This window comes from Oncorhynchus gorbuscha, linkage group LG20, assembly GCF_021184085.1.
Source record: "Oncorhynchus gorbuscha isolate QuinsamMale2020 ecotype Even-year linkage group LG20, OgorEven_v1.0, whole genome shotgun sequence".
In the NCBI taxonomy this organism is placed as follows: Eukaryota; Metazoa; Chordata; class Actinopteri; order Salmoniformes; family Salmonidae; genus Oncorhynchus; species Oncorhynchus gorbuscha.
In genome coordinates, this window is record NC_060192.1 from 24846902 (window position 1) to 24968797 (window position 121896).

The 121896-nt window shown below is 42.9% G+C and overlaps 4 protein-coding genes across 6 annotated transcripts; 1 reads left to right on the forward strand and 3 right to left on the reverse strand.

Moving 5' to 3' along the window:
* Positions 1 to 2245: 2245 nt before the first annotated feature.
* LOC124007210 (transmembrane protein 164-like) lies at positions 2246 to 43603 on the forward strand. Its single transcript, XM_046317608.1, has 6 exons — positions 2246 to 3380; positions 28509 to 28561; positions 33715 to 33781; positions 37371 to 37449; positions 41750 to 41850; positions 42382 to 43603. Exons 1-6 carry the CDS (start codon positions 3018 to 3020, stop codon positions 42586 to 42588), a joined length of 870 nt encoding a protein of 289 aa, XP_046173564.1. The 5' UTR covers positions 2246 to 3017; the 3' UTR covers positions 42589 to 43603.
* Positions 43604 to 52089: 8486 nt separating this feature from the next.
* LOC124007471 (AMME syndrome candidate gene 1 protein-like) lies at positions 52090 to 85967 on the reverse strand. 3 transcript variants are annotated; one of them, XM_046318073.1, is made up of 7 exons: positions 84183 to 85967; positions 71280 to 71390; positions 61729 to 61843; positions 59907 to 59997; positions 59679 to 59775; positions 57685 to 59377; positions 52090 to 57360 (listed from the first exon to the last, which is right to left on the reverse strand). In XM_046318073.1, the coding sequence occupies exons 1-6, from the start codon at positions 84626 to 84628 to the stop codon at positions 59263 to 59265; spliced, it is 975 nt and encodes a 324-aa protein (XP_046174029.1). In that variant the 5' UTR covers positions 84629 to 85967; the 3' UTR covers positions 52090 to 57360; positions 57685 to 59262. The 3 variants fall into 3 exon arrangements, with proteins under 3 accessions (XP_046174029.1, XP_046174030.1, XP_046174028.1); XM_046318074.1 differs by having other exon boundaries at positions 52090 to 57270; positions 57519 to 59377; XM_046318072.1 differs by having other exon boundaries at positions 57489 to 59377.
* A 3395-nt stretch (positions 85968 to 89362) lies between these two features.
* Positions 89363 to 108192, reverse strand: kif4 (kinesin family member 4). The gene is made up of 30 exons (XM_046317310.1): positions 107922 to 108192; positions 107463 to 107586; positions 107235 to 107349; positions 106938 to 107128; positions 106608 to 106706; positions 106345 to 106511; positions 106036 to 106130; positions 105714 to 105836; positions 104887 to 105062; positions 104716 to 104777; positions 103878 to 104010; positions 103625 to 103683; positions 103235 to 103340; positions 102796 to 102918; positions 102423 to 102596; positions 102130 to 102233; positions 101774 to 101918; positions 101420 to 101530; positions 101194 to 101277; positions 100751 to 100864; positions 100284 to 100439; positions 97419 to 97516; positions 93755 to 93884; positions 93252 to 93536; positions 92927 to 93004; positions 90988 to 91089; positions 90666 to 90833; positions 90398 to 90523; positions 90147 to 90266; positions 89363 to 89978 (listed from the first exon to the last, which is right to left on the reverse strand). The coding sequence occupies exons 2-30, from the start codon at positions 107583 to 107585 to the stop codon at positions 89826 to 89828; spliced, it is 3720 nt and encodes a 1239-aa protein (XP_046173266.1). The 5' UTR covers position 107586; positions 107922 to 108192; the 3' UTR covers positions 89363 to 89825.
* A 135-nt stretch (positions 108193 to 108327) lies between these two features.
* LOC124007047 (28S ribosomal protein S12, mitochondrial-like) lies at positions 108328 to 109919 on the reverse strand. The gene is made up of 3 exons (XM_046317312.1): positions 109786 to 109919; positions 109608 to 109658; positions 108328 to 109030 (listed from the first exon to the last, which is right to left on the reverse strand). The coding sequence occupies exons 2-3, from the start codon at positions 109654 to 109656 to the stop codon at positions 108645 to 108647; spliced, it is 435 nt and encodes a 144-aa protein (XP_046173268.1). The 5' UTR covers positions 109657 to 109658; positions 109786 to 109919; the 3' UTR covers positions 108328 to 108644.
* Between the last annotated feature and the right edge of the window lie 11977 nt (positions 109920 to 121896).

The window sequence follows — 121896 nt, forward strand, 5'->3', positions numbered from 1 at the left end:
TGTTTGGATAGTCATAGCCAGCTAGCTAACGTAGCATCCCCCTGTTTGAGCAGTGTTTGAGTAGACTAAACTAAACTGCTCTTACTTCTCCATTATTTTGGAATAAATTCATTTGTTCAAAACTGTTAGACTATTGTCTTTCTCTCTTTTTGAGGTAACTACTCACCACATGTTATGTACTGCAGTGCTAGCTAGCTGTAGCTTATGCTTTCAGTACTGGATTTATTCTCTGATCTTTTGATTGGGTGGACAACATGTCAATTCATGCTGCAAGAGATCTGATAGGTTGGAGGATGTCCTCCTAAATTTGTCATAATTACTGTGTACGTTTATGGACAGGGATGAGAACCATGAGCTTCCTAGGTTTTGTATCGAAGTCAATGTACCCATGGTGCTGCCCTACAGAGTGCTGTTGAGACTACTGTAGACCTTCATTGCAAAATGGTGTTATTTATTTATTAATAGTCAATTATTTCGTTATATTTAGTATAGTTGATAATTTGTTTAATATCTTAACATTTTTATTTTTATGAAATTCACTGAGGAGGATGGTCCTCCTCTGAGGAGCCTCCACTGTTATAGTCAGCACATATTATACAGGTTCTGTATAATATTATATTATTATATTATAATTATATATTATTCTCAGAAAAATACACTGCCATTGCTTCATGAGCCCTACAAATCAATTGTATGAATTAACCATCTCCTGTAGGTTCTCTATACGGGCAGGTGGGAAAGAACATAGCTTCTGGGTGGGGAGTGCAGGCATGGGGTATAGAGAGAAATAATAACGTTATCTTTTTGTAGGAACTCCGTCTCGGTTCGTTGGACAAACAAAGCATATGGAAGAAATTAATGGCGTTTTTGTAGGGTTTTTGTATAAACGCCCAAAGGAAGGTCTGTCGTAAACACAGGCATACGAGACCGTATGTTTTATTCAATGAGACTCTTTATCAGCTAACATATCTTTGGTGATTATTTTTTAATTACTTTTATTTCATAAAGGTCATGTTAACCGACTGCTGTTGTATCATAGAACAAAACGTATAAGATCTCCTAAACCTGTGTTAACCTCAGACATTATTTTCGAAGTTTATTCCAAAATCCTATTATTTTCCCATGGGGATGGGTGAACGAACTTGACGTTACTCGTTTCCGGGTTTTAGGACTACAAGCTGGCGAGATCAATATGTAACATAGACTGATGTCAAATATTTGTATAACTAACGTTAACCCAAAACAGACCAGAAGTCTGTCTTTTCCAATGGGAGCAAATAAATCATAGCGGGCAGAACAGGCAAGGAGGCGGGCAGAGCCAAGCACGAGCTAGTGAGATCATATTGGCGCGTTCTAGCCTTTATTTGCATATTTCCGTTTGGAACGCTCCTCTGTTAAATGCGCGTGTGCAATAACTCAATTCGCCCTTGCACAATTCGTCCAAAAACATTATTATGTTACGTTGGCAAAGGGTAACGTCTACACAACGCAGTCCACTCTGTTTGTTTTAGATTGTAGTTTTCGAAACAGAAAATTAGATGGAGATCAAATGTTTCATCAGTGATACAATTGGCAGAATGTCGGCCAAAATCCACATCTTTCCATCTTCTCCACTGCCGGTCACTGGGCTTCCTCTCATCACAATTTTGGTAGTGAGAGGAAACGCCAACCGGATGTTTCACATGTATACATTCAGTAAAATATCTGGCTAATTGTTCTCTATGTGCTGATATGTACCCCTATCAAATTTCCTGGGGTCACTTATTCAGCTGTGATGAAAAACCACTAGAGGGCGAGCCTGCACTTATATTAACGAGATACTGCGAGAGCTACACCCTATGGATACACCCAGCACAGGTCCATTAAAATGTCACTTATTGTTGACTGAAATAATAATGATAGATTTTATTTGCACAGCTTAATAGTTTGGTTTCCATCTCAAACTACATTTTAAAACCTCAATGGTGTTTACCGCTCTTACGTGACAGGGCAAGCTGTTCCATAAATATAGAACACTTGTTATTGTCAATGAATGTTATGTTATTTATTTTTTTACACATATCAGATACAGATGTCTATACATTTACAATCTGCTGTATACAAAGGGGGTCGAGTAGTCAGGGGTTAATTAACTGAAAAAGGTGGGGTTTAAACGCAAATATCCCCTAGGAAGTAATGTTCCTAGTGTGTAGAGATGAAATTTTAAATGGGTTAAAAGGAACTTGATTGATAGAGCTAAACTGGTTTGGTGAAGAAAGCTATATTCTTTAATACAAACATATCTGAAAGAAAACGGCGATATAGGCAGCAAGAACCGTATGTTACAACGCACGTGGACTCGTATATCAGTTGTAATGTAACCAGTTAGTAAGCTACCTTCACAGTCTCGTGCTTGATCGAACGATGTTAAATCTTCGCGATTCTGCTGGCTTGTGATAAATGGTTGGTTTGAATAGTGCAACTGGGGACCTACGATGACCTCTCTTGATGAGATAGAGCAACATAAGAACTACAACTGGACTGTTGAATTTGCTACTATTTATCTTACTCGTAGCCATATCTTTAGATGCTGCTGCCAGCTAGCTAACTTAATTTCTTAAAACTAATGAATAGCTAAACGCCTAAAATGCCACTGCAAATAGGTGACTTGGTCGACATGCCGGTAGCTAATCACGTGGTTACTTGTTTGTACACGGGGGTACAACCATAGCTTTAATATGAATGACCAGGTTTCCATATGATTGAGAAGCAGCTATAGTTAACTAGCTACTCTCACACTGCAATTTGGTCTCGCACCTTCGAGTTACAGTCCACGCTGTCTAGCAAGCTGAATTTCTACTAGTACTACGTCTACTTGTCAAGAATAGGAGGCGGTGGCAGCTGTGGTGTACATTTCTGCGTTCTTTATAGAGATCACTGCCAGGGTGAAATACTGCAGTTCATGTTTCAACAAGAAGTCAGTGTACTATCTTTTATGTCCGTCTTGTTCTTACCTTTTCCAAAACGAGAAGAGGAATATGTCTAGATATAACATTTACAGTCTTTTAGACTGGTTGTATGGCGGCGTGGACCCGAAGTTTGAAGGCAACGGGGGTCCAGAATGTGCCGCCTTTCTTGCACCCCAACAACGTCTCGGTGAGAGTTTTGTCATGGTTCTGATTTCCATCGTGGAAGTTGTCGTCGCACTGAGGAAAATCAACATTTCTAAAGAACTCAACGAGATAACGAAAGATGGTCCAAGCATAAAAGAGGACAGTTTGGGCAAGAACCTGTTGCTGGTTGCTTTGTGTATGACGTTTGGAGTTGAGGTTGGATTCAAATTCGCCAAAAAGACAGTGATATACCTACTGAATCCTTGTCATGTTGTGACCATGTTGCAGGTAAGATTGCTACAAGGCTGGGAATACTAGCAACGACCACTTTTTGCAAACATACATGGTGTTATTCACACAGGATTTAAACGTACTTTTAAAGGGGCAATCTGCTGTTGCATGTATACATGAATGATATGTACCCATTTGATTCTTGAAGAATGTAACTTCTAAATGACTCGAGCTAAGAATACATGTTGTAACCCATTAGAAGCAAAACTTGACCGATGTTTTTCTCCAATGTTTGTAAACAACCACTATAGCCTCCAAACATGGTTAAAACTATAGTTTTGATATCATGGATGGTCAGCGCTGTTTTTAAATTTGAGTGGTTACATTTCTCCAGCGCCATCACTAATTTTTTTACGGAAACCGGGACTTGGCTATGGTTTCAACTGTTGATTGCCCGTTAAAGTTACTTTTGTGTTTTGGGGACTCATATCTCAAATTTTAAGTGTGAACTTGAGATGGGCCTACTAATTGTTTTCGTGTTGCATGTGCATTGAGCATTTCTGTGTAGAGTAGACTTACTCAATGTACACTGAACAAAAATTATAAGCACAACATGTAAAGTGTTGGTCGCATGTTTTATGATCTGAATTAAAAAATCCTAGACATTTTTAGGAACAAACACAACAAGCTTATTTCGGTAAACTTTTGTGCACAAATTTGTTTTCATCCCTGTTAGTGAGTATTTCTCCTTTGCCAAGATAATCCATCCACTTGACAGGTGTGGAATATCAAGATTCTGATTAAATAGCATGATTATTACACAGATGCATCTTGTGCTGGGGAAATAACAGGCAACTCTAAAATGTGCAATATTGTCACACAACGCAATGCCCACAGATGTCTCAAGTTTTGAGGGAGTGTGCAATTTGCATGCTGACAGCAGGATTTCCACCAGAGCTGTTGCCAGATAATTGAATGTTCATTACTCTACCATAAGCAACCTCCAACGTCATTTAGAGAATTTGGCAGTACATCCAACTGGCCTCGCAACCACAGACCACATGTATGGCGTTGTCTGGGCGAGTGGCTTGCTGATGTGAGTGCCTCATGTTGGGGTTATGGTATGGGTAGTCATAAGGTACAGACAACAAACACAATTACGTTTTATCGATGGCAATTTGAATGCACAGAGATACTGTAACGAGATCCTGAGGCCCATTGTTGTACCATTCATCTGCTTCAATCACCTCATGTTTCAGCATGATGATAATGGTGCCATGTCTCAAGGATCTGTAAACACTTCCTGGAAGCTGAAAATGTCCTAGACATGTACGACCGCATGTTCCAGTTTCCGCCAATATCTAGCAACTTTGCACAGCCAATGAAGAGGAGTGGGACAACGATACACCGGCCACAATCAACAGCCTGATCAACTCTATGCAAAGGATGTGTCGAGCTGCATCAGGCAAATTATGCATATACCCATAACCAGATACTGACTGGTTTTCTGATCCACACTAGAGGTCAACCGACTATGATTTTTCAACACCGATACCGATTATTGGAGGACCCCCCCAAAAAAAACTATACCGATTAATCTGCCAATTTTTAAAAATGTATTTGTAATAATGACAATTACAACAATACTGAAATAACACTTATTTTAAATTCATATAATATATCAATTTAGCCTCAAATAAATAATGAAACATGTTTAAATAATGCAAAAACAAAGTGTTGGCGAAGAACGTAAAAGTGAAATATGTGCCATATAAAAAAGCTAACGTTTAAGTTCCTTGCTCAGAACATGAGAACATATGAAAGCTGGTGGTTCCTTTTAACATGAGTCTTCAATATTCCCAGGTAAGAAGTTTTAGGTTGTAGTTATTATAGGTATTATAGGACTATTTCTCTCTCTACGATTTGTATTTCATATACCTTTGACTATTGGATGTTCTTATAGGCACTTTAATATTGCCAGTGTAACAGTATAGCTTCCGTCCCTCTCCTCGCTCGAACCAGGAACACATCGACAACAGCCACCTTCGAAGCAGCGTTACCCATGCAGAGCAAGGGGAACAACCACTCCAAGTCTCAGAGCAAGTGACGTTTGAAAAGCTATTAGCAGTCACCCCGCTAACTAGCTAGCCATTTCACATCGGTTACACCAGCCTAATCTCGGGAGTTGATAGGCTTGAAGTCATAAACAGCTCAATGCTTGAAGAATTGTGAAGAGCTGCTGGCAAACGCACGAAAATACTGTTTGAAAGAATGCTTACGAGCCCTCTGCCTACCATCGCTCAGTCAGACTGTTATATCAAATCATAGACTTAATTATAACATAATAACACACAGAAATACAAGCCTTTGGTCATTAATATGGTCGAATCCGGAAACTATCATTTTGAAAAAAAACTTTTATTCTTACAGTGAAATACGGAACCGTTCCGTATTTTATCTAACAGGTGGCATCCCTAAGTCTAAATATTTCTGTTACATTGCACAACCTTCAATGTTATGTCATAATTATGTACAATTATGGCAAATTAATTACTGCCTTTTGTTAGGAATAAATGGACTTCACACAGTTCACAATGAGCCAGGCGGCCCAAACTGCTGCATATACTGTGACTGCTTGCACGGAACGCAAGAGAAGTGACAATTTCCCTAGTTAAAATAAATTCATGTTAGCAGGCAATATTAGCTAAATATGCAGGTTCAAAAATATATACTTGTGTATTCATTTTAAAGAAAGGCATTGATGGTTATGGTTGGGTACATTGGTGCAACGACAGTGCTTTTTTTCTCATATCTATCCTACCATGCCTTTCTAAGGTCTTCGAAAGCCAAGTCAACAAACAGATTACCGACCATTTCCAATCTCACCATACCTTTTCTGCTATGCAATCTGGTTTCAGAGCTGGTCATGGGTGCACCTCAGCCACGCTCAAGGTCCTAAACGATATCTTAACCGCCATCGATAAGAAACATTACTGTGCAGCCGTATTCATTGATCTGGCCAAGGCTTTCGACTCTGTCAATCACCACATCCTCATCGGCAGACTCGACAGCCTTGGTTTCTCAAATGATTGCCTCGCCTGGTTCACCAACTACTTCTCTGATAGAGTTCAGTGTGTCAAATCGGAGGGTCTGCTGTCCGGACCTCTGGCAGTCTCTATGGGGGTGCCACAGGGTTCAATTCTTGGACCGACTCTCTTCTCTGTATACATCAATGAGGTCGCTCTTGCTGCTGGTGAGTCTCTGATCCACCTCAACGCAGACGACACCATTCTGTATACTTCTGGCCCTTCTTTGGACACTGTGTTAACAACCCTCCAGGCAAGCTTCAATGCCATACAACTCTCCTTCCGTGGCCTCCAATTGCTCTTAAATACAAGTAAAACTAAATGCATGCTCTTCAACCGATCGCTACCTGCACCTACCCGCCTGTCCAACATCACTACTCTGGACGGCTCTGACTTAGAATACGTGGACAACTACAAATACTTAGGTGTCTGGTTAGACTATAAACTCTCCTTCCAGACCCATATCAAACTTATCCAATCCAAAGTTAAATCTAGAATTGGCTTCCTATTTCGCAACAAAGCATCCTTCACTCATGCTGCCAAACATACCCTTGTAAAACTGACCATCCTACCAATCCTCGACTTTGGCGATTGTCATTTACAAAATAGCCTCCAATACCCTACTCAACAAATTGGATGCAGTCTATCACGGTGCAGTCCGTTTTGTCACCAAAGCCACATATACTACCCACCATTGCGACCTGTATGCTCTCGTTGGCTGGCCCTCGCTTCATACTCGTCGCCAAACCCACTGGCTCCATGTCATCTACAAGACCCTGCTAGGTAAAGTCCCCCCTTATCTCAGCTCGCTGGTCACCATAGCATCTCCCACCTGTAGCACAAGCTCCAGCAGGTATATCTCTCTAGTCACCCCCAAAACCAATTATTTCTTTGGCTGCCTCTCTTTCCAGTTCTCTGCTGCCAATGACTGGAATGAACTACAAAAATCTCTGAAACTGGAAACACTTATCTCCCTCACTAGCTTTAAGCACCAACTGTCAGAGCAGCTCACAGATTACTGCACCTGTACATAGCCCACCTATAATTTAGCCCAAAACAACTACCTCTTTCCCTACTGTAATACTTTTATTTATTTATTTATTTTGCTCCTTTGCACCCCATTATTTTTATTTCTACTTTGCACATTCTTCCATTGCAAATCTTCCATTCCAGTGTTTTACTTGCTATATTATATTTACTTAGCCACCATGGCCTCACATCGTATATAGACTTGTTTATACTGTATTATTGACTCTGTTTGTTTTACTCCATGTGTAACTCTGTCGTTGTATGTGTCGAACTGCTTTGCTTTTTCTTGGCCAGGTCGCAATTGTAAATGAGAACTTGTTCTCAACTTGCCTACCTGGTTAAATAAATCAAATACATTTAAAAAATGTGCTTGTTAAATCGTCACCTATTTCTCAAAGTAGGCTGTGATTCGATGAGAAATGAACAGGCACCGCATCGATTATATGCAACGCAGGACATGCTAGATAACTACACATGGTGGTAGATATTACTAGGTTAACTAGTGATTATGTTAAGATTGATTGTTTTTTATAAGATAAGTTTAATGCTAGCTAGCAACTTACCTTGGCTTCTTGCTGCCCTCGTGTAACAGGTAGTCAGCCTGCCACGTAGGCTCCTCGTGGAGTGCAATGTAAGGCAGGTGGTTAGAGTGTTGGACTAGTAACCGAAGGTTGCAAAAACGAATCCCCGAGCTGACAAGGTAAAAACCTGTCGTTCTGCCCCTGAGCAAGGCAGTTAACCCACCGTTCCTAGGCCGTCATTGAAAATAAGAATGTGTTCTTAACTGACTTGCCTAGTTAAATAAAGGTGTAACAAAAAAAATTGGCAAATCTGTGTCCAATAATACAGATTACCGATTATGAAAACTCGAAATCGGCCCCAATTAATCGGCCATTCCGATTAATCGGTCCGTATACAAAGATTGTCTCTCTTTGTTCCAGCACATTATGCACTATTTACACAATGGATGGTTCTAATCCTGAATGCTGATTGGTGAAAACCGTATTCCAGCCAGTGTCTATTCCACAAATTACCACCGGCAAAATCTATGATGTTAAAATGCCTATTTACTCTATCTGACTGCGCAATCCACTGTCTCATCAGCCCAGCCAGGCAATTTATAAACTTGATCTTTACTATAAAAAGCATCCAGACATGATCTCATATTTCTTTTAGACGAACATTTAGTTTTCAATAGCGGAGATTTGTGTAAGCCTTAGTTGGTCTCTGACATTTGGAACATTGTTTCAATATTTAAATTCGATCTCCAGCTGTCCCATAGTAATGAATGAGTCGGGACCAGACAGGCAGGCAGTGTTTCTCAGTCAGTCGAAATCATGAATGAATTAGCTGGCATCAATTTATGGATATATACAATAAAATGTCATTTAAAAAAAGGTGCATGATGAGGTTCAACTACTGTAGTTTAGTCTTTCCAGCTTCAGTTTGAAATGATTGTCTTAGCTGTGTTGTTGGCTAGCTCCTCTGATCAAGTGTCCTGACGAATGAGCACATTTTCTATACCAGGCGAAATCGCGCTTCATTAGCTCATTGTTATGGTTGTATCCAAATAAATGTCACTAGAAAACAGCTTTTGCAAATGCAGCTACTTCGTTGTTGTTTTGCCTTCACTTTTTGATGTGACTGTAAGTTAGCCGTAGTTGGCTAGCTAGCAAGCACGGGATCAGAACGTTGCCAGCCAGTATGGCAATGGAACATTTAGAACGAAGGACTGGTTCGCGTCCATAGATGCAGAACAAAAAGACTGAACGACTGGGTTGCGTCTCTGGCAACCGGACCAATAGAATGAACGACCAGCCGGCTTGGGTAGAAACCCTAGATTTGTGTCGGGACTATATCTTGTGGAAGGATGAAATAGTATGACTAAATGTAAGTAACGTTTTTAATGGAAATCTGTCAAACATTATTTTAATATGTTAGGAACCGGTTGTACACAAGTGATAATGCCGCAGAAGCCGGCCCATGCCAATATATCCTCCAAACACCGGCTTCTCGGGCATTATCACTTAAGTAAACTTAAGTAAGCATGTTATCTGCCTCTCTGTAAAACCGTTCTGCATAGGTTTACCATCGTGTCCAATATGTTAACTTTCATTCTTGTGTTTTTACTCTACATCTTATTGTGCACTGATTTCAGGAACATCTTTCATGTGGCTATGGAAATACCTATGTAGTTTACAACGGAATCCGCCTTTACTTGCAGTGGCATCCAGAAAGATTGTATCACTTATGAATGCATTAGTGATGGGGGAAATTGAAGTCAAATTAATGTATTTTAATAGGATGAAACATTCCTTAACCAGTGAAAGCTGCATGCATAATCTGACATGGGAAACCAATTCACTAGCCTCTCCCTGTTCCTTGAGTTATCATGTTGTAGCTTCAATTAAGGGAGTCCTGGTGGCGAGGAGGGGACTAGATAGAAACGCATGGTGAAGGAAAGGAGAAGAAACGCTGGCAGGTAGGGGGAATGTATCTTGACTAGCTGCCCACCTAGTACACAATGAGGGGTTTGTTGTTCAGTCGGCCTCAGTCTGAACATGAGGTGTGGGCTGTGAGTGTGTCTACTGAGCTGACATTTGGAGAGCACTCAACACAGGGGGTGTTGAGAAGGTAGGGGCTCATCTGTTGTGCATTAGTATCCCCCTCTTCCCAAAGTGGTGTGCTGCGGTGCACTGTCATTGCCTGATCTTATCCCACTCAATTTAACTGAGAGGATCATGTTGAATCGTGTAAAGGGCAATGTCATCAGTTTCAGATCATTGATCAGAAAAAGGGCATGTTATGATTACAATATTGCAGTCATCAAGAAAGTATGTTTTATTTGGCTCTGAAGCCCAAGGCTATCCAACATGTCAACGGAAAGAGTGGTTAGAACCTGTTACTTGGGCTGACACCATTTAGTCCACTGGTTGATTAGTTTGGTCGATAAGCTGTTAATTGACCAAGATTTCATTAGTCGTTTGGTCAAAAAATGTTTTTTTTAAATCATGGTGTACAAGACACCTGGCTGATTCGTGCCTGTGAGTGGACTGATCCTTTGTGGAGGCTGTTGGGGTGACACAGTCCAGCAGTCTTAAGACGTGCTACTGAAAATTGTATATGGTTATTATATTTATATTATATATGGTTAGAATGACATTTTATAGCATCCGTTTTCTCCCGCATTTGGATAATGGTCTATGTCCGCGGTTCTGAAACGCATACGTGCTTGTTGAATTGGTGCCTTTTCCTAGACCATGTTGCTATGTGCATAATAGCCAAGTTAACCAGCATATTGGTGTTGAGAACAGTGCAGCGGGGGGGGAGCAGCAGAGTTGGGGAACGAGAAAACAGTCCTTGCCTTAATTGTCTAAGAAAAGTGAGGAGCGGAAACCTCAACTAAACTAGGACTGTAATCAATAGCTTAACTGTTGAATGTGCCTGGCTTTATAAATGATTCATATACAGTATCAGTCAAGTTTGGGGACACTTACTCATTCCAGGGTTTTTCTTTATTTTTACTATTTTCTACAATAAAGAATAAGACATCAAAAGTATGAAATAACAACATGGAATCATGTAGTAACCAAAAAAGTGTTAAACAAATCAAAATACATTTTTAGATTTTTCAAAGTAGCCACCTTTTTCCTTGACAGCTTTGCACACTCTTGGCATTCCCTCAAACAGCTTCATGAGGTAGTCACCTGGAATGCATTTCAATTAACAGGTGTGCCTTAAGTTCATTTGTGGAATTTATTTCCTCTGTAATGTGTCATCACTTGATCGTTTATGCGTCTGTACTTGAATAAACTTTCAAAGTTTTGTACAATTTTAAGAATTATGGAGGCCACTGTGTTCTTGGGGACCTTAAAAGCTGCATAATTTTTTTGTTCCCTTCCCCAGATCTGTGCCTTGACACAATCATGTCTCGGAGCTCTACAGATAATTCCTTCGACCTCATTGCTTGGTTTATGCTCTGACATGCACTGTCAACTGTGGGACCTTTTTATATAGACAGGTGTGTGCCTTTCCAAATCATGTCCAATTGAATTCCAATCAAGTTTGCAAACATCTCAAGGATGATCAATGGAAACAGAATGCACCTGAGCTCAATTTCCACTTTTGTTTTTCTTCATAAATTTGCAAACATTTCTAAAAACCTGTTTTCACTTTGCCATTATGGGGTATTGTGTGTCGATTGAATTAGTATTTTTGTTTTTTTCTTAAATCCATTTTAGAATAAGGCTGTAACAGAATGTGGAAAAAGTCGAGGGGTCTGAATACTTTCCGACTGCACTAATATACAGTGCCTTGCGAAAGTATTCGGCCCCCTTGAACTTTGCGACCTTTTGCCACATTTCGTAAAAGCAACACAGCTCATCACCCTGAACCCCCCCATCCCCACTGTCAAACATGGTGGTGGCAGCATCATGGTTTGGGCCTGATTTTCTTCAGCAGGGACAGGGAAGATGGTTCAAATTGATGGGAAGATGTATGGAGCCAAATACAGGACCATTCTGGAAGAACCTGATGGAGTCTGCAAAAGACCTGAGACTGGGATGGAGATTTGTCTTCCAACAAGACAATGATCCAAAACATAAAGCAAAATCTACAATGGAATGGTTCAAAAATAAACATATCCAGGTGTTAGAATGGCCAAGTCAAAGTCCAGACCTGAATCCAATCGAGAATCTGTGGAAAGAACTGAAAACTGCTGTTCACAAATGCTCTCCATCCAACCTCACTGAGCTCGAGCTGTTTTGCAAGGAGGAATGGGAAAAAAATTCAGTCACTCGATGTGCAAAACTGATAGACACCCCAAGCGACTTAAAGCTGTAATCGCAGCAAAAGGTGGCGCTACAAAGTATTAACTTAAGGGGGCTGAATAATTTTGCACGCCCAATTTTTCAGTTTTTGATTTGTTAAAGTTTGAAATATCCAATAAATGTCGTTCCACTTCATGATTGTGTCCCACTTGTTGTTGATTCTTCACAGAAAATACAGTTTTATATCTTTATGTTTGAAGCCTGAAATGTGGCAAAAGGTCGCAAAGTTCAAGGGGGCCGAATACATTCGCAAGGCACTGTATATATTACACACAGTTGAAGTCAGAAGTTTACATACACTTAGGTTGGAGTCATTAACTCATTTTTCAACCACTCCACAAATTTCTTGTCCTAACCGACTTGCCAAAACTATAGTTTGTTAACATCTACTTTGTGCATGACACTAGTAATTTTTCCAGAAATTGTTTACAGACAACTTATTTAACTTATAATTCACTGTATCACAATTCCAGTGGGTCAGAAGTTCACATACACTAACTTGACTGTGCCTTTTAAACAGCTTGGAAAATTCCAGAAAATGATGTCATGGCCTTAGAAGCTTCTGATGGGCTAATTTGAGGTGTACCTGTGGATTTATTTAAAGGCCTACCTTTAAACTCTGCCTCCGCTTGACATCATGGGAAAACCAAAAGAAATCAGACAAGACCTCAGAAAAAAAATGTAGACCTCCACAAGTCTGGTTCATCCTTGGGAACAATTTCCAAAAGCCTGAAGGTACCACATTCTGTACAAACAATAGTACACAAGTATAAACACTATGGGACCAAGTTGCCGTCATACCGCTCAGGAAGGAGACTTGTTCTGTCTCCTAGAGATGACCGTACTTTGGTGCGCAAAGTGCAAATCAATCCCAGAACAGCAGCAAAGGACCTTGTGAAGATACTTTTGTATCCATTTCCTACAGCATCTATATCCACAGCAAAATGAGTCCTATATCGACATAACCTGAGAGGCGCTCAGCAAGAAAGAAGCCACTGCTCCAAAACCGCCATTAAAAAGCCAGACTACGGTTTGCAACTGCACATGGGGACAAAGATCATACTATTTGGAGAAATGTCCTCTGGTCTGATGAAATCAAAATAGAACTGTTTAGCCATAATGACCATTGTTATGTTTGGATGAAAAAGGGGGACGCTTGCAAGCTGAAGAACACCATCCCAACCATGAAGCACAGGGGTGGCAACATCATGTTGTGGGGGTGCTTGCTGCAGGAGGGACTGGTGCACTTCACAAAATAGATGGCATGAGGAAGGGAAATTATGTGGATATATTGAAGCGACATCGGTCAGAAAGTTCAAATTTGGTCGCAAATGGGTCTTCCAAATGGACAGTGGCCCCAAGCATACTTCCAAAGTTGTGGCAAAATGGCTTAAAGACTTAAGCCCTGACCTCAACCCCATAGAAAATTTGTGGGCAGAACTGAAAAAGCGTGTGCAAGCAAGGAGACCTACAAACCTAACTTGGTTACACCAGCTCTGTCAGGAAGAATGGGCCACAATTCACCCAACTTATTGTGGGATGCTTGTGGAAGACTACCAGAAACATTTGACCCAAGTTAAACAATTGAAAGGTAATGTTACCAAATACTAATTGAGTGCATGTTAACTTCTGACCCACAGAGAATGTGATGAAAGCAATAAAAGCTGAACTAATAATTCTCTTTACTATTCTGACATTTCACATTCTTAGGATCACCACTTTATTCTATCTGACCTAAAACAGGGAATTTTTGCTAGGATTAAATGTCAGGAATTGTGAAACTGAGTTTAAATGTATTTGTGCTAATGTGTATGTAAACTTCTGACTTCAACTAATATATATATGTGTGAATGTGTATATATATATTGTGTGTGTATATATATTCCAAGACATTGAACCGTTTCCCCGTAAACCGTGTTCCCAGTCTTGCTTTAGCAGTATGCTTAGGGTCATTGTTCTGCTGGAAGGTGTCCCAGTCTCAAATATCTGCAAGACTGAAACAGTTTTCCCTCAAGAATTTCCCTGTATTTAGAGCCATCCATCATTCCTTCAATTCTGACCAGTTTCCCAGTCCCTGCTGATGGAAAAACATCCCCACAGCATGATGCTGCCATGCTGGACACTCTTCCGTAAAGCCCAGCTCTGTGGAGTGTATGGCTTAAAGTGGCCCATAGTCCTATGGACATACACTTTGCAGCTCCTTCAGGGTTATCTTTGTTGCCTCTGGTTGATGCACTCCTTGCCTGGTGGTGCCATATTCTTCAATTTGTTTAAATAATGGATTTAATGGTGCTCCGTGGGATGTTCAAAGTTTCAGATTTTTTAAATAACCCAACCCTGATCTGTACTTCTCCATAACTTTGTCCCTGACCTGTTTGGAGAGCTCCCTGGTCTTCATAGTGCCGCTTGCTTGGTGGTGCCCCTTGCTTAGTGGTGTTGCAGACTCTGGGGCCTTTCAGAACAGGTGTGTGTATATACAGTGGGGCAAAAAAAGTATTTACTCAGCCACCAATTGTGCAAGTTCTCCCACTTAAAAAGATGAGAGGCCTGTAATTTTCATCAAAGGTACACTTTAACTATGACAGACAAAATGAGAAAAAAAATCCAGAAAATCACTGTAGGATTTTTTATGAATTTATTTGCAAAATATGGTGGAAAATAAGTGGGGGTGAATACTTTTGCAAGGCACTGTACCTCCAGTGTTACATTTTTTAAATAAGCATTTACATCAAGCAAAGTGAGTGCAGTCTAATCTTTTAAATTTGTACAATTCTTCTTGTATCAATGACCAACAGGCATATCTATGCAATCAGTCACTCTGACTGTATATGAAGCACCTTTTCACAGGCTGCCAGCTGTTTGACTGTTTATCTGACTAGTTTGCACTAGACCAATATTTGTCTGGTAAATAAGGAGTAGTCATAGTTCTGCCCGCCTCCTAGAGACTACTGGGAGATGCCTTTCACTGCCAATTACACTTACCGTTTACTATTCTGGAAACTCTTTTTATCCTGGTCAATGTTAACCAGGGGTTTAGAGTTACAGGTCTGTGCTGTGGCCCCTCATTAAAATCAAATCAAATCAAATTTATTTATATAGCCCTTCGTACATCAGCTGATATCTCAAAGTGCTGTACAGAAACCCAGCCTAAAACCCCAAACAGCAAACAATGCAGGTGTAAAAGCACGGTGGCTAGGAAAAACTCCCTAGAAAGGCCAAAACCTAGGAAGAAACCTAGAGAGGAACCGGGCTATGTGGGGTGGCCAGTCCTCTTCTGGCTGTGCCGGGTAGAGATTATAACAGAACATGACCAAGATGTTCAAATGTTCATAAATGACCAGCATGGTCAAATAATAATAAGGCAGAACAGTTGAAACTGGAGCAGCAGCACAGTCAGATGGACTGGGGACAGCAAGGAGCCATCATGTCAGGTAGTCCTGGGGCACGGTCCTAGGGCTCAGGTCCTCCGAGAGAGAGAAAGAAAGAGAGAATTAGAGAGAGCATATGTGGGGTGGCCAGTCCTCTTCTGGCTGTGCCAGGTGGAGATTATAACAGAACGTGGCCAAGATGTTCAAATGTTCATAAATGACCAGCATGGTTGAATAATAGTAAGGCAGAACAGTTGAAACTGGAGCAGGAGCATGGCCAGGTGGACTGGGGACAGCAAGGAGTCCTCATGTCAGGTAGTCCTGGGACATGGTCCTAGGGCCCAGGCCAGTTGAAACTGGAGCAGCAGCATGGCCAGGTGGACTGGGGACAGCAAGGAGTCATCATGTCAGGTAGTCCTGGGGCATGGTTCTAGGGCTCAGGTCCTCCGAGAGAGAGAAAGAAAGAGAGAAGGAGAGAATTAGAGAACGCACACTTAGATTTACACAGGACACCGAATAGGACAGGAGAAGTACTCCAGATAAACAAACTGACCCTAGCCCCCCGACACATAAACTACTGCAGCATAAATACTGGAGGCTGAGACAGGAGGGGTCAGGAGACACTGTGGCCCCATCCGAGGACACCCCCGGACAGGGCCAAACAGGAAGGATAGCATATGTCATTAGCATATGTCTGGTGTCTGGTCAGTCTGTGGACAAAGATAAGCTGCTGTGACTTATTGTGGAGTAAGTTGGAGGTTTTGCGTGGAAAGGAACAGTGGATTCTTTTGCTATAGAACAGTGGGTCCCAACAGGTTTTACTTTGGGACCCAAATTTCACCAGGTTGTCAGTTTCGAGCAAATATTCGCATCCTGATTTATTTTTATGCCAAAATGCAAGCTGGAAAAATATTTTTAATTCTATATTGATAGTAAATGTAGCAATTATTTGACAAGGGAACAACATTCCCACCTTTTTCATTGTCACTAATTTAAATATTGTCCATATTCTTGATGAAGAATGTTAGAAGCTCACTGGTTTGAGATCACAAAATCAAACAAATCTGCTAACAGCTCTATATTAAAAATACTGTGATTGAAGAAAAAATGTTCAGATTTTTTATATTTTTTAGGTTCTTCATAATTTCTACACTTCCTGGTTTTAGTTGTTTAAGTTCAGTCAGGAGTATTATTTTCATTTTTTCCTCCAACACCCACGACCTATTCAAAATCTCCTGTGGGGTCAAGACCCACGAGTTGAGAATCTCTGCTATATAATATGCAACAACGACAACTAGGCTTGGCCGGTATACCGGAGTATTTTGGTAAAAGCCACAATGGTTTTCCAATACCGTGGAAACTATTTATTTTAAGTTTAATATATTTGAATTCGGGATGCACAATATATCGGTGAACATATCGGAATCCGCCGAAATTAGCTAAAAATGACAACATCGGTATCTGTCCGGTGTCTAGTTTAACACCAATGTCAAAGCTGACGTGCATACCTTTTATAACATAGGTACATGACATAATGGCACTACACATGCAACACATCATTCCTAACCTAGCCCACGATGTCTGCTGCCTAGTTCGAGCAGTCAACAAGTTGAGCAGTCATTTGAAAGAGTAAGTAAGAATTTCAGTGAGACAACTCAAAGGCAAAATCCATTTATGCCAAGATAATGGTATTCATTGACCTTGGCTATCAACTGTTCTCTGTCGTGGGTGACGTTGGCTTTCGCTGACTGGTCGAGCACCGGTACACATTTTGCTCTACCAGAGTTACACAGTAATAGCTATTAGCTTCATGACATACTATGGAACACCGTTTGGGTCTGCGTGTCAAAGAAGATGCACGTCAAATAACACTATTTGACGAGTACTAACACTTTTTGACGCACTAAATAAGCTTTTAATTTGACATGTAAAATAACACAGTTCTCTTATAGAATGTTGTGTGTTCTGAATTTGCACGTGCAAGCCAAGCGCCACCACTACTATCAGTAGCACTGTCATAGCTGTACAGAAAGTCTGCAAACAAGCACACACCGGCCACGAACTATGTGTTTACAATACCGCGTTGGTAATAAAGCATTATTTGTTTGACCGCAACTTCTGGGGTAGCTAGCTTTAGCTTGGTACCTAGATAGCACCAATACAACCAGCCTGAAAAATGGCCAGTAGGAACTGCAGTCATTTTCATTATTCTTACACACAAGGATTCCTAAATCATTGTGAAGTATTGTTGTTTTCCTATTGAACTTCAGTTCATGAAAATAAATGGCTAGCCAGCTACTTAACCCTGTTGCCCAAAGCTAACGTTATAAGCAGCCAGCTAGCTTCATCTAGCTAGTGAGGCTCGACCGGACCGCGTTGTGTTGTGAAGCCAGCCACAATAGAGATTAGACACAGCAGTGGAGTTTGTGGTTTGCCCTCAAAATAAAAGGACCTCTTTGAAAGTGATGCAGAAGGTTACAATTGGTGGAATCATGCAATATTTAGACTAGATAATGTTTAAAAAAGGTTGGAATGTGAAGCAATGAAATGGGGTATCAGTCTACTCTGTGACACCCACAGAACACAACTGTGAAGACTTTACACAAATATTAAAGTTTTAGCTTGTCGTGGGACTGTGACTGTGAAATCGCCTCCCCTGTCAGCCTATTGTGTGTATTGACATTCATATTGCACTGTACAGCTTTACCTCAGGATTGGGGATCAATCAAATGGGGGTATTTGTCTACTCAATACCCAAGATATTCTTTCCCAATGTCCTCCTCAAGAGACTCCAAAACATCCACACAGTATTGTTTTTCTGCGGGAAAAGTGTTCAATACACACAGGTTGACAATACATGTGGCTCAATTCAGTTGTTTCAGAGTCCCGCAATAAGAGCTACGACGCTAATGTTCTCTGGGTGTCACCGAGTAGACTGATGCCCCATGTCATTGATCCACAATCCATAGGTAAGGATGTACAGTGAAATAAGTATGCCCCCAATGCAATGCATAAATTGTCTTTTGTTGATTTTATATAGGCCAAGAAACGCAAGCAATGAAGACTAGACTGGTGGAATTCTGTCCAAATTTGAGATTTTTGTTTCCGACTGCCGTGTCTTTGAAACGCAGAGTAGGTGAACAGATGATCTCTGCATGTGTGGTTCCTACCGTGAAGCGTGGGGGTGCTTTGCTGTTGACACTGTCAGTGATTTATTTAGAATCCAAGGCACACTTAACCAGCATGGCTACCGCAGCAATATTCCATGCCATTTGGTTTGCGCTATCATTTGTTTTTCAACAGGACAATGACCTCAACACACCTCCAGGCTGTGTAAGGGCTATTTGACCAAGAAGGAGAGTGGATTGCTGCATCTGATGACTTGGCCTCCACAATCCCCCAACCTCAACCCAATTGAGATGGTTTGGGATGATTATTATTATTTATTATTTACCTTTTATGTAACTAGGCAAGTCAGTTAAGAACAAATTCTTATTTACAATGACAGAACGACAGATTTTTATTTTGTCAGCTCTGGGATTCGATCGAGCAACTTTTCGGTTACTGGCCCAACGCTCTAACCACTAGGCTATCTGCCGCCCCGAGTTGGACCCGCAGAGTGAAGGACAAGCAGCCAAAAAGTGCTCAGCATATGTGGGAACTCCTTCAAGACAGTTGGAAAAGCATTCCAGGTGAAGCTGGTTGAGAGAATGCCAAGAGTGTGCAAAGCTGTCATCAAGGCAAAGGGTGGTTGCTTTGAAGAATCTAAAATATATTTTGATTTGTTTAACACTATTTTTTGGTTACTACATGATTCCATATGTGTTATTTCATAGTCTTGATGTCTTCACTATTCTACAATATAGAAAATAGTAAAGTAAAGAAAAACCCTTGAATAAGTAGGTGTGTCCATACTTTTGACTGGTACTGTATGTCTATATTTCTTTTGGCTACTGCTCGACTAATCTCGGTCGACCAACAGCTTATCGATCAGTCTACTAAATGGGGTCAGCCCTACAAGGCTGTGGGTAATATCAAATCAAATCAAATTGTATTTATATAGCCCTTCGTACATCAGCTGATATCTCAAAGTGCTGTACAGAAACCCAGCCTAAAACCCCAAACAGCAAGCAATGCAGGTGTAGAAGCACGGTGGCTAGGAAAAACTCCCTAGAAAGGCCAAAACCTAGGAAGAAACCTAGAGAGGAACCAGGCTATGTGGGGTGGCCAGTCCTCTTCTGGCTGTGCCGGGTGGAGATTATAACAGAACATGGCCAAGATGTTCAAATGTTCATAAATGACCAGCATGGTCAAATAATAGTAAGGCAGAACAGTTGAAACTGGAGCAGCAGCATGGCCAGGTGGCCTGGGGACAGCAAGGAGTCATCATGTCAGGTAGTCCTGGGGCATGGTCCTAGGAGATAACAGAGATACCTTGGTCAGTTGATCACTTCTCTTTCCATGACAGACTAAGCAGGTGAACTCTATCCCTTATTGATGTAATTTGTTAAATATACCTCAGTCAGTGTAGATGAAAGGGAGGAGACTGGTTAAAGTGCGATATTTTTTTTTTTTTTTTATGTTTTTATTTAGCTGAGACAATTAAAACATGGATTGACAACAAATGTAAGTGCCTTTGAATGGGGTATGGTGGTAGGTGCCAGGCACACCGGTTTGTGTCAAGAACTGCAACACTGCTGGGTTTCCTATGTGTATCAAGAATGGTCCACCACCCAAAGGACGTCCAGCCAACTTGACAGAACTTTGGGAAGCATTGGAGTCAACATGGGCCAGCGTCCCTGTGGAACGCTTTCGACATCTTGTGGAGTCCATGCCCCGACAAATTGAGGCTGTTCTGCGGGGGGCTTCCCATTGTTACTCACCACTGTGTCATCTCGCTGGAACAAAAGCACAGCATGCACACATAACGAATGCTTTGCCCTGTCATTATCTCGTTAGATAGAACTCAAGATGTTGTCCCTGGAAGGAGGTTTCCAGAGGTGTATGTCTCAGGATGTTCGATTGAATGGGAACAACCATTCTCTGGAGATCAATTATCCTGAGAACGAATGCTAATTGGTCTTTGGGGGAGATGGGTCCACCTATGGTTTCCATAAGGGTCTACTGCACTGAACAACAACTAAGTAGATGACAACATGGCTCAGCCCAGTCAAGCTAAGAGTAGAATGCCATAGTGCTCTAGTACAAGGAATTCTGTTCCTGGGGCCCACACTCGGTGGAAATGTAGTCCCCCCCCCCCCTAGCACTACACAGCGGATTCAAATAACTAACTCATCAAACTTTGATTATTTGAATCCACTTAATAGTGCTAGGTCTAAAAACTAAGCTCCCTGCCTGCCCACCTTGGACCTGGGAAACACTGCTCTAGTATCACAGCCCCACCCAGCAGGGTATAGCATGGGACCTTCTCTTGGTGCTGCATATTCAATTAGGCTACCTGCGTCGACATGCAAATAAGCACGCACCAGTCTTTACATGTATTGGCCAAAAACCCTTTGTTGTCAGATACCGTACCAGTGAGTAAACCTGCAAATTTGTATGGCAAAACCCTAATTTACATCCAAGACATGCTTGTTCCTGTTTTGTGTTAAGGCATTTACAAAACTCAAGCAGAGTCTCTGGGCAGAGAGGTGGGTAGGCAGGCAGGCAGCTCTGTGGCTGGAGAAGGATGAGTGTAAAGCGGCCTATTCTTGAGGGGAAGAGCAGTGAGCAGCGTGAGAATACAGGGTTCTGGCCTTGACAGACCAAGATATTCAGAATGTCACATCTGGCTGAGAAAATGTCCACCAAAACAGAACACTACTAGCAGTCTAGCACAATACTCACGGATATGAAGGCATGCTCACACAAGTGCAATGAACAAATATTTGCAAACTGGTAATTTTACAGTTTAGTCATGTTGCAGACGCTCTTATCCAGAGGGACTTACAGTTAGTGCAGTCATCTGACTCTGGGGAAGTAGATAAAGGTCCTCATTTGCCAAAATCCCAAAGATTCCCTTTTAAGATAGCTAGGTGGGACAGCAACATCTCAGTCATAGTAAGTACATGTTTCCTCAAAGTAGTTATCAGCAAAGTCAGCACTAGTAGGGTGGGAAGAGTCAAGTGCGAGTTAGTTTACTGGTTCCACCATTGAGGTGCCAGGACAGAAGAGCTTGGACTGGGCTGAGCGGGAGCTGCCCTCCCGTGGGGGTGGGAGGGCCAAGACACTAGAGGTGCCAGAACGGAATAGTCCGGTTGTAGGATTTGAGCATAGCCTGAAGGTAGGGAGGGGCAGTTCCTCTTGCTGCTCCGTAGGCAAGTACCATGGTCTTGTAGTGGATGTGAGTGATGATTTGACTGGGAGCCAGTGGAGTGTGTGGAAGAGCGATGTGACATGGGGAAAACCTGAAGGTTGAACACCAGGCGGGCTGTGGCATTCTGGATAAGTTGCAGGGGTTTGATGGTAATAAAATATTCATACTAATTTCCTTTCGGCTCCATCATTCAGAGCATCTGCCATTTTAAAATGTCATCTGCTTTAGGTTAGTAGCTTATGAGGTAAATGACAGTTGAGAAGGTTGTAAAAGTGTTCACTTTATCCATTGTTCGGTATGTTTACATGCACACAATAATACGATTATTGTGAATACTCTGATTTAATATAATAGTTTAAAAAGTGTACCTGCTTTGCAAGAAGAAAGATTTCCTTCAATCCTTTTTACATGGACACATCTGAAATCAGACTACCTGATGGGCCTTCGATGAATGTAGAAAATCGGCAATCAAAATAAACATTATCACAGCTCACCATGTTCTTTTTGGAGACGTGTGTATGTGAGAATGCATACTTTCAGTTTTTCCGAACTCACTTCCCTCCCGCAAAAGAGTGAGGCTTGAGCTGCTTGTGCAAGGATGTGTGCAGATCACACTGCTGGAACTGATGTGTAGTTATCTTTGAACAACTTCCCTGACTAATTGACAAATGATTAGATAAGAGTATAGTCTCACGAAATGTTGCATGTCAGCAATCAAGTTTAAGATGTGTAACTTCAAAAATACAGAAATACAGTCAGTATGAGGCATTTTGCATTATTATAATCCTGCTTTTGAAATCATATGACATTTTGGGACTATATCAGCAATGGACCGTGAAGGAATTTTCCTTTTAAGGTGATTACATGTCCTAATAATTTGAGAGATTACGCAGAAATCTAGGTGTTTAAACCCCCTAATGTCGATGTCGGCACCCCCGCTGAAATCTAATTAGTAAAATAAAAACTATCCCCATAAAAATCAGTCAGTTTAAGCTAGAGATGTTTTTTTGTTTGCATTGGATATGTCTCAATCCATCACATTGTCACACTTCTGCAGCTGTGGTGAAAGGCCATGAGACATCCCTTTCACAAAATCATATGTAGTGTCCGAACGGTTTGGCCTACAAACTATTGTGATTGCTCTACGACCCCCACAAGCGTCTTGGGACTGAAGTCGGTACCGCCGATCTGCCAACTTCTGTCTGTAGCGTCCAAACAGTTTGGGCTGCACACTAATATGACCCGATCTGTGCAAAGGGGAAACTCTCACAAACATGTTTTGCTCTAGGACGACCACAGGCCTCACAAGACTCGTTCTGAAGGTCCCCCCGGTACCAGTTGAAAAAGTTAATGGAAGTACACATGGAGACTGTTTAGTGCCAAAAATAAGGAGTTAAATATACTGAACAAAAATATAAATGCAACATGTAAAGTGTTGCTCCCATGTTTCATGAGCTGAAATAAAAATCCCAGAAATGTTCCATATGCACAAAAAGCTTATTTCTCCCAACTTTTGTGCCCAAATTTGTTTACATCCCTGTTAGTGAGAATTTCTCATTTTCCAAGATAATCCATCCACCTGACAAGAAGCTGATTTAAACAGCATGATCATTACACAAATGCACCTTGTGCTGGGGACAATACAATGCCACAGATGTCTCAAGTTGAGGGAGCATGCAATTGGGAGGGTGCTGAGGAGCAATGTGCCCTCTAAGCTGCGTGTGTGCGCGGGCACACAGGACTGCCGCGGAGAATAACTATCAGCCTGCGTAGAGAAGCACGAGATTAAACTTCAATCAACTTTATTTTTTCCCACCTTTTTAGTTAACACTATCAATGTTTCCCTCTACCGAGGGAATTGCCCATATTAGCCACTTTCAATGCAACACACCAAAACCAACTATGCAAGACTTCGTATGCATGGTATCGCGCCGTCCCAACCTTCGCTCTCTCTCCCCCGCTACTCTCTCCTCTTCCATCCTATCATCTCTTCCCTCTGCTCAAACCTTCTCCAACCTATCTCCTGATTCTGCCTCCTCAACCCTCCTCTCCTCCCTTTCTGCATCCTTTGACTCTCTATGTCCCCTATCTTCCAGGCCGGCTCGGTCCTCCCCTCCCGCTCCGTGGCTTGACGACTCAATGCGAGCTCACAGAACAGGGTTCCGGAAGGCCGAGCGGAAATGGAGGAAAACTCGCCTCCCTGCGGACCTGGCATCCTTTCACTCCCTCCTCTCTACATTTTCCTCCTCTGTCTCTGCTGCTAAAGCCACTTTCTACCACTCTAAATTCCAAGCATCTGCCTCTAACCCTAGGAAGCTCTTTGCCACATTCTCCTCCCTCCTGAATCCTCCTCCCCCTCCCCCCTCCTCCCTCTCTGCAGATGACTTCGTCAACCATTTTGAAAAGAAGATCGACGACATCCGATCCTCGTTTGCTAAGTCAAACAACACCGCTGGTTCTGCTCACACTGCCCTACCCTGTGCTCTGACCTCTTTCTCCCCTCTCTCTCCAGATGAAATCTCGCGTCTTGTGACGGCCGGCCGCCCAACAACCTGCCCGCTCGACCCTATCCCCTCCTCTCTTCTCCAGACCATTTCCGGAGACCTTCTCCCTTACCTCACCTCGCTCATCAACTTATCCCTGACCGCTGGCTACGTCCCTTCCGTCTTCAAGAGAGCGAGAGTTGCACCCCTTCTGAAAAAACCTACACTCGATCCCTCCGATGTCAACAACTACAGACCAGTATCCCTTCTTTCTTTTCTCTCCAAAACTCTTGAACGTGCCGTCCTTGGTCAGCTCTCCCGCTATCTCTCTCAGAATGACCTTCTTGATCCAAATCAGTCAGGTTTCAAGACTAGTCATTCAACTGAGACTGCTCTTCTCTGTATCACGGAGGCGCTCCGCACCGCTAAAGCTAACTCTCTCTCCTCTGCTCTCATCCTTCTAGACCTATCGGCTGCCTTCGATACTGTGAACCATCAGATCCTCCTCTCCACCCTCTCCGAGTTGGGCATCTCCGGCGCGGCCCACGCTTGGATTGCGTCCTACCTGACAGGTCGCTCCTACCAGGTGGCGTGGCGAGAATCTGTCTCCTCACCACGCGCTCTCACCACTGGTGTCCCCCAGGGCTCTGTTCTAGGCCCTCTCCTATTCTCGCTATACACCAAGTCACTTGGCTCTGTCATAACCTCACATGGTCTCTCCTATCATTGCTATGCAGACGACACACAATTAATCTTCTCCTTTCCCCCTTCTGATGACCAGGTGGCGAATCGCATCTCTGCATGTCTGGCAGACATATCAGTGTGGATGACGGATCACCACCTCAAGCTGAACTTCGGCAAGACGGAGCTGCTCTTCCTCCCGGGGAAGGACTGCCCGTTCCATGATCTCGCCATCACGGTTGACAACTCCATTGTGTCCTCCTCCCAGAGCGCTAAGAACCTTGGCGTGATCCTGGACAACAAACTGTCGTTCTCAACTAACATCAAGGCGGTGGCCCGTTCCTGTAGGTTCATGCTCTACAACATCCGCAGAGTACGACCCTGCCTCACACAGGAAGCGGCGCAGGTCCTAATCCAGGCACTTGTCATCTCCCGTCTGGATTACTGCAACTCGCTGTTGGCTGGGCTCCCTGCCTGTGCCATTAAACCCCTACAACTCATCCAGAACGCCGCAGCCCGTCTAGTGTTCAACCTTCCCAAGTTCTCTCACGTCACCCCGCTCCTCCGCTCTCTCCACTGGCTTCCAGTTGAAGCTCGCATCCGCTACAAGACCATGGTGCTTGCCTACGGAGCTGTGAGGGGAACGGCACCTCAGTACCTCCAGGCTCTGATCAGGCCCTACACCCAAATAAGGGCACTGCGTTCATCCACCTCTGGCCTGCTCGCCTCCCTACCACTGAGGAAGTACAGTTCCCGCTCAGCTCAGTCAAAACTGTTCGCTGCTCTGGCTCCCCAATGGTGGAACAAACTCCCTCACGACGCCAGGACAGCGGAGTCAATCACCACCTTCCGGAGACACCTGAAACCCCACCTCTTTAAGGAATACCTAGGATAGGATAAAGTAATCCTTCTCACCCCCCCCCCCTTAAAATATTTAGATGCACTATTGTAAAGTGGTTGTTCCACTGGATGTCATAAGGTGAATGCACCAATTTGTAAGTCGCTCTGGATAAGAGCGTCTGCTAAATGACTTAAATGTAAATGTAAATGTAAATGCAAAGCTAACTATGCAAGATATATTTTCTTGCAGAATGCATCAGAGTAGGAGTCTATTGCATTGACAGGGACGACTCAGCCCGTACTCTACAGACCGGTGCGGCATAACTAATCAGCTGCAGTATCCCTATATACAAATATACCATTGCCATGTACGGATCTGACCATTCACTTTGAACTAGACTGTGTTTACAGCATGAGTGGTCATGAGTAGGTGTACTTTTAGAGATCAAAGCGATAGCTGCATTTAGCCACGTGCACATTTGTTCATAGTTTGTGTTAGTGAGTTATTAGCCCAGTTATAACACCTTTCTAGTCAACAATGGGGGAGTGGTTGCTTCCTACAACAGCACAAAATGTGTGCATTTCTAGCATTGTTGTATTTTTAAAGGGGCAGTGTTGTATTTTGAGACGGGCTTAAATTAGTAGCCAATACGTACAGGGTAGCATCATTTGTCTGATTCTCTGTAATAATGGTATGGGAATAATACTTTATTTTGTAAAGTGGTTTCTTGTATCAAACAACACATTTTTGTCACATCCTTATCTGAATGACAAGTGGATAAACAGGTTAATGTCAAGCTCTGCATATTTTTCCAAAAGTCTACATTGAACACCACTCATTGGCTGCTACTGTAGGCGGAATGACAGCACAGCTATTTCCATGTTAAAATATTATGGGATGCATTTATATTTTTATTGTAGGCCACTCCTGATAGGCTTACATTATGATCATATAGCCCCCGTAGCCTTCTTGGCAACTGTTATAACTGTAACCTAAAACAGGTACAGCCTGTGTTTGTAATAAAGCATTTTTTGAACAGAAAAACAAATTCTGATTGGCTGGGCCTATGTCATGTGAAGTCCAGTCATGTGAAATCCCTAGATTTAGAGCCTAATGAGTTTATTTCAATTGACTGATTTCCTTAACTCAGTACAATCTTTGAAATTGTTGCTTGTATTTATTTTTGTTCAGTATAATATTGGTGGTCAGTCGGAATTATATAACCTGTCGGTGTTGGGTGGCACTAAAAACCTATGTACATTCTATGACCTTTTTAGGATGCAGCTTTTACAACAACTCGAGGAAGCACCACGGCCTACCCAGTATCTCGCGTAGCACCACGGCCTACCCAGTATCTCGCGTAGCACCACGGCCTACCCAGTATCTCGCGTAGCACCACGGCCTACCCAGTATCTCGCGTAGCGTATCTCGCGTAGCACCACGGCCTACCCAGTATCTCGCGTAGCACCAGTATCTCGCGTAGCACCACGGCCTACCCAGTATCTCGCACCACGGCCTACCCAGCACCAGCACCGGCCTACCCAGTATCTCGCGTAGCACCACGGCCTACCCAGTATCTCGGCCTACCCAGTATCTCGCGTAGCACCACGGCCTACCAGTATCTCGCCCCAGTATCTCGCGTAGCACCACGGCCTACCCAGTATCTCGCGTAGCACCACGGCCTACCCAGTATCTCGCGTAGCACCACGGCCTACCCAGTATCTCGCGTAGCACCACGGCCTACCCAGTATCTCGCGTAGCACCACGGCCTACCCAGTATCTCGAGTAGCACCACGGCCTACCCAGTATCTCGCGTAGCACCACGGCCTACCCAGTATCTCGCGTAGCACCACGGCCTACCCAGTATCTCGCGTAGCACCACGGCCTACATCTCGCGTAGCCTATCTCGCGTAGCACCACGGCCTACAGTATCTCGCGTAGCACCACGTATCTCGCGTAGCACCACGGCCTACACAGTATCTCGCGTAGCACCACGGCCTACCCAGTATCTCGCGTAGCCTACCCAGTATCCACACCACGGCCTACCCTCGCGTAGTATCTCGCGTAGCACCACGGCCTACCCAGTATCTCGCGTAGCACCACGGCCTACCCAGTATCTCGCGTAGCACCACGGCCTACCCAGTAGCACCACGGCCTACCCAGTATCTCGCGTAGCACCAGCACCACGGCCTACCCAGTATCTCGCGTAGCACCACGGCCTACCCAGTATCTCGCGTAGCACCACGGCCTACCACGGCCTACCCAGTATCTCGCGTAGCACCACGGCCTACCCAGTATCTCGCGTAGCACCACGGCCTACCCAGTATCTCGCGTAGCTCCACGGCCTACCCAGTATCTCGCGTAGCTCCACGGCCTACCCAGTATCTCGCGTAGCACCACGGCCGACCCAGTATCTCGCGTAGCACCACGGCCGACCCAGTATCTCGCGTAGCACCACGGCCGACCCAGTATCCGTAAAGGACCCGACTTGGAGTTGAATATATCATTAGCATATTTATTTTTTATCAGTGTTCTTTCATCTTTTTCCACAGATCTTCTTGCTGGCCTGTCCGCCATGTAAAACAGCCATATTTATTTTTTATCAGTGTTCCTCTTTTTCCAGATCTTCTTGCTGGCCTGTCCGCCAGCCATACCTCCATTCTACACACTCACTGCCATGAAATCCCAACACCACCTCAACAAGCCACCACCCTCAAATACGTATCCAACCACCCTCACCCCAAGTACCCACCCATTCTATCCTCCTGACCACACCATGTATTAAGGTGTCATGCTGAGTTAGCTATGTGAGAACGCAGACTAGCCAGTGACTGGAGTTTCCCAGGCATTTACTTAAACTGACTGTCAAAGTTCTTCTTAAAATAGACCATCACCCTGTCAACAACTCAGTGCTCATCTTATGACTGAGTCTCAACACAGTAGAACACTGAACTTAACCAGGAACTGCATGTACAATATGTGAAGCTGAGGGGAATTCTGAGGGTTTACCACAATCTGTTGAATCGGTTCTGTTCCTTGTGAAGTTGCTCTAGCTGTTTGCATGCATTAGGCTACACTGGAGAGACGAGGAGGGAGATCCAATGAGACTGACGGGACACTGGCTTCATGGTTCCACAAATCTGTTAATGCCCATTTTAATTTGTAAACAATAAATATTGATAAATTACTAGCTCAAAAACGTAATATGCTAAAATTACAAGTTAGTGGGGGACGGTAATTTCATTACCAAGGTGGGGTGGACAAAGAACAGGCAACACTGCCCCCCCCCCCCCCTAATCTGACAGTGGGGTGGTAGATGCCTAGTCTCCCCTATGGCTCAGCTCAGGTGCCTACATAGTACATGCACAAACATTAATTACACACACACAAGTTTTACTATCCTTGTGGGGACCAAAACATTTATTCCCCTTCAAAAGCCTATTTTCCCTAACCCTAAAATAGCCTTTTTCCTTATGGGGACTGGCAAAATGTCCCCACTTGTCTGAATTTTCCTTGTTTTACTAACCTTTTTAGGACTTTTGCAATGCCACGAAAGTGAAAAGAACATTGTGGTTTTAGAATGTCACAAGCAACAGTTGACTATGCTGTTGATATATGACCACCGTGCACATTTCACCACACCAGAGCATGACATTTCAAACCAATGCCATGCAAATTTAGTTCCATCAACTGGCGGTCAGGCTGAGGTTCCTTCTCAGGACATTTCATAATCACAGCGGAGGTGTGTAATATTGCCAACATCCCACAAGAGTTTTTGTTAGTACAGTAATTCAAAAACAAGTGGATTATCATTATTGAAGCTCATTTTGGAAAAAGCTGCTATAGTACAACACAGCTTCAGAAACAATGGACACGCGTGGCACAACAGGACTGAAGTCAAGCAGTGTAGTCTGTATACTTGGGAGTCCCTCTTTTTTTCCCCCAATTCTTTTTGTTGCCCTTTTTTCTTCCCAATTTCTTGGTATCCAATTGTCTCATTGCTGTAACTACCGTACGGACTCGGGAGAGGCGAAGGTCAAGAGCCGTGCGTCCTCCGAAACACAACATAACATAACATAACCAAGCCGCACTGCTTCTTGACACAATTCCCACTTAACCAAGAAGCCAGCCGCACCAATGTGTCGGAGGAAACGTACACCTGGCGAATGTAGGCATATAAATGTGCCCATTTGGGGATCTGGTAGTGTTTCTGATTGGCTTAACGCACCACCACTAATGAGCTGTGGAGCTTCTCAAAGTAATGTTTTCTTCACCTCAAACAGCAAGCTGTTTTTACATTCTTTGAGAATGACAATAGTTCCTCAATGTATTTGAAAAATCTTTCCAGCTTTCTCCCTCTCCATAACCACTCAGCATGAAAGTGAAAAATATCATGCTCTGATCCAGTGGAAACATCATAAAATATGCCTTCCTGATTACTTCTTATCCCTTGCGCAAATAGCCTACAGCTGTGTCTGTCCCGAGCTCACTGGTGCAGGAAACTCTTGAGGGCCCAAAATATATTATACAATTTTGCAAATTTGGTCCAGCACACTTCGGGTTGGACCAAAGTTAATAGTTGATACAATGTTCCAATGTGATTCCTAGGATATTTATTTTTATCCGGATATTTTCTACCTGTAGGCAGCAATGTTTTTATTTGTTGGCTTTATAGGCAATTGTTTTACATAGCTTGCGATGGCAATTGAAGTTACTTTTTAAGTTTGTATTATTTTGATTTTAGATGTGGACAGTATTTTGATTAACAGACCAATTATTTTGAGATACAAAGACTTTATTATAAATTAAATGAAACTGTTACACAAAAATGTGCATATGATAACCATAACTGGCATGCAGATCAGTAGAAATAGTCAAATAAATTGGCATTCCACATGAGAAAGGCTACATGAGGAGTCGGCAACCTATTACTGTCAACTTCAGGAGAGTAACGGCAGTCTGAATGCCAGTAGGAGCAGGAGGACGCTCGTCAAGTGAAGTTTTTTTTCTCCTTCTGGTTATCTTGATCTCTGGCTTCCTTTTTGAGTCATTGTCTTGTTTCATCGAACATTGCGCTTAATTAAAGTGTGTGTGTGTGTGTGTGTGTGTGTGTGTGTGTGTGTGTGTGTGTGTGTGTGTGTGTGTGTGTGTGTGTGTGTGTGTGTGTGTGTGTGTGTGTGTGTGTGTGTGTGTGTGTGTGTGTGTGTGTGTGTGTGTGTGTGTGTGTGTGTGTGTGTGTGTGTGTGTGTGTGTGTGTATATATATATATATATATATATATATATATATATACTGAGCAAAAAAATAAAAATAAAGGGAACACTTAAACAACACAATGTAACTCCAAGTCAATCACACTTCTGTGAAATCAAACTGTCCACTTCGGAAGCAACACTGATTGACAATAAATTTCACATGCTGTTGTGCAGATGGAATAGACAACAGGTGGAAATTATAGGCAATTAGTAAGACACCCCTAATAAAGGAGTGGTTCTGCAGGTGGCGACCACAGACCACTTCTCCGTTCCTATGCTTCCTGGCTGATGTTTTGGTCACTTTTGAATGCTGGCAGTGCTTTCACTCTAGTGGTAGTATGAGACGGAGTCTACAACCCACACAAGTGGCTCAGGTAGTGCAGCTCACCCAGGATGGAACATCAATGCGAGCTGTGGGAAGGTTTGCTGTGTCTGTCAGCGTAGTTTTCAGAGCATGGAGGCGCTACCAGGAGGCAGGCTAGTACATCAGGAGACGTGGAGAAGGCCGTAGTATGGCAACAACCCAGCAGCAGGACCGCTACCTCCGCCTTTGTGCAAGGAGGATCAGGAGGAGCACTGCCAGAGCCCTGCAAAATGACCTGCAGCAGGCCACAAATGTGCATGTCTGCTCAAACGGTCAGAAAACAGACTCCATGAGGGTGGTATGAGGCCCAGACGTCCACAGGTGGGGGTTGTGCTTACAGCCCAACACCGTGCAGGACATTTGGCATTTGCCAGAGAACACCAAGATTGGCAAATTCGCCACTGGCGCCCTGTGCTCTCCACAGATGAAAGCAGGTTCACACTGAGCACGTGACAGACATGACAGTCTGGAAACGCCGTGGAGAACGTTCTGCTGCCTGCAACATCCTCCGGCATGACCGGTTTGGCGGTGGGTCAGTCATGGTGTGGGGTGGCATTTCTTTGGGAGGCCGCACATCCCTCCATGTGCTCGCCAGAGGTAGCCTGACTGCCATTAGGTACCGAGATGAGATCCTCAGACCCCTTGTGAGACCATAGGCTGGTGCGGTTGGCCCTGGGTTCCTCCTAATGCAAGACAATGCTAGACCTCATGTGGCTGGAGTGTGTCAGCAGTTCCTGCAAGAGGAAGGCATTGATGCTATGGACTGGCCCGCCCGTTCCCCAGACCTGAATCCAATTGAGCACATCTGGGACATCATGTCTCACTCCATCCACTCCATTGCACCACAGATTGTCCAGGAGTTGGCGGGTTGCTTTAGTCCAGGTCTGGGAAGAGATCCCTCAGGAGACCATCCGCCACCTCACCAGGAGCATGCCCAGGCGTTGTAGGGAGGTCATACTGGCACGTGGAGGCCACACACACTACTGAGTCTCATTTTGACTTGTTTTAAGGACATTACATCAAAGTTGGATCAGCCTGTAGTGTGTTTTTCCACTTTCATTTTGAGTGTGACTCCAAATCCAGACCTCCATGGGTTGATAAATTTGATTTGATTTTGTTGTCAGCACATTCAACTATGTAAAGAAAAAAGTATTTAATAAGAATATTTCATTCATTCAGATCCAGGATGTGTTATTTTAGTGTTCCCTTCATTTTTTTTAGCAGTATATATATATATATATATGGGTGAACTGCCTATTCATAACATTTGAATAGATTTTCTGACCAACGCATGCTACTTTTGAGTCGGGTTTGCGGTCCGCGAATCGATGCACTTGTATCTTAAACATTTGATTCGTGGACCGGTGCGTATTGGTGAATCGTTCCATCCCTAAAGGATCCCCATAGAGAAAAGAGCAGAGACATTAGTTGCAGATAACAAACATCACTCAGTCATTGAGACTCCAACTAGGGTCTGTATCACAGCACCAATCACTCCCAAATTGCAGACATACCTGTCAGCCTCTAATTATGTGGGTAGGGTCTTATAGCAGAGGGAGGAACCCTAAGGTGTGGGTCAGTACAGAACACCTGGGCCCTGTTCTCTGTCCTCTACTTAATCAGGAGGGTTGGAGCTGAACCACAGTCATGCTGGCCTCCAAACCCTCCCTGTTCCAATCAGGACCTTGCCTTGTTCTTCTGCCATGCAGTCATAGGAGAATTGAAATGTAGCTGAACTAGTCTGCATAGAAACTGAAAAGGATATGAAGACTAATCTAGGTTCCCTGAGGGAAGGAAATGAGATGTAATGCAAAAGCTACAGGATTATGTCACATGGGCCATGCTGAAGATGATCAACGACCAGATGTTAGGTATACTACAAAATTAGGATATATATACTAGTATATGAGATACACAAACGATGAATCTATCTAAATTATCATCTGCGGATGCCCAAGTTCATTGGATCAAACCACCGGTCCAAGTGTAGCACGTTTCCATACTAGCCTAGCACTTTGACAGGTGCTGGTTGGTACCATATGGTATATGATGCGTTTGGCTTGCAGAATCTTAAGCAAACGCTTATTTAGTTTTGTTGATTATGGCGTTAAGTGTGTGACGTGTACTCTCTGTCTGCAGGCTTCAGGTCCATATGCTGAACGGTGCCCTACTGGCCCTTGTCTTCCCTGTGGTCAACACTAGGCTGGTAAGAAACCATCACCTATCTGTTAAATTCACTGTATTAGCGAGCACTGCAGTCACTCACGATTAGACTTCCACTCTTTCATAGTTTCAAAGATCATATTTCATTATGCATATCAAATACAAATGTTGGCCTAGTATGTGAAACACAGAAAAACACATCTTGCATTGCTTATGGTTAAAAAGTATTTTTCAAATAAATACAACTTTATCAGGAAGCTGAAATGCCATGTTTGTTTGAGAAAAGACAGTATCAGGACATAGAAAAACCTCAAGGTTGCATCTCCTAGCCTTGTGGGAAAGCAACATAACTGTCCTTTGTGCAGAAGATGAACGCAGCGATGACGTCCAACTGTTCTCAGGGACTTGATGAGATGTTTTTCTGTGAGCAAATGTAACCGTCTCTCGTTGACAATGGCAGATGTGTAATGCATCTCGGAAAATAGCAACTTCTCTCAATCCAATGTAACCATGGTGACGTGGTCACAGAATAGGATCGGGGAGAAGATACTCTTTTTCTGAGCCTTCCGCACTCAGTAATTGAATGTGAAACGGCAAAAGCAGAGCCCTACAGTAGCTGTGCTTGGCTGCTGCTGACAGAATAACTGTGAAGCTGCCCTGTCACAACCCCCAACTTGGTCTTTTTCTCTCTGTCCTCGGGCTGTTCTTTTTGCTGCATTTCCCTTTTCCTCAAGAGTAGCTCTGCTCCCTGCTCTTGAATCATGTCTCTCTTGCTACTAATCACATCTCAGCCATGGAAACCAAGCCCAAATTCAATTAGGCCTATTCGGCCCTTTCCACATTTCATTACCACCTTCCCAAACATTCATCCATCAATGACTCAAAAGCACTTCAGTTTCTCCTGTTCAAAAAAGAACAATACTCAATTCAATGCTGAGTCTGGCCCAGCCCCTGAAATGACTCTGACAACATTGTATGTGAGGATTCTTTTGGCTTCCTCTAGACTTCTACCTTATTGGTTTTGTTCCAATCACCCTACATACCTCTGGGAAGTAGAGGTGTTGTGATCACAACCTGTAGGTCTGATGATCTGATGTGAAAGTGCACTTTTACTGTATTCTATGGGTCAACAACTCCGCTTTTGAATACCACAGGTCAGATGGTTATAAGAGTTCAGTCTCTTGGTTCCATCCCATGTGGGGCATGTTCTCTAGGCTATAGACTTTCTCTGTTTTAGTGTCAAGTCATTGTGTCTCATACACATGCAACAGACATCCATTCATGTGTTAATGGCACCTGCTCGTGGGCAGTGTGGAATATCATGTTTCAGGATGTACCTGGGGCTGTTCAGGAGAGAATGTACCTCAACTACTACAGTACAGCACACTGTGTACACGTGGTACTTGCACTGACCCTGTATATACACTGAACAAAAATATAAACGCAACATCCAACAATATCTAAGATTTTACTGAGTTAAACTTCATATAAGGAAATCGGTCAATTGAAATCAATTCATTAGGCCCTAGTGTGTGGATTTCACATGACTGGGATACAGATATGCATCTGTTGGTCACAGATACCTAAAAAGTAGGGGCGTGGGTAAAAAAAAAAAGTCAGTATCACCATTTGTCTCATGCAGCATGACACATCTCTTTCGCATAGTGTTGATCAGGCTGTTGATTGTGGCCAGTGGAATATTGCCCAACTCCTCTTCAATGGCTGTGCAAAGATGCTGGATATTGGCGGGAACTGGAACACGCTGTCGTACGCATCAATCCAGAGTAGAGGTCGACCGATTTAATTAGGGCCAATTTCAAGTTTTCATAACAATTGGAAATCGTTATTTTTGGGGCGTCGATTTGCCGATTTAAAAAATAATAATAATAATAATAATTAACATTTTTTGTCATTGTTTTTATACCTTTATTTAACTAGGCAAGTCAGTTAAGAACACATTCTTATTTTCAATGACAGCCTAGGAACAGTGGGCTAACTGCCTGTTCAGGTCGGGGGTTTGAACTTGCAACCTTCCGGTTACTAGTCGAATGCTCTAACCACTAGGCTACCCTGCCGCCCAACTGCCTTGTTCAGGGGCAGAACGACAGATTTTCACTTTGTCAGCTCGGGGGATCCAATCTTGCAACCTTACAGTTAACAAGTCCAACGCAATAACGACCTGCCTCTCTCTCGTTGCACTCCACAAGGAGACTGCCTGTTACGTGAATGCAGTAAGCCAAGGTAAGTTGCTAGCTAGCATTAAACTTATCTTATAAAAAACAATCAATCATAATCACTTGTTAACTACACATGGTTGATGATATTACTAGATATCTAGCGTGTCCTGCGTTGCATATAATCTGACTAAGCATACAAGTATCTGACTGAGCGTTGATAGGCAGAAGCAGACGCGTAAACATTCATTCAAACAGCACTTTTGTGCGTTTTGCCAGCAGCTCTTCGTTGTGCGTCAAGCATTGCACTGTTTATGACTTCAAGCCTATCAACTCCCGAGATGAGGCTGGTGTAACCGAAGTGAAATGGCTAGCTAGTTAGCGCGCGCTAATAGTGTTTTAAACCTCACTCGCTCTGAGCCTTCTAGTAGTTGTTCCCCTTGCTCTGCATGGGTAACGCTGCTTCGATGGTGGCTGTTGTCGTTGTGTTGCTGGTTCGAGCCCAGGGAGGAGCGAGGAGAGGGACGGAAGCTATACTGTTACACTGGCAATACTAAAGTGCCTATAAGAACATCCAATGGTCAAAGGTTAATGAAATACAAATGGTATAGAGGGAAATAGTCCTATAATTCCTATAATAACTACAACCAAAAACTTCTTACCTGGGAATATTGAAGACTCATGTTAAAAGGAACAACCAGCTTTCATATGTTCTCATGTTAGGCCATCATTGAAATTAAGAATTTGTTCTTAACTGACTTGCCTAGTTAAATAAAGGTTAAAAAATACAAATAAATGTTCTGAGCAAGGAACTTAAACATTAGCTTTCTTACATAGCACATATTGCACTTTTACTTTCTTCTCCAACACTTTGTTTTTGTATTATTTAAACCAAATTGAACATGTTTCATTATTTACTTGAGGCTAAATTATACCTCTTCAGGAAAAAAAAAAGAAAGCTGTCTGCTTGACTAAATCTAAAAAACAATAAGCTGAAAAGGCCTAATTGTAAGTGACTGACATGACAAGAGAGAAAGTGCTGATGCACAACCAGATTGTGTGTAAGTAACCCTGTGGATTTCCAGTGCTTTACCAACCGACCTCTCCCCTTCCGTTCCAGCTCACCATCTCACTCGCAGATCCTTTTACTGTTGAGGCTGGCTGGCAATTTACAGATTGGTTACACTCATGCCTAGGGAAGGGTTCTCTTTGTTTTCTACGCGAGTTAGTCTAACTGAATCCGAAACCCCAGTCATGTTTTGATCCAATTGTGCTCTCACACTCACAGTTTCAAACATTTCCATAGCCAAACAATGTGAAATGCAGGAGCAGGACATTGTTTAACTTTCAATATAGTAAGGCAAACACTAATTGTTGACATGTACATATCTGTACTGCTATAATGAAGCTGATGATGATCATGTAGATGCTGAACACTGGTCCATTTTGTTTCTTCAGCTTCCATTTGAGAAGGAGGTCTACTACATCCAGCATTCCTTGCTCTACCTGGTGCCTGTATACCTCTTCAGGAAAGGAGGTACGTGCCGGCTTCTTTTGCACTTATGGAATTCTGTGCTCTGTCTCCATGCCATGGGTGCTTCACTATCATTAAGAATTTGAACCATCTTGAGTTACTTCTCACTACTACCTTAACTCAACCAATCAAAACCCTCCTCCCAGTTCTGAAATTGTTGCAGTGAGAGAGGCAGAGCCCTGGAGTAAACTAGACTGCCATCTAGTGTTGTGATGCCATTCTTGCAAACACTTTTGACATGATTTTATTTTTTGTGAGAATGTGATAATTATCCATGTTTAACATTAAAATCAAACAGAATATGGCAATAAAAACCAAATGAACTGAACAATTCAGAGGAATAGAGACTACGGTGGCCTATTTTAGAATGAGCTCCAATACATCTGGAAATGGATCCCCCAGTCAACAACAGACGAGGCTACAATTTGAACAAAGAGAATGGAATGAACTATCCATCGTGATCTACCATTTCTCCAATAGGATGAAAAAGTGCTTCAAAATGAAACCGAAAAATCGACACGGTCACACACCACCCTGGCTCCTAACAGATTCGAACTCATTTGGAACAACAGTCTGATGTATTACACACACCATATCTGTGAACATAAAGGAATAATTCATATCCCTGTAATAGCAGCATCACTGGCGAGCTAAAAAAAACTCAACAAAAACCAAGTGCATATCTATACTGTAGAGTTAACAGTATGACTTAAAGATGCTACACACAGGATGTTTCTGCGTTGTAATTTCAGAAAATGTCCGTAATACCGTGCCATTCGAAAGTATCCAGACCCGTTAACGTCTTCAACATTTTTGTTACATTGCAGCCTTATTCTAAAATGTATTAAATTGCTGATTTTCTTCGTCAATCTACACACAATACCCCATAAGGACAAAGCAGAAACAGGTTTTTTTTAGACATTTTTGCAATCACATTTAAATAAGTATTCAGACCATTTACTTAGTACTTTGTTGAAGCTCCTTTGGCAGCAATTACAGCATCGAGTCTTCTTGGGTATGACGCTACAAGCTTGTGGAGAAATCCTGCACGGAGCCTTCACTGTGCGCTGCCTCTTTAAGAGCGCTTCAGCAGTAAAGGAAGGAGGAAATAAAGTTGCGGTTCAATTGCTCTGCCATTTATTATTATTATTGTATGAGGTATTATTGGTAGGGTCACCCCTGTGCTGTGATGTGGGTTTATATGGTGGGTCTTCTCTCCTCTGGTAAACAGGCTACACTCTAGGCAGTCTCTTCTGCTGATGTGTGTGGGTCTGGTAGTGGTACTCTCTATTCTACTCTTTTCCTTTCGGCATGGTTAATACCTGCTTGGCGCCCGAACAAAACCTTTATCTTTCTTCTCTAATAATACCGCTTCAAGCTTTGCACACCTGTATTTGGGGAGTTTCGCCCATTCTTCTCTGCAGATCCTCAAGCTCTGTCAGGTGGGATGGGGAGTATTGTTGCACAGCTATTTTCAGGTCTCTCCAGAGACGTTCAATTGGGTTCAAGTTTGGCCGCTGGCTGGGCCACTCAAGGACATTCAGAGCCACTCCTGTGTTGTATTGGCTGTGGTTTTAGGGTCGTTGTCCTGTTGGAAGGTGAACCTTTCGCCCACGTCTGAGGTTCTGAGCGCTCTGGAGCAGGTTTTCATCAAGGATCTCTCTGTACTTTGCTCCGTTCATCTTTGCCTCGATCATGACTTGTCTCCCAGTCCCTGCTGCTGAAAAAACACCTCCACACCATGCTTCACCGTAGGGATGTTGCCAGGTTTCCTCCAGAAACACGTGGACACTCCAAGTTGTAGAAACATCAAGGATGATCAATGGAAACAGGATGCACCTGAGCTCAATTTCGAGTCTCATAGCAAAGGGGCTGAATACATACAGTATGTAAATAAGGTATTTCTGTTTTTTATTTGTAATACATTTGCAATTATTTCTAAAAACCTGTTTTTTTTTTTTTTGGCATTATGGAGTATTGTGTGTAGATTGCTGAGGATTTTTATTTAATCCATTTTAGAATAAGGCTGTAACATAACGAAATGTGGAAAAAGTCAAGGGGTCTGAATACTTTCCGAAGACACTGTATATCTGCAGTAATAGTGGAATGATAGTGTTTCACAGTATTATTTACCCGGCAGTGTTGTGATTGGCTGGCCAGTGTTGTGATATTCGCTTATTGATATCTCCCGCCGGGCCCGGCACCTGTTGTCAAAGTAGGAAAGCTGTTTTGACTTTTTGGCTGTCATCTAGTGGACATCGGGCCATGTGGCCAATGTAGAAATCGCTCTCATTTCCTGGCTGCAAAACATTATGCACTGTTTGCTCACTTTTAGTTTGTGAGAAAACATGCACTGAATAGTGTAGGGAATCATTGTAATATATAACTAAAAAGGGGAGTGTAGGGTGGGAAGGGCCTCATTAAAGCAAAGGCTGCATTTGATTATTATTGTGAAACGACCAACAACAAGGAAGTAGACGCCGCCATCCATACCTACTCAGTACAGTTTTCTTATGTTGTATGTTTAAGCAACCGCATTGGACAAACAATTGCATTGTCAGTACACATTTTTACATGATATTCAATAAAACTCAATACAAATATTATTAAAAATACAAACGTTCTTAGTACATGCACACACTTATCTACTCAACACTGTTTTTTTAACATAGTGTAAAGTAGGACTGTGCTGACTACTCGGACAAAGTGTCAAAAAGGATATGGAGAATTTTTCAAATACGATTATGACGCAAGTATTTTCTAATTATCCGTAATCTGGAAAAATTAATTTTCAGCTGACAGCACGTATTTTTCTTTCACTCAAGTTGTGTGAAGCGCTGGGTGCTCTAAACTACTATTAGGTCGTTTTTGTCTGTAAATAACATGGACGGGGGATTGGTTAAACCTGCTGCAACGATTAGATTACAACAAGGCGCTCTCATGTCACTCACTTGTCTCAGGGAACAAGTCTCCCTTTCTCCGTGTATAAATCAGAATCCGTAGCTAGTCATTGTTAAATCAATTTATTTCCTTTTGACCTTTGTGGTGGAATTATTGTAATCAGAAGGAGAGACTTTTAGATTTCTTCAAAACAATCAGACTTTATTATTTCATTAGTGCAGTAATGGAGCCGGTCGGTGATCACCTCTGAAAACTCAACCAGCGGATTTGAGCGACAGCGTTTTGTAGCAAAGTCCATCCCCCTGGATGTTCGTGACAAACAAAGGCTGTATGGATGGGTCACAAGGTTGCTAATAATTCACAGTAAACAGTATCTGCTGTAAATACTGTCCTCATTGTATGGAGACCAAGGTCTGGCCCCCTAACTCCATACTGGAGCCATCTCTCCCTGGTACCCCAGGGGGAGATGCGGTATCACCCAAAGACATAAATCTCCTGTCAGTGTTTAATCTCCCAGAGGCCCACCCTCCGTAGAACACACACAGATGAGCGTTCTAACAACCCCTTATTCTGTTGCATAAAACAACCATTTGATGCAATAACAGTATTGTAGCATAATTTAGCAATTTTGCTCTCACACTTTGCTGAGGCTATAAGTTGTTTTTTGTCTGTCTACTTTGCCTTGTTTAGTAGGCCTACTTTCTGTCCGCATAATTAGTATAAGTCTCTCGTTTTGTCGTGATCCAAGCCCATGCTTGCTCGCTACTTTTTGCCACGCAACAAATCATTAGAAAATAATATCACAAATGTAGATTGTTTATTTTGATTGTAAAAGTGTTGGGAGAGAAGTTTTGCTTCTCACGAAAGTGAAACAATATATGGGGCAAAAAATGTGCCTGCCTTCATCTGAATCTGTCTGGAATAAATGCAGTCCGTAGTAACTGGCCATGCATTAGGCAATTTATTAGCCTATTCCATTCATAATTGAATAGGACCAAGTAAGTAAATCATGGGCATTTTTTTCATTTTTCATTTTTTATTTATTTACAATGAGTGAAGAAACTTAATGATGTACTCTGGGTGATATAGCGCAGTAATGCACATTTTAAGATATAGCCATTACCGGCATTTTAAAGTGCACTTCCGGGTTTTCCGGTCACAAGTAATTCCCATTACGAATAGGAGTATGACAGATCGGCACACCCATTGTGAAAAGGCATGCAATAGTGGGTCTCGGGAGCAAAAAAATCCACTGCCAGCTGCAATCTTTAATTTTCAAGGGAACTTGAGAATACCCATATTGATTAGTCTGCCATAAAATGGAAGAAATCCATAACTGTATTTTCAGTTCTGTTTTGAATTATGTTCATACATTTACTATTCTTGCCTCCCCCTCCCCCAGGTGTGTACAAGCCGGAGCCCCTGGGGGACATGTGGTGGGCTATCCTCTCCACTGGCATCCTGTTCCTTTATCACTTCCTGTTCCTGCAGGGCTTGGGCCTGGTAAGATTGATGAAGGGAGCCCTCTACTGGACACTCGGTGCAACTCCTCTTCACTCGCTCTTAAAAGAGAGGCCAGTAACGAGACACATGACACAGATATAGGAGTCAGACACTAATGTACAGGTCACACTAGCATGACTAATGAGCTGCATGACACAGCGGACTGCTCTTCTCCCACTCTGCCTGACTGATGGCACGAAGGAAACAAACACCAAGCAAGGCCACCGTTACAGTAGGTCTGCTGAATCAGGATATCTCAAAGTGCTGTACAGAAACCCAGCCTAAAACCCCAAACAGCAAACAATGCAGGTAGGTCTGCTGAAGGGAGAACGGCTCATAGCAATCGCCAGTACGGCGCAAATGGAATGGTATTATACACCTGGAAAGCATGTGTTTTATGGTATTTCATACCATTCTACTAATTCCGCTCCAGTCATTACCACTAGCCAGTCCTCCCCAACCTCCTGTGGCCTCGGTGTGTCTCCTTCTACATAGTCTCTCACTTTTCTCTCTTTCTCTCCCTCTTCCCAGATGACCGAGGTCAATCTGAACAACATGCTGTGTCCAGCAGTGTCAGATCCATTTTATGGGCCTTGGTACCGGGTTTGGGCTGCGGGTCACCAGACCCTGTTGACCCTGGTCCATGGGAAGGCCCTGACCCTCCTCTCCCACCACACCAGCCCCACCTGCAGGTACTTGCTGCACAATGCCAGACTGCGCAGCAAGAAGATTGACTGAACATCCACACACAGAGACAAACACGAACGTAGCCTTTTCCAATCCAAACGCCTGTTATGTTGGGATTTTCTATCCACATTTTTAATGCATCTGTACCACCTTTACCATATTTATTTACTGTAAAGAAATAATCATTTCAGAGTCAATGAAATATCATTCCTTTAGTGTTTGTGCTGGATTGCATTATATGCATGCACAATCATGGGCGCCTGATTTTGTCTGAAAGTGGGGGTGCAAATGCTTGGAAGGGGGGGCTTGACTTTTTTTGGCACCGTTTGAAGCGCTGTCACCATAAACATTAAAACAATTTACTTGTCTCAGCAGTGTACATATTTGATTAAAAAAGGGTAGAAATGGCTTATTTGGTCAAAATGACTTGCCAAGCACACAGACCAGGCACCAGGACAGGTGTTTAAGTGATTAAGGGGTGCAGTTGAACTCGGTGAGGGGGGCACAATTTTTAAGGGTTCTTGCATTGGAATTATATTGAATTCTTATCATGCTATAATGTAATAAACTAAGTTCAAATGCTGAGACTCAGGCCAGTGAGTGCTTTCTGAAGTGACAGATTAACGTGAAATCTGTAGCCCAGCGCCACTGTGCTGTATCAGCACAATGGACAGCGCCCTACACAAGGCCATTTTGGTAATGAATATAGGCTACAATATAGGCTTTTTATAATAGGTGAATTGCCTAATGTGAATGCAGGCGTACACACAGCCATCTTACCAAAATAATGCAAACTAAATGCTGAAAGTAGTAGACTAGTTAATCATGCAAACAAAAATACTGAATAGCAGTTTGGCTTAGAAAAATGACACAGCGAATGTGAACAAATGAATGTGAACAGAACAAAAGAGTTAGGTCTACTATAGGCCTATAAACAAAAGAGTTAGGTCTACTATAGGCCTATAAACAAAAGAGTTAGGTCTACTATAGGCCTATAAACAAAAGAGTTAGGTCTACTATAGGCCTATAAACAAAAGAGTTAGGTCTACTATAGGCCTATAAACAAAAGAGTTAAACAAAAGGTCTACTATAGGCCTATAAACAAAAGAGTTAGGTCTACTATAGGCCTATAAACAAAAGAGTTAGGTCTACTATAGGCCTATAAACAAAAGAGTTAGGTCTACTATAGGCCTATAAACAAAAGAGTTAGGTCTACTATAGGCCTATAAACAAAAGAGTTAGGTCTACTATAGGCCTATAAACAAAAAAAGAGTTAGGTCTACTATAGGCCTATAAACAAAAGAGTTAGGTCTACTATAGGCCTATAAACAAAAGAGTTATAAACAAAAGAGGTCTACTATAAACAAAAGGCCTATAAACAAAAGAGTTAGGTCTACTATAGGCCTATAAACAAAAGAGTTAGGTCTACTATAGGCCTATAAACAAAAGAGTTAGGTCTACTATAGGCCTATAAACAAAAGAGTTAGGTCTACTATAGGCCTATAAACAAAAGAGTTAGGTCTACTATAAACAAAAGGCCTATAAAAACAAAAGAGTTAGGCCTCTACTATAGGCCTATAAACAAAAGAGTTAGGTCTACTATAGGCCTATAAACAAAAGAGTTAGGTCTACTATAGGCCTATAAACAAAAGAGTTAGGTCTACTATAGGCCTATAAACAAAACAAAAGAGTTAGGTCTACTATAGGCCTATAAACAAAAGAGTTAGGTCTACTATAGGCCTATAAACAAAAGAGTTAGGTCTACTATAGGCCTATAAACAAAAGAGTTAGGTCTACTATAGGCCTATAAACAAAAGAGTTAGGTCTACTATAGGCCTATAAACAAAAGAGTTAGGTCTACTAGGCCTATAAACAAAAGGCCTATAAACAAAAGAGTTAGGTCTACTATAGGCCTATAAACAAAAGAGTTAGGTCTACTATAGGCCTATAAACAAAAGAGTTAGGTCTACTATAAACAAAAGGCCTATAAACAAAAGAGTTAGGTCTACTATAGGCCTATAAACAAAAGAGTTAGGTCTACTATAGGCCTATAAACAAAAGAGTTAGGTCTACTATAGGCCTATAAACAAAAGAGTTAGGTCTACTATAGGCCTATAAACAAAAGAGTTAGGTCTACTATAGGCCTATAAACAAAAGAGTTAGGTCTACTATAGGCCTATAAACAAAAGAGTTAGGTCTACTATAGGCCTATAAACAAAAGAGTTGGGTCTACTATAGGCCTATAAACAAAAGAGTTAGGTCTACTATAGGTCTACTATAGGCCTATAAACAAAAGAGTTAGGTCTACTATAGGCCTATAAACAAAAGAGTTAGGTCTACTATAGGCCTATAAACAAAAGAGTTAGGTCTACTATAGGCCTATAAACAAAAGAGTTAGTTAGGTCTACTATAGGCCTATAAACAAAAAACAAAAGAGTTAGGTCTACTATAGGCCTATAAACAAAACAAAAGAGTTAGGTCTACTATAGGCCTATAAACAAAAGAGTTAGGTCTACTATAGGCCTATAAACAAAAGAGTTAGGTCTACTATAGGCCTATAAACAAAAGAGTTAGGTCTACTATAGGCCTATAAACAAAAGAGTTAGGTCTACTATAGGCCTATAAACAAAAGAGTTAGGTCTACTATAGGCCTATAAACAAAAGAGTTAGGTCTACTATAGGCCTATAAACAAAAGAGTTAGGTCTACTATAGGCCTATAAACAAAAGAGTTAGGTCTACTATAGGCCTATAAACAAAAGAGTTAGGTCTACTATAGGCCTATAAACAAAAGAGTTAAACAAAAAGGTCTACTATAGGCCTATAAACAAAAGAGTTAGGTCTACTATAGGCCTATAAACAAAAGAGTTAGGTCTACTATAGGCCTATAAACAAAAGAGTTAGGTCTACTATAAACAAAAGGCCTATAAACAAAAGTTAGGTCTAGTTAGGTCTACTATAGGCCTATAAACAAAAGAGTTAGGTCTACTATAGGCCTATAAACAAAAGAGTTAGGTCTACTATAGGCCTATAAACAAAAGAGTTAGGTCTACTATAGGCCTATAAACAAAAGGTCTACTATAGTTAAACAAAAGGTCTACTATAGGCCTATAAACAAAAGAGTTAGGCCTATAAACAAAAGAGTTAGGTACTACTAGGCCTATAAACAAAAGAGTTAGGTCTACTATAGGCCTATAAACAAAAGAGTTAGGTCTACTATAGGCCTATAAACAAAAGAGTTAGGTCTACTATAGGCCTATAAACAAAAGAGTTGGGTCTACTATAGGCCTATAAACAAAAGAGTTGGGTCTACTATAGGCCTATAAACAAAAGAGTTAGGTCTACTATAGGCCTATAAACAAAAGCGGATTGATAAAGGCATGACAGAATCTAGGCTAGTTACATTAACAGTAAACGAAAGGAGAATGCAAATAAGCACATCCTACAGCAGGGCTCTCCAACCCTGGTCCTCCCCCTGTAATCAATTAAGCAATGCCGGCCTACCATAAATACGTTTCCATTTCAGTTCCATTTTAAGAACATGGAAACCAATAGGCTGCCAAGAAAGACTACGTTCTATTTCTATGATGAAATGTATCGATATGTAGCTGTCATTTGGGTCCTTCCATTAGAATTAGAATGAATTCTGCTTGTCACAATAAACGTAAAAGTTCAAAGGCCGAGACCATTGAGTGCTCTATCAGCACCATGTACAGCGCCCTACACACTAAGCAAGCCCTTTTTGGCAATGAAAATATAATTGCCATTCATACTCTAGGTTGTTGCTGAAAAGGATGTCACTGGCTATACTACCAAGATTATAAAACCCAACCAGCTAGATTGTTTCTTACCTTTTCAGAAGAGTTGCAGCCTTTGATGCTCTGTGGAACTTCCTGAGTAATCAATCATTCCATTCTCCCTGAAATCTTCTTGTAAGATCCCACACAAATGCCAGTTGGATTAGTTGAGCTTTCCTTGGGTGTAGCATGCTTCGTCTGCTGACTAAACACATTTGTCAAAGTGGAAAAGGAGTTTGTGCCAGTTGCCTATCATTAACAAGTGTTGACACCTCAGTTCCCATAGCACTTAAAACTTTGTTTTCTTTCCGCAGTGCATTTCAAATGCTTTTTGCGTTCCTAGCGAATCCTTTTATTCTATCAATAGCATGCTTCCAGTTAGAATACTTGGAATAAGGCCCAGAAAACCTGCAGCTAGGGGAGAATTCTTTGCTAACCTGGGCTGGCTTCTTTGTTCCAAGATCATCAGGAACAGGTGGAGGGGTCTGTGGAGACATTATGCTTGTGGCACTTGTGGAAGAGAGAGTAGGCTCTTCACGCTGAGCTAGCTGGAGCTCGGCGGCATCATCGCTGCTGGGCTTGGCGGCAGTTTAGTTTCTGATCGTGGCAGATTAGCTGGTTAGAGCAAAATAGGCTAATAACACTAACACCCTTTACAGCTAGCTAAGAAGCTAACTAAACTCTGTAGTGGTTGGGATTTAACTGAACTTGACCTGCCCTTATAAATCCAAATCAAACGAGCCTATTACAGGCAGAGGCGTATCACATTATTCACGTAGCCTACCACAGATGAGCAGAATTTTCCCCACGCTTTTTATGGAAACCAAACCCAAAGGAGTCATACGTAACCGCCCAGTAGCTTTCCATAGCCCCCCTACACATATACACACACACACACACACACTCTGAGGTGCGCAGATACTGATTTTGCGCCAACCTGTCACTCGATAATTTGAATTTTTTTGCTGTTTTTATATAGAGACGTAAAACTGAAGTGGCACACGTTTTAACTGAGGGGGCTAAGCCCCCTTTTGCCCCCTCGTGGAGCCGGGTCCACAAGCAGAGCTGTTTAATGGAGATCCAAATACCCTCTGCTTTTTTATTTAGAACACAGTCGCATACAGACACCACTTGGCTACATTATAACCGTGAAGCGGCCATTGTGCCGTGGGGCATATGGGGCTCAGCCACAACTGTTACTTTGTTCCATTTTTTTCATTAAGTAACAAATGTGATTTCATTGATTTGAAGTTGGGGAAAATAGAAGACAAAAATGCAGAATGGTGTTAAATGCCTGTAAACAGCTTGGGGAATATTTCACAGATGTAAGCATGTAATATTAGGCCTTCTGATTATTTTTCAAATGGACATATACATTTTAATACAAACATTACTAATCATTTAAAATGATCCAATAGATGATCATTTTCTGGTAAAACAAAGTGGGGGTTTAAAACCGATGTTTGCACCTCTATTCTGAAAGTGGGGTTGTAGCTGCTCCATTTCCCCCATTGCTCAGGCGCCTATGCACACAATGGGAAAGACTCCTGGAGTTTGGTAGTTCTTGATGTGGGTCATCCCAATTTCACTCCATAACATGTAGCCCAATGTATATGTTCTATATACATGATCACCTAGTGCATCTGTTTATTGATAACCTGCATAGCTCTACGTTGGGACAGTAACTGGGAACCCCTGTTATAAGGGAAGTATTACAGCCCATTGAAGAGGTTTTAAGTAGCATTTGCATTTCCTATTCACTTCGATCATTGGATCGCTCCCATTTTGTAATGAGGGATATTTGTGTTACTTAACAAGTACACATGTAAATTTAAAAAAGTGATATGGTTTACTTTTGTACACTTTTTTCTGGGTGAATGTGCACTGTTGTATTTATTGACAATAAAAGTGATTTTTGCCCTTTAATCATATTTTCTCAGTGAATACCTCAGGTACTAATAATACACTGAACAAAAATATAAATGCAACATGTGAAGTGTTGGTCCCATGTTTCATGAGCTGAAATAAGATCCCAGAAATGTTCCATACTCACAAAAAGCTTATTTCATTTGGTGCACAAATGTGTTTACATCAGGGTGGGTGAGCATTTTTCCTTGGACAAGACAATCTATCCACCTGACAGGTGTGGCATGTCAAGAAGCTGATTAAATGGCATGATCATTACCCAGGTGCACCTTGTGCTGGGGTCAATAAAAGGCCATTAAAATGTGCTGTTTTGTCACACAACACAATGCCACAGATGTCTGAAGGTTTGAGGGAGTGTCCAAATGGCATGCTGACTGCAGGAAAGTCCCCCAGAGCATTTGCCAGAGAATTGAATGTTAATTTCTCTACCACCGCCTCCTACGTTGTTTTAGAGAATTTGGCAGTACATCCAACCGGACTCATGACCGCAGACCACATGCAACGCCAGCCCAGGACCTCCACATCCGGCTTCTTCACCTGCAGGATCATCTGAGACCAGTCACCCGGACAGCTGATGAAACTGTGGGTTTGCACAACTGAAGAATTTCTCCACAAACTGTCAGAAACAGTCTCTGTGTGCTCGCTGTCCTCACCAGGGTTGTAACTGACTTCAGTGGGTAAATGCTCACCTTCGATGACCACAGGCACTCTGAAGAAGTGTGCTCTTCATGGATGAATCCCGATATCAACTGTACTGGGCAGATGGCGTCGTGTGGGCGAGCTGTTTACTGATGTCAATGTAGTAAACAGTGCCCTGTGGTGAGGTTATGATATGGGCAGGCATAAGCTGCGGACAATGAACACAATTGTATTTTATCGATGGGAATTTGAATGCACGGAGTTGCCTTGACAAGATTCTGAGGCCCATTGTCATGCCATTCATCCACCGCCATCACCTCATATTTCAGCACGATGATGCACTGTACCGTTTCACAAGGGGTCTGTACACAATTCCTGGAAGCTGAAAATGTCCCACGTCTTGCATTGCCTGCATACTCACCAGACATGTCACCCATTGAGCATGTATGGGATGCTCTAGATTGACGTGTATGACTGGGTTCTTCACACAGCCACTGTAAAGGGTTGGGACAATATTCCACAGGCCACAATCAACAGCCTGGTCAAATGATTAGGCTATGTCGTGCTGCATGAGATCACACCAGACACTGACTGGTTTTCTGGTCCACGCCCCTACCTCAGAGACCAACTGATGCATATCTGTATTCCCAGTCATGTGAAATCCATAGATGAAGGCCTAATTTATTTATTTCAATTGACTGATTTCCTTTATGAACTGTAACTCAGTAAAATCTTGTGTTTATATTTGTGTAGTGTGTAGATTAGTGGCATGTATTTTTGGACGCCAGGCTTCCCTAAAAAATGCCCCACCCCCCGTTTTTTAAATTTATACTACATACATTATTTTGTATTTTTTGTTTCTCTGTGTTGCATATATTCAGCCTCTTGGGAATTGAAGGAAGTGTATCTCACTGGAGAAAACATCAGAGCGAATGAACTAGTATGTGTAGCGTATCTACAGGTCAGAAGTTTACATACACCTTAGCCAAATACATTTAAACTCAGTTTTTCCTTGCTCGAACACGCTTTTTCAGTGCTGCCCACACATTTTCTATAGTGTTGAGGTCAGGGCTTTGTGATGGCCACTCCAATACCTTGACTTTGTTGTCCTTAAACCATTTTGCCACAACTTTGGAAGTATGCTTGGGGTCAAGACCCATTCGCGACCTAGCTTTAACTTCCTGACTGATGATGTCTTGAGATGTTGCTTCAATATATCCACAGAATTTTCCTGCCTCATGATGCCATCTATTTTGTGGAGTTCACCAGTCCGTCCTGCAGCAAAGCAGCCCCACAACATGATGATGTGATTCACGGTTGGAATGGTGTTCTTCGGCTTGCAAGCATCCCCCTTTTTCCTTGAAACATAATGATGGTCATTATGGCCAAACAGTTCTATTTTTGTTTCATCAGGTCAGAAGACATTTCTCCAGAAAGTACGATCTTTGTCCCCATGTGCAGTTGCAAACCGTAGTCTGGCTTTTTTATGGCGGTTTTGGAGCAGTGGCTTCTTCCTTGCTGAGCGGCCTTTCAAGTTATGTCGATATAGGACTCATTTTACTGTGGATATAGATAATTTTGTACTTGTTTCCTCCATCATCTTCACAAGGTCCTTTGCTGTTGCTCTGGGATTGATTTGCACCTTTCGCACCAAAGTACGTTCATCTCTAGGAGATGGAACGCATCTCCTTCCTGTTCGGTATGACGGCTGTGTGGTCCCATGGTGTTTATACTTGCGTACTCTTGTTTGTACAGATGAACGTGGTACCTTCAGGTATTTGGAAATTGCTCAAGGATGAACCAGACTTGTGGAGGTCTATAATTATTTTTCTGAGGTCTTGGCTGATTTCTTTTGATTTTCCCATGATGTCAAGCAGAGGCACTGAGTTTGAAGGTACACCTCCAATTGACTCAAATTATGTCAATTAGCCTATCAGAAGCTTCTAAAGCCATGACATCATTTTCTGGAATTTTCCAAGCTGTTTAAAGGCACAGTCAACTTAGTGTATGTAAACTTCTGACCTACTGGAATTGTGATACAGTAATCAGTGAAATAATCTCTCAACAATTGTTGGAAAAATGACTTGTGTCATGCACAAAGTAGATGTCCTAACCGACTTGCCAAAACTATAGTTTGTCAACAAGACATTTGTGGAGTGGTTGAAGAACGAGTTGTAATGACTCCAACCTAAGTGTATGTAGACTTCCCACTTCAACTGTATATGATGCAGTCAGGTCAAAAAGAGTAGGACATTATTGCTGCCCGGGATGGGATGTCAGTGAGCATTTGGCCTCCCTTGATGAAAAATTCAATAATACAAGCCAATCAGCATTGAGTTAAACTGAGTGAGCTCAGCCACATCACATTTAGCTTAAGTTAAATTTGACAAAATCGTTTTTGGTATCTTTTAGTTGTCACTGCATTAGACTAAGTGGAGGTGATTAGATAATGTTGAAGTTGAAATCGTGCTGGAATAGTTGAGGCAGCTCCCGTTTTCTTTGTGACTTGCGGTAACTGGTTCTAAATCAATAGTAGTCCGGAAATGTTGGAAACATTACCTTGCTTGACCATGCTGAATATCATTAACTGTTTGTTACATGAAATATGTTTAGTGGACTTCATCGGACAGATGTTGCTCTCCGGTTTTGCAATGAAACAAATGTGTGATTTTGATTTATTCTGCCACTGTGGCTTATATGAACTAACAGGTTATAAAGCAAACAAAGTAATTATCACAGCACATTGGTTGTAAAATGGCTTCCTACGATTTTACCCACGCATCACTACAGGTGTAGGTTATATAGCTCTTTTACAGTCCTTCCAGGCAAACACCTCTAACACCACTAATGTATAGCACCTACATGATTTCCTTCCCATTAGTATGGACTTGTTATCCAAGCTATAAATATAACCTAGTGTGTTTTGTATGACATGCAATCAGGCTCCAACTCTCCAAGCATACAACCAAATATATCAGTCGTTTAACATGGAAAAACACCCATTACACAACTCACACACACACACATTTATCTTTTCACGTGGTTTTATTCATTTTTATTGGCTAAATGAATTTAAAAGGTAATAACAATGTTTAAAACTACATGATCATATCCACAGCCATTGCTCACATACCCACTGATAACCCATCTATATATAAGATTTTCTCCCTCCCCACACATTTTTTAAAAACATTTTTCATTTTCTGTATTTTTTTGGAGCCATACTATCATAAATGCCCATTTCAAGTCTCATCACACTAACAGCAATTCAATGGGAGAGGAAGGAGACTCTAGCTCTAAAGGAGTCTTTTTCCCCCCCAGTTCATATTATTCCATCAACATTTAAGTTACTAAAGCAGAGAAAGAGACAGAACCAAAAATGAAAAGTACAAGAAATAAAAGGTGGGTGTGAGGGGTTTACACCAGGCAACCCCGCGCCCCGTCATGCCACCACGGCAGAGACAGTTGCTCTGCACAGCGACACATTTTCAGAACATAGAAAACAACTCAAATCATTTAGAAACTAGATCCAAAATAGTTTTGGGGAAAATAATAGATTTTGATGTACAAAAACAGTAATTTATTTTACTTTAGTAAATCTTATAAAAGTTCCAAACACAAGTGTATTGTAGTTCTTATTTAATTTATTATCGATTCATTTATTTGTATTTTTTTTGTTTATCTATTAGTGCGATTGTATACCAGTGCAGCTACTGGGTCCAGAGTAAAGAAAAGAGGTCTTTTTTCATCTTTAACGGCGTAAAAAATAAGGAGAAACTCATCTTTTATATAAAGTATAACTGCTGGTCTTTAGGAAAGAAACACAGAAACTCATACATCTAGGAGGCACGCTATGGGGTTTTCTTTTGTTTAAAAAATTAAAATAATTAAAATACAAGTGACGACAACAAAATAAAAAAAACTGTGTGCAACCAAGTAATTTCACTGTCCTTGATGCCGGGTAAGGCTTCAGACATAATCAATGAAATTCATTGAATAAGAGGTTGCTAAAGAAATCAAAAGACAAGTTAGAAATCGTACAAAAAACAGATAAAAAAATCTGAAACAGACGGGAGAAAATAACATTTTGTCTCTTGCAGGGGTGTTTTTTGGAAGGACAGGAAGCCAGGCCTGAAGAGCAGCATTTGGACTTGGCCAGAACATAGAGATGTATAGAAATCGCTACGTTGTATCTATGCCATTATGGCGTCTGTGACAGCACGCACAGTGCCATTGAAGCTTTCTCCATTTTAAAGTAGTCCATTTTTTTCTTCTTTTGATGTTTGAAAAAAGTGTAAAGCTAACATTGGTGACTTACTACCACCTGCAGTGATGGAGTCTTGAACCAAATTGTGTTAAATTTATTGTGGCCGTTAAATGGCAGTCATATAGCTTAAAGCCAATTACAAACTAATTTGAAGAAGAAAACAATGCTCTGCTCATTGGTCGATCACTCCCAAACCATAGGAATCTTCACCCAGTTGACCATTTTAAAATGGAGGAAGCCCTAAATGTCCATGCAAAAACAGGTTACTTCCATGTTATGATCTCTATACATCTCTATGGGGCAGAGGCATCTTTGGTTCGGTTGAACATACAAAGGTAATAGGAGCTTAAGTATTCCACAAAAATATATGCATACCGGTACACATACAAGGAATGCAGGGGCTAAACCGGGCAATGGAACCAAATGACATTGTCTTTACACGTTATCCCAGTTGTGTCAGTATGAACAATTGTCACTCGTCCATGGGCAGAGGTGTGTTTAAACTAGCTGCAAATTAGCAGTCAGAATAATCTTTTGAAGGACACCAGGAAAATCACATCACATTTGACTGAGATTTATTGATATTCATGAACCTTTACGTTCAGTCATTTCCATGTTAAAATTACGTTACATGATACACTTGCGGTCATACGGAAGAGTGATTCATGAATGGCAACGAATTGTCCAAGTCAAATACAATAATTATGTGAGCATCCTGATGATATCAGCAATCACTCATCTGGCTCACTAAAACCTGCCAACTAAACCCACACTCATGTCCAGCTTAAAGAAACCACTGTTATAGAGGGCTACATGAATGACAATATTACATGAGAAGCACGACTTCCTTTGAGGGAGTTTGTAAGAGCCAGAGTTGAGTGAGAACCTTCTGTCAGATGACCTTTAAGCTGATAATCAACTCCACGGATGAGTAAATGATACAGGACAGCTATAAAAACTCACGATTTAAAAAGAGTAAAACATGAAGTGTTATGGGTGTGCTTCTAAGAGGAACATCCAATCGTGGGCTGGACAGGGAAAGGGGCCTACGATGGGAGACTGGAGAGGAGGGGCGATAGACCCCTTTTACTCCAACTCTTTAATGTCCCAGCCCAGGAGCGAATGTCCCCTTCTGATGCCACGATCTACTGAACGACAGACTATACCTTTAACCCCCAGGCCATGAGGCAGGGAGTTGGGGGGAGGGGGATTAGTAGTGACTTCTTGTCCTTTCAAACCTGCAGGGTGTTGACTTACACTGGTAGGAAAAAAACACCTGTTGAACAGATCTGCATATATCAAGGATAATAAGTCGAATATGATCGATGAGTCCGCATGACCAGTCACGAAACCTGCGACCGCCCCAACATGAGGTCCAATAGCACCATTTTATTTATTTTTGATGATTTATACAAGTCTCTAATCCTTCGATGTCAGGGATTAAACCATACTGTATGTTTTATACACACACATGCAACAGAATGGACTGCATTTGTGTATACATATATCGGTAAGTATGTAAAAGAGAATGGTGGACTTGATTTTGCAGCAGAAAAATATTCAAGTTGTGCTGTATTGAATGGACCAGAAAATGGTTACCCGATTGTTCAACAACAGGGAAAGCTTGTCCCACAGTTCTCTGAAAACTGTTTTTGTGACAAACTACTAGGCCAATAGATCTCTTTAAGTAGGCCTCCTTTGTCTTGTCAATGTTGTTGAGCAGCATTTCCCTGACCACAAGAGGATAATATAAAGGAAATGCCATCCAATATCTGAGCAGGGAAGCACAGAGAACAGGATAGGCCCTTACCACAATAACATCTAAACCAAGCATGTCTGTGGACAAACCCCTTCTACAATAGGCTAGATTAATGAAGTAAGCTGGGGTTTCTAATGTCCAGGTATGATTAGAAGAAAGGTTCCCATCTGCCTCCCGCTACAATGTGTCTATCTGAAGGTGAATGGGTGAATCAGGGTTTTAAGGCCCTTCACTGCCCTGTAGGTTGAGGTCAGTGTTAGACAGTACAGAACAGAGGAACACTCAGGGCACCATTTTACTGGTCCATAATTTATGAAATCAACACAACTGAAATATGGGTCATTTCGGGTTACTGTGGATGGAGTGCCAAAGCCCTTAACATTTTGCATTTAAAAATAAAATAAAAAGGATTAACCCTACTGTCAGTTGGTAAAAGATGTTTTGTAAAATATGTTTGTTCTTTTTTGTTGTTGTACAAGCACCTCTCAAACCTGTACACGACACAGAGATCATTAGCTAATCCATTAACTACACTTGCTAAAACATACCAACTACTGGTCACGGATGTGACTGATTAAAAGGAACACTTGAAGAGGACATGGACTAACTAGTTGCTTGAAATCCCTGGTTCTTTATGTAGGGTTTGACTGAATGCAGCTTGACCACCCTTTCCCAGTTTCCTGGGAAACAGCTGACAAGACAGACCAACAACCCATGCATGGTTTCTAGTGGCACAGAGACGGGGAGCGACTGGTCCTGAATACGGCAAGCACCTCAACAAACAGCAGCATGTCATGAGGAAATAACGGATTTGAACAAATCAACCGACGATGACCAGTGCCAAGGGTTTAAGGTTAGCTAGATGCTATCTCCAGAAGCCTCCACAAGATCTCATAGCGTTTTGACTAGCTAGATGCCATCTCCAGAAGCCTCCACAAGATCTCATAGCGTTTTGACTAGCTAGATGCTATCTCCAGAAGCCTCCACAAGATCTCATAGCGTTTTGACTAGCTTGATGCCATCTCCAGAAGCCTCCACAAGATCTCATAGCGTTTTGACTAGCTAGATGCTATCTCCAGAAGCCTCCACAAGATCTCATAGCGTTTTGACTAGCTAGATGCCATCTCCAGAAGCCTCCACAAGATCTCATAGCGTTTTGACTAGCTAGATGCCATCTCCAGAAGCCTCCACAAGATCTCATAGCGTTTTGACTAGCTAGATGCCATCTCCAGAAGCCTCCACAAGATCTCATAGCGTTTTGACTAGCTAGATGCCATCTCCAGAAGCCTCCACAAGATCTCATAGCGTTTTGACTAGCTAGATGCCATCTCCAGAAGCCTCCACAAGATCTCATAGCATTTTGACTAGCTAGATGCTATCTCCAGAAGCCTCCACAAGATCTCATAGCGTTTTGACTAGCTAGATGCCATCTCCAGAAGCCTCCACAAGATCTCATAGCGTTTTGACGAGAGCACATGAAAGTGCACAACTATGGCAACCGTCAGTCATCAAGCATGTAATGTCAAATGTGGATGTAAAACATTGATTAGGCCTACATCAAGTTTCATTATTTGTCATTGTGGCCACAAGCTTCAGTTAAAATGGTATAAAAGCAGCAGAAGTGATGAGGACTCTTAACAAACAGCACAAAGGAGTTCAAACGCTGGAGTGTATTCATCAGTCGGATTCCGTTGCAAATGTAAAACTTATATCAATGAAAATTAGTTTCTATTGTACAAATTCAGGTAGTCCTCTCCGTTTTGTTCCATTTAGCCGGTTTACTCTAGGAACCAAACAGTAAACAGGTTTCATTGCAAAACTTTTTGCAACAGACTCTGACGAATAAATGCACCCCTGATGCTAACCCATACTAACTGAGTAAGTCCAGATAATGTCTCATAGGCCCAGATTCCTAGCCAGGACCAAAACACAAACTTTGAGAGGAAACCCAACTTTTGGGACCAAAGCCACCAGAATAAAGTAAACTCTTGGAGGAAGTAAACACAGAGGTTACAAAGAAGAGCGGGGGGGGCAAACATCTTAAGCCTACAAAACAACCACATGCATTAAAAACAGAATATGGCTTTAAGTAGTTTTAGCATATCCCTGTCACTAGACTCAAGTCTCCCTCATTGTTTTTTCCTCTCAAACCAACTAGCATGAAATAACAGGATGAAGGTATTTTTCTCAGAGAACAATGAATGAGAGGACAATGCGCTCTGCAGTCAACTCTCCAACCCTATCACAACCTCCAGCCAACTCTCCAACCCTATCACAACCTCCAGCCAACTCTCCAACCCTATCACAACCTCCAGCTCTGCAGCCAACTCTCCAACCCTATCACAACCTCCAGCCAACTCTCCAACCCTATCACAACCTCCAGCCAACTCTCCAACCCTAACACAACCTCCAGCCAACTCTCCAACCCTATCACAACCTCCAGCTCTGCAGCCAACTATCACAACCCAGCTCTGCATCACAACCAACCTCCAGCTCTGCAGTCAACTCTGCAGCCAACTCCAACCCTATCACAACCTCCAGCCAACTCTCCAACCCTATCACAACCTCCAGCCAACTCTCCAACCCTATCACAACCTCCAGCTCTGCAGCCAACTATCCAACCCTATCACAACCTCCAGCTCTGCAGCCAACTCTCCAACCCTATCACAACCTCCAGCCTACTCTCCAACCCTATCACAACCTCCAGCCTACTCTCCAACCCTATCACAACCTCCAGCCTACTCTCCAACCCTATCACAACCTCCAGCTCTGCAGCCAACTATCCAACCCTATCACAACCTCCAGCTCTGCAGCCAACTCTCCAACCCTATCACAACCTCCAGCCTACTCTCCAACCCTATCACAACCTCCAGCCAACTCTCCAACCCTATCACAACCTCCAGCCAACTCTCCAACCCTATCACAACCTCCAGACAACTCTCCAACCCTATCACAACCTCCAGCCAACTCTCCAACCCTATCACAACCTCCAGCTCTGCAGCCAACTCTCCAACCCTATCACAACCTCCAGCTCTGCAGCCAACTCTCCAACCCTATCACAACCTCCAGCCAACTCTCCAACCCTATCACAACCTCCAGCCAACTCTCCAACCCTATCACAACCTCCAGCCAACTCTCCAACCCTATCACAACCTCCAGCCAACTCTCCAACCCTATCACAACCTCCAGCCAACTCTCCAACCCTATCACAACCTCCAGCCAACTCTCCAACCCTATCACAACCTCCAGTCAACTCTCCAACCCTAACACAACCTCCAGTCAACTCTCCAACCCTATCACAACCTCCAGCCAACCCTATCACAACCTCCAGCCCCGTGGATCACTTTCACTAGCGGCCTGCTTCACAGAGACAAGGGACAGAGACAACCTCCTTTAATGCAGCTAAAATGGCTTCCTCCATACGTTTCTCAAGTTGGAAAGAAGAGCGGGTGAAAATATCTGATCTGGAGCCGTACAAATTCAATTCAAGTTTTGCAGGTTTCATTACAAAACACTATGAACACTCAGGGGTGGAAATGAACATCTCTGTCAAATATTTTGTCATGATCCTATTCATGATTTAATATAGCGCTTTCAATCTCCTGTCGGAATGTGAACTTAACAACAAACTTCTAACCACACACATCAAAGCAAACACGTGTGGGGTAATGTAATAAAAAAGACCAGCAAATACTAGTGGCGTGCCATCACAACCCTACAATCTACAGCACTACAACGAGTTACAAAGGCCAAACCAACCTAAGTCCATTCCTTGAGAAGAATCGCAAAATTGAGGAAAAGATTGAGTCTTCCAGAACGGCTGTTGGCTTGCCACATGACACACATAATGCCAAGCTGGCTACTAAGAAAGGATTCAACAGACAAAGAAAAACATTTCCCTAATAGATGGGACACTGTAGCTAAGCCTACACAAAATATGAGCCTATACCTTTATGCATTACGAATTCACCATATATATGACTTGCTTCCATCCACAGAATCAAAAGCCTGATTAGGATTGTTTGAAAATAATACATTTAGGAAAATTGAGTATTTGTGAACAAAAATAAAAACTAAAGGGGTTATATTGATATATATGCTGCAAAAACTAAATCAATAGGAGGATAAAAATAAAAGATTTTTGTTTTTTCTCATCATTATCAATTGATGCTCATTTTGCCACCCGTTGCCACGTCAACGTCTGGGAGAGCGTCAGCATGGCAACGGAAACTATCATCATAAAATGGTACAGTAGTAGAGATAACTAGACCAGGAGGGGGCGGGCTCTCCTGGGAAAAGGTCCGCAGAGAGGTCCAGTGATTGGTCATGCGGCTCGCTGTCAGGAATAATGGTTGTATGGGGGTAGAGGGTGCCCGGTGCCATTCTGGTAGTGATGGTGCTGGCGGTGGGCAATGTACTCAGCATAGCTCATTGTCATCTTCTCGCTACGGTACCTAAACAAGAGGAGAGGGAAGTTAGAGAAGGAACAGTTACCCAAACTTACCTGGCAGTGGCACTTAGAATCTCTACACCCTAAATGCTCTATGGATCCAGCAGTACTTCTTCACTGATTTCTGTCTGTACTGTGGCAAACAGGACCACCGAGCGCTTTGGGAGGGTCCCCTACAGTAATGATGCACCAGTCACATATTCCCAGCAGTAAGTAACACTTTCATCATCTACACTGAAGGCAGAACCAAGGCCAGCAGCAGTGGAAGACAGCAACCGGTGTGAAAGGAGAGCAGCCTCTCTTACCTGGTCAACTTAATGGTCTTCCTGAAGTCATTTGTGATGGGAGCTTTGTAGCCTCCCTTTCGTAGTAAGGAATCTATGGTCTGAATGTGGTCCCATCCTGCACAGAGAAGGTTATAGCCCCTTGAATATCCCCCTTTATGTCCCCTCGAATCCCACTTCTCTTTAGAACCAAGACCTTCAGTCATACAGACATTATACAACGGTGATGGGACACACGATTCCACTTACCTTGCTCTTTTGCGACCTCTGGTAGGTAGGTGGCGGTACGCTTTGATCCTTTTTCATTGAAAAACTCTATCCTAATGCCATGAACACCCACCTACAGGCCAGAGAAAGGAGAGACAGAGACAGAGGGCAGAACAGACATCACATGAATGGACAGGAACAACAGAGACATGCCTATATACACTACATGTCTTCGGCCACACACTCCAGACAAACTGCAGCATTACCTAACAGAGTTACTAACCTATAGAAGTATGAGATACCATACCCGGTCACACTACATGTCTTCGGCCACACACTCCAGACAAACTGCAGCATTACCTAACAGAGTTACTAACCTATAGAAGTATGAGATACCATACCCGGTCACAGGGAGGGCTAACTCTTGAAATTCCGTCTGTCACTACAGATTTAGGAAAAACAGCTTTTAGTTTCGTCGTACCTCACGTATGGAACAACCTACAGAACACCCTACAGTTGGATGAGTTGGTGCCTTTTGGGCAAATCAGATTGTTTCTTTGAGGGTCAGGATCCGGTCAAGATAGCTCGGGGGATTGTTCGAGTTATAATTGAAAATCACCCACCCACGCCACGGGCCCTTGCCCCCCCCTGGGTCAGCAAGGTCACTGCATACGTCCTCACAAAAAAGACAGACTGCCTGTGTATGGTGCTTGTCGGCCTAAATCATGCTTGCTGTGTGGATCTCCAGGCTGCAATGGGGTCCAGTTCATTCAGAACCATAAACTGCAGCAGAGGCCTATTCCTGTTTCATTCTCATCTCTACTTCACACTGGAGATTGTCTCTCCCAGCGTACTGCTCTGTGCGGAGCGTACTGCTCTGTGTGGAGAGCGTACTGCTCTGTGTGGAGAGCGTACTGCTCTGTGTGGAGAGCGTACTGCTCTGTGTGGAGAGCGTACTGCTCTGTGTGGAGAGCGTACTGCTCTGTGTGGAGAGCGTACTGCTCTGTGCGGAGCGTACTGCTCTGTGCGGAGCGTACTGCTCTGTGCGGAGTGTACTGCTCTGTGTGGAGAGCGTACTGCTCTGTGTGGAGAGCATACTGCTCTGTGTGGAGTGTACTGCTCTGTGTGGAGTGTACTGCTCTGTGTGGAGTGTACTGCTCTGTGTGGAGTGTACTGCTCTTGTGTGGAGTGTACTGCTCTGTGTGGAGTGTACTGCACTGTACTGCTCTGTGTGGAGTGCACTGCTCTTGTGTGGAGTGTACTGCACTGTACTGCTCTGTGTGGAGAGTGTACTGCTCTGTGTGGAGTGTACTGCTCTTGTGTGGAGTGTACTGCTCTTGTGTGGAGTGTACTGCACTGTACTGCTCTGTGTGGAGTGTACTGCTCTTGTGTGGAGTGTACTGCACTGTACTGCTCTGTGTGGAGTGTACTGCTCTTGTGTGGAGTGTACTGCACTGTACTGCTCTGTGTGGAGAGTGTACTGCTCTGTGTGGAGTGTACTGCTCTAGTGTGGAGTGTACTGCTCTTGTGTGGAGTGTACTGCTCTTGTGTGGAGTGTACTGCACTGTACTGCTCTGTGTGGAGTGTACTGCTCTTGTGTGGAGTGTACTGCACTGTACTGCTCTGTGTGGAGAGTGTACTGCTCTGTGTGGAGTGTACTGCTCTTGTGTGGAGTGTACTGCTCTTGTGTGGAGTGTACTGCTCTTCTACATATTTGTACTGCTCTCCGGTGCACTGTAAACCTCAACTGCTGGATTCACATATGTGAAGGCTATTTAATTTCAATAGAAATATAAATATAAAATGACTGAAGAGTATTGCATAAGATGAATTAATAGCTACCTGTCTTGTTTCAGTCTCTTACCTCCCAGTCAAGGTAATCACCGACGTCCTCGAAGTTGGTGAGCAGAGACACCGAGCAGAAGAGGCGTGGCAGCTCGTCCCTCGTCACGGGGGGAAAGCGGCTGTCTTTAAGGGCACTGTGGAGACAACAGGGGACGTTTAGGGACAACATCAGCTGCACTACTTTGAACCAGTTTCAACTGGAAGACCAACAGATTATCAAGGACAATGTCCACCCAAAGTACATATTTGCGTTTCATCTCATCTTACCACAGGCCACAGGGCATTATGTTTATAATGAAAAGAAAGACCAAATCTCTCTGATAAGACAACATGTAAATGAAGAAACCCTGCAAGCATTTTCCTTTATCCTTTCAGAAGACATTAGCCATGAAGTGATATCTTCCGTGCTACATTTCAGAAAGTGCCTATCTGAGGGGATGTAAAAATAGAATGACCTGATGGCAGGTCGTATTGGCTGGACCCACAGACTCTTCATATCAGATTGTCATTTTCCCTCTCTCCCCCACTCCACTCCATCCTAACAAGAGACTGCTGCCACCACCCTTTCTGCACACGACGGCACACCATCTTCCTGCTCATGTCATGACAGCAGATGAATGGAGTCAGTTACAGTCTCCATGAGCCATAATCTACCACTACACGCTGTCCGAATTCACCAATAGGAGTGAAATGCCCCATGTGGTGATGGCATGCTGACATAGTGCTGCCTCTTCTACATATTTGTACTGTTAGAAGACTCATATGGTAACAACACATGGGATGAACTGTGAACACTGAACAGCATCCCTTTTAAGTCCATGATGTGTTAAATGGGACTCTGCTTCTTTCAGTCCAGGATTGGGAGTGACAAGCTGAGTTCAGTAGAAAGAGGCCCAGTCATTCCTCTTACTAGAGGGAGATGTGGGAGAGGAGCATGGAGAAGCGACATCATGAAGACATAAAACAGGCCGGCTCCCTGAGAGTAATTGACATCTTAGGACCTGGGGGCACGCTAAGGGCACGCTAAGGGCACGCAGAGGGCACGCTAAGGGCACGCTGAGGGCACGCTAAGGGCACGCTAAGGGCACGCTAAGGGCACGCTGAGGGCACGCTAAGGGCACGCTGAGGGCACGCTGAGGGCACGCTGAGGGCACGCTAAGGGCACGCTGAGGGCACGCTGAGGGCACGCTAAGGGCACGCTGAGGGCACGCTAAGGGCACGCTGAGGGCACGCTAAGGGCACGCTGAGGGCACGCTAAGGGCACGTTGAGGGCACGCTGAGGGCACGCTGAGGGCACGCTGAGGGCACGCTGAGGGCACGCTGAGGGAATGATATGCAGAGGACCTGACAAGACAGCAGATTACTGGGCAGCTAAGGCAGAGTGAAGGAAATCCATTTTTGTGTATATGTGAGTAGAGGAGGACAACACAGCACTCTTGTACAGAACAAACAGACAAGCCTACACTATAAAACACTTTCAGAGGGTTATCTTGCATTTCACAGAGGCCCTTAGCAAGTAACTATGACATCCCCCACGAGTCAGGCCCCTCCAATATCTGGAATTTCTCCTGTTGTTTCACTGGCCCCTCCCTTTTCCTGTGCTAACAACATGGTTAGCCTAATGGTGAGTTGGATTTTAGACAGCCCCCATATTCTAGAATGTCCTGACCTGGTATAACATTGGCTCTCAGAGCCTCAGTGGCTAAACAACAGCCATGGAGACGTTCTAACGTCTGTGTTGCTGCGGCCATTCTCTGCAGCGCCAGTGTAAGATTCCATGGGAGAGAGGGGAATTCTACATGCTGCTGGCTGCAGGTCCGACTGATTGACTAGAGGGCAGGGTTGGCAAATCTTAACCAGACAGGAGACGGATACACAAACAACAGCACCCACATACCTCTGGCACTCACAGGAGGGTAGCGAAGCTTATCCTCTCAGAAGAGTCATTAAATAAATAAATATGTCTTTTTACTGAGCTGACCCTTTTATCCAAATAGGTCTGGCTTGTATTAATACTGCATTTCACACATGTTCACATTTATAGGCCTATAGCTGAATACAAACACAAGACTGCACCTGAGAGTGAGTACAACAGGAACGTAACTAGCCTGGCTGGCTGGCAGTGTCAGAGCACCAGGTCATTGAGTTTGACATCACTAGCAGCCCTCTAAAAGGGCTGTCTACTAAAACAAACAGATGATCGCAACCTCTACAAAATGGCCGCTCTGGACTTCAAGTGTAACACAGAGACAACACATGCTTTGTAAGATCCTCTAACGTTAACCTGTACCTCCTCTACAGAACAAGACTCCTGATGCACGCTTATCCAAGGGACAGAATTAAATGATTAAATACCAGATGTGGATGCTAAACGGTGATCGGATTGGTATCTATAATCTGAAATGGAAAAGCCATTTTATTACCAGTTGTAGACAGGGAATATCAATGAAGGGGAAGGTAAATGTTTGCAGAGATAAATTAGAGACATGAGAACATTGTCAGTTACTTCATAGTTTACTGAAACAGGACAACCAACACACACTCATGTATGACACTGATACAGTGCATGTCAGATCACTGGGAGGGTGAGGCCATGCAGCAAGGCTGAAAGGCCCTGTTGACAGTAGTGCAGATCACATGACTGACACATGCAGATAAACAGACAGAGAGAAAAAGAGACAGACAGATGGACAGAAAGACAGACAGGCAGAAGGAGACAGAGGCAGAGAGAGACAGACAGACAGAGAGGCAGACATATTCAAACCAGTTCTGCCCAGATTCTGAAGGTAATGCATTCTTTATTGGATTGTCAGATACTCCCCTGCACCCCCCCTCACCCACACACACACACACACACACACACACACACACACACACACACACACACACACACACACACACACACACACACACACACACACACACACACACACACACACACACACACACACACACACACACACACACACACAGCTCAACCAGATCCTCTCTCCCCCACTGTGGGCCAGAGAGGCTATTAGGTTTATTAAAATCACACACCAAGACAGACTTTTAGAAACGAATAAAAAAAAGAAGCACATTTAATACAAAATCACCCTAGTAGGCCTACTTTGCATAAAATACTGTATTATATCCTTTACTGGTCAATACTGATATGAAGGTTGATATTAACTCCAGGAGACCTGGCCCCTCTAGGGAGACAGATCACTCATCAAATGAACGCCCTGGTAAATAATTGCCTTTAAACAGGCAATGGTGCATCTGAACTGGGCATGACAGTGTAAATGAATTCCATACATTTCTGAGGCAAGCTGAGCACAGAGCAGCATCTCTCAGTGAAGTAAAACCCTCCCGGAGGTCCCTGGGGCAATGCCGTTCCTCCGCTCCACGTACATGCTTTGCATGATTTATTCAGCACCAAAGGTCCTTTTGACGTAGACAAAACCAAAAACACACACACACACACACAAGCTCAAAAGGTTATGTTAGTTGTGTTTTTGTATATGGTAGGATGGAGGGGTGTAAGTAAAAAGCCAAAAGTCCCTAAACATTAACTGGATAATTAAAGGACAACGGTTACTTGGTAGAATAGCTGCTTGCAGCCATCTGCATTTGAAGCATCCTGTACTTTTGTCATGAACATTCTGCTCTGTGAAAAACATGAGCATTTAAACCATTTGTTTTAGAGGTGTGCCGTGTTTTGACAATGGTTATTTTTTTTCTTTTTCTGCCTGTTTTGTCCTCCCTACAGTCAGAAGATAGCCTAACTGTGCGTTTAACACATGAACATCTTCCTAAGCATGCATTCTGTTCTGCCTGGTGAGAGAGAGATTGTGGCATTAGGAAATCTATAAATATGAATAACAAAAACCAGGGAGATTGTAATGCAGTGGGAGGGAAAAGTGTCTGAAAACAAAAACAACCCCGAGATGGTTAGAGTGTGACTGTTTGAGGTTGTGGACAGGTGTCTTTTATACTGATAACAAGTTCAAACAGGTGCCATTAATATAGGTAAAAAAGTGGAGGACAAGGGAGCCTCTTAAAGAAGAAGTTACAGGTCTGTGAGAGCCAGAAATCTTGCTTGTTTGTAGGTGACCAAATACTTATTTTCCACCATAATTTGCAAATAAATTCATTAAAAATCCTACAATGTGATTTTCTGGATTTTTTCCCCTCATTTTGTCTGTCATAGTTGAAGTGTACCTATGATGAAAATTACAGGCCTCTCTCACCTTTTTAAGTGGGAGAACTTGCACAACTGGTGGCTGACTAAATACTTTTTTGCCCCACTGTAGTTGCATATTGGCATATTACTTTTTGATGATATATTGTATAGTTTTGACAATATTCTAATATACTTTTTGCGCTAGTTAGCTGTACCTCCACAAAAACGTTACTATTTTTCCTCGTTGCTTGTTCTCCATCTTCTTTTTAAACAGGGAACCAATTTGTTTTCAGCACTTTTATTTCCAATACTGAACTAAACTAGTTTTCTTCATGGCTCTCTCTTGTTCCTCTGCAGCAGACATGTGGGGAGCAGTATGTTTGGAGCATCGGTATCGCAATACATATAGAATCGCAATACATATCGTATAGGCACTTAAGTAACGTGATAATATCGTATCGTGAGGTCCCTAGCAACTCCCAACCCTTATGGTCAGACACGGCTAACAAGCTAGAAAATCATAGTATTACTTTTTTTATGCAAGACATGAAGGATAATCTTTGATTTTATCAAAGAAGCCAGTTATATTGATAACGTTACTGTTGGAGTTAAACACCAAGAGGCCCCCTTTTTCCCAGAAGTACCCCAGGCCTCACTAATGACATTAGTGCCCACAGAGGCAGGCGGGCTGAGTGAACAAAACCCTCAGCTTTATTGGCATCCTCATCTGGATGCTTCGTCCTGTTTTTTTTGGTTCCCCTTCACAACACACTGCTCTCCCCCTCCCCCAACCTCCCAACTCTTGAAAAACAAATGAACCGAGAGGCCTGCCATTTGTGGTACCTAGATACAGTTCAATGCACTGAGGAAACTTTTTTTTAAACATTCTCCTCGAACCTCGACTGTACCTACGGTGAACTCAACCAAAACAAAAGCTAGGGTAAACACCGTTAACACACTAAATAAATACAATACATGTTGCTTAAGTATTAATGTAAGGGTTCCTATGTTGTTATCAGATCAAATGAATTAAGTGATTTAGTCCAGTAAACTTGACATTTTCTGTGACAGCAGAAAGTTTGAACTCTGTTGCAGTGCATGACCTCCTCTACAGGCCTCCGTGTGGAATCATCCTAGCAACAGCGCTGGCCAATAGGAGGCTGGCAGGAGTCTTAACTTGTAGCCAATAGGAGACCAGTTCCAGATGTCAGTGAGTGAATGTGTTTGCCACTGTATGTGTGTGAGAAAGAGATAGAGAGCTACAGATCAGTCTCACGTGCACCACCACCCATTCAAATAGTGTTATTTGTTCCTGTCCACCTGGTATGCTGCTTCTCCCCAATGAATTAGCAATTTCCTTACAAAACCCAACAAGACAGTAATTGTTTCGATGATGGTGGGTGTTCCTTTCAGTGACAGAATAATAAGAATGGAAAAAGATAGCTAGATTCACACCCAGAGAACTCAAAACATGTCTGCCATATTTTTTACTTGAATATATCAAAAGGGAACTGTTGGGTGAATGTTTTCTCCCAAAAGACTTGCTGTCATCCCTTCTTCCCTCCTCTCTTTTTGTTCATGCCTATGAGGCAAAAATGTGGAGATATCCCAGCAGGAGACAGAACACAGACACGGTGTACCGCTCCTGCAAGTGCCTACAATCGTCTCCCCAGTCACATGCTCACCACCCTCCGTCTCATAGTACTTGACGGGTCAGAACCAGCTGCTCTGCTTTTATCTTCCACTGAGCGTGCAGGGTCCAACGTTAACTTTTTTTTTTCTCACTGGCCCAAAAATAATTTCTACTTGCCCGGACATGGTGTAGTTTTTAAATGCATTGGGTTCATGCAGGGCCTAGAGGTTGCCATGATTCTCTCTGTATTCAGCTATTAATAGGCTACATTTGGTTATTATGATATGTAATAAAAAGCTGTGTAATGCACACTGAACCAAAAATATAAGTTTTTTTTTTACTGAGATTCTACAGTCAACTCAAATAAATTCATTTGGCCTTCATCTATGGCTTTCACATGACTGGGAATACAGATATGCATCTGTTGGTCGCAGGTACCTTTTTTTTAAAAGTAGGGGCGTGGATCGGAAAACCAGTCAGTATCTGGCGTGACCAGCATTTGCCTCATGCAGTGCGACATCTCCTTCACAGAGTTGATCAGGCTGTTGATTATGGCCTGTGGAATGCTGTACCACTCCTCTTCAACGTCTGTGTGAAATTGCTGGATATTGGCAAACTGGAACACGCTGTCATACATGTTGATCCAGAGCATCCCAAACATGCTCAATGGGTGACATGTCTGATGAGTACGCAGGCCATGGAAAAACTGGTGATATTTTCAGCCTCCTGGAATTGTGTACAGATCCTTGTGACATGGGGCCGTGCATTATCCTGCTGAAACATGAGGTGATGGCGGAGGCTGAATGGCACGACATTGGGCCTCAGGATTTCGTCACGGTATCTCTGTGCATTAAAATTGCCATTGAGTCACTTTACGCCTACCTACATGTACATATTATTTCAATTACCTCGACTAACATGTAACCTGCACATTGACTCGGTACCCCCTGTATATAGCCTCCACATTGACTCGGTACTCCCTGTATATAGCCTCCACATTGACTCGGTACCCCCTGTATATAGTCTCCACATTGACTCGGTACTCCCTGTATATAGCCTCCACATTGACTCGGTACCCCCTGTATATAGTCTCCACATTGACTCGGTACCCCTGTATATAGCCTCCACATTGACTCGGTACCCCCTGTATATAGTCTCCACATTGACTCGGTACCCCCTGTATATAGTCTCCACATTGACTCGGTACCCCCTGTATATAGCCTCCACATTGACTCGGTACCCCCTGTATATAGCCTCCACATTGACTCGGTACCCCCTGTATATAGCTCCACATTGACTCGGTACCCCCTGTATATAGCCTCCACATTGACATTGCCTCCACATTGACTCGGTACCCCCTGTATATAGCCTCCACATTGACTCGGTACCCCCTGTATATAGTCTCCACATTGACTCGGTACCCCCTGTATATAGCCTCCACATTGACTCGGTACCCCCTGTATATAGCCTCCACATTGACTCGGTACCCCCTGTATATAGCCTCCACATTGACTCGGTACCCCCTGTATATAGCCTCCACATTGACTCGGTACCCCCTGTATATAGCCTCCACATTGACTCGGTACCCCCTGTATATAGCCTCCACATTGACTCGGTACCCCCTGTATATAGTCTCGTTATTGTTATTTTATTGTTGCTCATTTATTTTATTTTTGTTTAGCAAATCTTTTTCTTAACTCTTATTTTTCTTAAAACTGCATTGTTGGTTAAGGGCTTGTAAAAATAAGCATTTTACAGTAAGGTTGTATTCGGCACGTGACATAAAATTTGATTATATATATATATTTTTTTTTTAATGCAATCGTGCTCATTGTCCGTAGCTTATACCTGCCCATACCATAACCCCACCGCCACCATGGGGCACTCTGTTCACAACGTTCAGCAAAGCGCTCACTTAACACAACGCCATACACGCTATCTGCCCTCTACAGTTGAAAATAGGATTCATCCTTGAAGAGCACACTCGAGCGTGCCAATGGCCATCGAAGAATTTACTGCTCATAAATATTAATTTTTGGGGTGCGTAAAAATAGTTGTACCCGATCCCAACACTTTCTCACTAAAACATAATTACCAGAAGTCCACTGACATGCTCTGATAATACAGCTCTGAACAGTTAGCTCAATGGTCAGGCACCGAGTTCCTGACATGTATTGCCACTTGCGGTCAAAGTTCACATTCCCCATGGTGTGCAAAACAAATCTTTGAAATGTGGTATTGCGGTATTGTGTTGGGAAGAAAAGTGCAATCTTCACCTTGAAAATTAAGATTAAAGGCTCAATTCAATCCGATCTGCATTACAGTATTTACACAGTTGCTTTTTTTCCAATGGTCAAATGAACTCACAGATGTATACGGTACCCAAGCCCAAACCCCTACTACTACCAGGGCGACCCCTCTCCCAGGTATGCTTTTACTTTTCAGAATTAGAAGTGAGTGGGCACGGTTAGCATAATATAAAGGATTTGAAGAAAATATATATAATCTGCCCCATGTGGGATTAGAATTCACAACCACTGAACTGCAACCGTCGAGAGGACTGTGCCACCGATCGGTCATAGCAGTTGGGAAAAAATACAACGACTTGACATGACCACCAATGTCATCGATTTCTTCTTAAAATAAATGAAGCTACGAATATAAACGTATAATCCTCAAAGCCTACATGTTTTTTTCCTTTGTAAAAAAGCGCATTAATGTTTATGAAACGCTAAGCAAAAAGTTCTAATTTGGTCATAGACGGAAATGTGCCTTACTGCCTTTTAAATTGTGTAACGTCAGTAGTCTAGTCAAGGAAGCGTCAATATAGTGGCACACTCCACTTACCAAGTCCATTGCCAAATGAGGCACACTGTCACCTGATTTTATAGTAAGACCTGAGGTGGTACCACCCAGCACATCTAGAAGGGAGTGTATTTCATACCGAACCCCTCCCTTGAGATGACATAAGTGTTCCTACAGTTCCTTTATCAATGGTAAGAGTTGAAGCGCTAGGGGCAAAAAGAGCTAGATCTACGACTAAAAGTCCAAAATATATACATTTTGTAACGAACTGTCAAAATAAAGACCAGAATTCTATACAACTATGTCTAAATCATCTGGTTTTCGATCAAACATTTTTTTTTTTTTAAATAAAAGTTAGTCTTTCAGACAAACGCGATATATCGAATGGCTACAGTAGGCCAGCCAAGATGAATACTAGGTGTTTTTGTGCAGACTATCAACAGTAGCCAGCATATTGCTAGTATGTTCACTATTGAAGGTTTACTTTTGTAAATCACCTTCCCTAAAATCAATAAGCACGGCAAATGGATGAATGAATGCATATTTTTGCTCTGGACAGCTTGTGTGTGCTGTGTTAAGGTATCAACTGATGTCAATTGCGGGAGTGTGGTGGTGCTTGAATGAGCGGCCAATCATATTGCTCAAATACAAATACCATGACTGTTCGGTGTGTAGTCTTCAATGGTTTCACATAAATGGTAGATTGCAACAGAGCAGGTAAATGTTCTACTGGAACGCAAAAATAAACTGAAAAGTTACTGGGCCAGTCGGGACAGTGACTGACGAGATCCACTGGTCCGACATGTTTTCACTGGCCCCGGGCCAGCGCTAATGTCAGTTCCTGGGGAGACTTTTGTTTAGGGGAAAAGCCAGACAATGTAAAGACTGATATCAGTGGTTCAGCCTAAAGAAGAATACAGTACATGCTTGGAACTCTGGGCATGATCAAGTTAAGAGAGTGGCGTACCTGGTAAGGGTGTACTCCCTGAGTCCTGGGTGGAGGTTCATGGCAGAAAATGTACCTATACATCCCCTCAACCGCTTGTCTCTGCCTATTTTCCATGTGACAAACAGCGGGCTGTAAGAGAAAGAAGGGAAGACAATGTTAGGACCTTTAGAGTTAAACACATTAGAACATCAGTTAAAATCTTGGCCCAATACACCGTTTGAAGGTCCAGGATTCACTTACAGTGCGTTTGGAAAGTATTAAGACCCCTTGACTTTTTCCACATTATAGCCTTATTCTAAAATTGATTAAATTTTCTCATCAATCTACACACAATATATAGGGAGGTGACCAAGAACCCGATGGTCACTCTGACAGAGTTCTAGAGCTCCTCTGTGGAGATGGGAGAACATTCCAGAAGGACAACCATCTCTGCAGCACTCCACCAATCAGGACATTATGGTAGAGTGGCCAGACGGAAGCCACTCCTCAGTAAAAGGCACATGACAGCCCGCTTGGAGTCTGCCAAAAGGCACCTAAACGACTCTCAGACCATGAAAAACAAGATTATCTGGTCTGATGAAACCAAGATTGAACTCTTTGGCCTGAATGCCAAGCATCACGTCTGGAGGAAATCAGGCACCACTCATCGCCTGGCCAATACCATCCCTACGGTAAAGCATGGTGGTGGCAGCATCATGCTGTGGGAATGTTTTTCAGGGGCAAGGACTTGGAGACTAGTCAGGATCGAGGGAAAGATGAACACAGCAAAGTACAGAGATCCTTGATGAAAACCTGCTCCAAAGCACTCAGAATCTCAGACTGGGGCAAAGGTTTACCTTCCAACAGGACAACGAACCTAAGCACAGAGCCAAGACAATGCAGGAGTGGCTTCGGGACAAGACTCTGAATGTCCTTTAGTGGCCCAGCCAGAGCCCGGACTTGAACCCAATCGAACATCTCTGGAGAGACCTGAAAATAGCTGTGCAGCGTCACTCCCCATCCAACGAGACAGAGCTTGAGAGGATCTGCAGAGAAGAATGGGAGAAACTCCCCAAATACAGGTGTGCCAAGCTTGTAGCATCATACCCCAAAAGACTCCAGGCTTTAATCGCTGCCAAAGGTGCTTCAACAAAGTACTGAATAAAGGGTCTGAATACTTATGTAAATGTGATATTTCAGTTTTTTAAATGAATTTTAATAAATTAGCAAAAATTTCTAATCCTGTTTTTGCTTCGTCATTATGGGGTATAGTGTGTAGATTGATGGGGGGACTACATATTTGATTTCAGAATAAGGCTATAACGTAACAAAATGTGGAAAAAGTCAAGGGGTCTGAATACTTTTTGAATGCGCTGTAGGGTTGAGAAAAACAATTGTGGACACAATATTTGAATTGATTTCTCACATTCCTAGTGGTGACACTGACAACAAAGGTATTTTTCAACTAACATTGCACTGACAGATATTGATTGACAATGTGTATAGCAAGTACTAAAAATAAGATTGCTACATGAGGTTTCTGTTACAGTTTGCTATTAGGCATAGCATAGCTCTCTGGTTTTACATTCAGGTGTTCTCTGGATCAAAGTACAGTACAGTACTTTTCTGTCAAAGCAGCAACCTGTCCAGTTTACTCTGCCTGTTTGTCATGGCCATATAGACTCAGTCAGCACCATAGTTTGAGTTTGACTGCGCATTGGGAGCTAAAATCAATTTGAGCTAAAAATCCATTTTAAAATCAAGCGAGGCAGCAGTCAGTGACATTTTGTCTTGTGTTATGTGTGCCCAGAGAATTCCGTGCACCAGCAGATATACTGCTTTGTGTTCTCTGTAAACTGACAAAGTACCCTTAGTAGCCTACATGTTATGTTTAGTCTCTACCAACAAAAAACAACACACACAGTTGAAGTCAGAAGTTTACATACACTTAGGTTGGAGTCATTAAAAATCATTTTTTCAACCACTCCACAAATGTCTTGCTAACAAAATATAGTTTTGACACTTTAGAAACTTCTGATAGGCTAATTGACATCATTTGAGTCAACTGGAGGTGTACTTGTGGATGTATTTCAAGGCCTACCTTCAAACCCAGTGCCTCTTTGCTTGACATCATGGGAAAATCAAAAGAAATCAGCCAAGACCTCAGGAAAAAAAAGTCTGGTTCATCCTTGGGAGCAATTTCCAAACGTCTGAAGGTACCACGTTCATCTGTACAAGTATAAACACCATGGGACCACGCAGCAGTCATACCGCTCAGGAAGGAGACGTGTTCTGTCTCCTAGAGATGAACGTGCTTTGGTGTGAAAAGTGCAAATCATTCCCAGAGCAACAGCAAAGGACCTTGTGAAGATGCTGGAGGAAACAGGTACAAAAGTATCTATATCCACAGTAAAACGAGTCCTATAACTTCATAACCTGAAAGGCAGCTCAGCAAGGAAGAAGCCACTGCTCTAAAACCGCCATAAAAAAGTAAGACTACGGTTTGCAACTGCACATGGGGACAAAGATCGTACTTTTTGGAGAAATGTCCTCTGGTCTGATGAAACAAAAATAGAACTGTTTGGACATAATGTCCATCGTTATGTTTGGAGGAAAAGGGGGAGGCTTGCAAGCTGAAGAACACCATCCCAGTAGTGAAGCACGGAAGTGGCAGCATCATGTTGTGAGGCTTGCAAGATGAAGAACACCATCCCAGTCGTGAAGCACGGAGGTGGCAGCATCATGTTGTGAGGCTTGCAAGCTGAAGAACAACATCCCAGTCGTGAAGCACGGAGGTGGCAGCATCATGTTGTGAGGCTTGCAAGCTGAGAACACCATCCCAGTCGTGAAGCACGGAGGTGGCAGCATCATGTTTTGGGGGTGCTTTGCTGCAGGAGGGACTGGTGCACTCCACAAAATAGATGGCATTGTGAGGAAGGAAAATTATGTGAATATATTGAAGCAACATCTCAAGACATCAGTCAAGAAGTTAATTCTTGGTCGCAAATGGGTCTTCCAAATGGATAATGACCCCAAGCATACTTCCAAGTTGTGGCAAAATGGCTTAAGGACAACAAAGTCATGGTATTGGAGTGGCCATCACAAAGCCCTGACCTCAATCCCATAGAAAATTTGTGGGCAGAACTGAAAAGGCGTGTGCGAGCAAGGAGGCCTACAAACCTGACTCAGTTACACCAGCTCTGTCAGGAGGAATGGGCCAAAATTCACCCAACTTATTGTGGGAAGCTTGTGGAAGGCTATCTGAAATGTTTGACCCAAGTTAAACAATTTAAAGGCAATGCTACCAAATACTAACTGAGTGTATGTAAACTTCTGACCCACTGGGAATGCGATGAAAGAAATAAAAGCTGAAATAACTCATTCTCTCTGCTATTATTCTGACATTTCACATTCTTAAAATAAAGTGGTGATACTAACTGACCTAAGACAGGTCATTTTTACTAGGATTAAATGTCAGGAATGGTGAAAAACTGAGTTTGAATGTATTTGGCTAAGATGTATGTAAACTTCCGACTTCAACTGTACATGTTTAACACACCAACACAATATGCTTATATGCAGGGAATATTGCAGATTAGCGTGTCCAATTAATCACCTAAAAGCATGGCAGCAGCTCCACCTCTTAGCCCTCCCACCTTTTCTCAATTACCCCCAGGATTACTGTCGCTAACTAAGTATTTTACCACACAAAAAGGCTAATACTTGCATGGGTTAATACACTTTGTTCATATAGACCACTTTCAAATATCTTAACTAGTCCTGATCTGGGCAGAGAAGGATGACGTATGAGGGTTCCAGCCTCAGTCATACTTAAGGAGACGTCTCTGAGCTGAGTATTAACACACTCTCTATTGTATAAACTCACTTCCCCAGAAGAAGAATTACATCAGTCCAGTTGGGCACAATGTGGAGGTAGATACATCTACCATGATGACCACCTCAAAAAGAAAGGGGCCAGGAAAATAAAATGTACCTATTCTTAGTATCAATGCCTTTCTTGACGCTCATGATTTCATGTATATTTAAAAGCCGGGGCAATACAGAGAGGAGGAAGGAAGAACATGACAGAGTAAGGAAAGGAGGTGGAGAGAGAAGTCAGTTGCTTACTAATCAACAATGTCAATATTCTTAATCCTCGACATGTGTTCAGAGTGAGGAATAGCTGAGGAGCAATCTACATTAAAATCAAGTACTCTCTGGACTGCACAGACAGTACTCGATAAGCTCCTGGAAATAATACAACATTGGACAAACACTTCACAGTCTGAAAGAAGACTGTAGAGAGGAGGAAGACTGCACAGGAGGAACAAAAGTATGTCTGAGTGTGTGTGTGTGTGTGTGTGTGTGTGTGTGTGTGTGTGTGTGTGTGTGTGTGTGTGTGTGTGTGTGTGTGTGTGTGTGTGTGTGTGTGTGTGTGTGTGTGTGTGTGTGTGTGTGTGTGTGTGTGTGTGTGTGTGTGTGTGTGTGTGTGTGTGTGTGTGTGTAAGACAGAGACATCGCAAACTTGCTTGATTGATGTCAGTTGATCCTAATAAGAAGTGATCTCTCAAGGGACAGACAGACAACTCCATACTTTTGAAGCGAGTGGGCAGCTCTGCTGTAATAGGTTGACTTCAGACAGACAAGCTCCTCCAGACAGCCAGTGAGTGAGTCAGTCCATCCGTCAGGCGGGCCACTTCCTGGCTATGCAGTAGAGACCCACCCAACCCAAGAGACTGGCGGTCGCAGCCTGCAGCTCCCTACTTAAAATGAATCACTTTTAATCTGGCTGATGAACCCCTTGGCAAATAAGGTGAGCAGCAGCCTGAGAGAGGCTGTGTGAGCCAAGACATTAATCTATGGGAAAGCAAGTGCAGAGATAGGGACACTTGACAAGAGCTACAGTTGTGACCCCAGTCACCATTGTGGGGTGAAAGACCACCTTTAATGACTGTTTTCCATTGGTCTGACAAAAGCTGAGGTTCCATTTCCAAACTGTGAAATTCTACTTCAAAAGGATTTCAGTTAGAAAATTTGTCTATCATACAGTTTCCTGAGAAGAATCCATGATAAATCTCTTGCGAGTGAGCGGCCAGTTGTGCCTGCTAACTAAACATTCTATGGTGAGTGTTACGAGTTCTGGGGGGAGGGGTCGACAGGGAACATTTTTGACATGCAGCCAGGGTTGATGGGTTCAGTGCGTTACAAAAGCCAGACTCCTGCGAGTCAACATGGATTTATCTTAATGAACTGCTGATAAATCAATCACACCATGAGGTCTGAGCAAACAAGAGAATCTTTCTAAAAAAAAAACATGGCTGAGTCACGAAAATAGCACACCAGACCATTGGGCACTTCAGATATGAAAGGGAGACTGTGGGGGTGTCCTGGGTTTAAAAAGCTAGAAAAAAGAAAAATCATCTTTGCCGTTCAGGCAGGTAACAACACAGCAGCATGATTGTCTTTGTGTCCACTGACCATTGAGAATCAAAATTAAATTATTATATTCCCCAGGCCCCTATTAGATGCTCACTATGCTATGCGTAATTCGGGCGATTTTTCCTCTGTCCCTCTACTCTAGCTTTTTTGGCAGAGCTCCCACTCGGTTCTGTGTGCCCATTCTGAAGAGTAATCCCAGCCTTCTGGCCACATACTAAAGGGATGTCCTATTGCATCACGTGCCATACTGTGTCCTTGACGATTCCACTCATCATCCATTCCCCCACCCACCCACAGCCAACACCATCTTCACATACCATACCAGCCCCCATCCAGACTGCTGTGTGTGCCTGAAGAGTGACGAGCTGACACATTCTCAATGATTTCAATTAATCACGTGTTAAAGGGTGATTAAACTACACTGAACAAAAAATATCAACGCAACATGTAAAGTGTTGGCCCCATGTTTCATGAGATGAAATAAAAGATCACAGAAATTGTCCATATGCACAAAAGCTTATTTCTCTCAAATTATGTGCACAAATTTGGTTAAATCCCTGTTAAAAGGCATTTCTCCTTTGACAATATAATCCATGCACCTGACAGGTGTAGCATATCAAGAATCTGATTAAACAGCATGATCATTACACAGGTGCACCTTGTGCTGGGGACCATAAAAGGTCACAAAAATTTGCAGTTGTGTCACACAACACAATATCACATCTCTCAAGTTTAGGGAGTGTGCAATTTGCATGCGGATTGCAGGAATGTCCATCAGATAAGTTGGCTGAGAATTGAATGTTCATTTCTCTACCATAATCCGCTTCCAATGTAATTTTAAAGAATTTGGCAGTATGTCCAACCGGCATCACAGCCGAAGACCACGTGTAACCAAACCAGTCCAGGACCTCCACATCAGACTTCTTCACCCGCCGGATCGTATGAGACCAACCTCCCGGACAGCTGATGAAACTGTGCAGAAACTGTCAGAACCCGTCTCGGGGAAACTCATCTTCATGTTTGTCGTCCTCACCAGGGTCTTGACCTGACTGCAGTTCAGCGTTGAAACATCAACATTTGCTCATCGATGGGGAGCAACTGCTCACATTCGATGGCCACTGCCATGCTGGAAAAGTGCTCGCTTCACAGATGAATCCCGGTTTCAACTGTACCGGGCAGATAGCGACATGTGGGCAAGCGGTTTACTAATGTCAACATTGTGAACACCGTGACCCATCGTGGTGGTGGGTTTATTGTATGGGCAGGCATAAGCTATGGACAACAAACACAATTGCATTTTTTATTTTATGCATTTTAATTGCAATGGAAATTTCAATGCAGAGATACCGTGACGAGATCCTGAGGCACATTGTTGTGCCATTCATCTGCCACCATCGCCAAATGTTTTAGCATGATAATTGCACACCCCATGTCACAAGGATCTGTACACAATTCCTGGAAGCTGAAAATGTCCCAGTTCTTCCATGGTCAGCATAACTCGCCTGACATGTCACCCGTTGAGCATTTTTGGGAATCTCTGAATTGACGTGGATGACAGTGTGTTCCAGTTCCCACCAATATCCAGCAACTTCACACAGCTATTGAAGAGGAGTGGAACAACAATCCACAGGCCACAATCACAGCCTGATCTACTCCATGCAAAGGAGATGTGTCACATGGCATGTTTTTTTGATCCCCGACCCTACCTGCATATCTGTATCTCTGTATTGCCAGTCACGTGACATCTATAGATTAGGTCCTAATTAATTTATTTCAATTGACTCATTACCTTATATGGCCTGTAACTCAGTCAAATCTTTGAAATCGTTGCATGTTATGTTTATATTTTTGTTCAGTGTACAGGAGTAAAAGGGAGATCCAACACTACCCATTTGGTATCCATCCATCGCTGATGGATGAATGGATCATTGGTAATGGATGGGTAGCAACGTGTGATAGGCCTAAACGATTTCGTCTCAACTCACAAAAACACATTGGGATGGAATCCAGTCGGAGAACCAGCGTTCTGCACTGCAGAGGTCCAACCCTGAGGACACAGACAGTGTGTCTCTGCAAAGCACATCAAACAAGGGCTGCTTTTAAAAAGCCTTGTCAAAGCATATTTAACTGAGCCCAGTTAGTCACTCAGTCCTAATTTAAAGCAGTGAGTAAGTCAAATACATTTAAGCAAGCCATTACACCCATCATCTCAGATTGTCTGAAATAATATATGTATATAGTTATAAACATATAAGATTAGCATTCCTGCGACATTGTTTTTAAATTATTTTTATTATTTGATCTGTGAGAAATTAAGCTAATTGATTGCACCTAAATAGGCCTTTTAATTTATAGGACTTAAATAATATCTAATAAATATAGTACTCAACATTCGATTGGGACCGAACTTTTTGTTCTATACATGACTGAGACATGAGGAATCCCAATAAATTGTCAAAGACCCCCCATGTACCCCCCACACCAAACCCACTACACCAATGAGTATGCAGTATCAGTTCCCTATGTCTCACAAGTAGTATGGTGCTGCGGCACAATAATGTTAAAGTAACGCTAATCTGATCTGTTTCTAACAACAGAAACCATTTCAGAACCATCTAAGATGGTGGGTGTCAGTCCTCTTTCTGGTGCTTTTTGACGAGGAACGAACCAAATGGAAGAACTTGACAGGTACATATTAGTTCAGATGAAGGGGTATGTCATCGCATGAAATGTTTTAGGAGGTGCTTCAAATCCTCTCCTCTGTACCAATCAGTCCATTCAAATAAGTGCCATCCCCAAACAGTGGAAACACTAGAAAAGGCTGCAGGGGCGTTTTAATGCGCATTGCTACATCTGGAGCCCAGTTCACACACAGACACCTTCCCACTGCAGACTGACTACTAATCAGTCCTGATGACATCACTGCCCACCATAGTCACAATTACACATTGCACTATAGTACCCAGTCCCAGCTTAGTCCCAGCTTTCACACTGAGGGGGCAATTATTCAGGAGATTCAAAAGTGTCATAAGTCACATGCATATAGGCACATATTACACTCCTTTGGCTTCTGATTTATGGGTCACAGGTGGAGCTGGTGTTGTGGGCAGGAGTGTGTGCAGAGATCAGATGGGGTGTGGGAGGGGCTGGTGTCATGTTCCTCACATCATCAGTTCCTCAAGCAGAAACCACCATGTTGTGTGTGGCACTCGGTTTCAACCTGGCAGGCCCAGTTCATCTACCACATTCTAGTAGTCTAGAATAAATCGAGCACGAGGCTTGAGGTAAGTTTAATGTTCATTTGAGCCCTGGTAGAGCGGCTATATTATACAGCCATGGTTATGGCAACAACCCTCCTCTTGGAGCTGATCCACGCTGATCAGATGAATCCTCCTGGTGGTAAACACACTGGCCTGGATGGATCAGACTACTCCCATCTCCATTTTAGACGTATAGGCTAATGCAAGTGGGGGTAGACTTGGAGAGGAACTGAGTCTCTCAACACAGGGAAAGCCCTTGCCATTCAAATCTAAAATTAGCATAAAGATGACACCGGTGTTAAAATATAGAAAAGCAGAGCGGTGTTCAGTTCCTTGTCTTCATAGCTGGAAAGAGATTGCAGACAGCACTCTCTGTATTAGTACCATTCTAATGTCAGAACAGCAGGGAGGGGCTTGAACATGTGTGTATGCTGTTGCCTCTAGTATACCCGTCATGGCATTACTCATCTCTTCCCTCTGCATTACATCCCAACATTACAAGCATGTTGCAAACAACTACCTCTGGGTGATCAATTCCCTATTTAAGAATGTGTAACTTCAAACAAGCATATGTATGTGAATGTATGAGATGCCTTCTATTGAAGAAAAACAGCCCAACACATTTTTTTCAGGTTTTGTTTCAATCTTCCCAAAAGAGGGGAACTGGATATCAAATCAATTATTTCACGTGGAAATTCCCAATGAATGAAAGTGGGCTTTCAACCTCCTCCACCCCTTTCCATCTGCCTCACTCTGCTTGGATTTTCGGTCCCATTTTCTGACATCGGGCAGAACTTTCACTTGACCCCTAAATCCTAGGACAGTGGGCATCAAACGGATCAACAGATTACAGTGCATCATCACCATGGCCCTGAGCACTATCAGGTTACTGCTTCATGTAAACACTCACAAAACACACTGATTCAGACTGGGTGAATACGGAGTATCCCCAACATACACAAGATATGACAGAACTGTCTAGTGAGGCTGAATTAGTTTCACTGTTAAACAGACACTGAGCCGGTACTTAGGAATCAAGGGGAAATCACCTCCAATAAACTAACAGCTACCAGGATTCTCACACTAGTAAGTCTATACATAGACCTCTAAGTCAAGAAATCCCAGCGCGTGTAAACGGAGACCTGGAATCAAGTGTCCAACTCTCAATCAATGGCTCTACCGCTACTCTTCCTCTATCCAACATTAACAAAATGGGAAGCATATACTTTGTGTGATCCGGTTTATGCATTTTTGTGAGGTAGCCTAGCCATGACCAGGTGGCCAGTAATGCGCATCGTTAAGGTGTCCCCCAGGGCTCTGTTCTTGGCCCTCTCCTCTCGCTATACACCAAGTCACTTGGCTCTGTCAGCGTTTGGCCAGTAACTGAGAGGTTGCTGGTTTGAATCCCCGGGCTGACTAGGTGAAAAACCTGTCGACATTTCCCTTGAGCAAGGCACTTAACCATAATTGCTCCTGTAATTGGCTCTGGATAAGAGCGTCTGCTAAATAACTAAAAGGGAGATTGCAAAGAGATAAATATGTTAAATATAAATATGCACTCTTTCCCTGACATATCTATAGAAACAAATGTCTGGCCATTTCCAAAAGGCATGATGATAAAGGCGGGTGGTAAAACTCTATCTATAAGATAGTCATACGTTATTGTCCCCCCCAAAAATGTCAAAATGTCTTGACGCATAAGTATGTTTTAAGCAGGCAATTATTATACATTTGGAAAAAATGGTGTGTTAAATATAGTAAGGAAGAAATGACTGCAGGTTGTCAGGATTTGCTATAAAGAAGAAAACAATGTTGAAATGAATGGTATCAATAGAGTTTGTCTCCAGGCCTCCCATTAATGTTTCAAACATCTACATTGATATAGAATAATGGACAGGATGTTGATTTTACTTTGAAATGAAGGCACAACACTAATATACTAGTTAACACTTGTGTACCCCCCATTGTTTTTTTATTCTAATAAATACTTGTGTGTATAGACAGAGTCTGTGTGAAATGTATATGGTAGTAACAATGCTACAAAAAGGTGGCTGAGAGCCATATTTGGTTTGTAAATGACATGCCTATCTGTTAAAATGTAGTTTTGCACACTAGTATGCAGAGAATGCTTCCCAGTTACCAAGCTGTGCAATGGCCAATTACCATTTTAACAGCCTTGGAGGAGAAAAGTACATTGGCATCTCATTAAAAATATCATCCCAATGTTTACTGTGAGCAAGGAAAGGCCACCATGACAACAGCTCCTCCCTAAAGCTACTTTGGCTGTTAGGTTGGCTCTAATAACTGATGATGTAATGATGTATGCCTAACTAAGTGTGTAGACCGTCATTACCAACAGAAAATAGACCTATTGGGATTTTAACACAATGCCATTGGTAAATGTAGGCCTAATATTGCATAAAATATTGTCTCTAGTCATGAATGTGTTGTGGACAAACCTCCCAGTTTAAATGAACAATATGTAGAAGCAGTCCAGCTTTTTAATGGTTATTACATTCAATGCTGTATGGATTCTTGAAGAATGTCTGTTATGACTTGAGTTTAGGACAACTGTAAATTACACTATCATAAACCAAAACAAAGGTTGTAGGCTACTAATAAGAATACTAGAATGGGGGTAGGCTACTAATAAGAATACTAGAATGGATGTGAAACTTCATATGATGGTCAAAAGGTCAGCCATGTTGGTCAGGTAGTTGAGCAACCATGGCTTACCAGTGCTGTGATAAAACAGTGTAAAAAATAAAAATGCATTTGGAGAATGTATCTGCACTGTATGTTTGTCAGCTAGCCAGACCGTTTTAGAGGAATGGTTCCATACACTTTTCAAATTAACTGCCAATATAACATTCCATTCAAACAATGTAGTCAATCCACAGCCATACACTGTCAAATCAGTTGACGATAGGATTTAGACAAGTTGCAAATGCAATAAGTACTGATATTGTATCATATAATATCATTTGCAGCTTTCCAATAAATCTTATTTTTTAAATATATTTATTTTACATTTATGGTCTGTTTACATATTTTTAGAGGATATTTATACAGAAAACGCATATAAAACCCATAACGTGTATAAACCCAAAACACAATCATATGACAATAATTATATTACACAATGTACATATCACATGAGTTACATTTATTTTCCTGCAAAAGTAAAATCAGGACTATACCTCTTCTGCTGTTCATTCCAAATAGACTGGTTTGGGTTTCTCCCTGACCAATATGGCTGCCATTTTGAATCAATTCTGTAACTTTAAGGGTTTATGACATATCCTATTAAATTACTAGAGGGGGTCTCTATAATTAATCCTTACGGTTTTTTGTAAACAAGCAATGTAGTTAGGTATAGTCAATCTCACAGCCGGGTAGTCCTTGCATCAAATAGGTATGTCTATAGTTGTCTGAAACACAGGCAGGATCGTATTTTAATCGTAGGCCCCTGTGTCATCACTGATCAGTATCGTCGATTATACCTGTCAGGTATATCTCCGTCGATGTGGTTCACATTTTGTTTGCATATCGAATAGCATCTTTGGTGTTGCCACATCTAGCAAGTCAATGTGTAATGGGGCTTTATGAGACACGCTGCTAGCTGTATGCCTAACCATAACCTTGAACTAAGACCAAAAAGGTAAATGTTGGTTTTATACGATTACAGCCAATTTTGACTTCTAGTGGGAACCCGTCCTCTGTCATGGTCGATTGACACAGACAAGGCAGCTAGTTAAATTCGAGATCTCGACTTTGGATGAAGGAATATAATCAAGCCGTGTCATTTTCACAACACAGGAAAAAAAAGAAATAGACAAACACACCACGCGCCGTAACACAACAATTGTGTGGTGTTTTCTAAACTTTCTAAAGTGTAAAGTTTAAACTCGCCCTTGCTGGCTACCAAGCTAACGTAGCCTTTAATGCTAACTAGCTACGGGTTTTCTTTGTTGAGCGAGCAGACGTAAGCACCACACCACCCAGTGAAAGTAAACTTTATCCAAGTAGCAGCAGCAATATATTAATTTTCGAAAGTTGCACAGCTCAACCAATTTACTTTTATTTTCACTACTACATTACAATTGTTTCGTTATCTGCTTGCTGTAACTTGCTGGCTAACGGTAAGAACGTTTACTACACAATCGATAACATTGCTTATTCAGTCATTAACGTTAGCAATAGTAGCTACTACTTAACAACATAATATTAGGACGAAACTTACTAGGAATCGTTTGTAAACCTAGGTGTTCGGGGAGGTTGGTATCCATACAGATGGCAATAAAGCACGTCGAAACAGAAGCAGCACATCTCCGCCGAAACAACCATCTTCCTGCCTCCACTTCCCGAACCAGATCCCGGGCTTAGATTCGGGGAGAGGCCAGTTGAGTTGTAGCCTCCCGGGGTTGGGGACAACGCGTTGGTGCTACTACTACTACCCCCAGGACACCCCAGGCCGTTCACTCGATTCATGTTCCCTGCCGCCACAGTCGAGGAGGAACCAATCCCCAAGTCCGATCCACAATGTCCGGTCCCTGCCACTCCGTTTCCCGCCCCCACCCCGCCAGGACCCCCCGACCCGGGGGATCCCGACAGCTTCTGCTTCTTCACCCCGCAGCACCCGGCCGCCATCTTGGAACAATCTGCACCGACACACCGCTTCCGACCCATCACCGTCAACAAGGGAAGGGTGGGGGGGAACGCCGACCAGACGTACAAATCCCACTGCGTTAATACGTGTGACGGACAATGCCCCACTTTCACTTTTTTTTTGTCGGGCGACGTTATATCCAATATGATGAGACTGCAATGTCACCCTATCTTTGCCTTTAAAAATACGTGACTTACGCAAGTCCTTATGTGTTTTCGCTAAGAAGACAGCCGTGAATCACTTCAAACTGTTCGATTGATCTCAGATATTGTCCAAAATACAGGTCCCTTCGGAACACGATAACCACCGAGGTGATTTCACAAAGCAATCTTTCTCTCGAATGATGCAGAAACCCATTCAACCTCACTAGCTTCCCAAGAGGAAAAACAGTTAGCTAGCTAGCTAGCTAGTTAACTATCCAGTCAGTAGCCAGATGTGGAGCTGTGACAGCTACTGCACTGCACCCCCCGCAACAGAGACAATCCTTTTTGTGTGGGAGTCGGGAGCTTGAGTACGCAGGACCCATACGCTTCAGCACGAACAGTACATTACGCTCCGGACCATGTAGTTTAACATTGCACCAGTTGTTTACTTTCATCCGAACTTTTAGCTAGACAACTGATCCAATATTGGAGATCTAAACGTCAAGTCGACGCAAAATAAAATGCCATTTGGCTATTATGCAGTTTGAGCCATCAGACAGCGTCAGCGCCAACCAAGTCATTTCAACAATCCAGCTGATCAGTTTGCACATGCATTTTGTCAGTTCTCGGTCAGTTTAAAACATATCATTTAAACCCCAGCGTCATAATCAGCGCTGAAAGTTTGCTGTATATTTATTTGGTCAGTTTATCCATCTACTGTGATGCATTTTGAGAGAGCAGCATTCTTTCTATTCCATCTGTCCGAAATCCTCCGGGTTTGGTCTCTCGCTCTTCGCCCGACTCACAGCGGCTACCATTTGCCTGATAGCCTCTGTGCTGTTGGGGAGGGGGGGACCTGTGATCATCTGTAGTCACTGACAGTATTTACCTTCCCAACGCCGAAATAGGATCCAGGAAATGTTTTGCGATCGATTCCTACGCATAATGCGTAGTCTCACCATATGCTGTCCGTGTCAAATCTGAATTCTTGCTGCGAATTACGCAGAAAAAAATGCTGCTTGTGCTATCCTCAGTTCCTAATCAACTTGGCCTCAACCGCGTGAGGATGCCGATGTTCGATTGCAATTTCTCATTTACTAATTGTGCTCCTTTAGACAATTTGTATCCGACTTCACTTAGAGAAAGCAAACATCCATCCCTTCAAATCCTTTTCGTTGCAGTCGTAAAATGTGCCGTCCGCCCTCTTGTTGCAGGTGATCAGCTGCTCTCCAGAATCGACTGGCTGCGCGAGGGATTTTAGGAATAGCAGACTTGAAAATTCGATTCGATTCCTCACGATATTAGGCTATCAAAATACCAATATAGGCTACTGAAAATATTGATTGGTCCATGCTGTTCAAGTTACCAACCGAAATGTAAACTCTTTATTATATTGCTGTTACACAGGCATGTACAGTGTAATAATTGTGTAACCTAGGTGGTACATCAACATACAGTACCTGCCTGGTTTTAGGCTATAACGGACCAACTGGGAACCATTGTTTGTGGTGTCATAACTCAGATCACATGGTGGGCTCTGCCAGTTGTTGGGGTGTAGAATGTAAACTATTTATCTAATGAGCTCTAGCCATGATCATGCAATGACATCGACACCCCTGAAACCTTAAGTAGTGTTGTCGTTGTTATGAAAGAGGGTTCACATCCCAAGTGAGGTCAGCCATACAAGGAGGAATCAGCTTTATATTGGGAAAGTTTCCTATCCTAATCATTTACCCAAAATATGGCAACAGTAAGCTCACAAAACCAAAGACCCTTCTCTTATGATCTTTCATATTCGTACTGTAAGTGAGGGAGTGATACCAAGGTCAGAACATGAGATGCTTGCACTAAAAGTGTAGGTTTACACTTGCCTGAGGACTCACTCTGAATTTAATTACACTGTTATATGGATCGGTACATACAGTACATTCAGTCTGAAACTGCCATCCTATAAGTTGTTTGTGTGACTTCAAAATGAGGGATGAGGTACAAAAATTCATCAGCGATTGGATCGCCTCTAACAAATCTAACCAATCAGAGTATCAAAGTTAACATCATCATGTATCCGGCTCTGGCCCAACCCATCGGTTTCTGGGACCAATCTGAAAGGACAGAATGTGTTGACGTGCTAGAAATCATCGGGAGGGGGGAAAATCCAGACTCATCGTGGAGAAGAAACATTAGTTGGCCGAAGCGATGTGGATGGATAGCCAGGCAATGTTTACACCTCTGCAGATGACTGGCTGCTCCCTAAGTGAGGGCTTAAAATGGATGACAGTGAGGTTTCTCAGCACTGAGCTAGGCAGATCAGGCAGGTTTGGAGAGAACACACATACAGAGCTCTGTAAGCTGCTCGGCTGAATGAATGAGCATCAGCTTGAAGCGCTCAAACCTTTTGCAGTGTGTTGCCCATCTTCATTTGAACTACTGTATATTGCAGATGGTTCTTTGCAAGAGCAGCAAACTACTTGCTACATGTCCTTTAATAAAGGTAGACTCAGCAATGACAACCGTTCACTCCGATCCCTGGTCCCAGAACAAAGAATTGATTGTGACATCAAATCAAATTTTATGTCATATGCGTCGAATACATCTTTTTGGCCTTCCTGTGACAGCACCCGATGTCCACCAAGCTGCCTCCAATGTCATTTTAGAGAATTTCAAATCAAATCAATTGTATTTATATAGCCCTTCGTACATCAGCTGATGTACGAACCAGTACTAAATAGTTAAATTACATTTAGGGTTGCCATGTATTTTGTCAATAAACATTAGCTTACAAGGTAGGCTAATAGGCAAAGAATTACATTATTTTCAAGACATTGAAAACTTTTGAGACTAATAAGCTTGCAGTTCAACAATACGCGAATAAGCTCTGACCTCTGACATGAGGACCTTGAGGGCACACTCTCAAAGTTCTGTACAGAAACCAAGCCTAAAACCCCAAACAGCAGTAAGTCCAGTACGTCTTGACCTGACTGCAGTTTGGAGTCATAAATGACTTCAGTGGGCAAATGCTCAACTTCAATGGCCACTGGCAAACTAGAAAAGTGTGCTCTTCACAGATCCTGGTTTCAACTACCAGGCCACTGAACTCTGGAGCTATTTTAAAATCACCAATAGCCTCATGGTGACATCCCCAAGTAGTTCCCTTCCTATCCTGCAGCTCAGTTCAGAAGGACGACTGCATCCTTGATGTGTCTGGGTGGTTTTATACATGTCAGTGCTAAACCCTAACCCCCAACCCTTAAACTTCATTGGGGTAGGGACGTTCCAAGGATTCTGGATAGCACAGGCCATTTAATACATCAACAGCATAATTATTAACTTGACCATGCTTAAAGATATATTCTATGTTTGATATGAAAAAAGTTAAAGAGGGGTAGTCTTTCTATATGCACTGTACGTAATTTTAAAAAAGTATACTTGTCTTTTAAAAATGATAAATACAATTAATAGCAAAGTTCTACTTGCTATTCACATTAGGCTGAGCATCACACCATGAACATGCACACCCACACAATATGACAAGAGCCGTTTGAAAATGTGTGTAATCAGCATTCCTTCCACTTGACAGCTACATTCTTCTGTGCACAGGCTGCTGCCGCATTTCTCAATATTTAGAGCAGGGCTGGGGCAACTAGACTCAGCCGCGGGCCGATTTGTATCAGAGGACGGTTTGGGGCCAGAACATAATTATAATCATTTGTACCCAGCAAATTGACCACAACTAAGCCCAATGAGAAAGTGCATTTGAAAAGAACAATCATTTCATACCTTGATTACATGGAGACACAATCACATCTCTTTTATTCCTGGGAATACTTGAACAGATTTCCTAAATTGAAACAAATTTGTAGCCGAATTCCTGGCGATTGTTTTCCTGGAACACTTTCTTTTTAGCTAAAAACTTGATTTAAGTGGCCAAAACTGGCCATCTCCCAGAAGCATATTTACGTCGTATGTCATCAACGTAACTCAAAACTGTGACAGTCACAGGAGACATAGGTTCAGCATTTTTAGGTATTGAAACATTTAAAATGATTCTCCTGTCAGCATTGTCATTCCCATGTGCAGTTCAGCATTCTCCACATTCCTAGGATGAGTCATTTTTTGTCTCAACTTAAAAGTTTCAAAAACTTCATACCATCCAAACCACCCTGGGCCATTGTCAATTTCAGCAAAAGGTATTTGGTTTCAAAGTGCTCTCTCACTCACTACCATTTTTAATTTGGGCCTATGCTGCCTTTATATGGGACAATCTTTTCACACTACTTCGATACAAAAGTGATTCTCATAGCAGGTTAGTAGGGCATTTCCCTTAACCGCGGTCTCCTAACCTGCTGCGTAAGTTCTACTAACCTGCTACAAAAAAAGGTCACTTCGGTATAAAGGTTTTTCCCCTCTATATAGTCACACTGCTTTGATTGAGACTTAAAATGGCAGCAGTTCAGACTCAGAGTGGATGTCATGTTAACTCTGGACTGAAGCATTAAAAAGGTTGGGAGCGGAGTGTAAACACTGCAAGAGTCTTCAATGGGAATGCTAACAACATCGTTGCAAAACTGGGTGATGATTTGATTTTTGTTAGACAACTGCAAGTTAAGAAAGTTTGATTTATTAACTATGTTTATTTGTTCCAATCTTCCACAGAAAATTAAAATCATGAATTATTAATTTATAACCAAAAAAAAGAGCAATTTCTATTGATAGAAAATCAGATACATTCAACTATTAAACATTTATATTTCAAGTGACAAATAACTCCCTAGTATGATGGTCTAATTAAAAATAGTCTCTTTAAATGTATGTATTTCGCCCTCATAATTAGGCCATTTACGGCAGTTCACAGGAAGTGGATTTCTGTGCCCTCTAAGATTTAGACCGATAAAAGAGTGATGTCTCATTTAGAATCAATTGCTACACTTTATTACAAGGAACGTAAATGAGGACATTTAAAAGACATTGAAAAATGACCAACAAAACACTGAAAAAACAAACAGATAAAAGGACTATCCTATAGCAGAGGCTAAGACCTTGCATGTCTTGTCTATACTAGCATGCATTTCCCACCTTAAGACTCTTCCCTGATGGGCGTACATCCAGAGAAAAAGCTGTTCTGGAAGCTAGTAAGGACTCGTTTTTTCTTCAAGAAGCTGGCTGTGTTCCTTTCTTCAACCTCATCTTCCTCTTCCTCCTCCTCGACAGAGACACTCTTCCTCACAAGCTATAAAGAACACAGCAAGGAAGATAGTCTTTTCAGCAAAATAAGGACATGATCTGAAAACCCCAATACCCACCTAAAATGCAGTTTTGTGCAAAAGAAAGTGATGTGCGATGAGTCTGTTACGGGTATGTCACCACCCTGTTGCGTTATTGGTATAGAGGAGCCTACCTTGGTGGGAGTGACACAAGGTGGTTTAAAGAACGTGGCATCACCAGGGCTAATGGCTGTGGGGTCTTGAGGAATAGAAACTAAATCTTTGGACCCATCGTCGGTGACCTCGCTGGAGTCCTGATTTTAGGAAGAGAGGAAAATGATTAACAAAAATAAACTGCACAAACAATGAAATATTCTCCCACTAGTGAATGTAGGGAGCCTATGGTATACAGATATCTGACAACAGATGGACAATTTTAACTTACTATACTGGACGTCTGGTTGTCCATGTTGCGACACTTCTCATGGTCACACTGGCAGTTCTCCCCACAGGTCATCTTTCCCTTACGGCACCGGCACAGCTTGTTGCCACAGCGACCCTTACAGGCACACTGAAGGAAGAGGCATACAGATGTGAAAACTTATTTAACACTACAAATACATTAGAATATTGATCTGATCATCTCTAAACAACTAACAGTGTTGCCCCAGTCTCACTAAATTATTTCCTATACATTACGTCTATGTTCTCACCCCTGTAGCCTTGGGTTTTTTGACATTGGAGCTCTTTCTGTTACGGCCACTCTCATTCTTCTCAGGGCACCACTCAACCTCCTCTGACTCCGAGGGAGACTCTAGCTCCTCCATGTCAATGGCCATCTTCAGGGGAGCCCTGGCTGTAGTGAAGCGCCGGCCTTTAGGCTGCAGGAGGTGAAAAACACCAGCCGTGAGATGGTGCGATCTCTTAGCGCTGGTCTAAGTCAGGGTCATCTTCCCCTAGACTCGAATGGGGGAAATTTCCACTCCAACAGCTGGATATAAAACAGACTGGTGAAGAAGTGTGCCAGTGGCTTACCTTAGGCGGAATGTACTCAAAGGAGTCATCTGGGGACTGAGTGGATTTTGGCAGTAGGTTGTTGATCTTTTTCCCACTGGCCAACTGGAGCAGTGTTAGTTTCTGAACACACAGAGCAAAAGTTGCTTGATATGGACAGTTTCAACAAATAGTAGACATAAATGTTCAGAATTGTAATAACCTGTGCTTTTAGCACCTAGGGTGTGAGAAACTTTACAAATTACATTCATTAATATTAGGGTACATGTAAGATTAGGTTTTGGTAATATACCGTTTATACCGAGGTATTTTGAAATACTGACGGTAATCATTTTAAATACCTTACATTATTTAAAGAAAATAAACATTTGGGGTTGGGGGCACCCACGCATTGCGGGGGCTGCGTGCTACCTGAATTCTTCGGGCCATGGGTTCTACAGGTTGGAAACGTTCCACATGGATGTTGGTCCATGCTGACGCAACCGCATCACGCAGTTACTGCAGATTGGGCTCCCTAGTGGCGCAGCAGTCTAAGGCACTGCATCTCAGTGCTAGAGGCATCACTACAGACCCTGGTTCGTTTCCAGTCTGTATCACAACCGAACCGGCCATGATTGGGAGTCCCATTGGGTGGCGCACAATTGTCCCTGCGTCGGTTAGGGTTTGGCTGGGGTAGGCCATCATTGTAAATAAGAATTTGTTCTTAATTGAACTACCTAGTCAAGTAATAAAATAACAAAAGATTGGATGCCGGGAACGCCACTGACACCAGCCTGTACTGTTTACACCAGTCAGGATAGGTCCATGGACTCACGTTGCTTACGCCAAATCCTGACTGTGCCATTCGCATGACGCAACACGAACTGGGGTTTTTCTGACCAGGCATAGATTTTCCACTCCTAAATTGTCCAGTGTTGATGATCGCCTGCCCACTGGAGCTGCTTCTTCTTGTTTTTATCTGATAGGAGTGGAACCTGGTGTGGCAATAGATAGACGAGTTGTGTGTTCCAAGATGACGTTCTGCACACCACTGTTATTTGTCTGTTTATGGCCCGCCTTTTAGCGTGCACAATTCTTGCCATTTTCCTTCGACCGCTCTCGTCAGAAAGCTGTTCCCACAGGACTGCTCCTGACTGGATGGTTTCTGTTTGTCGCTCCATTCTGGGGAAACCCTCGACACTGTGGTGCATGAAAAGCCCAGGAGGTCGTTTCTGAGATACTGGATCCGGCGCATGGCACAGACCATCATACCACGCTCAAAGTCACTTAGGTCACCCGTTTTGCACATTCTAACGTTCGATCGAACAGTAACTGAATGCCTCGATGACTGCTTTATATAGCAAACCACGGCCACGTGACTCATCCATTTTCATGAACAGGGTTGTGTACCTAATAAACAACTGTGCTGTACTCCACCTTATATAAGCCTAAAAATCAGGTGTGGATCCTTGCATATCATGAAAAGAACAGTAATAGGACAGCACTCCGGTAAACAAAAGTAAATGGACATTCCTTCCTTCCTTCCTTCCTTCCTCAGCGTGCAAGGCAATGGCAATCAATGTCACAACAACAAGACTTCACAGATGGGCATAATTACAAATTCAGTCAGTATAGGCCCAATTAAGAGATCCCAGCAGAGGGAGCTGTGGGGGAAACATGAAAAGCAAATAAAGATAGAATTTCTGGCCTGTGAGTGTGTAAGTATAACTATAAGAAATCTAAGATGTGAAATAAATTATATCCAGCTCAGGGCTACAGCAATGCATTTGGTTTGCTAACTGGATCAAGATCCCAAGTGCCTAAATTGTTTTATGTGCACTTACGGTAATACCGTATACTCCAGTATGGTACAGAAACAGTATGACAATCTGGATACCACCCAACTCTACTGCAGACCTTTGTTCTTGTAGATACTTTAAAGTGTTCTATTGTCCTTGTACAGGCTCATCTGGGCATTTACCTGTTTGTATTGTTCATTTTCATCCATCAGCCTCTGGTTTTGCTCATTCAATTCCCGCATCTTTTCAATCTCATCCTCCTGTAGAGACAGGCATTGAATTAGGAGGGGGGTTAGAATACCTATATTCACCCTGATCAGTCTTTGATAGAGTTGTCTAAAACACAACACTGAGTTGAACTTGAAGTCAAATCAACCTGCTTGGATAATGAGGATTAATAGCAGAAACAAGCCCATAAGCACGTAAATAGACCTGACTGTATGACCCTGATGAACATTCCTCCAGAATGTTATTGTGCACAGTAGCTGAGAGGACAGTGTGACAGACCTGGAACTTGAGGCGCTGCAGAAGCTCCCTCTCTCTTTTTGAAGTCTCCTCCTCCTGTTTTTTCTCCACTGACTTGCTCTCCTTGCTCTGCAGCTGACCCAGGAGGTACAGGACCTTCTCCTGGTGCATCTGCTCCAGCTCCACCAGGTGGTGCTGGTGCTCCATGTCCATGGTAGACATCAGTTTCCTCTCGTCACACAGTGTCTTCTGAAGGTCCAGCACGTTGCTTTTCTCCTGCTTTAGCTCGCTCTCCAGCGTAGAACTGGTCGTTTTGGCAGACACCAGCTGTGGAGGTGGTGATATTTATTGTAAGTTGCTCTGAATAAGAGCATTGCTAAAATACTAAATAGTCCAATTACATTTTGGGTTGCCATGTATTTTGTCAAACATTAGCTTACAAGGTAGGCTAATAGGCAAAGAATTACATTATTTTCAAGACATTGAAAACTTTTGAGACTAATAAGCTTGCAGTTCAACAATACGCGAATAAGCTCATGTCTTACCTCTGACATGAGGACCTTGAGGGCACACTTGGCCTCCACCATAGTAGTGATGTTGTCCCAGCGTTGCTTCAAGCGCCCCTCATTGTCTGCATCCAGAACCTTCTGTTGTAGGTCAGCTATCTGGGCACTCCTAGGAGGAAAACCATGGGACATTACATGTGAATGTTTGTCTATAAAAATACATAAATACACATGAATGAACTGGCGGGATTTTCCATGCACCGATAGAACAGAGAAGCTGCGTCTGGTAAGACGAGGGGTGGGGGTGTGTGTCTATTTGTCAATAACAGCTGGTGCGCCATGTCTAATATTAAAGAAGTCTCAAGGTATTGTGCGCCTGAGGTAGAGTATCTTATGATAAGCTGTAGACCACACTATCTCTAACAAGAGAGTTCTCATCTATACTATTCGTAGCCGTCTACTTACCACCACAGACCGATGCTGGCACTAAGACCGCACTCAAACAACTTTAAAAAGGCCATAAACAAAGAAGAAACTGCTTATCCAGAAGTGGCACTCCTAGTGGCCAGGTACTTTAATGCAGGCAAACTTAAATCCATTTGACCTAATTTCTACCAGCATGTGCAACCACAAAATATATAAACAAAAAAATAAAAGCTCCTCTAGACCACCTTTACTCCACACAGAGATGCATACAAAGCTCTCCCCTGCCCCCATTTTGCAAATCTGACCATAATTCTATCATCCCAATTCCTGTTTACAAGCAAAAACTAAAGCAGGAAGTACCATTGACTGGCTCAATACGGAAGTGATCAGATGACGCGGATGCTACAGGACTGTTTTGCTAGCACAGACTGGAATATGTTCCAGGATTCATCCAATGGCATTGAGGAGTATAACACCTCAGTCATCCGCTTCATCAAAAGCTGCATCAACAACATCATCCGTACATATCCCAACCAGAAGCCATGGATTACAGGCAACATCTGCATTGAGATAATGGCTAGAGCTGCCGATTTCAAGGAGTGGGACACTAATCCTGACGCTTAAAAGAAATCCTGCAATGCCCTCAGACAAACCATCAATACAGGATTAAGAATGAATCCAACTACACCGGCTCTGACGCTCATCGGATGTGGCAGGGCTTGAAAACTATTACAGAACACAAAGGGAAACCCAGACGCGAGCTGCCCAGTGACGCAAGCCTACCAGACGAGCTAAATGCCTTTTATGCTCACTTCGAGGAAAGCAACACTGAAGCATGCATGAGAGCACCAGCTGTTTTGGATGACTGTGTGATAACACTCTCAGCAGCAAATGTGAGTCACACGGAACCCAAACCGGCTGCGTGCATGCGCCATTGTGCATACATTTATTTTGTCCCCCCACACTAAACGCGATCACGACACGCAGGTTAAAATATCAAAACAAACCCTGAACCAATTATATTAATTTGGGGACAGGTCGAAAAGCATTAAACATTTATGGAAATTCAGCTAGTTAGCTTGCACTTGCTAGCTAATTTGTCCTGGGATATAAACATTAAGTTGTTATTTTACCTGAAATGCACAAGGTCCTCAACGCCGCCAATTAATCCACACATAAAAGGGTCAACCGAATCGTTTCTAGTCATCTCTCTTCCTTCAGGCCTTTTCTTGACTTTATATTGAGATTGGCAACTTTCATAAATTAGGTACATTACAGCCACTGACCCCATTCGTCTTTCACTCACCCACGTGGGTATAACCAACGAGGAGATGGCACGTGGGTACCTGCTTCTATAAACCAATGAGGAGATGGGAGAGGCAGGACTTGCAGAGCGATCTGCGTCAGAAATATAAATTAGCCCGTGGCAACGCAGACGCTCGTTGGCGTGCGCGAGCACTGTGGGTGCAATAATTGAATAACGTTGATTTGAAAGGCTGGTCATGGCTCACATCAACAGCATCCTCCTGGATACCCTACACCCACTCCAATTTGAAATACCGTCCCAACAGTCCCAACAGACAAAAAGAACACCTATGTGAGAATGCTGTTCATTGACTACAGCTCAGCGTTCAACACCATAGTGCCCACGAAGCTAATCACTAAGCTAAGGACCCTGGGACTAAATACCTCCCTCTGCAACTAGATCCTGGACATCCTGACAGCCACCCCCAGGTGGTAAGGGTAGGAAACAACACATCTGCCACGCTGATCCTCAACACAGGGGCCTCTCAGGGGTGTGTACTCAGCCCCTTCCTGTACTCCCTGTTTACAAACGATTGCGTGGCCAGACACGACTCCAACACCATCAAGAAATTTGCTGACGACACAACAGTGGTAGGCCTGATCACCAACAGCAATGAGACAGCCTATAGGGAGGTGGTCAGAGACCTGACAGTGTGGTGCCAAGGACAACAACCTCTCCCTCAATGTGAACAAGATAAAGGAGCAGATTGGGGACAACAGGAAAAGGCGGGCCGAACAGGCCCCCATTAAGATCAACAGGGCTGAAATGGAGCAGGTTGAGATCTTAAAGTTCCATGGTGTCCACATCACCAACGAACTATCATGGTCCAAACACTCCAAGACAGTCACGACAACACCTTTTCCCCCTCAGTAGATTGAAAAGATTTGGCATGGGTTCCCAGATCCTCAAAATGTTCTACAGATATACCACCGAGAGCACTGGTTGCGTCACTGCCTGGTATGGCAACTGCTTGGCCTCACGACCACAAGTCACTACAGAGGGTAGTGTGTACGGCCCAGTATATCACTGGGAACAAAAAATGGCCAAAGACTCAAGTCATAGACTGTTCGCTACCGGAGCGCCAAGTCTAGGTCCAAGAGGCTTCTAAACAGCTACTACCCCCAAGCCATAAGACTGCTTGAAAAATTATTAAAATGGCCACAGACTATTTACATTGTCCCCCTTTGTTGTTACACGGCACTACTCGCTGTTTATCATCTATGCAGTCACTTCACCCTTGCCTACATGTACAAATTACCTCGATTAACCTGTACCCCCGCACATTGACTCGGTACCAGTACCCCCTCTATATAGCCTCGTAATTGTTATTTTATTGTGTAACTTTTATTATTTTTTACTTTAGTTTATTTGGGAAATATTTTCTTAACTCTTCTTGAACTGCACTGTTGGATATGGGCTTATAAGTTACTTCACAGTAGTGTCTACACAAATAACGTTTGATTTACCTGCCCAAACTTAAATACTTCCTCACATATATCATTACTCTGTTCTAAGGACTTGCGTCTGGCAGCCGTCACAATATCCTATCAACAGGAATTAACAAAAGAACAGATGGGGAAGGCGTATGCTTTGGAAGGTGTGAAAAGCTCTGGAGCAAAGCCTCACTATGACATCAACATTTCTCCAGGCAAGCCAAGGGGAGGTAGGCCAGGAATTCACAATGACAGTGCAAAAATGGATAGCAATGCAACGCAACTGAAAAACAAATTATGTGGATGTCTTTCACGTCAGTAGAGTCATGTAATAAAATCAAATGCATTAGAAGTAAGGTGAGGTCAATGTTTAGTGTTTGGATAGAAGGAATCCCTCAGCTGCGAGAGGTAATATACGTCAATGTTTAGGTAAAAGGAATCCCTCAGCTGCGGGAGGTAATATAGGTCAATGTTTAGGTTAGAAGGAATCCCTCAGCTGCAGGAGGTAGTAAGTCAGTTTTGAACTAGTCAGACTCACCTGAGGTTTATTTCTGTCCCCAGATTGTCCACCTGTTTGCTGAGAGACGCCTCCAACTCTCCCTGACTCTCCAGCTCTGAGATGATGAGGGTCCGACGCTGTGGGAGTAGAGCGAGTGGGGAGAGAATACACAGTAAAAGCTGTTAAAGGGGGAATGGAAAAACTTCAGGAAGTAAAGCTAAGCAAAGAGATGTATTCTGTCCACTAATACTAAACCATATGCATTTAACATCTCTGTTTTTAGGGTTTTGATAATAAACGATTATTAGGAGGTATGGGTAGCGGCATCTTGAATTGCCATAGAAACAACTGACGTTGATGTGTCATTGGCAGGATTGAGCAAATTGTGAGTTTTGGCAGGGGACTGAAAGTGAATGCTGCCATGAAGAGGAACCTCTCCTCCACTTGACCTGAAAGGGTTCTCATAACTTTGACAGCTTTGTCATTGAGCTAAGGACAACATTAAGGTAAGAAACTGTATTCAATTTGTTTTTATGTTGGTAATTATAGTATTTCTTCAGATTGTCTTTTAAATCAGTCAGCCAAAACAAGGCAAGGCAGAGAGCCAGCCATCTACTTGATTTAGCACTTCTCTTGTCTTTTTTACATGAAACGTCGTCTTTGATAACTGTACAAAATCAAATGCTCATATTATCAATTTGAAGAGTATTTGTCATTGGTATAGTTAAGAGCTAAAATAAACTGTCTAGAGCCTGATTCTACAGTAGTTGATAGCCAGCAACCCACAAGAGAAGAGGGCTGCAGCAGGACTGATATTTTACCAGTAAAAAGTATGATACCCATATAATCATTAGTTAGCTAGATATTTCATTAGGTATCGGTTTATCTATGATTCCTAAAAATAATTTGGCTGGTAGCTTGGTAACAAGCCTAAATCATCCTGTTCTAACTGCTAATGATTTATTATTGTTATGTAATATTAGGCCTTTACATACTGTATATTAGCTCCCTCCCCCTCAAGCTTAGACCTTCACGAGGAGGACCTCCCTGTAGACATGTCACCTGTGCACCAGGAAGTCAATAAAAGCTGTCCCAACAGTGTCAATGACAGACAGGACAACATGCTGTGGAGGCAGCAGACAGGGCTGAGGGACAGTCACATCCTCACAGCCTAGTTGAGCCTATGTGAACTTCAATTTTTAATTTCACCTTTATTTAACCAGGTAGGCTAGTTGAGAACAAGTTCTCATTTACAACTGCGACCTGGCCAAGATAAAGCAAAGCAGTGTGAACAGACAACAACACAGAGTTGCACATGGAGTAAACAATTAAACAAGTCAATAACATAGTAGGAAAAAAATAATATATATACATTGTGTGCAAAAGGCATGAGGAGGTAGGCAATAAATAGGCCATAGGAGTGAATAATTACAATTTAGCAGATTAACACTGGAGTGATAAATGAGCAGATGAACATGTGCAGGTAGAGATACTGGTGTGCAAAAGAGCAGAAAAGTAAATAAAATAAAAACAGTATGGGGGTGAGATAGGTAAATTGGGTGGGCTATATACCGATGGACTATGTACAGCTGCAGCGATCAGTTAGCTGCTCAGATAGCCGATGTTTAAAGTTGGTGAGGGAGATAAAAGTATGTACTGCAGGACTACTCTAGAAATGGTTGGCTTTGTTAGAGGAAAGATAGGAGGAAATGGCATGGTTTATTTGTGTTGTACCAGAATGCAAGGGCAAGCAGTTATGCATTGCAGGGGACCAATTTATTTTGTGATTAAATTATTTGATTAATAATATATAATAATAATATATGCCATTTAGCAGACGCTTTTATCCAAAGCGACTTACAGTCATGTGTGCATACATTCTACGTATGGGTGATCCCGGGAATCGAACCCACTACCCTGGCGTTACAAGCGCCATGCTCTACCAACTGAGCTACAGAAGGACCAAATGGGACTCATTGCAGACATAGGCACTAGTAAAGGTACTCCTAATCGTCACCCAGTAGCTCAGCGTCACTAGCCACCTCACCTGTTTGCTTTCAAATTTGTTCCCATTTTGACTCTTTGAAGGGGGTTAAAATGTATGCCTTCATCTTTTTTCTAATTCCAATTTGAGATGTAACTTGTATTTTGTTTTCAGGTTTGAATGAGATGTATTCCCCTCAATAAAGTTATTTAAATAATGTTCTTGATTTATTAATATTACGTGGGTGTCTTTCCTTATCATATTTCAAATCAAATGCACTTGTAATGTTTTGGTGCAGATATGTAGTTAATATACAATCCAGATAGGTTTCTGATAACAGATCATTCCGTAGAATTTAAGAAAAATGCCACGTTCACCAAAACAGCTGTGACTCATTCACAATAAAAAGGTATTACTATTCTGATTACTATTTAGATTTTCAATCCTTGTAAAACCAGGAATAGTTAACATGCTCAGTTTTTCCTCCATCACCATTAGGAAGTTACGTAAATAGCATTTGTTTAGGGGGAAAAAAGCGTAGATTTTCCACAGGTATTTCTTGACTGATTACCATTTAATTCATGTGGTGCCATTATATATCATATTATTGGAAATGGCTGTTTCTCAGCTTTTAAACTATGGTTAGACATTAGCTAAATTTGCTCATTAATGAATGCAGAGTTCATGGTCTTTGAGACAGTTTTTGGAAATCGTGCCAGTGATGCAACATTGCCAATCTGGCGATTTAGTTAGCTGGTGTTCTAAAGCCTAGTGTTCACATTCCCCTTGAACTAACTCCTGTAGAAAACCAGAGAAGCATCATTTCCTCATGTAGCCTTGCAGTGGAAAATTCCACTGATAACTCATTTAGTAAAAGCTCAGATTGTCATTGATCTTTTTAAGACAAGGACTCCACTTACCCTGACTTTGGCAGCAGGCCGCTCCCCTGCCTCCATCTGTTGTTTAAGTTGGGAGATCTCCTCTGCCAGGATCTTTCTGTCCTCCAGCAGGTCCTGCAGGTGGCGCCGCGCCTCCCCTGTGCTCACCAGCACCTCCACCTCGTTCAGGAGCCAGGTCTGCCCACAGATTCAGGTAACAGCATACATTACTCAGTCCTCCGTACACAGTGACAGTACTAGAGATTCAACATTTCAGGACCTTTCAAGAAATTCCCTGGTTTACCTCCTTATTCCACAAATCATACAACCAGGATTTTGGAAAAACACGGAATTTATTGAAATTTCACAACCCTAGGCAGCACATGTAAAATCACACACACAATCACTGAGACCACAGCATGCACATTCACATAACACATTATGGCAATCAGTTCCTTTCTTGAAAACCAGGACCACTGACAAATCGCTGATCAAATAATTCACAGTACCTTCACTCTCCCGGCTGCTCCCTCCATCCCTCTGTAATGGATATCCTTTCGTTTCTCTGCCACCTCACTCCTCTTCTGTAGGGCATCCTTCAGACGCTTATTGGCTGCTGCGGCCTGAAGGAGAACACCTGTAGAGTTAGAACTTACCGCTCACCACAGTTCCAGCTAACAACAATTAAAGAATTGACACAAAATGTTTTCCTGGTTGATTAGACCCAGTGGTTGAAAAAGTATCCAATTGTCATACTTGATTAAAAGATCAATAGAAAGTCACCCAGTAAAATCATACTTGAGTAAAAGTATTTGGTTTTAAAGATACTTAAGTATCATAAGTAAATGTAATTGCTAAAACATATTTAAGTATCAAAAGTAAAAATCATTTCAAAATCCTTATTAAGCAAACCAGATAGCACTATTTACAGATAGCCAGGAGCAGGCCTCACCTCCTCAGTTTTACGACGCAAGACATTAGCTTGCTTCTGGAAGTCACTCTCAAGCTTCACCATCTGAAACTGACGTTTACGGTCCTGAGAGGTGAGAAATGTATTGTTATTGAAATAAAAACTAAATCAATCATCTAAACCACATGGAAATGAAAGTGGTGAACAGTGTGCCTTATCTATGGACTGGTGAGTCCACCAGAGTCGCTACCACACGTCACACACACACCTTCTCCTTGAGCTGAAGCACCTCCTTGTCCTTCTTGTTCTTCCACACTCTGAACTTCTCAGAGTCCTCCTTCATCTGCCTCATCAGCTGTACACGCTGAGTCTTCATAGCCTACAGGGAAAGAGAGCAGACAATCAGAGAAGCCATCAACAACCTCGTCTTAAGAGTACCATCATTAGGTCACATTCAAACATTTCATTACAAAAGCCCATTGACCGATGAGATCCAGACTGAAAACCTCTCATTGTCCTGAACAACAGTGCCCATTAGTTCAGAGTAACTAGTATAACCACAGCTCACAGTATACCACAGTGCCATGACAGTGACACACCAGAGGAAAGCACACTGTCCTACCTGGATCTCATGGTTGAGCTTGGCCACGCTGCGAACAGAGGACTCTTTGACCTTGAGGAGTTTGGACTGCTCCTGGAGCTTCTTCTTCATGTCTGTGATCTGAGCCTCCAGCTCTTGCAGACGCTTTCTCCGTTGCTCACTCAGCCTGGAGAAAGATGGAGAGAGGAAGAAAGACAGAAAGAAATGAGATTGATGATTCCATTCTACTGCAGAGAAATGCTTATACTAAACGTAAAATTCTGTTTCACACCAAGCTCGTGGCTATCATAGAGGGAAACTCGTGTGACAGATAACTATCATATCAACTGACTACACAGCCTGAACATAAAGACGCTATTAAAATACTTAAGTCTTACTTAGCCTGATTGACATCCTTCTTGGCAGATTGGAGAGCCTGTATGAGGTCCTCCTTTTCCTTCTGCAGAGAGCCCACTGATGTCTGCAGGCTCTTGATGTTATTCTAGAGGGGAACCGTTAATGAGGAGTTCAGATTAAAAAGCTGCTCCAACAGTTCAGTTTGAAACCTTCCCAGTGGATAAGAATCAAAGTGCTGTGCTGGTGTTGCCCTCCCTGTTTCAGCCCTCTGAACCTCCATTACAGCCAACCCATATTTTCTCTCCCCTCTCCAGTCTGTCATCTCCAGCCCTACCTGGTGTTCAGTCTGCATAGGCTCCAGGTGGCTGTCGTTCTGGCACATCTTCCTGACAAACTCCTCCTTCAGAGCCAGAACGTTGTTGAGCTCAATCAACTCCTTGGACATCTGAGCCTGACGCAGGGCATGCTGGGTAGTGAAGGTCTCTGGAGAGTCCTTGTCAGCAGCAGCCTGTGAAGAGTGACATGTTTGTTTGTATGGTAACAAAAACACACCTGTTGTACAAAACCTAAACACACAACAATTCTATAGAATCAGTGAAAATGCAATAATCCCAAAACTGCACAGAATCAGATACATGTCAGGAAGAGTAAACCTGCAGCAGACAGACTTCTGCATTAGAGGAGTGGTTCTAGATGACCAGACTTACTGAAGGAGAGCCATCAGTTGGGGTCCTGCTGCCACTCCCTGGCCCATCCGGGCTGTCCTCTCCTTCAGCCCCACAGTCTGCAGCCAACGCCTCAATGGTGGCAGCAAGGCCAGCACTCTCATCCTGGAGGAAAAAGAGCAGACATTATTACCCAGCCAGGATGCAGAACAGCTTCTTATTAGACTGAATATTGGAAAGGGAACTAAAATACCCAGCCATTCAAATGTTGAAACGTGCAATGTGTACAATGAAACATAATAAATCAAGTGTCCTTTATCCTTGACTAGCATGATCATTAAGGTTATGACATTGCACAGAAACAGCGTAGCTACTATGAAATTCAGGGGGAAAATGCTTTGCTTGCTAAACACAGAGGACTGAATGGAGTCTAATGCATCAGTAGACCCAGCCTTGTGAGCGCTCCCTCGTCTGGCCGTACCTGGAGCTGCAGGATGACGTGCTGCAGATTCTGGATCACTTCAACATTCTCCTTCAGCTCCTGGTCCTCCAGAGTCTCAATCACCCTCTGCAGGTTCACCTTACACCTAAACGATAAGCCTTGTGTTCAACACAATTATGGTGCCAATTACCTAATCAGACAATGGTAACAGCACATGACATTTAAATATTTACAGCGTAGTCCTTTGTCTCTTATCCACGGCGATTTACAGTTTGTGCATTCATCTTATGATAGCTAGGTGGGACAACCACATATCACAGTCATAGTAAGTAAACTCTTCCTCAATAAAGAAGCTATCAGAAAAGTCAGAGCTCGTAAGGGGGGGGGTCAAGTGTGAGTGTTAGTTCACAAAAAGACATTCAGACTTACGCTGCATGCTGCCTCAACTCTTCCAGTTTGCTTTGCAGCTTCTCATTTGCTTGATCCGTCTGTGGGTGGGGTAACAAAAAAGGATGGCACACGTGACGATCATGGTAATACCTCCAAATATCTTTCCAAATATGAATAACTAAAAAGGATAATTGTATGTTTATGGATGGTCAGTCAGCGTTGCTGTGTGATGTTGACATTGCCTGCAGTATGACAGAGCCAGTCCTACACTAGTGCAGGCCCTCATCCTCACCATGATGATCCTCTCAAGCATCAGGGCAGTCTGGCCAGCTGCCTCGCTCAGCGCACGGCTCAGCTTGTTGTTCTCATCCTGTAGGGTATGGGTCCGCTCCAGGATCTTAGACATGTTCTCCACTGGCTCCGACCTTTTCAGAGAAGAAATGTTCCCAGTATGGATGTTCAGTCATTATAGGTTGACAGACTCTTTGGCTCAATAGATGGAGAGGAGGACATATAGTCTGGTCCAGGATTATTGGCACCATTGATAAGGATGTGCAAAAAGACTATAAAATAATAAAAATACTGAGCTATATTATATGATAAAAACAAAAAACAAGGGGGAAATTATATTATTTGATAGTAACACAATTACTCTGAAACATTTTGTAAATACACACCCATATATAAATAAAAGGGGAAGAAAAACACCCGTTTTCCTTGTCATCCTTCATCTGGGCTTATGGACTGCCCTCTTCAATTAAAACCAGTTTTTAATGGGGTTCAAGTCCGGAGACTGAGATGGCCATTGCAAAATGTTTATTTTGTGGTCAATTAACCATTTATTTGTGGAACAACGTGGTCTCTAATCTCATAAAACATTTTAGAAAAAGGCTCAGTGTCAATATCCTCCCAAAGAGAGTACTGAAAACAGGGATGCCAATCATTTTGACCCCCCCATCTTTGTTTGTTTGTATGACTTGTTACACAAAATGTTTTTCTCTGTGCATGCAATATAGCTCATATTGTATTATTTATTTATTTTATTTGCTGATCTTTATCAAGGGTTCAAACAACTTTAGACTGTATCTTTGTTCGGGAAATTATCCCAAAATAAATAGCATAGTAATTACCCAGAAAGCACTGGTGACACACCTCCACGTGCATGCAGAAGCATCACCTGTAGCTCCTGAACCTGTGTTCAAAAGAGGAGGAAACATTCCCATCGAAACAATGGACACTTAAAATCAAGTCAACTTCGCCAAAACACAAATTGTACAGTCACTCAGTAGGGTGGTCACTACCTGCTGCTTCAGGTGTTTCATTTCAGCAGCTCGAGGGTCCACGTTGACCACAGGTTTGTTTTTTATCTTGCGGGCTCTGTCAGCGTAACGCAACGTGTTTATCGTCTCCTCAATGTTGGAGTCTGCAGGGCTGATGCAGGCGATCATCAAGGTGTGGCTGTTACCTCCCAATGAATCTGAAGGAGAGCAGTATTTATTATTTAACCCCCACCTTAAAACATTAAGTCTTAGTATAGTGTGTGCGATAGATAGATAGAGATAGATATATAGAGATAGATAGAGAGATATATATATATATAGAACCGAATCAGTCTCTAAATCTAAGAAAAACATGCTAGATTTTAATGAATGCTTGTGTTGAATGCATTAGGGCAGGGATGGACAACGGATAGGGGAGGGGGCCACAAAATCTGAAATAATCATGAGCGGCCGCAGGGGCTCGCAGGTCTGCGTAACCACACCCATATATGCAGTCAAAGCCGGCGCTGCTTTGACGTTTGCAGAGAACAGTGTTGTCGATGGTCACGCCAAGGATCTTTGCACTCTGGGAGTTGTCAACCGTGATTTGGCCAGTTGCCCTTCCCTGCCTTAGGGTATGTAACTTGACTGCTCTCTTGACTGTTCTTTCAGTCATCTGACTACCACAAGGTCTTGTACCACATGACACTATCTTTGTTATGTTAGGCTGCATTGTACTTACAAGCAAATCCTAAATTGATACTGGACCCAGAAAGATCCTCTGGGTGGTAAACCTGGGATTTGGTCTGCCCAAACACAGTTAGTGTCAATAACACCTGCATAAGGTGACCATCCATTTGAGCGCTCACCCTGCAGCAGTCTGGTTAGTTTAGAGTCCCTGTAGGGCACAAAGCCGGTGCCTTTCTTGCTCTCGTCACCGAGGGCGCTGATCACGTTTCCCAGGGAGAGCAGGCCTCGGTTGATGCTGATGCCTGGAGCAGACAGGATGAAAGCAGAAAATCAATAAGGTTCTGATACTGAACTAAATCAAACATTGAATTTGAACTGGGACTGTCATTTAAAACATGTAGATTGTGCTAATAATTTACCATAACAATACTAAAGTACACAGATTAATACAGTCAATGAAAGCTTGTTTTTTAAAAGATTAGCTTCTGGTAATCAACTCACCTTCCTTCAGACGATCTCCCTCAGCTTTGGTCTTTTTCTGTCTCTCAGAGCCAGCCAGATCCACCAGGTGTAGTTTTGACACCACATTGTCAGATCTAAACACACATTTGGAAACACAAAGGAAGAACTGAGGACAAATCAACTTGCAGACAAACTTAAATCAAATTAATTGAATTATCTATATCATGAGATATTTGTATATAAACCATATTTATGCTCTGCGTATTCGATACATTTAAGAACTGCAACGTTTCCTTGAGAAGAATATTAGAAGGTGAGATTTATGGGAGAAATAAAGAGAAGACCGACTTGTCTGCACCCCTGCGCTGCTCCAGGGTGATGGTGAATATTGCGTGGGAGCGAGACGAGGCAGCATTCATCGCAGTAGAGCCCACAGTGCGGGCTGAGTTCCCCAGCTCCAAGCAACCTACCATCTCACGGGCAGACATCACCTGTCTCTCAGTCAGGCCCACAATCTAAGACAGGGAGGCAGATGGAGAATGGGTTAAAACAAACAGTCCATTTAAACACATTCAGGCAACACGTTCAACGGTCACAGATAGTTCACTCACCTTTATGCCCTCTTTGGGGTCCTCCCGAATGTTGATGGTTGATGGTTTATCTTTGGATGCCGATGGACAGAGCAAGTCCAGGATCTCTTCATTGTATATCTATGGCAAATCAAATGTAGACATAATGTTACAGAAAAACACGCACAGGATACTTCCAGAACCAATGAGATGGATTTCTTTATTAATCAGAATAGTCACTTTTTTGGCAAACTCCCTGTTTTGATTTTCTGAGAAGAGGAACGCAATTTTTGTTGTTGTCTGCCATTACAATCAAACTATGGCTTTGTGTTATGACAATTAAATAATAGAAACTAAGAGGTTCCCACACACCTCCAGATAAGACACTGTAAGAAAGATTTCACAATCGGTATGCTTCTCCCTTTCCTGGAAGATCATTCTGACCACCCTGGGGATGACTCCAACGGTGGGCTCATTCTCCTGGGCCGAGGTGTATGTTCCTCCCATAGAAAAGGTCTTCCCCGAACCAGTCTGACCATATGCAAGCACAGTAGCATGATAGCCTTAAAAGATAAGTAGAAACATACAGCTTATTGATCCCATCCCATTTCGTCAGCTTACTGGTTTATGGATAATATTGTGTGAAAGTAAAAGGTTAGTCTTCTATACCTTTAAAAAGACCACACAATAATGGTGAAACAGCACTGTTGAAGACTTCCTCTTGTTCAGTTGTAGGATCAAAAACAAAATCGTATGTGAACGCCTTTTCAGTGCCAACAACCACCTGCAAGATAAATGAATTACATTAGAAAATAATTTTAGTTATGTAGCTAGGTATGAAATTGGATACATAAAACATCAGGACAAGTGCTTTGTCTTGTGGCATAGACTGCTGACCTGTGGCTCCCCTGGCACGAAAGTGAGACAGGTCTGGCAACCCTCGTTGATTTCTTTAGCAACCAAAGGTCGACACCGCAGGGCAACCCGCACAGGGATCGACTTATCATCCTCCTTTGTCATGCTTCGAAATCAGGTGATTGACAGATTCAAAACAACATTGTGTAAATGTGGCCAAATCTTTAAAGCAATGTTGTCATTGGAAGATTTGCATATCGGAAATGTATTTTCTGAAAGCTATTTTAGCCTCGTTGTGATTCTATTCACAACCGACCAAACCCTTCTGATAATAGTACGGACCGCGGCTGTTAGTGTTGTTAACCAGCACTTAGCTAGCTACAGTACCGGTCTAGCTAACGTTAACTTGTCTATATCATCGGGCTAGCTAACCCCCATTATGATTCATGCTCTACCCATCCAAATAAGTTTAGTAGATAGCTGAGGAGGACGGTCACTTACCTTAGGGTCTGACAAGACGTTGGTCTTCACCCCTGCAATGAGCTGTACAGTGGCTAGCTAACGTCCGCTAAAATGTGTGTGCCTCTAGCTTGCTAAAAATTTCTAAAAACTATTTTTTCAGACGAAAGAATAAGAATTGTCAGTTCATAAATCGCATATAACCACTCCAGTTGTCGTAAGAAATGTAGACTGAACGTTTGACTATTGTTATCTCTAAAGAGAACTTCGGTCGGTGCCTGCCATGGATCTCGTCTTGCCCGCCACTTTCAAATATTCTGCCCCGCCTCCAACACGCGTTTTGCGTCACAGAGTGGCTGTCATTCGCCTGTTTCTCCAGATTGTAGTCTATTCGGGTGGTTTCTCAAATGTCAAAATAAAATTGACAAATACAGAACATATAATACACTAACATTGCAAATATGAATTTAATTTTAATGGAACAATATAAAATGCAGCAATATCAAGATCTGAAAATAATATAATCATATTTCTTAACTAATTTGAATCGGGTAAATCCTCTTCGAGCTGACTGCTCATCTCTGGAAACAGAGGACTGGTTGCTGAAGTCCACAAAACAAAAAGGGAATTACTGATACATGGGATAAATCACAAGATACGATAAAGATAAATCACTGGATCCAACTCATGTTTAAACTTACACATGTATTATGCAAACACAACAAAAAACACATTCGCACCCCACCGCCCTCTCCCATGTCCCTATTAGTTATTTTTCTTCTTCACAACATGGGCACAGTCATATTTTCCCCTGACCACAGTCAGCTTGACTCCTGGCAGGTCCTGTGTCCTGCCCCCCTGCACCAGCACTACGTTGTGCTCCTGGAGGTTGTGTCCCTCCCCAGGAATGAACACCACTGCCTCCTTGCCGTTACTGAGGCGGACTCTGGCACATTTACGGTTAGCCGAGTTTGGCTTCTTGGGTTTCCGGATCATTGTCTTCAGAATTACCGCCTTCAGCTGGGGGCGGCCGAACATGGCGCTGACGCTCGGGGGAGGGGGCGATGGCTTTCCACGGCGATGCATCTGATTCAGCGTAGCCATAGTTCTGGAGAGGACAGGTCCAGACCATTGGGAGACAGACTGAGACACTGTATTAGGGTACAAAGAGTGCATAAGAGATCTACTCCAATTTATAATGTCGAGAGTAAAAACTGTAAACATAACTGGTGTTGGCTACAGATTTTCTATAATCAACTTTTGTTGATTAAAAAAATTGTCCCAGGTGTGAGGGAACCCTGCGGTCTGATAAATGGGCCTCAATAAGATGCTGAGGGTATTCTGAAGTAGGGATGGGAAATCATCTTCACAAAAGGTGCAGTGAGGGAGCAGGCTTTCACTCCAGCTAATGCAGTACCGTACTTCATTCATCTTAACATTTAATCATCATCTGCTCTACAATAAATACTTATTTTTAGTGTAATCAACAGAGTTCATGGCTTCAAGCAAACTGGCCCTAACAAGGTAAGATAACCCACCCCTGCAGGTCTGAAGTCAAGTGCATGGAAAATTACTTTTTCTGTCAACCGTCTGTGTGTGTGTGTGTAATATGATTATACTACTGTATTATGTGACATTTAGCAGACGCTTTTACCCAAAGCAACTTTACAGTCATGTGTGCATACATTTTTTTGCTGTGTGTGTAATACGAATGCACGATGACATTACCTTGCAGAAATGATGTGAACGCTGGTCTCAGACTCCCCAATAAAGCCATCCCTGCAAAAGAGTCAAAGACAGGATTTAGGGGGAACCTGTCTGTGTCACACTGGGAACCTTGCAGCTAACCCTACCATTAACTCTAATCTAGTCTAAAACCGTGTTTTATAGTATTTTCAAATCGTACCTGCTGCTTTTCAGTTCCTGTCAAAGGATAAACCACCCACGTGTGTTTTCAAAGTATATAACAACTTGTCATATGGAAAATAAGAAATGTCACACAAAAATCATAACCACTCTCACCCGTTTGACCTCCGGAAGTATTTGATATATTCTTCCGCATTGAGTGCGACAGCTTCTGTTGCAGATTTTTGTAAGAGCACTACTGCCACCTACTGGTCGGGTACACGAAAATAACCACAAAACACAATGCACATTATGCTGGCCACGAATTAGAACTGCTTGTGGATCTGATGTTGATAATTTTCTAAATAAGCCCATTTTCTAAATAAGTCCTTATGTTATAACCCTTGAAATAGACAGGGGTGGACTGGAGCTGGAGAGGTAAGCCAAAGCAGTGTCAAATTAGAGTTGAGGTCAATTCTGTTTAAAATCCATCCCAAATTGATTATAGTCTAATTGTCCTTGAAATATTGATAACTCGTGACAGTAGACTACATTATTTCATTTTCTCTAGGGACTTCAAATCAAGTGGCTTTCCCAATCAGGTGGTATTTTACCTGCAGGTTATGAGTCTATAAAATATGTTCAATGAAAGATGACAGATCGTGGGTCTCACACCGAGGTAAAGGCAGTTTCAGATGAGATATTCGACGGATATTCGCCTGTAGTTTTCCTTACGTCCACCAACAGCAGTTAGGGACCGACAATATAGTGACAAATCAAATTTTTCAAATTCCAATAGTTAACCATTACTCCTAAAACTTTCAAAACTGGTTCTAGCTAACCCGGTGGCATAGACACACATTGCACACATGTATTTTTTGTCGATTTACATCTCGCACTATTTGATATTATTTATTTACATTTTTGAATTTCAATAGCTCATTGATCATATGACCTACTGGACTCAAGGTTCAGAATGTCCACTGACGACCCTTCTATATTGCACACCCTTTAGTATGTCCATGTTCATCTCACACGTTTTTACATGAATTTTTCAAAATGTAACCTTTCAACAGCTCCTTGGTCACGTGACCTAATGACTTCAAACAAGGTTGAGAATGTCCACTCAGTGGGCCTACACATTGCACACCCTTTAGTTAGTCCATTTTCATCTCACATGATTTGACATGAATTTTTCCAAATGTAACATTTCAATAGCTCCTTGGTCATGGGACTTAATGACTTCAAACAAGGTTCAGTATGTCCACTGACTACCCTTCTATATTGCACACCCTTTAGTTTGTCCATTTTCATCTCACAAGATTTTACATTCATTTTTCAACATTTAGAATTCCAATAGCTCCTTGGTCATGTGACCTACTGACTTCAAACATGGTGCAGAATGTACCCTTCTATATTGCACACTTGTTTGTGCTGTAAAATCACGTGGTTTAACATACATTTTCATAGTTTTACATTTCAATAGCTCTTTGGTGTTGTCAATTACACACTTAAGAAGCGTGCAGTGAACCCATATTGCATAACCTCTAGTTATGTCTCTTCTATATTGTTGTACATTAATATTAGTTTGACAATTAGGGGGTTCAGTCCAGGGTTGTGTTTACCCTTTTCTTTAATATTTATCTATAATAATTGGCAGTTCTAAGTTCTTATTTTCCCTGTTTTTTATTTTTCCACAGCATGTAACAGCGGTACACAATAGGAGAGAGACAGATATCTCCTTTCATCGTTAATATCAACCATAAATGAAAAGGGCAAAGTATGAGAGTCATGCTATTAGTTGTCCAAAGCAGGGATGGAGAGTGAGCTGGTGAGGTAGGCTGCAGTGGGTTTGCTGGTCAATACATATACTGAACATTTAACCACAGCAATGGTGGCCAGTATATCAATGAATAAAAATTGAATATTGACAAATGAAACATAAATTGTATACCTTTAATATTTTCCAACATGTCAACAGACACTTAACTTGAAATAAGTATGAAACATTTCACAGTGTTAACTTTCTCTTTATCCCTGGTTGATGTACATATCAGAGCCTCTTCAGTGTGGATGGGGTACAGCAGACATTATCCCTGGTTGATGTACATGTCAGAGCCTCTTCAGTGTGGATGGGGTACAGCAGACATTATCCCTGGTTGATGTACATATCAGAGCCTCTTCAGTGTGGATGGGGTATAGCAGACATTAACCCTGGTTGATGTACATGTCAGAGCCTCTTCAGTGTGGATGGGGTACAGCAGACATTATCCCTGGTTGATGTACATGTCAGAGCCTCTTCAGTGTGGATGGGGTATAGCAGACATTAACCCTGGTTGATGTACATGTCAGAGCCTCTTCAGTGTGGATGGGGTACATGTCAGAGCCTCTTCAGCAGATACATTAACCCTGGTTGATGTACAGTGTGGATGGGGTACCATTAACCCTGGTTGATGTACATGTCAGAGCCTCTTCAGTGTGGATGGGGTATAGCAGACATTAACCCTGGTTGATGTACATGTCAGAGCCTCTTCAGTGTGGATGGGGTACAGCAACCCTGGTTGACATTAACCCTGGTTGATGTTACATGTCAGAGCCTCTTCAGTGTGGATGGGGTACAGCAGACATTAACCCTGGTTGATGTACATGTCAGAGCCTCTTCAGTGTGGATGGGGTACAGCAGACATTAACCCTGGTTGATGTACATGTCAGAGCCTCTTCAGTGTGGATGGGGTACAGCAGACATTAACCCTGGTTGATGTACATGTCAGAGCCTCTTCAGTGTGGATGGGGTATAGCATACATTAACCCTGGTTGATGTACATGTCAGAGCCTCTTCAGTGTGGATGGGGTAAGCATACATTAACCCTGGTTGATGACATGTATCCCTTCAGTGTGGATTGATGTACCCTGGTTGATGTACATATCAGAGCCTCTTCAGTGTGGATGGGGTATAGCAGACATTAACCCTGGTTGATGTACATGTCAGAGCCTCTTCAGTGTGGATGGGGTAATAGGAGACATTATCCCTGGTTGATGTACATGTCAGAGCCTCTTCAGTGTGGATGGGGTATAGCAGACATTAACCCTGGTTGATGTACATGTCAGAGCCTCTTCAGTGTGGATGGGGTACAGCAGACATTAACCCTGGTTGATGTACATGTCAGAGCCTCTTCAGTGTGGATGGGGTATAGCAGACATGAACCCTGGTTGATGTACATGTCAGAGCCTCTTCAGTGTGGATGGGGTATAGCAGACATTAACCCTGGTTGATGTACATGTCAGAGCCTCTTCAGTGTGGATGGGGTATAGCATACATTAACCCTGGTTGATGTACATGTCAGAGCCTCTTCAGTGTGGATGGGGTATAGCAGACATTATCCCTGGTTGATGTACATGTCAGAGCCTCTTCAGTGTGGATGGGGTATAGCATACATTAACCCTGGTTGATGTACATGTCAGAGCCTCTTCAGTGTGGATGGGGTATAGCAGACATTAACCCTGGTTGATGTACATGTCAGAGCCTCTTCAGTGTGGATGGGGTACAGCATACATTTTCAACAACAAAGACTGCACTTCCAGTTTGTGTTCTTCACTCTGTTGAACTCTTTTGTCTTCATTCCTAGTTACAGCACATGGAACCACCATTGGCATGCAAAACATTCAATCTAAAACAAAACAAAGCGTAACACGTTATAAATAATATCAATGTAGTATGACGAATTAGCCATCCATTTGTGTTATATCATAAATTGTCTTACATGCCATCACTGTTGTCAAGATTATAAACATGTTAAATAAAGTTACTAATCCAGTCAGTCTTTGGGCCACATCCAGGTTCTTTATCAGTGGCACACATTAAGCAGTTGTTGGCTTTGTTGAACTCTGAAATCATAGGCATGAACTGAACATATTGCTGTCTGACATAACTACATAAAAATAAAGAATTTACATTTAATTTGAATTAAATGTCATTTACATACCAGACATTTTTTGTATATCCTCAGCCATTTCTATTGAAATTTTACATTTTGAAATGTTCATGTCAAATCATGTGAAATGAAAATGGACAAACTAAAGGGTGTGCAATATGTAGGCCCACTGAGTGGACATTCTGAACCTTGTTTGAAGTCACATGACCAAGGAGTTATTGAAATTCTAAATGTTGAAAAAGTCATGTAAAATCTTGTGATGAAAATGGACAAACTAAAGGGTGTGCAATATAGAAGGGTAGTCAGTGGACGTTCTGGACCTTGTTTGAGTTAAGTAGGTCACATGATCAAGGAGTTATTGAAATTCGAATGTAAAACAAGTTTGTACTTTGTTTACCCTCCCTAACTAATTGAACTAGAAATACAAAATACTGCTTACATTTCCACATGTTTATTAGCTTCGGAAAACAAATTAATGTCCAAATCGTGAAAATAATACCTGTGCAATGTTCTGCGCAATTTTTCCAACATAATGACACTTATTTGGAATCTGTTGCTTAAGTGGTCTGAGAGCGCGAATAACCGTCGAATATCCAACTTGAAACTGGCTTTACCTCGGTGCTTCTCACTAGTTTGTTTTTCCTATTTGGTAAACAAACAATTCGATGTTTATAATTGTTAGAAAAATAATATCAGTTGAGATCCACGAAAGTGTTTCCAGTTTTTTTTTTTCAATCACTAACCACGTTTCCATGCAAGTAAACTCGTACAGTATAAAATAAAAATCATAGCAGCTGTGATGGAAAGAGGAAGTTTCGGTGTAATTTTATAAATGCTGACAGATAATATGTTCGTTCGACATGGTGGGATCTTTTGTGTTGGTAAAAATTAATTATGCAGGAAGGTGGTGGAAACGCCTTTATGCGCAAATAGTTATATAATAACCCAACCTTGCAACAACCATCATATTGAGATAAATTTGGAGTCACTCAATGATATGGTGTTCAGTCTGTAGCTGTTGGCTACAGCACAGGTGTCAAAAGACATTAGTAGGCACATTTGCTATATAACGCAACCGTTTTTGTGACAAAACTATGGGTAGAGTTGAAAATGCGATGGAAACACGTTGAACTTAAACATTTTATTCAGTACATGACAACTTGAGCGCAAAAGTAAGAAGTCAATGCACTACGTCATCAAATATCGAGTTTTATCCTCAAGTCCAATTGCTGGAAACAGCGCATGCATTCTTTATGTGGGTTCTAGAATATTCACATGACAATCTGTTGCCAGTTGGATGAAAACCTAGCTACACTGGTGCAATTTTCACATGTAGGTCCTACTTTTTCACAATTCTAAGCAAAAACACCTAGTTCGTGTTTCAGAACTTTAATCACATTTTCAAATGACTGAGTACAAGAAACACATTCATAGTCACTTGTTCACTGCACCAAAACACTTTCAAGTTGGATACATATTCAACCTAAGCATCTGCTTTTCAAAACGTTTGAAATTATTTTCTTGTCATTTGTTAACAACACTGTCACGAAGTGTAATGTGACAGGTTATTTTAGATCTGGGTTGGGCAGGCAGGCTGAAGTAAAGACCAACACAAAGGACCAGTTTCAAAACATGTATTTATAAGGCATGGTTTTGGGTTAAACAATTCAACACATTCAAGTCAAATCGTCAATACACATCATTTCAGTTCTTGGTATCAGTTTCCTTCAGTTCAGTCCTACTTTAAAAACCATGCTATTTAAAACATAAACCCCAACAAAACAAAAGGGGCACAGGAAGTGTTGCAGCCCAGGAGGCAGGTGTCCATTTTCTAATTTCAAGCTCAACACAAGTATCAACCATGCTTCTGTCCTTTTACACCCACTGGATCTTGTAGCACTGTTGAGTTCTATGAAAGAGGCTCCGATTTCTAGCGCTCTCTCATTCTATCCTTCCTGCCCTTGCGTCCTTGTGAAAATTCAAGAGGGACGAAAATAGACTGGACCTAAACGAGGACAGTGATAAAAGGGTAGGAAGACACGCAAGGAGGACTTGGAGATGTTTTTTCCCCCTTCCGCCATCTCACTTGTTCTCTCTCAACCTCTCCGCCCACAATTTTAGTTTTCCTTTAATCTTCCCTTTTTTACACATCTGTGTTCTCTTGTTCATTCAGCCGTAACTCATTCATGGAAACCATCTCCTTATTAGTAATTGTCACCATACTCATGTATCCCTGTCCTCTCCTTCCTAGCTTTGCATCCCCTCGCTACTTCATCTGCTCTACACAGAACCACACACACACACACACACACACACACACACACACACACACACACACACACACACACACACACACACACACACACACACACACACACACACACACACACACACACACACACACACACACACACACACACACACACACACACACACACACACACGTGGCGGTTGGTGCCATCTAAGATGTGGGGACGATTTTTGTTTGTTTGAGCATGACTTTATTTCTATCGCAGCATATTGGATGGCTGTCATTCAAATTCCATTCATCTCAATGTAACATCCATAGATTTAGGCTACTACACATGATACTCAAATTGTCCCTATACCCATCATGAGGTTGCTACAATCTAGCCTATTAATGAAAGTTTACAACGTAGATGCACAGGTTGAGAGAAAATGGAGTAATCAAGGTGACTGACTGTCATGTTTTGTCTTATATTGTCTTGTCATTTTGCTTTTCCTTCTGTTCGTTTTCCCCCTGCTGGTCTTTTTAGGTTCGTTCCCCTTTTTTCTCTCTCCCTTCCTCTCTCTCTTCTCTCTATCGTTCCGTTCCTGCTCCCAGCTGTTCCTATTCCTCTAATCAATCATTTAGTCTTCCCACACCTGTTCCCTATCTTTTCCCCTGATTAGAGTCCCTATTTCTCCCCTTGTTTTCCGTTTCTGTCCTGTCGGATCCTTGTATATTGTTCACCGTGCTGTGTCTTTGTATCGCCCTGTCGTGTCGTGTTTCCCTCAGATGCTGCGTGGTGAGCAGGTGTCTGAGTCTGCTACGGTCAAGTGCCTTCCCGAGGCAACCTGCAGTTTATGATCGAGTCTCCAGTCTGTTCTCGTCATTACGAGTGGAATTGTTCTTTATGCTTTATTTACCGCTCCGATTTGTCTAGGAGTATTGAATATTTACTTTACTGGATTAAAGACTCTGTTTTCGCCAAGTCGCTTTTGGGTCCTCATTCACCTGCATAACAGAAGGATCCGACCAAAGAATGGACCCAGCGACTACAGACGCTCGTAACACTGCCGTCGAGATCCAAGGAGCCATGCTCGGCAGACACGAGCAGGAATTGTCTGCTGCTCGTCATGCCGTGGAGAACCTGGCCGCTCAGGTTTCCGACCTCTCTGGACAGTTCCAGAGTCTTTGTCTCGTGCCACCTGTTACTTCCTGGTCTGCCGAGCCTCCGGAACCTAGGGTTAATAACCCACCTTGCTACTCCGGGCAGCCCACGGAGTGCCGCTCCTTTCTCACCCAGTGTGATATTGTGTTCTCTCTCCAACCCAACACATACTCTAGAGAGAGAGCTCGGGTTGCTTACGTCATTTCACTCCTTACTGGCCGGGCTCGAGAGTGGGGCACAGCTATCTGGGAGGCAAGGGCTGATTGTTCTAACAATTACCAGAACTTTAAAGAGGAGATGATTCGGGTTTTTGACCGTTCAGTTTTTGGTAGGGAGGCTTCTAGGGCCCTGGCTTCCCTATGCCAAGGTGATCGATCCATAACGGATTACTCTATAGAGTTTCGCACTCTTGCTGCCTCTAGTGACTGGAACGAGCCGGCGCTGCTCGCTCGTTTTCTGGAGGGACTCCACGCAGAGGTTAAAGATGAGATTCTCTCCCGGGAGGTTCCTTCCAGTGTGGACTCTTTGATTGCTCTCGCCATCCGCATAGAACGACGGGTAGATCTTCGTCACCAAGCTCGTGGAAGAGAGCTCGTGTCAACGGTGTTTCCCTGCTCCGCATCGCAACCATCTCCCTCCTCTGGCTCAGAGACTGAGCCCATGCAGCTGGGAGGTATTCGCATCTCGACTAAGGAGAGGGAACGGAGGATCACCAACCGCCTGTGCCTCTATTGCGGACTTGCTGGACATTTTGTCAATTCATGTCCAGTAAAAGCCAGAGCTCATCAGTAAGCGGAGGGCTACTGGTGAGCGCTACTACTCAGGTCTCTCCATCTAGATCCTGTACTACTATGTCGGTCCATCTACGCTGGACCGGTTCGGGTGCTACATGCAGTGCCTTGATAGACTCTGGGGCTGAGGGTTGTTTCATGGACGAAGCATGGGCTCGGAAACATGACATTCCTTTCAGACAGTTAGACAAGCCTACGCCCATGTTCGCCTTAGATGGTAGTCATCTTCCCAGTATCAGATTTGAGACACTACCTTTAACCCTCACAGTATCTGGTAACCACAGTGAGACCATTTCTTTTTTGATTTTTCGTTCACCTTTTACACCTGTTGTTTTGGGTCATCCCTGGCTAGTATGTCATAATCCTTCTATTAATTGGTCTAGTAATTCTATCCTATCCTGGAACGTTTCTTGTCATGTGAAGTGTTTAATGTCTGCCATCCCTCCCGTTTCTTCTGTCCCCACTTCTCAGGAGGAACCTGGCGATTTGACAGGAGTGCCGGAGGAATATCATGATCTGCGCACGGTCTTCAGTCGGTCCCGAGCCAACTCCCTTCCTCCTCACCGGTCATATGATTGTAGTATTGATCTCCTTCCGGGGACTACTCCTCCTCGGGGTAGACTATACTCTCTGTCGGCTCCCGAACGTAAGGCTCTCGAGGATTATTTGTCTGTGTCTCTTGACGCCGGTACCATAGTGCCTTCTTCCTCTCCGGCCGGGGCGGGGTTTTTTTTGTTAAGAAAAAGGACGGTACTCTGCGCCCCTGCGTGGATTATCGAGGGCTGAATGACATAACGGTTAAGAATCGTTATCCGCTTCCCCTTATGTCATCAGCCTTCGAGATTCTGCAGGGAGCCAGGTGCTTTACTAAGTTGGACCTTCGTAACGCTTACCATCTCGTGCGCATCAGAGAGGGGGACGAGTGGAAAACGGCGTTTAACACTCCGTTAGGGCATTTTGAGTACCGGGTTCTGCCGTTTGGTCTCGCCAATGCGCCAGCTGTTTTTCAGGCATTAGTTAATGATGTTCTGAGAGACATGCTGAACATCTTTGTTTTTGTCTACCTTGACGATATCCTGATTTTTTCACCGTCACTCGAGATTCATGTTCAGCACGTTCGACGTGTTCTCCAGCGCCTTTTAGAGAATTGTCTCTACGTGAAGGCTGAGAAGTGCTCTTTTCATGTCTCCTCCGTTACTTTTCTCGGTTCCGTTATTTCCGCTGAAGGCATTCAGATGGATTCCGCTAAGGTCCAAGCTGTCAGTGATTGGCCCGTTCCAAGGTCACGTGTCGAGTTGCAGCGCTTTCTAGGTTTCGCTAATTTCTATCGGCGTTTCATTCGTAATTTCGGTCAAGTTGCTGCCCCTCTCACAGCTCTTACTTCTGTCAAGACGTGTTTTAAGTGGTCCGGTTCCGCCCAGGGAGCTTTTGATCTTCTAAAAGAACGTTTTACGTCCGCTCCTATCCTCGTTACTCCTGACGTCACTAGACAATTCATTGTCGAGGTTGACGCTTCAGAGGTAGGCGTGGGAGCCATTCTATCCCAGCGCTTCCAGTCTGACGATAAGGTTCATCCTTGCGCTTATTTTTCTCATCGCCTGTCGCCATCTGAACACAACTATGATGTGGGTAACCGCGAACTGCTCGCCATCCGCTTAGCCCTAGGCGAATGGCGACAGTGGTTGGAGGGGCGACCGTTCCTTTGTCGTTTGGACAGACCATAAGAACCTTGAGTACATCCGTTCTGCCAAACGACTTAATGCTCGTCAAGCTCGTTGGGCGTTGTTTTTCGCTCGTTTCGAGTTTGTGATTTCTTACCGTCCGGGTAGCAAGAACACCAAGCCTGATGCCTTATCCCGTCTTTTTAGTTCTTCTGTGGCTTCTACTGATCTCGAGGGGATTCTTCCTTATGGGCGTGTTGTCGGGTTGACAGTCTGGGGAATTGAAAGACAGGTTAAGCAAGCACTCACGCACACTGCGTCGCCGCGCGCTTGTCCTAGTAACCTTCTTTTCGTTCCTGTTTCCACTCGTCTGGCTGTTCTTCAGTGGGCTCACTCTGCCAAGTTAGCTGGTCATCCCGGTGTTCGAGGCACTCTTGCTTCTATTCGCCAGCGCTTTTGGTGGCCGACTCAGGAGCGTGACACGCGCCGTTTCGTGGCTGCTTGTTCGGACTGCGCGCAGACTAAGTCAGGTAACTCTCCTCCTGCCGGTCGTCTCAGACCGCTCCCCATTCCTTCTCGACCATGGTCTCACATCGCCCTAGACTTCATTACCGGTCTGCCTTTGTCTGCGGGGAAGACTGTGATTCTTACGGTTGTCGATAGGTTCTCTAAGGCGGCACATTTCATTCCCCTCGCTAAACTTCCTTCCGCTAAGGAGACGGCACAAATCATCATCGAGAATGTGTTCAGAATTCATGGCCTCCCGTTAGACGCCGTTTCAGACAGAGGCCCGCAATTCACGTCACAGTTTTGGAGGGAGTTCTGTCGTTTGATTGGTGCGTCCGTCAGTCTCTCTTCCGGGTTTCATCCCCAGTCTAACGGTCAAGCAGAGAGGGCCAATCAGACGATTGGTCGCATACTACGCAGCCTTTCTTTCAGAAACCCTGCGTCTTGGGCAGAACAGCTCCCTGGGCAGAATACGCTCACAACTCGCTTCCTTCGTCTGCTACCGGGTTATCTCCGTTTCAGAGTAGTCTGGGTTACCAGCCTCCTCTGTTCTCATCCCAGCTTGCCGAGTCCAGCGTTCCCTCCGCTCAAGCGTTTGTCCAACGTTGTGAGCGCACCTGGAGGAGGGTGAGGTCTGCACTTTGCCGTTACAGGGCACAGACTGTGAGAGCCGCCAATAAACGTAGGATTAAGAGTCCAAGGTATTGTTGCGGCCAGAGAGTGTGGCTTTCCACTCGCAACCTTCCTCTTACGACAGCTTCTCGTAAGTTGACTCCGCGGTTCATTGGTCCGTTCCGTGTCTCCCAGGTCGTCAATCCTGTCGCTGTGCGACTGCTTCTTCCGCGACATCTTCGTCGCGTCCATCCTGTCTTCCATGTCTCCTGTGTCAAACCCTTTCTTCGCACCCCCGTTCGTCTTCCCTCCCCCCCTCCCGTCCTTGTCGAGAGCGCACCTATTTACAAGGTACGTAGGATCATGGACATGCGTTCTCGGGGACGGGGTCACCAATACTTAGTGGATTGGGAGGGTTACGGTCCTGAGGAGAGGAGTTGGGTTCCGTCTCGGGACGTGCTGGACCGTTCACTGATTGATGATTTCCTCCGTTGCCGCCAGGATTCCTCCTCGAGTGCGCCAGGAGGCGCTCGGTGAGTGGGGGGGTACTGTCATGTTTTGTCTTATATTGTCTTGTCATTTTGCTTTTCCTTCTGTTCGTTTTCCCCCTGCTGGTCTTTTTAGGTTCGTTCCCCTTTTTTCTCTCTCCCTTCCTCTCTCTCTTCTCTCTATCGTTCCGTTCCTGCTCCCAGCTGTTCCTATTCCCCTAATCAATCATTTAGTCTTCCCACACCTGTTCCCTATCTTTTCCCCTGATTAGAGTCCCTATTTCTCCCCTTGTTTTCCGTTTCTGTCCTGTCGGATCCTTGTATATTGTTCACCGTGCTGTGTCTTTGTATCGCCCTGTCGTGTCGTGTTTCCCTCAGATGCTGCGTGGTGAGCAGGTGTCTGAGTCTGCTACGGTCAAGTGCCTTCCCGAGGCAACCTGCAGTTTATGATCGAGTCTCCAGTCTGTTCTCGTCATTACGAGTGGAATTGTTCTTTATGCTTTATTTTTTTCTATTGGATTAAATGGTTGTTAAAACAATTAGATAGCACACAATGGGAGGCAGGTAGCCTAGCAGTTAAGAGCATTAGGCCAGTAACCAAAAGGTTGCTGGTTCAAATCCCCAAGCTGTCTAGTGGAAAAATCTGATATGCCCTTGAGCAAGTCACTTCACCCTAATTTATCTAGATAAGAGTGATTAAAATGATGTTGTCTTTTGGTGATTTAAATAAATGTTCTAAAGGTATTTCAGAGATAACTTATATTGTGGATCAATGGTTGCATGTTG

Bases quoted from the DNA above. Each gene is read 5' to 3' on its own strand.
- LOC124007210 (XM_046317608.1), top strand. From the start codon at position 3,018: ATGTCTAGATATAACATTTACAGTCTTTTAGACTGGTTGTATGGCGGC. The intron at 37,450-41,749 runs GTACGTGCCGGC...CCCCTCCCCCAG, and splicing joins ATACCTCTTCAGGAAAGGAG to GTGTGTACAAGCCGGAGCCC. The intron at 41,851-42,381 runs GTAAGATTGATG...CCCTCTTCCCAG, and splicing joins TCCTGCAGGGCTTGGGCCTG to ATGACCGAGGTCAATCTGAA.
- kif4 (XM_046317310.1), bottom strand. From the start codon at position 107,585: ATGACAAAGGAGGATGATAAGTCGATCCCTGTGCGGGTTGCCCTGCGG. The intron at 107,350-107,462 runs GTCAGCAGTCTA...TTTATCTTGCAG, and splicing joins TCGTGCCAGGGGAGCCACAG to GTGGTTGTTGGCACTGAAAA. The intron at 102,919-103,234 runs GTACGGCCAGAC...TTTTTCCTCCAG, and splicing joins ACGTCATCCTGCAGCTCCAG to GATGAGAGTGCTGGCCTTGC.
- LOC124007047 (XM_046317312.1), bottom strand. From the start codon at position 109,656: ATGGCTTTATTGGGGAGTCTGAGACCAGCGTTCACATCATTTCTGCAA. The intron at 109,031-109,607 runs GTAATGTCATCG...ACCCTAATACAG, and splicing joins GTTCACATCATTTCTGCAAG to TGTCTCAGTCTGTCTCCCAA.
- LOC124007471 (XM_046318073.1), bottom strand. From the start codon at position 84,628: ATGGGTCGGAAGCGGTGTGTCGGTGCAGATTGTTCCAAGATGGCGGCC. The intron at 61,844-71,279 runs GTACGCCACTCT...TTGTCTCCACAG, and splicing joins AGGGAGTACACCCTTACCAG to TGCCCTTAAAGACAGCCGCT. The intron at 59,776-59,906 runs GTAAGTGGAATC...TTCTCTGTGCAG, and splicing joins AGAGGTCGCAAAAGAGCAAG to GATGGGACCACATTCAGACC.